Genomic DNA, 144,179 nt, shown 5'->3' on the forward strand with positions numbered 1-144,179 from the left:
TTGAAATCCACAATGGAGAGCTTTTCAAGAAAGGCTATCTCCAACCTTTTTTGAAATGTGTTACCCCAGAGAGGGGACGAGAAGTTTTAGAAGACTTGCATTTGGGCTTCTGCGCCTCCCACATAGGCGGCAGGACCCTAGCAAAGAAAGCCAGGCGACAAGTTACTTCTGGCCTACCCTGGAAGCAGACGCCATGGAAAATGGTGAAAAAATGTGACAAGTGTCAAAGGTTTGACAAGCTCATACACCGTCCGGCCACTGATCTGACGGCCATCTATAGCCCAGTTGCCTTCGCCAAATAGGGCATGGACATTCTGGGTCCGTATACGCCTGCTACAGGCAGACGGAGGTATATTTTGGTTGCTGTTGATTACTTCACCAAATGGGTAGAGGCGGAGGCAATCAAAGGCATTAAACAAAAGATGTTATCTCCTTCATTTGGAGACATGTCATCACTCGGTATAGGGTACCCATGTCTATGGTCTTTGACAATGGACCTCAATTTGAGACGCCTGCTCTCAAGAACTGGTTGGGAGGCCAAGGGATCTCTCACTGTTTTGCATCAGTCGGCCGTCCCCAAGCAAACGGCCAAGTTGAAACCTTCAACAAGTTAATCTCTGATGGCATCAAAAAGAAAATTGAAAGAGCTGGCGGCCTATAGATTAACGAGCTACCGCAAGTTCTTACTGGTGAAACTCCATTTCTCATGGTTTATGGGGCAGAAGCTGTTTTGTCTATTGAGCACTATGAGCCGACTCTTCGAGTTATGTAATATGATGAGGAGGCTAACTGGGAGGCCATCAGCTAGCACTGGACACCCTTCCTGAACGCAGAGGCAATGCTGCCCTGCGCCATGAGATCTACCGTCTGAGAATGACGAGAGCCTATAGTGAAAGAGTGCACAAACGGCCCCTGAAAGAGGGGGACTTTGTGTTGCGAAAAATGGAGGCAACCGGTAGGGTCAATGAGCAGGGAAAGTTGACTCCCAATTGGGAAGGCCCCTACCGGATCTATGAAGAAGTACGAGGCGGCACCTTCCGCCTGGAAACACCAGACGACCGACAGCTAGCCAAAACTTGGAATGTAGACAACTTGAAAAAGTGCTACTTCTGAGATTTGTAAATTTTTTGTAAATAAAGGCACATCAATAAAAAGTTGCTATATGTTTTCATTACTTTGTATTTGTACGCATCCCCCAAAAGGGAGGGACGCCTGCCTAATAAGCAGACAAAGCAAACAACCTTTTTATTATTTTCTTACTACTCAACCATGAGTAGAAATAAGCTAAGTCTAGCAAACTTAGCAGCTATGTGTTGTTCCATTCAGAACAAAATGAGGCCTATGGCCGGATGATCTAAGTCAGGCCCATGGCATGACGATAAAAAATGAGGCCTATGGCCGAATATTCTTAATTTATAAAACAATTCGTCTGTCCCTAACATGAGCAGGCGTCCGACGACATCCATTTGGGTGAATTCGTCACAGAGAGCATCTCCCATTTGGGTGGCACATTGCTATGTGAATTGATCAAATGAGACAAAGATAACAAAGACTACCAACTGCTCTAAAAACATGTGGTAATCTATAATATCTAAGCCAAATGCTGACTGTTGTTGCTCAGGGGCAACACAACCAGTAAAATTTGAGGATAAAAGTTAAGTTCCACACTTAGCAGCTAATTGAGTAAAAAGCTAAGTCTAAAGCTTAGCACTTGTGAGGAAACAACATGTGGCTAAAAGCCGTCTACTTCTTCTATTTACTCAAACCAAGGTGAGAAAGATTGATTAATCCCAAAGGTTAACTCATAGTTGCTCGACCTGAATAACTTAAAATGGAACCTAAACAGTACGAACAAAGCCGCTTGTCCTTTTGATAAACAGACGAAATTCGACCATTTTTCTATTTAGGTTAGCGAAACAATTATAGCTACCGCCTGTAACCCAACAAGCGGTTGCTACTTTGGTTAAACATCCCGTTTGACGCCTGTTTCAGTACAAGTACCAAACAAACGAACAAGTTACAATCAATAAAATAAACTAAGTACAAAACTTAGTAGCTAAGCGTGGTTCGTCTAAAAGAACTATATTGAGGCCGAGAGCCGGATCATACGGAGTGTATGACCGTCTGTCCAATGGCCGTCTGTCCGCCTGGTTTGGGGCAATCATCATAGTGATTGATTGAATTAGAAATTAGCCATACTCTTTAAAGTATAAAAAATTTCCAAGTCAATCCATCAGCCTTTGAAAACTAGGCGCATAGCCTCCCAGGGGCAAAAACAGTCGGTATACCAAAACAATCGGCATATTAAAAAGTATTCAAAGCATTCATACAAAAAGGCAAGCTATACTTAGCAAAATTTATGAAATGCAAAAATTCAAAGCAAAGTGCAAATTGGAAAATCCAACAAAAGTGTCGGATGATTCATATTAACAGTCGGCCAGAAGACCGACAAAAAAGTTAAAATTGTCAATAAACCCCGACCCCTTGGTCGGGTAATGATACAAAGCAAGCGGCACACAGGCCGAAGAAAGTTGATATAAAACAGGGAAAGCTTAAGCAGTAGGAGGGGGTTGTTTAGTATCAGCAGCCGCATCCTTTTGGTCCCAGCCGGCTGCTGTTCTTTTTCATTATCCTCCCCTTCCTTCTGTTCTTCCTGGTTCGACCCCCCGGCTGCAGAATCAGACGACTCGCCCTCCTCCTCTTCACCAGCATTCATGATTTCGTCATTATATTCTTGGGTTCAAGCGGTAAACTGACTCTTCCAAACTTCATAGCTGACCTCCGGGAAAAGAGCCGCCCAGGTCATCTCCATGATGACATTACAGTCGTCCATCATGTCCTTGACCAAGGCCTGCTTCTCCTCGTTGGCCCTAAAAGTGTATTTTTTGGCAAGTTAGGTTTCCTGGTTAGCTAACCGCTGCTTCAGTTTGTCCACCCGAGTTTGGAGGCCGTCTGCTTCCTTCTCCGCCTCTTGAAAAGGCTTGAGCTTGGCCTTGAGGTCCTTGACCTGCTGTTCCAACTCAGAGACCCGCTTCTTTGCAGCTTCCAAGTCAGCCTTGACCTGTAGGTTGGCGGTTGCCTGTGAATATAGTATGGCAGTCGTCAATATTTCATTTTGGGAAATCTGAAACATAGCCTTATCATGAGAAGAGGCGGAGCGAGCATTCGCAGCCTTTACCTCCTTGGTCTTCTCGTTGATGGACCTGCAAAGACCGTGCACTCCCATCATAGACTACACTCAGCTAAAAAACAGACGTCAGTTACAGGCGGCTCACAAGTTATATAAACAAGAAATAGAAATTTTTACAAGTATACCTCAGCCAGAAGAGCAAGGATGGCGTCCGGGTTGAGGGTGCCGACTCCTCTAACCGCCTCCTTATCCTCAAGGGAGACGACTTTCGGCATGGATTTGGCCAGCTGTACAAGATCCGACCTTTGAGAGGCATCTGCACATTCAACATTTTTTAAGCACTTGGTGTACATTCGGCCAATAGACCGACTGCTTTCAAAGGTCCTAGATGTGTGCTGATTGAATTTGACCCTCAAAGGGTAAGGGAAAGGAAACAAGTCTTTGATACCTTAAGCAGCCGACTGCCCTCATGGACGACTTGAGATTTCGGAGTTGGGTTCTTCCCTAGCCTTGAAGCCACATGCTTCCTGGTTCTTCCAGGAGTGCTCACATGACCAGCCGTCTGCTTCCGAATCTTCGGATCCGGTTGTGAGTGAGAGGGTTTGTTTGAGTCGCTCTGCAACAAAAATCACAGAATGAGGAGCAGGCGACAACATATATTTTTTGACTTAAAAAAATGAAATAGAAGTTCACCTTGGGTGCCTGTGAAGCAGGCGACTCTCCAGTAGGCCGCTTGCCCAGGATGGTCGAGCGGTATAGAGCAACAACTTTCTTTGATGCTGAGAGCTTCTCCATATTTTTATCTGCAAAATATGAATCAAAGAGTTAATTTGACACAAAATCAACCAAGTTTTACAAAACACTTGAGCATGTGGTCAACTACCTCTCGGCATCTCTCTATTAAGGCCACAGGCGGCCAGATATGTCCCATCGTATATCCAGTTATACTTGGGAATATAATTTTGAGGAATGAACTACCTCGCCCCAGTCTCGGGGTTTGCTTGGATATCCACTTTGAAGAGGCCTTTGTCAAGGATCTATTCTCTGGCTCTACGAGGAACAGGCGGCAGCTCAGATCCGCCTATTAGGAAAGGTGGGTTCCTGTTCCACCTGTTAAACTTTTTATTCCTGACTTTGTCAAGGCCGGAGACAAATGTATAAAGTGTTCCTCCAATCTTTCCACTTATTCTCCTTCCCCAAAGTCATCATATAGCCCTTGTGGCTAGACAACTGGTACCAGCCGGTCCCACTTGTTTTTGGGGTCCAGCTGAGGTAGTGCATGTGGGAGAATGCTTCAAAGATGGGATCTACTTCGTGCATTTCGCAGCTGGCAACATAGCCTTAGATGTTGAACCAAGAGTTTGGGGCCAGTTGCCAAACACCCGGCTGGTATCCGTCCAGGATTCGCTCCACAACCGGATGTAGAGGAAATCTTAGGCTAGCCTTAATAGCCGCCTCATAGAAGCCGAAACACTCGTCCCCGTAGCTGGACCCCTCTGGCCAGGCTACGGTGTCCTCGGCATCCGACGTACATAAGATAAAACCATGCCCCATGACATGGTCAGCTCTGAAGCTCCCTATTTTATCCGCCATCATTTTCCGCCTGCCTGCGGGAACATGATGATAGTAGGCGGCATATTACTCTCGGCAGGTAGCAGACGGCTCCGTCCAATCTTCCCCTAATTCTACTGAGAGGGATTCTCTCGCCGTCTCTAGCCAAGAGTGCCTCTCTTCATAGTCATCAGAGAATTTGTTGGAAATACTTGGCTCAGAGTCAGTGCCTGAGCTCTCGGACCTAGCGTCCGCCTGATGGGCTAGATCAACAAAGCCCGGCATGTCATTTTGAACCTCCTCCCCTGTTCTTCTAAATGGAATCACTGGGAGTGCTTGGGGCATCGGGCGGCACGTCAGATATCTCACTGACACGCGCATAGAAGGAGGAGTCGTCCGAGTTGGTCACCCTTGTAGTTCTTTTAGTTTTGGCCATGGTGTCCTGCACAGATACATAGACATTCGGACTTGGGGCAGTTCGCAAAGGGTGGTCCAGCAAGGGGCAGTCGACACTCCTAATTCTAGATTCAGCCGTCCTGGTGACCGGCTGATCACTAACCTAGGTCGTGCCGTGTGCTTTTGGGAAAACATTTTCAAAAAAGAAAACAAACAAAGAGAAAGTACAAGAGAATACAAGCGGTTACCTTGGTGGTCCAGCAAGGGGCAGTCGGCACTCCTAGTTCTAGATTCAGCCGCCCCTGGTGACCGGCTGATCACTAACCTAGGCCATGCCGTGTGCTTTTGGGAAACCATTTTCAAAAAAGAAAACAAACAAAGAGAAAGTACAAGAGAATACAGGCGGTTACCTTTGATTTAAAAAGATTGAAGGTGCTTGAAAAAATCTGGCGGATGTAAGAGCAGTCAGCTAGCAAGCGACAGTCGTTCTCCAAAAAGATGTCAACGACAAAAGTCCAAAGTTTGAGAGTTTCAAAATTCTAGAATTTCCAAACAAATGATTTGGCAATCCCTTATTTATAGGCGGGTGAATTTCAAGGGACGGAAAAAAAAAAACAGGTAAAAACCGTTGGCCAATCAGAGTGTGACACCTGTCACAGGCGCCACATGGCAAGCCACGTCACCCCTGTGAGGGGCAAATGATTAGGGTATTTAACCTCGCCACGTGAACCAATAAAATTCTGCCACGTGTCACCCACGTGGACCAACCATAGTCCGCCACGTGTCACCTTGTGAGAGGTCCAAGGTGGACCAATCAAGCCACGACACGTGGTAGACAGATTGCCAGCTAGGAAAGTGGCCTTTAACGGCCCGAATTCCTAGGCAAGCCCAGTCCGTCCTAGGTTTCTGAAACCTAGTACTGGGCACGTATTACGAGACCCTGTAAAAGGGAGATGTTCCCCCTGGGGAACATCATTTAGAAATTATAAACACACGTGTACATTAGTTGTTGAGCATTAACTCCAGCTTTAATTGCACTTCTTGAGAGCTAAGGCTCAGATTTCGAGGCTATCTCAGATAGCCAGATGATCACTCCTATCCTAAGAGGAGCATGATCCCCCTTTACATTCCGCACTTTTTACATCCGAACACGTTCTAACTTGATCGTCAGAGGCGGAACTCCCACCCATAGGAGTCTCCGCAGGACATCCAAAAAACCCCGAAATAGTTCATACTTATTAAAATCTTGCATTCAATCAAGCAAGATAACTAACTTTCTCCTTCCCAACATGCTTGCATTAATCAGATGAGAGTCATGAGACATGCTTAACATTCATTCAAGAAACTCAACACAACCAATCTTATTCATGATACTAACCATGCTTGATTAACATGAACGTTTTTGAGGTTTCAGAGTCCCAAGAGCAAAGTAATATATTAGGGCTTTATTACTACAATTGGTTGTAACATAGTTTTTTAATATAGGAGAAAAAAATGGGTTTTTATAAGCTATGCCCCTAAGGTAGTCAAGTTTCTAAGGTGTACCCATGCTTTTTCAAATTTCTAAGTTATGCCCCTCAACTCACTACCATTAATGAATGGTACCCTCCTTGGGACTTCCACGTCACCTAAAGTTAACTATAAGTTTAATAAAAGGATGATAAAAGGTAAGGAAATGATAGGAGAAAGAAATCTTAGCCACCGCAACCCTAATAACGAAAACTGAAGCCACGAAATCACACTCTCAATTAACTTTTAAACAACTAATAAGGGTACATTTTAGATATTGATAAGTAGTTGAAGGGCACAGCTTAGAAACTTGAAAAAGCATAGGTACACCTTAGAAACTCGACTACCTTAGGGGTATAGCTTAGAAAAACCCAAAAAAAATTTAGGTTATTTTGACTTTTACCACCTCCAAAATACAACTTATTGGCTTTTACCACCAATCACCTCCAACTAACCGATTCCTTCCATAAATCCATTAGTGGGGCCTACCATGTACACGTATCACCATACTATGGGTAAAAATTTTAAAAAAATATTAAAAAAAAAACAAAATAAATTAAATAAAATCAAAACCCAGCCACTTACCGGCTCCCGGCCACCGCCGGACCGACTACTAGCCGCACAGCCGGACCGACTAACAACCCCACCGCCTAACATCTTCACCGTCTAAAGTAACGATGTGGCAGACGATATATGGGTTTGCGGTGCATTGCCCCCCGAAATAAAGACCGGCTACCATCCCCACCACCAACTCGCCACACGGCAGCCACCACACAGCCACAACCACCGCACCACACAACGCACCAGCCAAGGCCAAGGATTCCGACCCCCCCCCCCCACCGAATTCCGACCCCCTTTCCACCAATTTCTGACCTCAAAACCCTAGCCACCGAATTTCGACCACCCGTAAAGCCCCTCCTACCGAATTCTGACCACTTTTAAAGCCCTAGCCCCACACGAAATTCCGACCACCGAGGTGAGTTGATTTCGTTGCCGACTGGTTGACATGGAAGATCGGGGGAGATGAAGAGGAAACGTCAAAAAGGTGGGCCCTACTAATGGATTCATGGACGGAATCCGTTAGTTGGTGGTAAAATCCAATTTTTTGAAATTTTGTCGGTGGTAAAATAAAACTTTTTTTTTTATGTAGGTGGTAAAAACAAATAATTGGTTTTTTGGAGGTGGTAAAAGTCAAAATTTTCTTTTTTTATTACTTTAATTTGAATAATAATCTTATTTTAATCGCTGTTAAAAAAATTCTAATACAAAAATCAAAGCAGATAATACTGTGTACAATGTAAGAATAATATACTTGTATCCTTTAGCAACCCTATGTAGATACAAATTATGTAAAAATATACGTAAAATCACCAACAACACTAAATAGATACAAATGGGTCATCTACCTAAATTGTCATAACAGTATGACCGATTCTCTCCAACAAATAAAACTGATCACTAATTTGTTCATAATCTAATATTCCCTCCGTCTATTCAACAAAAAAAAAAAAAAAAAAAAAAAAAAATCCAAACCAAACCAAACCAAACCTTCTTTCCTCCCTATTTTTGATAGTCTAATACCATAGCAATGGAATCAAAGTGAATTATGTAAATAGTGATACGTATTCAATTATCGGGTCTTATTGAGGAGACGATTTGATATCTACACATTTAAATAGGGTCAATTCGAGTCGGGTGGATGATACTCGTTTGGGTTGATTTTGGATTTAAATTGGTATGACTTGGTCATTTTTGGCTTTATTGCCAATGTGCATATTTTGAGAAAAAAATAATCGTTATTATAAACACTAGTTTTGTGTCCCGTGCGATGCCCGGGTTGTTTATTGAATTTTAAGATAAATTTTTTTTTTATCTATATTATATATGTTATTTGAATTTTCTACTCATGGATTAATAATCACTTGACAATCATTCTTGTAAAATAAAAAAATATAGTAATACCGCTCATAAAGATGTGGGTGGTTGTAAGAAAGAGTTTGGGCTTGTAGTTCTTGAAAGTGATGCAAATAGTATAGTCAGAGCAATTAGAAGAAATCAGTTTAGAGTTGCCCCTATTTTCATATTATTGGATGAAATTTCTAAACTAAGTTGTGATTTAATGTCTTTAATTTTAACTACATGAGAGATCAATATGAATTCAGAATACTTATGTATGTATGTTTTCCTCCAAACTTTTCAAATTTTGGCGGATTTTAATTTAATTTTTCTAATATCTGTAATTTAAAGCTTGAAATATTTGTTAAGTCTCTTATTAAAATATATTATAGAAGTAAATTGATTTATTTTGAAGTAACGAATATTATGATAATAGAATAGTAAAAATATAAGATAATTCTTAAACCGCCCGTCTTGTGTGTGGCTGGCCACTCCATGTGGCCAGCCGTAAAAAAAAAAAAAAACAAAGTAACCTATATAGCACTGATTGAGTAATCTCTATAACACTGACGAAATAACCCCTATAACACTAACCAACAAGTAATTCCTGTAACACTAGCCAAGTAACCCCTGTAACACTGACAATGTAATCCCTATAACTAACCGAGTACACCCCATAACATTGACCAAGTAAACCCTATAACACTAACTAAGTAACGTCTGTAACACTAACGAAGTAATCCTCACTATGGCTAGCCACATATAAGAATGTGTGATTATTGAAAGTTATAATTTAACATTTTTTATTTTTGAATAAAGTTATACGTAGTAATTTAAAGAAAGCAAATATTAAAGTAGAAAGCTAGGTTTGGCAGAAGTGTAATGTAGGGATGTAAAAGTAGTAATACTCCGTATACAACTAAAAAGAACGGTTGTCTAAAGCTGTTATCTCTTTTCATTTTCTCTCAACATCTAGAGAGAGGTTGGTTACATGTTAAGACTTAAGATAACGGTTATATATGATAACATGTCTCTTTGATTTTTTTTTTTTCCCTTTTATTCCTCTTTGGATCCACCATTTGTATAGAAATATTGGGCATTATAGAAATTAAAATAAGATTCTAAACCAAAATTTTTATTGAAAATAAAACTCTAAAATAACTTTTTTATCCTATTAAATATATCCAATTTTTTTTTATCCTATCCTGTAAAAATTTATTCAAATAAACATATGTGTAATAATAATAATTAATTGTCGTCTACGTGGCGCGACACTTGGCGAAAAGTTGGAATGCCAAGTGAAAATATATTCAAATAAATCATACGTGTCATACTAATAATTAATTGTCGTCTATGTGGCGCAACACTTGGCGAAAAGTTGGAATGCTAAGTGTCGCTGTCTCGTGGACTAGTTAAATATTTAGCTTTATATATTTGTTATATGATTGAACATCGAGGTAGTTCAGTTCAAGTTTAGTGATTTCGGATAGAATTTAGCTCCTTAGAGTTGGATCTTTTGTTTTTCAGCTGATATACTTATATTGAATACTCCGTATAATCATTGTTAGATACATTGATTATTATTTGGCCAGTTCAGTTTAAAACGGGTCAATTTAAATAAGGTTAATTGGGAAAATTTGTCAATTGCAGCTTTAAAAAAAAATTGAAAATTGATGCCCAAAAGTACTAATAATTTGTTAATTGCCACCCAATTCAATTTTCCCTCGATTTGCATGTCGAAAAATGTTCGGTTAAGGTTTTAGCCTTTTAGGAGTCATTTTAGTACTTTAGGATCCAAATTGAGCTCGAAATTAGTAAAAAATTAACGTAAGTGTTTCGTTTTGCGGCAAAAATATAGTTGCACACAAATCAATACATTTCTTTATATGCAAAACGAGGTACTTACGTTGACTTTTTGCTCCGTGCTTAATTTGGATTCTTAAGGGGTAAAATGACCCCTAAAACCTTAACGAAATATTTTTTGACATGCAAATCAAGATAGAAATTGGATTGGATGAGAATTAACAAGTTTCTTTACTTTTGGACTGTAATTTTCAATTTTTTAAAATGACTGCAATTTGTAAAATATAAATTTTTAAATGGTTCAAGTGAAACTTAGATTTAAAATCGAGTTATTTCGTATCACGGATTGGGTAACTTATGGGTTTGTTGTGCCAGGTCGAGTCGTGATTCATATGGGCCGACTTTCTAAGCAAAGATGTCCAATCCATTTTTCTGGTAATATTCACTCCATAATTGGCGGGTCGAATAACACAATCCTTTGTCTTTGTCTCACTTTCAATTCTCTGGGTCTTTCTCTCTTTTTCTCAAGAAGTACATACAAACTGGATTTTCCAAATTCTTACCACATTACCAAAATTTCCCCCAATATCATCAAAAGCCTTAACCTTTTTGAGTTCTCGAACAATACCCAGTTCACAAATTTGCCAAATTGTTTCACCTTTCTTCTGAATTATTCGAATCCATTACTTAATATTGGTTAGTTACTATTCCTAATTTGATAAACGTTGGTAATTTCATCCGCATATTTATTCCTTACTTTGCTTTCAATTTTACTTAATTCCCAATAATTTTCTAATTAGGTTTCTAATTTCCTTTCCCCAAAATTTAGTTTTGTATTTCTTCTTTCTAGTAGATTTTGTTTAATTATCTTTCATTTGTATATTTACTGTAAATTTATATTTTGAGAGCGATGAAATTGTGTGTGATTGATGAATAATGTTTATAGAATTTTGGTGAGTTTATTCTGATAATTTAGAAGTGTATTTATTTGTTTGGAGTTGAAAATTATGACGATTGAATAATTTGTATTCCATTTATCAACTTAAGCATTGTAGATTTGTAGGTATCCTTAATATTTTGAAAATTTGATTGTCCAATATTATTAGTAGGCTATGTCAATTTAGCTATATACTCATTCTAGTAAATCAACTCATTGACATTGGATAGAATTTGGAATACAAATCAACAATAGCCTACGAAATCTTAGCAATTTTCGCGCTTTTTAGGTTGCTAGCTAGCTGAGCCAGTGATGAATTTTTGTTCCGTAGCAAAATGCTTTTGATGAATTATCTTGTGTAAACTTGGTGTATTTCCAAAGGCCAGAATAATCTTAAGAATTTAGGTAATTTAATGTTATTTGTTCTCTGTAAATTAGCAGAGATTTTGTTAATTTAGATGAAGTTTTCTTCTTACATATGTTCGTTTTTTGTCCGTGCGTGTGGCAGTTGATGCTGAAGAATATGACATCTCCATCAGAGATGAGGGTTTTATATGACAATCAGGATTGGAGTTCTTGATTTTGGGTACGCTGCTCGCAACAACACATCTCATTATGGATTCTGAATCTGAGGTGTTGTTATCCTATTTTTCATGTTGTGAATTGACTTCTTGAGTGTGCTTGTGGGGAAAGTGAGTGAGAATTTTTTAGCACTGTCGATGGAGGATTCCTTGGGTGCTCCTGATAATAATAGAAAGGGGCTCAAGCGTATTGTGGTTTGTGGAAAAACTGTACCCTTTAAATGTTTGGTTGCGTCCATCCCAAAGAATTCAATGAAAGCTTTGCAACGTATCGTTAATGTGGAAAAAAATATATTGGGCAAGGCCACTTTCACTGAAGCTGGACTTTTCCTCCTGAAAGTTGCAGTTCTGGAGGCAGTGAGGAGGTTTTCTCAGGCTCACTGTCCGTTCTTATGGCGCAGTCTTCAGGCTTTGCAATTTCTTTGTTTACCTCCACTTAAATGGATTCAGAAGTGGGGATTATTTAGGGGTTTGGTTAAGTCCATGCAGGTTGGTCCACTACTCTCAAGGCATATGTGTGTCTTGTTAAATTATGTCTTGTACTAAATGGTGTGTCATTTATTTTATAAAATCATACTTGTATATGATATAATCTTAGGTTTCTATACATTATTTGAAACTCTTGAGAGCTTCAATAAAGAAAAGTGTTTCATGGTTGAAGTTGAAGGAAGCTTTCTGTGTTTGCATCTTTAATTAGTACAATACGATATCAGGTGCGTCTAAAGGATTCATTGTCACATTGGCGGCATTCTTGTGTATTTGCTTGTTTTTATTTTTTGCGATCCTGAAACAACAGTGCTTTTGACGGAGATATCTTTGAATTGTTGGGCTTTTGGCACTAGTCAGTCTTGCAATCAATCTTGCAGTATGAGAAATAGGCTAAAAAGAACTAAAAATCCTCAAGAAAACCAAGGAACTTAAGCACAGAAAAAGGGAGAAACAAGACAGAGGGATGAGTCTGTTTAAAAAGTCTTTTTAGGCTCACAAAGTTTAATTGATGAACTTTGAATGGTAAACTGAATGTTGAAAAAATTCCTTAGTGCTTGTACCAACGCATTTCCAAGCATGAACCCGTATGCTGAAGAGAAATAATTTAATGGTTTTTGTAGGGGAGTAACTCATAGTGAGCAAATTAAACAATGTGTGTTTATCTCTTGTAAGGTGAAAGCTTTTCCCTTGGGATGCTGCTCTTTACTTGTTCTTACAGAAAGTTGCTAATTATTAGTTCTTCTTGCGTATAGGTGTGATTTGATATTCTTTGATTTGATTTATTTTTCTACAATCATGTTGTTTTGTGATAGGCTTTATCGAGACCACTTTTACTTCTCTCAGTTGCGACACCCTTCTCTAATCAATCAGACAATGTTGAAGAAGATCCAGGAAATTCAGAATCTTCAGATGCTTTTCAGCCAAGGACTGATCCACAAGCTGATTCCTTGACCAATGTAGCATCAGATTCAAGGTGATCAATGTTGCAAATTTTCGGATATCATTCTGATGTGTATCTACTTTTGACTTTCATCATACTTGTATTCTATTCAGCTCTCAAAGAGTTACTTCTCCATGATTTTCCATCACTATCTTCTCTCTTTCACTTTTTGGAGTCGTCCCAAAATTATCTTTAAACTTTCCATTTTACACTCATTACCTCTTTGTTTTGTTTATGATACCTGTCAGCGGAGTAATTGAAATTCAAGCCCCGGAGAAATGGATGTTGCAACTTTTTGCTGAGCTAGAAAAGGAGGGAATTGTTCTGCCAGAGAGGTGATTACATTTCATTTATGATACTTTTATGGTTTTGTAGCTGTTCCTACTATCAATTTAGTGCCTAGGCTTTAAAGAGAAATCCTTTATACACCATCTTACTTTCTTTCTTTCTTTCTTGCTTGCTTTCCTGCTCGATTATTTGAGTTTAGTGGTATCAAAACAAGTTGCTCATAGTCATAAAATAAATTGATTCTGTAATTCTAAATATGGCTTTCCTATAACTGATCGTGCACATGTAAAACTTGTTATGCCTGAACCATGGTGCAAGGCTAAAAGATCGCCATGTTATCATGACTACTGTAACCTTCAACCTCCGTTACCCTCAAAACTGAAAGACCATTGATTGCCAGCATTTTCCATTTTGGCTGACGTGCAAATTCAATCCTGTTGCTGCTGTGGCTGTGTTTCTATTTTTTTTTTTTTTTTTGGGTTTTTCTATATAGTAACCTCTAATTTCACTTTTCTACGTTGTGCCCCTTCATTTAGAACTTTCTACACTGTAACCCAAAAATACATGTAGTTTCTATACAGTAACCTTACTGTTAAAAAATTTCGTTAGTGGGGTCCACTCTTCACTTATTAATATTTTTTTTTATCGATTTGCGTGTTGGAAAGTGTTCCGTTAAAGATTTTGGGGCCTATTTTGGATCTTAAGGGTCCAAATTGAGCTCAGATTTGACAAAAAAATAACGTAAATATCTCATTTTGCGTATTAAAAACGTAAACACGTAAATCGAGACATTTCTTAATACGCAAAATGAGATGTTTACATGTTTTTTTTTTTTTTTTCTCTCAAATCTGAGCTCAATTTGAACCCTTAAGGGCCAATGTAGTCCCCAAAACCTTTAATGGAACACTTTACAACACTCAAATCGATAAAAAAATATTAATAAGTGGAGAGTGGACCCCACTAATGGAATTTTTAAACGGCGGGATAATGGCAAGGTTACTGTATAGAAACTAAACGTAATTTGGGGTTACAGTGTGGAAAGTTCTAAATGGAGGGGCACAACATAGAAAAGTGAAAATTAGAGGGTTACTAGGTAGAAAAACCCTTTTTTTTTTAAGGTGGCTTAGAGATGACAAAATATTTTAAGAAAAAGTACATATAGATAAGTTCAGAATATTTAAGTTTTTCAGAAAATTTCATATTAATTCAGATAATATCATACAAATTCAGGTAAAATAAGTTCAGACAAAATAATGTAAGGTTAAATAAGTTCACACAATATAGTATAAGTTTAAACAAAATCAGATGAACCAAAGTACCAAACGGTGCTTTAGTATGTTAACTATGATATGCCATTTTTAGGAAAATGTTGGAGAAAGAATAAGTCATTGGCAAAAGTTTACCTCAAGAGAAGTGTTTATTTATTTTTCTATCTCTTAAAAAATCTGCTTAAACCCAAATTGAGTAGGGAAGGCATAGTCGTAGATTTGTACATAATATAGAAATTGAGATAATATGGTTGACGAGCTTGTGGTTGCAAGACTTGCAACTGTGCTGCATGTTCTGCAGTACAAAGTACTCTCTCCGTCCTCAAATAATCTTCATTTTAGGTTTGGACACACACACACTAAGGAGTTTGGTAGGATGGGCTGAGAGTGTGAAAGAAATAGATTTAGTGGAGGAGTCCTTTTCACATGTTTGAGTGGGAAAATTTTCCATTTTAGGTAACAAGGAAGATTTTAATAAAAATGTTGATGTAACCTTTCTGCAGGATTACTGAGGATGACCTTTGTAGATTATATCATGTTGCGAAAGGTAATTTCTCAAGATTCTTATCTTCGGTCAAAAGAACAATCAACTGGAGGCAAAATTATAGGTTTATGTCGGTGCAAGAGCTTGAAGAATGGTCGGAGATGGTGTTTTGGCATGGATATGATATTAAGAGACACCCTTGCTTAATTGTTCGTGTTCAAGCTGCATGCTCTTTTATGATGTCCGGGGAAAGATATCGCTTGCCTGAAGTACTTGGTATGAATATAAAACATAGTAATGCTTGTTATTGTGTAGCACAATATATTTTTCCTTTCTTGATTGACAACAGGCTCTCAGTTTTTTCAAAGTTGAGAATAGTTGGTTTGAACTTAGAACATATTTTGTACTCAGCATATATTTGTATCACTGACAAATTTGAGCTGCTTTTATTTTTGTCTGATACTTAGATTTTATTCTATTATGTGCTTATTTATACTCCATTAACAAAAACACACATATCAAGGTAGTTCAATATCCCACAAAATGGAGGAAGTTGTTTGTCTAGTCCACCTTGTGTAACAGAACTTCAGTACTTCCATGATCAACCAATTAACGTTATTCATTTCTTAGAAATTAGAACTACATGTAAAATATAACGTTCTAGGAAGTATTACTTCCTATGTTCAACCAAAAGGCTGCTATGAGACATTAAACAGAACAATATTGATATTGACTTATTGACATTTCCTAAATTTAAATTTGGAATATTTCAGTTCTATCAGGATTGGAGTTGCTTGTTTGGAATTAATATCAGCTGCATTAAATTTGTGTGGGAGCTATTTATATATGTTGCTCGACTTCTTGTAATTTTGTCTCTTTTTAGTGATCAGATAGGCAGAACATTTTAGTGTTTTGTCGTTTTATCTTGAATTCAGATACAACTACCCTCAAAGGATTTTGTACTGACTGATTCATTGCCTCAGCATGTTCTGAGCAGAAAAGGGGGTCTTAAGACCATCCCAAAGAACGAACTCTGACCCTTTGAGATGATGCTGGAGGCAGGGGAGAGAGGGATGATGATAGGGTGAAGAACCGGAGGAGAGAAGTGTGAGGAGAGAGGAGGTGGGGGGGGGGGGGGTTGGCTGTAGCCTCTAGTTTTAGGTCAGATTATATGGTTATATTAGAAAGGGGCAACTTTTTTATTAGATGAAGTACGGTTAAGTGGTTAACATTTTCCCTGTTTCCCTTAATTATATAAAAATACCTTGATTGGTCAATTTTTAGTTCCTCCATTTACTTTCTTTTTCCACTTTGATTTCAGCATTGTACTTTTTTACTCTTCTTTTTTAATATGCTTCTTCTATACGGGCTATACCTTTAATGCTGCGATATAAAAAACAAACTGTACTGTCTGTTTTTTTTTTTTTTTTTAGTTTTTTTTTTTATTATAATGACAATGCTCTTCCTGCGTGTCCAACTTTGTGACAGTGCCTTAGCGTCCTTGAGGTATAGAATTAGTGTATAGGATCTTGATAAATAGCTGTATTTAATACCCATGTCTAGCCTAGAAGAAGTGGTTGCAAGACTTGCAACTTAAAACATTCTTTTGACTTTCACATGTTGCTTTTATTTTTCATTAAATATTATTTCTTGTAGCTAGTTGGCCTATAATAACTCAAGCAAAATCCTATGGCAATAACGTGTGATTGGAAATTCATTTTAGTACATCCCAAACTGTTCAAAATTGACATGGGGCAAAGTCAATTTCCTAGGGCAAATTAAGGGATAAACAGTTGGCCGACACCATGCAAATAGCATGGGACATTGGGAATATATACTATCAGCACTGCAAAATTTTTTTTCTTAAGAGCAAACTTTGATTGCTTACTTTTTCTTTTTGATTAGTTTCTCAGATAGAGTATGGGATTCTCCACCTAGTTCATGCAGAAGATCCTGTACTCACAGTACTGATGGACTGTGACGGATTAAGTCCATTTGGTTTCCCTATACACATGATGAGATCCTGTGCTATGCTTTTGCAAGACCATTATCCAAATCGGCTTGCTGCTTTATTTGTTGTACGACTGCCTCCCATCGCTCGTGTGATTGCACAAACACTTTTTCAGGTGAGCTGTTCTGATGTTATTCATGCCGTTATCTCTTCCTACATGCTTTATGTATGGTTTCCAGTGTCATTATTACATTATACACTTGTCAGATTATTATAATCTGAAGTATGGGTATCTGCTATTTGTACTGTAAAGAGACAGTTATTACAATCAGTGGCAAGGAAGGGATATGTCTAAACCTTTTTGCCAACCATCTATTGCATGAATTAACTTTGCATGTATGCACATACTCATACAAAATATTTAGGATTTCCAGGGATTCAGTGTTTGTATGTTCTAGTGTGGGACAACAGGTATGATGATTTTGCTTCTGCTACTTTCTGAATTCCACTGCTCTTACATGAGGATTGGGATGGAGCAGGCCAACAGGGCCTATATCTTAATCAGACCTTATAAGACAGATAAAAGGACTCATCTTGGTTATTGTTATCGGAAAAATAAGCTATGCGTTATGAAGTTTTACTTAAAATCTTTACTTACCAATACATTTGGAAAATACAAAGATTGAGACTTTAATTAGTAACTAGCCCACACAATGTAATTTGAATTTGGAATGGTTAAAAGTGTGATCAGCTGAGAAATGCGGCATACACATCTGGATTCTCCTTTCTGTTTTCAGAAAGTGAGCATTTGCCTATGTACTGTTGTTTATATGCCCCCTAGATGGGGGAGAACTGTAGCATTTGGGTTAAATTATTAACTATGGCCTGTTAACGAAAAAGTAAAAAGTGGATAACTTTTGAGTTTGGTCTCAGTGGATTACCTTTGAGTTGTAATCGAACAATTTTAGCTTCAATCCCTTCTCATTCAGAAGGAAACCAAATTCTATCTGCAGTTGAGTCAATACTGTTTTGTGCTGTTACCAGGTGTTGAGACCAGGAACAAGGCGGAAACTTCGAATTTTGGGGGAGGACTACCAAAAGGTTTTGTCAGAGTATCTTCAGGCGCTTCCTTCATTCCTGGGCGGTGACTGCTCATGCCCAAGATGCTCAGACTCTATTGGTAAAGAGAGTAATGCTGTTGGACCGGTTATAGAATATGAGGCTGAGAATGTTTCATCCCATCCTGCTTACCGTGCTGATGACTTTGAATCTATTAAATGTGATAAGGTATTGAAAAGCATCATTATCGGCCTTCTCCTTCTTCTGCTATACATTGTGTTGACTGTTCGGTTTCATAGCCTGGAAGGCATAAATCTGTACAAAAGAGTTGGTTGGTAGCCGGTAAAACCTTCACCTGTTTTTGACGCCTTCGTGATGAACAGACGTTATAACTTTCGTGTATAGAAATTATATACAGTGGAAGAAGTCAGAAATAAAAATGTTCCAGATTGGATGGTAATGGTTGCTTCCATAATAAAGTCATGCAGGTTTCAGGCCACACTTATGTTTAATTTTTTGGCTTCTTTTGAAATAGTTCACTTGTTTCAGTATTGTTGTGAATATGCGAATTTCAATCTAGTTTCCAAAGGATAGTATATGCCTTCCGCAATGATGAATATTCTCAGCTGCTGCATTATGTATTTATGTGTCTAATAAATTGTAGGTAGATTTAATGGGATTTTTCCCAATTTTGAATTTTTCATAAATAATAGCAAATTAAATTATCCTTTTCCTAAGTTTTTCCAGACACATTTCAGGTAAATTCACTCCAATAATTCACTCGAAATAATGCAAAGAAAAATTCTTAAAAAAGAGGCTAGACTATATGAGTATTTTTGTACTCTCTAATTAGGAAATTTTGAATTTTAAACACCACAAAAAAGCCAAAAAATGGTTTTTAACACTATAAAAAAAAAAAAACTTTTATTTTAACACCACTTAAAAAATTAAAATTTTGAAATTACCACCTAAATCCAAGTTATGTTACCGGAACAGTTAGTAGGGCCCACTCCAACGGATACTTTTTTTTATTTCCCTTTTAAGTAGTCACGATATTCTCCTTCTTCTTCCATTTTACAATTAATCTTATACTTGAAGGTTTTGAACAAAATTGCAAGAATTCGAGGAGGGGATTGCACGATAACCATAAAGAGCAAGAGATTGAAGCTGGTATGAGGTGTGTATGCACATAATTAATTGTGAAAGTTGACAAATTATAGCCCTAATTGAAATCCTTTTGTTTGATAATTAGATGCGTAATTGATGATGTTTAGCATTTAAGCATGAGTTTTCGTTCTTATTTTGTCAAATTGATGGATTAATTAGTGCATATAATACTGAATTTGCCCAATTTCAGAATTAGGGTTCATCAGAATTCAAAATTGGGGGGTTTTTGTATTAGGTAATTATAATCAAAATTAGTGTTGTAGAATGTGAATTAGTTTGTATACACATCATTGAAGGTGGTTTTTTATGTGAAATCAATGCAAGTTATGTCGTTTATTAGCTCGTCTCCTTCAAAGGACCAAAAATGCCAATGTGGTTTGCCAATGTCAAAGCTTACTAGCTGGACTAGGGAGAACCCAGGGAGGAAGTTCAGCAAATTTTTTTTATCCAATTACAGAAACAAGGGGAGCAAGGCGTTTCAATGGGTTGATCAACCTGATGGAATAGAGTGGCAAACACAGGTTATTAACAACATGTTGTTGGACAAGAAGTTGCTGAAGGGTGAAGTTAATGAATTGAAAAGGGAAGTTGATGATATCAGTGAACAAAGGAGGTGCTTGCTAAATGAAATTGACAATCTGAAGATGAGGTGCAAGGCCTTAACTGCTGACAGGAAGAAAATGAACAGAGAAGTCAAGCAAGGAAAGATGTCCTCCCTGGACTGTGTTGTTTATGTTACCATAATCATTGGTGTTGCAATGGCAGTGTGTGGGCTATGTGTAATTTAGGGGTGTTTAGTGTTGAATCTTGTCCTAAGTTGTAATGAATTTAAGGGTTGCTTATGTTTGTACCTTTTTTTAAAAAAAATTTGCTCTGAACAATGCAATGTAAGTTTGAAGGTTTGCCTTCAAATATATTAAGTTATAAACAACTATTTCAAGCAACACTTTCCCTTCAAATATATTAAATTTAGAGGCATTCATAGCCTTACAAAACTAGTGTTGTGAAAATGTTCAGAAACAAGCAATAAAACTACTGTTCATAACAAGTTAAGAGGCATTCATTGCCTTACAAAAACTGATAATATCGTTCTAAGGACTGAATTCACTAAAACATCACTGAGTCAGATTCATCTTGCTGTAAGTTTGAAGCTTTGTCCTAGTAACCACTCCACTTGGTGCTGCACTTGTTGCTGGTTGATTTAAAGGAGTTTTGGTCTGAGCTTTGGCCTTAGGTTGTTTCTTTGATGGCTCTTTAGATGGCTTACTTGACTGAACTTGATCAAAAACTTGCTTGCTTAGAGGAAGACAACTTGGTTGCTCCAATGCTATTTGGTCCTGCCCCAACTGCAGACTGTCAAAACCATAACAGTAGTACTAAGCATAGCTGAGGTTGATAAAAAAAAACAGCTTAATAATGGTAACAACATGTTAGACCAAATACCTTTTTAGTAGCCCTTAGCTGTTTCACCTTTCTCTGCTCTTCCACCCAAGGTGAGTTAATAGGCGGTATCCCTGCTGACTTTGGCATGTCAGAATCTGGTTGAGAAGGGAGTTTGCATGTCTTTGCATAATGCCCAAAGCCACCACAGTTCTTGCATTGGTTTTTCCTTTTAGATGTGCTTGCCTAGCTCCAGCAGAAGACCCCTCTCTATGTTCCAGCTTTCTCTTCTTACTTTTTGGTCTCCTTGGCTGAACTTTGATTACTGGTGGCTGTGGTTCTCTCATTTGAACTCTTTCCCAGTGCTTTGGTCAGGCATAAGCTGAAGTGGGGGTTCATATGCTTCCCTGTACTTGTCCAGAGTGTAGCAGCTATGAACATATGCTTCTATGTCTGCCATACTGTCCAATATGCAAGCATATGCATGCACATAGGGAATTCCAGTTAATTCTCAGTGGTAACAACTACAAGTGCAGTTAGCTAAGTCAACTAACACCTGGTCATCTTTCAGCTGCACCTCATAGATTTCCCCCCTTGATGGTTGCACTACACAAGACCTAGCTACATACTCAATCCTCTCCAACAACTTCCTCACATATGGCACCAAGTTGCCTGTCATGTGCTTTGAATCCTCCCACTTCTCATTGTTCATGTGCATCATGTATCCTCATCCATTCCATCTGGGTGAGGATAGGCTTGTCTCTTGCATCCCTTATCACTGCATTGAAAGTCTCAAACATGTTATTCAACAACGTGTTAGACTTGCAGTTTGGTGTGAAAGCATGTCTAGACCAATGATGAGTGGGGATGTTTTGCAAATACTCATAAGCCTCTTCAGACATGAATTTGATTGACTTCATTTGTATCTCAAACTCAAATTGATAATTTGCATTCAAAACCAACAACAACCACATTCAGACTAACTAAATGACAACATAGGTAAACAAAATAGGAACATGTTGTACAAATAAACAAAGTAGGAACTTACAAAAGTTGTTGCCCTTGCTGCACTCCAGAATAGTTATTTGAACACTGTTCCAGTAATTTTGAGCTTGAAGTTGGCCCATATGTGCCTTACACAAAAACGAACCTCAGCCTTTGGTACAACTTCAGCCATGGCTTCAATCAAACCCTGTCAAAGATAGCTCAACTTTGTTACTAAATGGTTGCATGACATTAAACAAAAAAAAAAAAAAAAAAAAAAAAAAATGAAAGATAAGCAAAGAAAACCATACATTCTGTCTATTAGACATGAAGGTGAAGCCAGCTCCTTGATCCCCACCAAGCATCTCAAGTAGAGACTCAAAGAACCACACCCAAGTTTCTTTATTTTCTATCTCCACTGTAGCCCAAGCTATAAGGAATAGGCTGTTATTTCCATCCTTAGCCACAACAACTAGAATTTGTCCTGGGTAAGCACCTTTAAGGTGGCACCGTGGCAGCCATCCACACCAATGAGTGGCCTGCAACCCCTCAAAAACCCATCTCTTAAAGGCCTCAAACATATGAACATCCTTAGAAATAGAGGTGGCTCAGGTAAAAACCATCAACAACCACATTATATTGCAACCAGATCTAGGGTTATACCTCATAACTGCTTTTCCATAGTCCCAGATCCTAGCATATTGTTCCCTAGCTGATCTAAAGATAAGCAGCTTAGCCCTATACCTTGCTAGCCAGGCCTTGAAATAACTAACTTCTATTCCAAAGTCATTCAGGATCCTATCCTTAATCTATTTGATTCTCTAACTAGGGTTACTTCTAAAATCTTCCAAGTATCTCTCTGCTATGTAATCAGCAGTTATCATCCTATTTTTCTTGATCCTAATGCAAGTGTGTTTCAACTTTAAGATTTTAATTTGCCAGGTTTGTTGCTTAACTAATTTCCTAGCATGGACCTTAAAATAACACTTCACTCCACCCACACAAGTGCATGCAGGCATCCTACAGGTGTAGCTATTAAACCTACAGTCACATTTAGACCTACACTGCACTGTAATCCTAGTGCTATCATTATGCAAATAGAAAACTCATACCTGTTTAATTTGAACAACATGCAACCTCAATGCCTTTCTCAAACCTGAAGCATTACTGAACTTCTGCTTCAACTTCAGATCTATAGGTTTTCTAAAGTCTACAGTTGCATTAAACCATAGAGCATTGTCAATTTCTTCATCAGAACCAGCCACACTTCTGGAGTCATCAGAATCAGCCTCACCCTCTTCCTTTGACTGGATTTGACCTATGTTCAGATCCTCATTCAGTTGTGACCTGGGAGCTTTCCCTATCCCTTGATCTTTTTCACTCCCAAGACCCTTTGTAAGACTCTTATTCACCTTCTTAAGAATCTGCCCTGATATTTGAATAAACCATTCTTCATCACCTTCATCAAATTCTTCTTCTCCAGGTTCCCAATTCAAATCATCTTCACTGTACTCTGAACTTGAGTACTCAGATGCACTCCCATCATCTTCAGGGTCATCCTTGAACGCCAAAGCTTTCCCTTTCCCCTTTGCCTCCCCTCACTACCAGATGCATATATTCCAAACTTAGCTAGTTTTTCCTTCCCTGTTTTTGTGAGATGAATTGTCCTAGGTTGTGGATTGTTTTCCTCTTCAACTACTTCACTATGTGCTTTGTTTAACCTAGGACTCTTCCTAACTGGCATAGCTACACTCTTCTTTCCCTTGTTGTTGGGCTTAACTGGAGTAGATTGGGCCTGGTTAGGGTTGGGCCTAATAGGCTCTCCTGCTGTAACAAACACTTCCACATAACCTTCATTAGGGGTGAACACGGTCTGGTTTGGTGCGGTTTGAGTCCAAACCAAACCAAACCATATTATTATTGAACCCGGACCAAACCAAACCGTAATAATACGGTTTGGTGCGGTTTGGTTATGATGAGACGCCATTTTTCCTAAATATTGCCAAATAATACATCATTAACTTATAATAAAGTTTAAATAATTAGCCCAAACGGATTAAATTGTATTATAAATTTACAATGAAAATAACAATCCAAGTGCTAACACATAATACAATAACAATCAATTTATCATCATAAATTTATAATACATTATAGTCATTATTATAATTTATACATATGTCAAATTGGCAGCAACATGACAAGATTGATAACATCAGGGGCTAACAGCAAGCCAACATTATTACCACGTGTTCAAGCACTCATCCAACACCAACATATTTTTATTTTGATTATAAGTTTATGACCTACTAACTATATAGCCGTATATTCGTTTACCCTGTTGTATTTTGATTTTTCATATTCTTATTTTTTTTTTTTGAGTTTATAATAACTATTTAATTTATTTAAAAATTATATAAATATTAAAATACGGTTTACTGGTTTACAGTTTGGTTTGGTTTATAATTTTTGAAAAACCAAACCAAACTGTAAACCGTATTTTCAAAAAAAATCGAAACCAAACTGTATTTTTACAAACCGTAAACCAAACCAAATCGCTAAAATGCGGTTTGGTCCGGTTTGATTACGATTCTGACCAAACTGTGTACAGCCATAACCTTCATCATTAACTGACTCCAAAAGCCCCCTTATATCCTCACTATTCTCTATTTTCCTCTTTCCTGTGTTAAAAGTTTTACCATTTTGCCTATACCAAATGCTATAAGACATAGGTACAAGCATGTCATATTTGACATAACCATGGATAGCAACTTCCCTTATCAAATGAACATCCAACTTAGACACCTTGACATCCCTCCTCCAATAACACCACCCCCCACACCAAACAAGCAACTGCCTCTTTTTGCTGACTCTTTTGGGGACAAACCCTCCCCCACTCTTAGACAAAGATCAATTGTGTTATCACTGTTGTTGTCCATTGTCTACCAACTAGTAAACCAGTATAAAAAAGAGTACAAGTCAATATCCAATTAACAATTATAATACCATCTTAAACTAATCAATTAAGCTTATTATATCTCCAATTTCATAGCACCAAGCACAAGTTCCAATGTCATTGAATAACAACAAAAAAAACACCCTATTAAGCAACAAATTATAAATTAACATGCAACAAAATCAACATGTACAACACACAATGCACTACCACGTAATCACCCATTATAATTAATCATTAATTTCAGTTAAATAATCTTCAAAACCTAATTCGCACAGTCAATCCTACAATTTCATTTAGGGTTTCTGCCCTGTTTTCGAAATTATCCCAAATTTCAACATCAATTTGCAACTTTGACATCAATTAAACCCCAAAAAGCTACACGAAATGCTATAAAAGGATAAAAAAATACCTAATTTGGAATCTTTCGCCAGTCTTTGTCAGTATCCCAACAACTTTCGACCTTTTTCGTTGAGGAAGATGGGTGACGCTTTTCGCTGAGTTGGTTTTCATACAAAGTTGACTGCTCTCCTCTGAAATTCACTCCTCAACCACACAATTTAGGTTAGAATTGATAATGGTTGAAGAATTTTTTGGGTAGATGTAGATATTCGAATGAATTGAATGCAGAAGGTGGGTGAGTAATCAATGAAGGAAGAAGAATCGTAAATACAAGGTTGAACTTTGGAGGTAAAAAAAAAGGTGGGCCCCACGAACATTTTCTGTTACGGAAGTTGTTAACTGGTGGTAATTTCAAAATTTTAATTTTTTAAGTGGTGTTAAAATAAAAGTTATTTTTTTTGTAGTGTTAAAAACCATTTTCTAGCTTTTTTGTGGAGTTAAAATTCAAAATTTCCCTCTATTTATGCCATATATTTGTATTTAACAAGTTTATACATCGGTGTAAATTTTTCTTTTTTGAGGAATAAACATTTAAATTGTGTTGGAAGGTTTTGGTGGCCAACTATAAATTTACTGTTTTGATTGGAAATTCAGAGAGAAGATCAAAACAATTGAGATCCATATCTATGTACTACCTCCGGTTTTTTTTATGTGCAACTTTGGGGCATATTGCGGTTCACGAAGCAAAAGATTGAAGGGTAAAGTTTATGAAAAGTAAGTGGGTTTAATTAAAGGGGAAGGAGAGAGAAAGTGCAGGCCACCCACTAGTTTCTTTGGTGGGAAATTCTGGCAGAAAGCACAAAGGCCATATTTCCCCCCAAAAAAACCACCGAAAATTCAAAGATGGGTTTTTTGGGGTGAAATTTTTGTTTCCCCCCATTTTTTTAAAAATTTGCTACCAAACTCAATTTTTTTCAAATAATTTAGGAGGCTATATAACCAGCCAAGCCACCATTTGATACTAGCATTCAGCATTTAAGGAGGGAATAAAAGCATCCTCCATTGTCACACATTAATTACAGCCACAATTGTTTGAAGCTGGGTGAAACATTCCAGCAAAAACAGAGTTTCTTCCCAAAAAATTACACCTTCCTACCTTAACCATTACGGTTAGCTTAATTACAAACTACCTAAACTGTTCAAAGCTTTACAAAAAGAGGGCTGCGCTGCTGTCATTCCTGCACAACAGGGTTTAGTCTTCATCTTCAACCCAAAAAATCAGCAGGCCCCTCACTCCATCTCCCTATGCTGGAAAACAGAGACATGGCAGAATATGTGGATTCTAATTTTTTGATATCGAACACATTCTAAATGAAGAACAGATGGCAGAGTTGTGGTTCGATGAAGAAGAAGAGATGCAGGATGCAGGCATTTGGGAGTATGATTCAGAAGATGAAAGCATGGATGGTCACCAAGAAGAACAACAACAGCAACAACACATAGACACTGAGGTTGCTTCCTCACAAATGCAACAACAGGCTCATGAAGGGACTCATAGTGTATGCAGAAAGCAACTAACATTGCAGAAAAGAAGGAAAATTGTAGATGCACTTTTGGTGAAAATGAACAATGGGACATTACCAAGGGGTCACATGAAGCAGTTATCATCTGAATTCAATGTTCACAAATCAACAATAACAAGAATGTTCACAGAAATAAAAAGGCAGCTGGCAATAGGGGACTTGATTGATGTCAGGACTAAAATTGGCAGAACAGGGAGAAAGCCATTGCAAATTTCTGATGAAATTCTCCAGTCAGTCCCATTACATTTAAGGCAGACAGAAAGGAGCTATGCAGGAGCACTGAAGATCAGTCACAGTACAGTTCACAATTTGAAGAAGAGAGGAAGGCTAAGAACACACACAAGCTGCAACAAACCATTACTGTCATCAGACCATAAGGTAGCCAGACTAAGATGGATTTTGTCACACATAAATCCAATTACAGGAAATGAGGACCCCACATTTGTTGACATGAGGAATGTCATACACTGTGATGAGAAGTGGTTCTACTTGAACCCTGATAAAAGGAGGTTTTATCTACTACCAAGTGAAGAGGATCCTTACATGGCAGTTCGGTCAAGAAGATTTAAGCTCAAGGCCATGTTCATGGCAATTATAGGGAAGCCATTATATGGCATAAATGGAGAAATGTTACATGATGGGAAGTATGGCATCTTCCCATTCACTGTGCAGCAAGTAGCATAAAAATCAAGCAAGAAAAGAGCAAGAGGGACTATGGAAACCAAGGCACTCCATAATATAAACAGAGAAGTAATTAGAGAGATGCTGCTAACAAAGGTCATTCCAGCAATCATGTCAAAGTGGCCTGAAGGTCTGCCCAAGGATGTGGTCATCCAATGGGACAATGCAAGGCCTCACCAAGTTCCTACTGATGCAGAGTTTCTGGAAGCAACAACAACTAATGTCTTTAACATTCAATTTGTTTTTAAGCCAACACAGTCACCTGATTTGAATGTCCTTGACTTAGGGCTTTTTAGGTCTATACAATCTTTGCAATATCAGTCTTTTCCTAAGGACTTAGAGGAGCTAGTTGAAAAGGTCAGAAACTCTTATGACACATTCAACCCCCATGTTAACAAGTACATCTGGGTTACTTTGCAAAACTGCATGATTAAGATACTCAAGGCAGAAGGTGGTAACAAGTACAAAATACCACATATGAACAAAAAAAAGCTTGAAAACCTTGGCAATCTCCCAGAAATAGTAGAAGTTTAGTAAGAGGTAGTAATGGGGGTTGTGGAGTACCTAAACACTGTGTTTAGGCCAGCAAATCAAGGCAATGAAGAAGTCACAGAAGATTTGGAGGTGGATGCAGATTAGGGGACTCATTACAAGAACAAAACAACACATGGACTGCCACACATAACCACTTATCTAAGTAAGTTTGTTTATTTGTTTTTTAGTTGAAAAATGTTGAAGAATCTAGTGGTTAGGTGTATTTTGTTCATTACAATTATCCAAACAAGTAAGGCAGTCTGTTGTAATGTCTTTAGATGATGGTATGATCTTTTGTAATGTTTTATGTTCATTAGTCAAAGGTATTGTCTGTTGTACCCACATTTTTAATGGAATATGATTGACAAAGATAAACAATTTATGTGGGCACTCAATCCATCAGAGGGTTATAGTGTCATTGTTGAATACTACTCTAATGCACAAGGGTACCTCAACAACAACAGCATTATGCATGTTGATGGAGCAAATCACTAGTGATTAGTGAAATTCAATGGAGTCCCTTCATCATGTGGATATGGGTAAGGTAAATAGCACATCAAACTATGGGACTCAATACAAACCAGGATACACAAGCTAATCACAGGGGACTCCTTCTAAGGGGCTGACTAGGCAACAATGAACATGCACAAGATACCAGCCTCATCATTCATCAATCAAATCCACACAGCCAATTTAGTCTATCCCAAGGAACAACAAAACAATCAAATCCACACAGCCATCATGGTCCATCCCAGTTAACAACATAACTTTCAAAACAACACACCCAACATAGTCCATTCCTATGAACAACAAAACAGCCAATTCCACACAACCAACATAGTCCATGCCAATCAACAACAACACAACCAACTCCACACAGCCAAGATCAAACATAAGCCAACATATGTTTAGGCCAATCAACAACAACACAATCAACTCCACACACCCAACATCAAACATAAGCCAACATAGTCCATGCCAATCAACAACAACACAATCAACTCCACACACCCAACATCAAACATAAGCCAACATAGTCCATGCCAATCAACTCCATCCCAATCAACAACATAAAAATCATTACCATTAGGATTATTTGAAAGCCAGTATATTCCAACAATACAACAGAACAGACAACAGATACAACATTATTAAAAAAACTCAACAAACCCTAGTATCCAGCATCACAAAAATAACACAAAAACCCAACAACATACCAAAGGCCTAGAAAAATCATAAGCTAACCCAAAATAACACAAAAAACAAGACAAGGCAACATGCATCCAGATCTAGTCATAGATTCCCACAACAACAACCACATAACGAAGCTAAGCGATAGTCAATCGAAAAAATAAAAAAAATTGGGACTCTTTTGTAAAAAAAATTAACTGAGTTAGGGTTAAGAAGAGTTACGCAAGGGTCACTTGGAGGGTTGAACCCTAGGGTTCAGGCGCCTCACACCGTGATTCTTCCCACGACGGCCACCTCCTTCACCCTCCTCCCCCAAGTCAGCCTACCCATCAGAAGACACCACAACGACGTCGTGGTCAGGCAACCCCCGCAAACGCCGCAAAGCCACCACAACCACCTTCCTTTTTGGCCTAATCTTCGCCGGAGGCCTGGACGGCTTAGATCTGGACTTGGGGAGGGGCGCAGCACTACCCTCCATACTTTCGGAGTCCAGATCTACAACAACAACATAAAAATCAAGCGCTTTTTTCCCATGGGACTCGGCTACACCCTCTGTCGGTTTTTTTTCCCCACCCTCATCCATTTTTTTTAAGAACTTCCCCCAAAGCCTTGAAAGTAGTCGGAGAACAGCAGCTTGGCCCATCTTCATGCTCGTACAGTCGACGGGGAAAATCATCACCCCTGTTGATATCATTAATCAGGGACTTGATAAAAGTTGCCTCTCTGTGGTCATCGGTGCCAATATAGGCGTCGATTAGTGGATCTAGGTCACCCATGGTACGGGGGGACTCTGGTTTTCGAAGGAAAGAGGGGGAAATGGAAGATGGCAAGAGGTAAAATGGAGAGAATTAGAGAGGCAAAGGACAGAGGAAGGCGAAGAACAGGGGAAGACGAAGAACCAGAACTAGGGTTCTTAAGAAGACTCTATATCATTTTAATGTTGGTGGTTGGGAAAGTTAGTGATTTGTGTCAGTTGGGAGGAATAAATGGAGGGAGTAATTACATTGGGGTAATTTAGGTGATTTGTGTTAAATGGGGTTTATGGGTAATAAGGGGTAAAATTAAAAACTTTTGAATTTTTAAATAAGGGTAAAATAGTAATTTTAAGGGTTTTTTTTACCCAAAATGGAAAGAAAAAAGAAAGTTACACATAATAGTGAGCGGATTAAAATTGCAAAAGTTGCACATAAAAAAAAGGGAGGTAGTATTTGAATTTGTAATAAATTGTTGTTAAGTGTTCAACAACACATTCGTTCCACATTAAAAGGCATAATAGATCAGGAAGGAGTTGTCATCTTTTTGTCTATCAAAACTGTCTTCATCCAAAGGTTACATGACAGTAATTATGCATTATATGAACCCAAACTGTGTTAATGTCATCTACAACCTATCAAATATAAGTTTTGTTAAGCGCCTCCATAAACCTTGTATTTCTTCAATTGCCTTCATATCTGGGGTCGGCCATTACATAATAGTAAGCGATGACAAGCATGAACAAGCTGATTCCAAGTGAATTGGCCAAAAACCCAAGCATCTGATCGTCAAACATCTGCAATAAGACCAAAGAAGGAATTCAGTCGTGACTATGTCTAACCAAAATTTGGCAGTAGTAGCTGCAACGAATAATATCTGTGTATCAATACTAAGGATGCACTTGAAAAATGTAATTCCATATGATAAAAACAAGGCATGCTAATATGCATACTTGTTTCTCAACAAACAAAGTATGCACATAGTTCTCACATTCTCCCTCTGGTCTAATAGGAAAGTAGGCATCAATTATGGAATTACCAGATGAAAGCAAAACAATGAAGGTGATCCTTCATTACTACACATCTTTTTGATCCATTTGCTAATTTAAACAGAAATACTCGAACCACACTGCAGTGCCAAAGAAAGAGCTAAGTAGGCCAGCTTTTTAACATATTGCAGAATATATTAAATTGTTATTTCTTAAACAGTGACAATGATCCTTTGGTAAGCTTACTGCCTGCTGACTGATCATTTCATAAAATCTTTCGCCAAGAGTTCATATAAGTCAAAACATGCAAATGGGTTTGACACCAGAATTCTCATATACAATGGAATAAGCCTAGAATTTTCAGTCTACATAAAACGAGTTAGCACCTTGTAGTAAAAATTTTGGAGCTTCTAACCTCAATTGTGAAATACAAAACCTTATGTTGGCCTCAATGAAAAGTCACTGATTCCAGGAGTCATTTTTTACTAATTCAAGTTATCTATTTAAGACTCCAAAATAGTCCTGTATCAGTGTGAACCAACTCAAACAGCTACTCCTGTTACCGTGCCATATAAATGAAAAGTTGAACAGCCCAGGTGGCTTAATGTCATCCCCCCCCCCCCCCAACCCCCCTGCTCAGCCAAAAACAGGAGACACAGAAAAATCTAATATATCATCACAATAACAGGACCAGCAGCATCCTATACTCTGGTTCATCATAACATAATTTAATGGACTGATTTTTTATAATTCTGATTTAATAATGCAAGTAAATAAAGAAGAAAGCTTTAAGATTAATTGATGATGGTGAAAGGGTTACAAAAGATAAGTTAATAACTTAAGGCTATTACCCTCAAATAGTGAGTTTAGCTCACAAATCTCCAAAATGGCTTTAGGCCATGACTCTAAGGTTACCCTCAATACAAATTTCTGCCTGCCTTCTTCTTTCTCCCCTCTCTCTATTTATACTAAGGTTACAAACTACTAACCTAATAATGCTAAAGGAGGTACTTCAAGAGTCCTCCAACGTCTATAAGCTTTCTCCCTTTGAGGAGAAGCCCAGGATGCTCAACAAATGAGGGTATCATGTCAATAGGTCAAGTGACCTTCATGGAGAGAATGAGTTTGGGTTCCCAATCTAACTTGGCTTTAGGCCATTGGGACTACTCATTGAGTTGCGAGATTCAGGTCTCGCCTATACATGGTTTGCAATCCTCTACCGGTAGCAGTTCCTTATTTCCACTACTTCCATCAAACTTAAGACTCCATTCAATTCCTCCTCAATGGCGATGTCATAGTTTCAGTTTTACTTCTCCTAGTTGTCCTACAGCCTCGACAGGCACATGCAAATCGTGTTTTTGCAGGTTATTGGAGGTTCAAAGTCATCTACAACATCCTTCCGTTTCACGAAGGCCCCAAGCATGTTGTCTACCACAAGTCTCTCTTGTTTTATGTTTAGTAACTTTGTTGGTTTGGTTTGTTGTAGTTTGTTTCCTTTGGACTTTGTAATTGCCTTTTATTTATAAAGTTCTCTGTGTCAAAAAAAAAAAAAAAAAAAAAAAAAAAAAAAAAAAAAAAAAAAAAACCCTAATAATACTAGATTTCCGAAATTGCCCATACTACATTTGATAACTACTAGCATACTAAACTACCCATAATACCCTCCCCTAAGTCAGTTCATTACACATAGCACCAAAAAAATAAATAGATTTTCGATCCTGGGCCTCCAGCCTAGATTTTCAAACCATAGATCAAACAAGAATTCCCATGATTTATAGCCTCTTTGTGAGCATCGACTTCAGAAATATGACAGAAAGATGTGACATAGGTCTATATCTCCGGTTCAAAGCTATGTAATACTTGACCAAGTGCCAAACACATGAATGATATCCAATAATAGCCCACTTGATACATTACCAATAAAACCCAATGTTAAACCCCACTTAGAAACTCAACTTCAGACCACCCTGAAACACTTAACATAAGCCAGCCAATTAGCTACATCATGTATACACTCAGCATAAAACTAGTTTACATACCTATTCTAGTTACAAATTAAGCATGTGGAGTAGCCTCAACGCAACCAATTCACTCATGTTACCAAACAACAATCTCAATACCTATATTTGAGAACAAAATCTAGCACGCACACTCCAAACTCAACCGAACAAATTCAAATCTTTCACACTAGACAGCCGATTTAACAGTCGAAACAACACCCATACTCAATCTTTCAAAATGCACAAGCAGCATAGCTCCATATAAAATGGACAATACCTTCAACTACATCACATCTTATACTGCTTATTAAACTAAACACCCTATTGAGTAAATATCTACTATTGCCCTCCATCCTACACAAAACCCACAAAAAACCTCAAACAATTAACTTTCAATTGTATCATATCAAAATAATGAAAAAAGAAAGGCGATCGCAGTGGGATTCGAACCCACGACCTTTAGATTCGGAGTCTAATGCGATATCCACTCCGCTATGCGATCCCTGCAATTTATTGATATCTTACTATATTTCAATTCTTTTATATCTTATTTCCCCTAATTCACATCATCAGTTTCTGCACAACCAGACAAACCCAGAAAAAATTGAAAAACTGCAATTAAAAGCGACAATCTTTCTTAACCTAACATCAAAATCAATAAAAACCCATCTTCAATAATTCCAAAACTCAACTAATAAACATTCAAAAATGACAAACAAATCTGAATTCATACTTTGAAATAATACAGATCGAAAAAACTTCATAAAGAAATGAAATAATATATATACAAAATGTAAAAAGAAGGGATTGATCTATCAGGATGTCCATTATACATTTGAATACAACCCTTTATTTTTTCACTAGTAACTCTTTTAAAAAAAGTAGTTGTAGTAGTAAGGTACATTCGAATGTATAATAGAAATCGGCTTAAAGATGATTGATCAATTAGCGTCATACCTAAGATTGCTGAATGGAATGAAGGTGAATCTACCAACCCAGAATAAATTTTAAGGAGGAGGATGAGAGAGAAAGAGAAAGTGAAAAATAATTTCTGGGATATTTGTAGTTGACAAAGTGTCAACGATGGAATTTTTTTTTTTTTAAAAAAAATAAATAAATAAATAAATAAATAGGGATTCAGATTCGTGATTTGATTTTTGTTTTGTTTTTGAGAATCAGCAAATATTGTGCTGGGATTCGAGCCCAGGTCTCCACGGCCACAACGTGGAATTCTAACCACTAAACTACAGCCACTACTGCTGTTGTAATTTGTGAGCTAAATACTAAAATATGATTGCTTTCCTTCTAATATTTTTAAACACATTTCACGAATGTTCAAACTTATCCACTTAGTATATTTTTGAGATCTTACATTCACTATATGTTTAGGGTAAAAATACCCTGTCCACGTGGCCCAATCACGTGCTGACATGTGTCAGCATTAGAGGGGTTCTGAGAGAACCAATCCTCTGGCGATATGTGGCACTCTAGCATATGAAAGGGGAACTGGTCTCCTCTCACTATAAATTGAGGAAAATCCTCATTTATTACACTTTCATAAATATACACACAAAACCCGAGCAATATTCAGAACGAGACGCACCCGTTCCAGTGAAACAAGGGAACGGGGCAAAGACAAAGCTAGTCCTAGCAGCCCAACCGTTAAGCCGGCTGGGCGACCCCAGGCGACGGAGGGTGCTGCAGTAACTAGAGATGAACTCATGAAATTCATGATGAGTTTCAAAGGGGAGATCAAGGACCTAATAAACAAGTCAATTGGCACCAACAAGGGTCAGTCGGCCAAGAACCCTTCTCCCTCCGAGAAGAAGCATGTGAAAGATCGTGTGCCTACTCCTCACCCTAAACCAAAAGGGGCGGACGTGCCCATGATCAACCTGTCCAAACTTCGTTTCCCTTAATCAGGGCAAAGTAAGGCCATCCGGCAAGTTCAGCCGGATGGGTCAAAAAGGACTTACTCAGATGCCTGGATGTTAATCCAGCAGAAGGCAAGTCAGCAATTGTCTGAGTCGGCCTTAACATCGACTTACCCAGACAGTTTGCAGAATACTTCAATGAAGTATTCGGAAACAAACCAAGAGAGTCAGTTACGCGGCATGTCCGCACGAACTGGCCCTCAGATTATCCAACCGGCTCCGTATGTGCCCCAATAGCCATACATGCCGTATGGATCACCATACATGCAGCAGGCCCTCTTTGGGGGTCAGGCGGCACAAAATGTCCAGCCCATGGACTGGCAGCTTTGGCTGCTAAACCTTGGGGAATTGCCGTCGGCGTTCTCCAGGGAGATAACCGAGGCGACTCAGCCGGCCAAGGTTAAGAACGTGTTGGTTGGTACCTATGACGGTACCACCAACCCGGAAGACCACCTAATGACTTACACCAACCTCATGTACTTACAGGGGTTGGATGATGCCTCCTGGTGCCGATGCTTCCCGACAACATTGAAGGGCATAGCCCAACGATGGTTTGGCAATCTGCCAGCCGGGTGCATCAACAACTTCAAGACGCTTGCATACCTGTTCGTGTCCAACTTCTGTATGAACATCCCAGCCAAAAAGACAAGCCTTGACTTGGGGGCTATTCAGTAGGGAGATAGGGAAGGACTAAGGTCCTATGTCAGGCGGTTCAATCTGATGAGAATTCAGATTCAAGGGTTGTCTGACGAAGTTTCCTACACAAACTTCTTCAAGGGTCTGAAGGACAGGTCGACCTTTAAGTTCAACCTGGTCAGAAAGAGGGTTGCTACCCTCCAAGAAGCATTGATGGAAGCCGAAGCCTACATACAGGCGACGGAGCTCTGTAACATCAAGCAGCCGTCGGACCCTAAAATGTCCGACAAAAAGGAGAGGCGGTCTGCTCAGCCGGCTAAAAAAGAAGAGAGTAAGAAAAGAAAAGAGGTCAGGGTGGCGGACCATTCTGGTCAGCCGTCCCAGAAGAAAAAGAGAGAGTTGAAGTCGTACGTCCCCAAGTATGAGTTCAATAAGGACTGCTCCTCCATCCTCATGGAGATCAAAGACCGGTTGACCGTACCATTGAAAAACCGGCTGCAATGAAAAGTCCTATCAAAAGCCGGGACAAGAGTAAGTACTGTCATTTGCATGAGGATATAGGCCATGACACCAATGGCTACTATAGCCTCAGGCGGTTACTGGACCGTCTGGCTGATGAGGGGGGTTTGAAGTCCTATATGCTGAAGTCCAAGGGTAACCCCAAAGCAAACAATGGACAGCCGTCCAAGAAGCCTGACAACCTTACTATAAGCTCTGACACTGATGAAGAGCAGATCTTTACTATAGCAGGAGGCTTCGCGGGAGGGGATCCTACCATCCGGGGCACCAAGGACAATATTAGAAAGCTGGAGGTCAACTCAATGGATGAGGGTCAGGCGTCGAAAGACACCTTTCCTGAGGTCGTCATCTCTGAGAAAGACCGGGGCAAGGTCAGGCTACTTCATGATGACCCCATAGTCATCGAGTGCAAGGTTGCCAATCAACGAATGGGCCAGATCCTCATTGATACCAGGAGCTCGTCTGACCTCATAAGCTATCGGTGCTTGGCGAAGCTCAAGTAAAATCTTAGCTGCATGCACAAAGTCTCTCACCCCTTATTTGGCTTTGGGGGAGGGGTAGTGCATCCGGTAGGGAGGATTGACCTACCCATCCGGCTAGGAGAAAAGGGTGAGGGACGACACATGGTCATTAAATTCTTGGTGGTCGAGGAATTGACCGCTTATAATATGATTTTGGGTCGTCCAACCCTCAACGAGTCCAAGACAGTAATCATCCAATCCCTCATGCTGATCAAATTTGAGAGGGATGATGGGTCAGTGGGTTCCCTGAATGGGGATCAGAAGACGGCAAGGGAGTGTTATCTCTTAGACGTCAAGCTTACTATGGCCGCAGCCAGCCAAGGCAAGGAGCCTATTGACCTTGATGACTTCAAGGAAGCCGCGCCTGCTCACAAAGCAGCCGGCAAAAAGAGAAAGGCGGACCACCTGGTGGCCGTAAAAAAAGAGAAGCAATAGCAATCACTAATCAGGGAACGATTAGATGATCTTCGTCCCTAGCCGGGTGGCGAAAATATTGACATTGTTCTAGATGACAGCCGTCTGGAACGAACTGTTAAAGTGGGGACGGTTGCTTTTGCCAAGTTGGGCGCAGATTTGCACCAACAACTGAAAGAATTCAAAGACATTTTTGCCTTTGAAGTGGAAGCGATGCCAGGCGTCAGCCCGGATCTTGCTGTCCACAAACTCGCCGTGGATCCAAAAAAGAAGCCATTTAGGCAAAAGAAGAGGAATCACGGCGAGGAAAGATCTCAGGCGGCAGCCGCCGAGGTAAAGAAGCTGCTTGATGCTAGGTTCATTCGACAATGCTACTACCCGGATTGGGTAGCAAACATTGTCCTTGTTAAAAAGCCGAATGGTACCTGGCGGATGTGTGTTGATTACACAGATCTGAACAAGGCATGTCCGAAGGATAGCTATCCACTTCCAAAGATCGACAGTCTGGTTGACTCTAAAGCCGGTCATGCCTTGATGAGCTTCATGGACGCCTATTCAGGCTTTCATCAGATACCCTTGTGGAAAAAAGATCAAGAGAAGACGACATTCGTCACTGATCAAGGGTTATTCTGTTATACGGTGATGCCGTTTGGGCTAAAAAAAGCGCCTGCTACCTTCTAGAAAATGATTAATACAGTCTTCATTAATCAAATTGGGAGGAATGTGGAGGCGTACATTGATGAAATGATAGTCAAATGTAAGCTACAGACGGATCACCTTGCTGACCTCTGAGAAACCTTCACCACCCTCAGGCGGCATAAGGTCATGCTTAATCCCAAAAAGTGTGTCTTTGGTGTTGAGTCTGGGAAGTTTCTCGGATTTTTGATTGATCAAAGGGGGATAGAGGCCAACCCGGAAAAGGTACAGGCGGTAATTGACATGAAGTCACCCCGCACAGTCAAGGAAGTCCAAAAACTTACCGGTTGTCTGGCGGCATTGGGGAGATTCCTCAGCCGGTTAGGCGACAAGTGCTTCTACTTCTTCCAGGCAATAAAAAAGAAGACTAGATTCGAATGGGGGGAAAATGCTGAGGCGACATTCTAGAAATTGAAAGAGCACCTCCACTCATTGACACGGCTGGTCAGCCCTCTAGAAGGAGAGGTTCTCTATATGTACTTAGTCGTCTCAGATCATGCCCTCAGTGCCATTCTCCTAGCTGAGAGAGACGACATTCAACTCCCAGTCTATTTCATTAGCCATGTTCTTCGAAATGCTGAGCTGCGGTACCCCTTGGTTGAAAAATTTGGCCTTGCCCTGTTCATGGCAATCAAGAAGTTGAAACCATACTTCTTAGCACATACTTCTTAGCACTACTTCTAAATACTTGTAAATCTTTGTAAATAGAGTATATTAATGAAAGAATGCTTTATTTTCTTTGTCTTTTGTACAAAGACCCATTTGTGCAATGCACAACCGGGCAACCGTATGCTCTAAACTGAGTAGACGTAGGCTAAATATCAAACTTAGCTATTTATAAGGCCAATGGCCGGATATATTTTAAACCGCCTGCTCCCACATGAGCAGGCAACCGGCGACGCCCATTTGGGTGAATTCATCAAAGAGAGCATCTCCCATTTGGGTGGTACATTGTTCTATAAATCATAACTCAAGCGGCTTTAACCGACTGTCCAGGTTAAAGATAACTCAGGGCCGTTTGAATGAACAATTGAAACCTAGATACAACCGGTCGTTGCTTCAAAGCAACACAAACGGTAACTAAAATCTTGGTCAAATGTAATCGGTCTTTGCCTAAAAGCACTACAGCCGGTTACAAACCCAAATTAAGCAAGGTCAAAACCTTAGCAATTAATTCATAACTTGGTTATGATGCATACGCCCGGCCATTGGCCGCCTGCATCCCAACAAATGGCAATGACGAATACCCAAAGGGTAACCCGCAGCCGGCTAAAAGAATAATCTAGGTTTGCCCTAGCCGGCACCGTCTACTAATCCAACTTAGAATAATTCTACTTCTTTAAATACTCTATCTTTCCGTCCGGATGCTTGTTTGGACGGCTGCCTGCTTAGAGTTGGGTAATATTTAGCAAACAATCGTTCAGGGGCAGACAGAGCCAATGCATCCGGCATACCGCATGTACCGAATCAAATTGTAAAAAGAAAAAAGATTTGTGCGAGCATACTAGAAAAAATTGCAAAAATTGAAGCAAATTATATCAAAGGCAAAACCGACTCAGTCGGCAAAATATATTAATAGAAATGATTACCAGTCGGACCTATGTCCGGGGAAAGTGGATACATCAAAAGTACACGGCTCCCAGGCCGGAGGTAGAAAAAAAGAAACAAATTAAGTTACTGCTGCTGACGCTGAGACGTCTGGCCCTAGCCGGAAGGAGGAGCGTCTTGAGTTTGCTGGGCTTGAGCTTCGTTAGCCTCACCCGGCGCTTGTTCTTCCGCCTGCTCCTCCTCTTCTTCCTCGGCAATGCCAGCCTATTCCTCAAAGGGAGCGGGCTTCTCTGTTCTGAGAACCTGGGCATCGAACACCTCAGTGGCGTACTTGTACCGTAGGTCAAAGAAAACCCAGTCGATGTCTGGGTGGATCATAGACCAGGCCATCTTCATGCGCTCTTCACAGTCGCGCTCATTCTCGGAGATTAGAAGGTCTTGCTCAGCCGCCAGCTTTTCCTTATGGTCCGCCTGGGTGTGGGCCAGCTCATTCTTTAGATGGTTGACCTCTGACCGCAGCTCAACGTTCTCCTTATCAGCTTCCCCAATGCTTTGACATCAGCTTGGAGATTTTTAACTTGAAGTTCAAAGTCGGCCGCCTTCTTGTTGGTCGTGTCAGCAGCAGCCGTGAGCTCCTTGATTAGCTCCTGCTGTTTCATCTCCCGGCTTTTAGTTTTAATCTCATACATTAAAGTGTTGTATTGAGTAACGTCTATGAGATCAGCTGCCCTTCTATTGGCATCCCTTACCTCCTCCTTCTTCTTCCACAAGGGGACCTTCATGCCGTCTGTTTAGGGTGAAAATACCCTAAGACACGTGGCCCAATAAAGGCTTGACACGTGTCAATCTTTCAACGGTCTGCAAAGGCCCAATCCCTTTGCGACACATGTCCCTTATACCCTACTTGAGGTACAGTTCTCCCTTACTATAAATAGTAAGGGTAGACCTCATTTATGAAAAACACACATTAATTGCAACCACACAAAAAACAAACAAAGCCCAAACCTACTGAAACGCTCTCGAACCGAGAAGCTTTTATTGTTCTTATTCCACTTCGAAAAGATACTAACTTAATCTTCGGAGGCGGAACTCCCACCCCCATCCGGAGTCTCCGTTACTTGTGCAGGTACAGGCGTAAGAAGGAAGTCTGCTAGGAAATTGTAACTCTCCCGAAGGACATAAAATACCCCCAAACATCTGGCGCCGTCTATGGGGAGAGTACTTTCTAGATGACATCTGAGCCTATACTACCTGGTAAAGGCAATCTGCCTACTGGGGAGGTTGAGGTCCATTCGGACCAAGATACAGCCGATAACTATGACTTGGAAGCCTACACTGCTGCGGATGGCTCTTTAAGGACCAAGAACACCCGTTCCAAAGATAAGAGAGAACGGGAAGGGAACCAGGCGGCTCCTAGCAAGCCAACTAGGGGGCCGCTTGGGTTAACCTCTACCGCTGGAGACTCCCCAGTCTCCAGAGATGAGCTCATGAATATGATGATGAGCTTCAAAGGAGAGATCAAAGGCCTTCTGGACTATACAGCCGGCCCCCGTAAGGGTCAGGCGGAAGAAAGGCGTCACGGTAAAAAGACAGCCAAAACAGTAAAGGGTAGAGCATCTACCCCGCATCCGAAGTCAAACATGCCGGCTAGGCTCTTTGATTTCTCAAAGATGCACACTCCTATAGATGGAGTCAGAAAGCCCGTCCGGCACATTCAGCCGGATGGAACCAAGAAAGTCTATTCTGACGCCCGGACGCTCATCCAAGATAAAAAGACTCAGCGATCCGAGTCGGCATCAACATCGACCTTTCGAGACAGCTTCAATGCCACCTCAGGAAGGCACTCGAGAACAAACAATGACAGCCGGACGAGCGAGGTTTCCGCTCGATCCGGCCCCCATATGATCCAACCGGCAGTGCATGGAACACCGTATACGCCCTTTGGATCCCCCTATGCACAGGCAGGTATTTTCGGGGGGCAGCATCAGCCGCCCGTCCAGCCTATGGACTGGCAGCTCCGGCTGCTCAACCTTGGGGAACAGCCAACGGCGTTCTCCAGAGAAATCACCGAGATGACCCAGCCGTCTAAAATCAAAAACGTGTTGGTAGGCGCCTACGACGGTACCACCAACCCGGAAGATCACCTTATGGCATACACCAACCTGATGTATTTGCAGGGTTTGGATGACGCCGCATGGTGCCGGTGCTTCCCGGCTACGTTGAAAGGGATTGCTCAACGTTGGTTTGGTAACCTCCCAGCCGGATGCATCAATAATTTCAGGACCTTGGCCTACTGGTTTACGTCCAACTTTTCTATGAACATCCCTGCCAAGAAAACAAGCCTTGATCTAGGAGCAATACAACAGGGAGACAAAGAGGGGCTCCGGTCATATGTCAGGCGGTTTAACCTGATGAGGATCCAAATCCATGGATTGTCTGATGACGTTGCCTATACTGATTTCTTCAAAGGCTTAAAAGATGGATCAACTTTTAAGTTTGACTTGGTTAGGAAGAGGGTCTCCACTCTTCACGAGGCGCTCATGAAGGCGGAGGCCTACATTCAGGCAGTGGAATTGTGTGCTGTTAAACTTCCAACGGATTACAAAAGATCCGATAAAAAAGAGAGTCGGCCTACCCAGTCGGCCAAAAAGGAAGACAAGAGAAAGGGGGTATGGGCGGCAGACTCATCCGGACAAACTTTCCAGAAAAGGAAGAGGTCGGATCCGTATGTGCCAAAGTACGAGTTCAACAAGGACTGTGCCTCCATTCTCAACGAAGTAAAGGATCGGTTGAATCTTGAAAAACCGTCTCCTATGAAGAGTCCTCTAAGCGCCCGGGATAAGAGCAAATATTGTCTTTTTCACGAGGAAATTGGCCACGACACTGAGGGTTGCTTTAGCCTCAGGCGGCTCTTCGACCGGCTCGCTGATGAGGGGGCTCTCAAATCTTATCTTTCCAAGTCAAGGGGTACTCCTAAACAAGCAAGAGGACCACCCCCAAAGAAGACGACTACTCAATCGGATACGGATGAGGAAACCATCCTGACCATAGCCGGTGGATTTGCGGGAGGTGGGCCTACCATCCGGGGCACAAAAGACAACATTCGGAAACTGGTCAACTCAGTGGATGAGGGCCAGTCGTCTGAATATTCATTTCCGGAAGTTAACATCTCCGAGAGAGATAGGGGCGAGGTCAGGCGGCCTCATGATGACCCCATAGTCATCGAGTGCAAAATCGCCAATCAAAGAGTTGGCCGGATCTTGATTGATACCGGGAGCTCATCCGACCTCATCAGCTACCGGTGCTTGGAGAAACTCAAGTATAAGCCCAGTAGCATGCTTCCGGCCTCATACCCTCTTGTAGGTTTTGGGGGAGGAGTAGTACATCCGGTGGGCATGATTGATCTACCCATCCGGTTCGGAGAGAAGGGTAAGGGCCGGCATATGGTTGTCAAGTTTCTTGTTGTAGAAGAGCTGACTGCCTACAATCTGATTATTGGCCGTCCAACCCTTAACCTCTCAAAGGCAGTCATCATCCCATCTCTAATGTTGATAAAGTTTGAAAGGGATGATGGCACAGTCGGTTCCTTGAGTGGGGACCAAAAGATGGCGAGAGAGTGTTACCTCTCGGACATCAAACCAACGCTTGACACAGGCGGTCAAGAGAAAGAAATTGTTGAACTTGACGACTGTGATCAAAGCTTACCGGCTACAAAGCCAGCCGGTAAAAAGAGGAAGGCGGACCAACTGGCGCCTGTGAAGGAGAAACAATAGCAATCACTGTCCGGGGAGAGGACAAACGTCCTTCGCCCTCAGCCGGCTGGAGAAATAATTGATGTTGTCCTTGAAGACAGCCGGCCAGACAGAACCGTCAAGGTTGGAACGGCTGCGTTTGAAAGTTTGGGATCAGATTTGCTCCTTTTGCTGAAGGAGTTCAAAGATGTGTTTGCCTTTGAAGTAGAAGAGATGCCGGGTGTAAGTTCGGATCTTGCTGTACATAGACTCGCTGTGGATCCTAAGAAGAAGCCGGTCAGGCAAAAGAAACGGAACCATGGCGAGGAAAGGTCCCAGGCGGCAGCAACCGAGGTCAAGAAACTCTTGGATGCTGGATTCATCCGGCAATGTTACTACCCGGATTGGGTAGCCAATCTCGTCCTTGTGAAAAAGCCGAATGGAACCTGGCGGATGTGTGTAGATTACACGGACCTCAACAGGTCTTGTCCAAAAGATAGCTACCCGCTTCCAAAGATAGATCATTTGGTAGACTCTACAGCCGGCCATGCCCTGATGAGTTTCATGGACGCCTATTCCGGCTTCCATCAGATACCCTTGTGGAAGAAAGACCAAGAGAAGACGGCTTTCGTCACAGATCAAGGGCTATATTGCTACACGGTGATGCCGTTTGGGTTGAAGAATGCGCCTGCTACTTTCCAGCGAATGATGAACTCGGTCTTTTATGATCAGATTGGAAGGAACGTGGAGGCGTACATTGATGATATGATTGTCAAATCAAAGCTGCAGGCGAATCATTTAGCCGACCTCCGAGAAACTCTCACCACCCTCAGACGGCATAAAGTCATGTTAAATCCAAAAAAATGCGTCTTTGGAGTTGAGTCCGGGAAGTTTCTTGGATTTTTGATTGATCAGAGGGGCATAGAGGCCAATCCGGACAAAGTACAGGCGGTGATTGACATGTAGTCGCCACGTACCGTCAGGGAGGCTCAAAAGCTTACCGGTTGCCTGGCGGCATTGGGGAGATTCCTCAGCCGGTCAGGTGACAAGTGCCTGTATTTCTTTCAAGCAATCAAAAAGAGGTCAAGGTTTGAATGGGGTGAAGAGGCTGAGGCGGCATTTCAACGGCTGAAGCAACACCTGCATTCTTTGCCAAGATTGGTGAGTCCCCTACCCCAGGAGGCTCTCTACATGTACTTGGCCGTCTCGGATCACTCCTTGAGCGCCGTCCTCCTTGCTGAGAGAGACGGTAATCAGCTCCCGGTATACTTTATAAGCCATGTCCTCCGGAATGCTGAACTTCGTTATCCCATGATCGAAAAATTCGGTCTGGCTTTGTTCAAAGCAGTCAAGCGGCTGAAACCGTATTTTTTAGCACATCCGGTGACCGTTTACACTGATCAGCCGCTCAAAAGGCCTATGACCACTTTAGAGTCATCCGGAAGAATGATTAAATGGGCTTTGGAAATCCAAAGCTTAGAAATCACTTTCGAACCCAGGCGAGCAGTGAAGGGTCAGGCGTTTGCCGACTTCATCGTTGAAATGACAAGGCCAATACAGCCGGATAAAACTGATCAAGTTTGGAGGGTTTATGTAGACGGGAGCTCTACGCTGAATGGTTGCGGAGCGGGTGTAATTATTCACTCTCCGGAGGGGGACAAATACGAGTATGCTCTACGATTCAAGTTTCAAGCTTCGAATAATGAAGCTGAATACGAAGCCCTGCTAGCCGGTATACGCATGTGTAAGGCAGTCGGGGCAAGGAAAGTTGATGCCTGCTCAGATTCCCAACTCATCGTTAGCCAGTACAACGGTGACTACGAGGCCACCCATCCGGTGATGATTATGTATCTACAGGCGGTCAAAGAGGAGGCTGGGGCATTTGATGAATTCAACCTAAGTCAAGTAGCCAGATCCGAGAATAATCAGGCGGATGCACTATCCAAACTTGCATCCTCCGCCACATGTGATACGCCTAGATCAGTCTTCTGGGAAGTCATGGAAAAGAAAAGCATTGAACATGACCCCATTGGAGTTCTAGATCGAAGCTCCACTTGGATGGACCCCATCCGGAATTACTTGGTAGACGGCACTCTACCGGAAACCTCATCCGAAGCAGCTGCTCTTAAAAGACGAGCATTAAGCTTCGCAATGCACAAAGGTGAACTGTTCCGGAAGGGTTACTTGCAGCCGCTATTCAAGTGTGTTACCCCAGAACGGGGCAAGGAAATACTGGAATATCTCCACGTCAGCTTCTGTGGATCTCACATTGGCGGGAGGACCCTCGCCAAAAGAACCCGGCGGCAAGGATACTTTTGGCCTACACTAGAGGCGGATGCATTAGATCTGGTGAAAAGATGCGACAAGTGCCAGAGGTTCGGCCGGCTGATAAGGCAGCCGGCAACAGATTTGACAGCTATTCACAGCCCAATTCCCTTTGCAAAATGGGGCATGGATATTTTGGGGCCATACACTCCTGCCCCAGGCGGCAGAAGATACATTTTAGTGGCTGTTGATTACTTCACCAAGTGGGTTGAGGCCGAGGCGGTAAAGGGCATCAAAACTAAGGATGTCATCTCCTTCATTTGGAGAAATGTCATCACCCGGTTCGGTGTACCAATGTCAATGGTCTTTGACAATGGCCCCCAGTTGGAAACGCCTGTCCTAAAGACTTGGTTGCAAGATCAAGGGATTTCCCACTACTTTGCATCCGTTGGCCGTCCGCAAGCAAACGGTCAAGTTGAAGCTTTCAACAAGCTCATCTCAGGCGGCATAAAGAAAAAGATCGAGAAGGCAGGCGGGCTTTGGGCAGAAGAGTTAACTCACGTTCTTTGGTCCATCAGAACTACTGAGAAGGGGTCAACCGGTGAAACTCCATTCCTTATGGCATATGGCACAGAGGCGGTGCTTCCCATTGAATTATATGAGCCAACACTTCGAATCATGTTGTATGATGAAGAGGCAAATTGGGAAGCCATGCGCCTGTCTCTGGATACTCTTCCAGAAAGAAGGGGCAACGCCGCCTTGCGTCATGAAATCTACCGCCTTCGAATGACGAGGGCCTACAACAAAAGGGTGCTTAAACGCCCCCTCAAAGTTGGAGATTTTGTATTACGGAAGCTTGAAGCAACCGGTAGGGCATACGAACAAGGGAAACTAACCCCAAACTGGGAGGGACCTTACCGGATTTTTGAAGAAGTTAGAAACGGCACATACCGCCTGGAAACCCCAGACGGAATGCGGCTGCCTCGTACCTGGAATGTAGATAACTTGAAAAAGTACTACTTCTAAGGATTGAAATGTGAAAGCACATAATTTCCAGTCATACAATTGTATTTGCACCTGTCTAGTGCAAGAACACAGATGGAAGAACACTTGTTAAAACCACTGCTCCAAAAAGAGCAGTCATCCGGTGACACCCATCCGGGTGAATCACTGAAGAGAACAGCTCCCTTCTGGGTGGAACATTGTTCTAGCGATCCAATAACTCAAACGGCGTTTGTCTAAAACGATTTGCAGCCGTTAGAAATGATCCTTTGCATCTAGGATTCATCCGGCAAGGACCCAAAAGAGGTCCATCCGGGTGAATCACTGGAGAGAACAGCTCCCTTCTGGGTGGAACATTGTTCTAGCGATCCAATAACTCAAACGGCGTTTGTCAAACGATTTGCAGCCGTTAGAAATGATCCTTTGCATCTAGGATTCATCCGGCAAGGACCCAAAAGAGGTCCATCCGGGTGAATCACTGGAGAGAACAGCTCCCTTCTGGGTGGAACATTGTTCTAGCGATCCAATAACTCAACGGCATTTGTCTAAAACAATTTTGCAGCCGTTAGGAATGATCCTTTGCATCTAGCATTCATCCGGCAAGGACCCAAAAGAGGTCCATCCGGAAAAATGAAATTCCTAATGGGCCACCGTAACCACCTAAACGGTTTTACATCCCATCCTATATATAATTGTACCAGACGGGGCAAGGTTAGGTCAGTCACTGTCCCCCCATCCGGCTTCCATGAAACGACTGCCAGTCTACTGTTGGGGTAAACAGGTAGCCATTTCAGGGGCATATTGTGGTATCTCTTCTTCATCCGGCATATATAGAACGGCTGAAATACTTGTAAAAATGCATAAATAAAAAAATGCTAATAATAGAGATAGCAAAACCGACTGTCGGTTAATAGATTAATATTAATCTAATTGAAATGTTAGCCGGACCCCTGTCCGGGAAAGATACATCGAAAATACACGGCACGCAGGCCGAAAAAAAAAAAGAAAATATCAATCTTGCTGTTGCTCTTGTTGCTGAGGCTGCTCCAACCCTTGAGCTTGCCCAACCTGAGTCTCAGCCGTCTGCTCTTGCAGCTGCTTCGGCTGGTTTCCCATTGGCACCCCATCCGGCTCTGACCCTAACCCCTTCTCAGCCCACTCGTCGAAAGGAGGAGGGGCAGGAGTGCCGAGTACTCGAGCTTCATAAACTTCAGAAGCATACAAGTAACGGAGGTTGAAATAGTCAAAGTCAGAGTCCGGATGGATGAGGCCCCAAGCCAGCTTCATGCGCTCCTCGCAGTCGGCTTCATTCTCTGTAATCAGGCGGCTGAGTTCCTCGTTCAGCTCCTTTTTGTGGGCCGCCTGAATATTAGTGAGTTGGACAGTCAGCTCGCTGTTCTTCTGGCGGAGGTTGGCATTTTCCTTGTCAGCTCCTTCCAGAGCTCTGAGATCAGCCTGGAGGTCCTTGACCTTAAGCTCAAGTTCATCAACTTTCTTCTTGGCCTCATCCCCAGCCAGCACAGCCTCTTTCAGTAATTCCTCCTGTTGCAACTCTCTCTCTTTAGTTGCCAAATCATATTTAATAGTGTGAAATTGACTAACGTCAATTAGGTCAAGGGCACGCTTCTGAGCGTCTCTTACCTCCTCTTGCTTTTTACGCAAGGGGACTCGGAGCCCGTCCACTCTCAGCATCACCTATGGTACCAACCGGAAAAGGAGTTGGAACTAATGATGATAATTACTACTCATCCGGCAAAAGCAGAGCTTGAGACAAGCATAGGGCATTCGGGTTATTTACCTCAGCAAGAAGAGAGTTGATGCGATCCAGGTTAACCTGGTGTACAGCCGGCACTGCCTCCTTTTCAGAACGGGTCAAAGTCTTGACCATTCTCTTGGCGTATTGGTTGTAGTCGGGCCGGCTGGTAGAGTCGTCTGCAAAGGAAGGGTTATCTGTCAGATACTGGGCATAGGCGCCGCCTATATTCATGCGGCTGCCAGAGGAGCCCCCAGACTGGCTTGCTTGAGTTTTGACTCTCATATGCCCAAGCGGCCAGGGGGGGTCAAAGGCAGAGGTTTTACCTTGTTCAGGCTGTGGGGTGCCATCCCCCCCCAGACGCATCTGAGCCAGATCCCATCCGGGTCTGGCCCGCCGAAGCACTCGGCGTTAGCTGCAGGCTCTTCCCTGCAGTGGTTGGCCTGGCAGGGTCAGACGTCCTCTTTGCAGGACTAGCTGCCAAAGGTGGACCCGGCAGCCTTGGAGCTTTTGAAGCCGGCTGGGGTATCACACCAGCCGGTCTTTTGTGCATGCTTGCTAGTGATTTTGGCATGCCTTGGGTTCCACCCTGAAAATAGTCAAAACAAAGCAATCAGTTAGAAACAAAGGCAGTTCATCATATGTCATCCGGTAAGAAATGGAAGAGGTTTTACTCCAGCATTCTTGGCGGCCAGTGCCGCCTTCTTCTCTTCGATTTGCTTCTTTCTCAGCTCAATAGCTGAGAAGGCAGGTGTCTTTTCAGGAGGCACCATTCTTTTAGCTTTACCTGCAAAAAAGGGAAATTCGAGTTAGAGCGTGTACGCATAATCAGACGTCAGAATACCGGATGGGTTAATGAACCTACTCTTTTTAAACATTGAACTTAGATTGCAAAGGGACAAGAAGGACTCGTCCCTGAACCATTCCGGGAGGGGTACCCAGAACTTTGGGACGATGATTTCACTACCGTCCTCCATCAGATGGGTCGTTTTGAGGAAGAGACCCGTCTCCATTATTTGGTCCCAGGCCTCAGACGGCACTTTCGGGAGCGCGCATTTTTTGCCCAGCAATGCCGGGTGCTTATTATACCGCCGCAGCCGGTGATTTAGGGAAGTGGAAGGAGAAGAGACGACATAAAATTTGCTCTTCCAGTTGGTCCACTTTGATGGCTTCTCCAAAGTCATCATGTATTCTTGGTTGGTGGTAAGGGTGTACCAGGCATTCCACCCACCCGGAGCCCGGCTGAGGTAATGCATGTGTGCAAAAGCCTCCCAACTGGGGTTCACCTCCTGCAGCTCACATGCGGCAATGTACCCCAAAATATTGACCCAAGAGTTAGGAGTCAATTGCCATACGCCCAAGTCATACCCCAGCAATATGTCCTTGATGCAGGGGTGAAGGGGGAACCGGAGGCCTGCTTTGAATGCCGCCTCATAACAGCCGAAAAATTCATCGGCATGGTCCAAGTCGTCCGTCCATACGACGGCTGCATTAACAGGCGGGACTCTTATTTCCCAGTCCTTCCCAACTGGTTTCCTTTTAAAAAGAAAGGCAGGAAGGGTTGCAGTAAGGGTGACCACGTCTCTTGCAGACAATAGGCTCAGCCTTCTGTGCAGGGGCTTCAGATTCGGACCCAGACCCTTCTCCAGCAGATTCATCGCCGGATCCTTCGGCATTAGAATCAGAGTCTTCTAATATGCTGTCACCCGGTGTGCTCGGACCACTCGGGGAATCTTGACGAGTCCCCAGGGTTTCTTCCAAAGGAATTTCACCAGACGGTCCTGCCGTCTGGTCCTCGTTTCTGGGATCAGCCGGATCTTCGGCTGCGTCGTCGGACTTGTAATCCGGGTCAACTGCCGTCCATCTTATCCGAGCCATTCTGTCCTGCACATGAACAGAGACGGTCGGATTCGAGGTAGGTGAAGGTTCGCCCAAATACCCCCAGACGGCAGTCCCAGTCCTAGACTCAGCCGTGCCTGGTGACCGCCTGACAGCAGTCGTAGGCTGTGCCGAGTGTATAATTGAAGGGTCCATATCCTATCTATGCAACCGGAAAATTAACAAAAAGAATTGAAAAAGGGTGCAGACGGTACCTTTGGAGGTTGGAATTTGCTGAGATGGTGGCTTGAAACCTACACAGGCGGAAATCTCCGAATGTGTTTGAAGCTGAAATAAAGAAAAATAGATCAGACATGTTTAATTGGAAGCTCATTTAAAAGCCCCCCAAGCAGTGGAGTCCCGGATGAGGGTTAGCAGAGATGGGCTGGAAATTGCTCAAGCGACCCCCATACGGTTGAAAGCCGGATGGGGGCAATTTGAAACAATGTTTGAGCCAAGGCTGCTCAAATGACCCCCATACGGTTAAATGCCGGATGGGGGCAATTTGAAACAGTTTTGAGCCAAGGCTGCTCAAACGACCCCCACACGGTTAGACGCCGGATGGGGGCAATTTAAACAACGTTTGAGAAAAAGCCAAGGCTGCTCAAACGACCCCCATACGGTTAAAAGCCGGATGGGGGCAATTTGAAACAAAGTTTGAGCCAAGGAATCTCCAACGACCCCCATACGGGTAAAAGCCGGATGGGGGCTATTTGTATGTTTGAGAAAAAGCTAAAGGCTGCTCAAACAACCCCCATACGGTTAGACGCCGGATGGGGGCAATTTAAACAACGTTTGAGAAAAAGCCAAGGCTGCTCAAACGACCCCCATACGGTTAAACGCCGGATGGGGGCAATTTGAAACAAAGTTTGAGCCAAGGAAGCTCAAACGACCCCCATACGGGTAAAAGCCGGATGGGGGCTATTTGTATGTTTGAGAAAAAGCTAAAGGCTGCTCAAACAACCCCCATACGGTTAGACGCCGGATGGGGGCAATTTAAACAACGTTTGAGAAAAAGCCAAGGCTGCTCAAACGACCCCCATACGGTTAAACGCCGGATGGGGGCAATTCGAAACAAAGTTTGAGCCAAGGAAGCTCAAACGACCCCCATACGGGTAAAAGCCGGATGTGGGCTATTTGTATGTTTGAGAAAAAGCCAGGGCTGCTCAAACGACCCCCATACGGTTAAATGCCGGATGGGGGCAATTTGAATGATGTTTGAGAAAAAGCCAAGGCTGCTCAAACTACCCCCATACGGTTAAATGCCGGATGGGGGCAATTTGAAAGATGTTTGAAAGCAAAGGTTGATCAAACCACCCCCATACGGCTAAAGGCCGGATGGGGTTACTTATGACTAGTCTGAATAAAAACAAAGTTGGCTCAAAGGGGTCCCATGCGGCACAATGCCGGATGGGAGTATATTAAACATCCCAGACGGCAAAACGCCGGATGAGGGGGATTTTTGGACTTGTACCAAGCCAGCCCCATGCGGCAAAATGACGGATGAGGGCATTTTACAACTAGGGAAATATTTCAAAAACCTCACACGGGAAATCCCGGATGAGGTAGGGGTAATTCAGAAATTTTGGACAAAATATACCGAGGCGGAAAAATGCCGAGTGAGGTCCTTAATCTAGGGGCAAAGAGGGAGAAAGCAGACGATACCTTACTAAATCCGCACTCAACCGGAAGGCAGATGTCAAGTTCTTGCGAAAACCGGATGCTCGAAAGTCTTGAAAGAAGCAGCCGGTATCAGAGCTTCTTCTCAGGAAATTTTTGAAAATTTTTGAAAATAAAAAGTGCGGAGGAAAGAGGTAGCCACCCTACTTATAGAAAGAGGCAGAAGGCAAACAGTCACCTTCTGCACGAAAATTTGAAATTCAAAAAAAAAAAAAAAAAAAAAAAAAAAAAAAAAAAAAAAAGAGGGGGGAAGCAGACGAACCGTCACTTACCCCATGCACCCTACGTCTGTCACCGATGACACGTGAGTTTGCCACATCTCACCTGTGAGGGGAAGATGTTTAGGGTGAAAATACCCTAAGACACGTGGCCCAATAAAGGCTTAACACGTGTCAATCTTTCAACGGTCTGCAAAGGCGCAATCCCTTTGCGACACGTGTCCCTTATACCCTACTTGAGGTACAGTTCTCCCTTACTATAAATAGTAAGGGTAGACCTCATTTATGAAAAACACACATTAATTGCAACCACACAAAAAACAAACAAAGCCCAAACCTACTGAAACGCTCTCGAACCGAGAAGCTTTTATTGTTCTTATTCCACTTCGAAAAGATACTAACTTAATCTTCGGAGGCGGAACTCCCACCCCCATCCGGAGTCTCCGTTACTTGTGCAGGTACAGGCGTAAGAAGGAAGTCTGCTAGGAAATTGTAACTCTCCCGAAGGACATAAAATACCCCCAAACACCGTCCACCCTTAGCATCACCTGCAAAGTCAGCCGGAAAGGGGTTAGTCTTTCAATTACGCTACAACCGGCAAAAGAACAAAGTGACACAAAAGCACCCCAACCGGTCAATTACCTCAGCGAGCAGTGAGTTAATGCGGTCTATGTTGACCTGGTGTACACCTGGCACCGCCTCCTTCTCGGACCAGGTGAGGGTCCTTAGCATACTCTTGGCATAATTTTGGAGGTCAGGCCAATGAGAAAAGGCATCTGCATCAATAGATTTATTGGTTAAGTATTGAGCATAGGCGGCACCTACATTCTGCCGGTTGCTTGAAGAATCCCCTGATTGGGTAGCTTGGTACTTGACTCGCATAGGCCCAAGCGGCCAGGGGGATCAAAGGTGAGAGTCGTACCTTGATTTTCAAGCCGAGGGGTCATCCCACCCCCAGCCGCATTGGAGCCGGACGCTACAGCAAGCACCCGGCTTGTGGGAATTTCGGGCTCCCTCGTTTCAACCTCAGCCGGCCCTGTGCTTAGGCCAAGGTCTTTTAGGCTTTATCCTGCAGAGGTGGGCCTCTCGGGACTAGGCGCCCTTCCAGTAGAGGCAGAGGCAGCCGGCCGTAACCCTTCTGGATTTAGAAGCAGGCTGGGAGGGCTCCTCTCCCGGTCTCTTCAACATCTTTGTTAAAGAACAAGGAACATTCTTGCTCCCCGTCAGAAAAAGAAAACAAAACAGCCGGTTAATATCATAATTAACTTCAAACCATACAAACGGTAAAAGAGCTCAGCCGGCGCTTACCCCATCATCTTTGGCCGCCAGTTGGGCCCTCTTCTTCTCTAACTGATCCTTCCGGATCTGTGCAACAGATTTAGCAGGCGTCTTTTCAGGAGGCACCATCTCTAATCCTTTCTCTACAAAGAAAATCAAAAAATGAAATGCCATTCAAGAATGATACAAACGGCATAAAGTGCCAGTTGACAATCAACATACGTCTGCTAAACATTGTGCTAAGGCCACAGGCGGAAAGGAACGCCTCGTCATTTAGCCAGTCCGGATGAGGGACCCAGTTCTTGGGGACAATGACTTAAGTCCCGTCATCCAAAGGCAGGGAAGTCTTCTTGAAGATCCCCGTCTCCATTATTTGAGTCCAAGCCTCTTCCGATACTCTAGGACTGGCGCATTTCTTTCCAAGGAGAGCCGAGTGTGTATTGTAGCAACGCAGTCGGTGGTTTTGACGCAGCGATGGGGAAGAAACCATGTAAAACTTGCTCTTCCAGCTGCTCCATTTTGACGGCTTGTCAAGCGTCATCATGTATTTCGGATGCGTGGTCAATGTATACCATGCATTCCAGCCACCTGAGGCACGGCTGAGGTAGTGCATATGTGCTAACGCCTCCCAGCTAGGCGTTATGTCCAGCATCTCGCAGGCGGCTATATATCCTAGTATATTCACCCAAGAGTTGGGTGTTAACTGCCAAACGCCAAGGTCGTAACCCCTTAGAATGGCTTTGAACGCCACCTCATAGCAGCCGAAATAATCATCGGCATCCCAAACGACGGTTACCTCTACAGGCGGTACAACAATCACCCATCCTACCCCAACCGGGCGCTTTTGTAAAAATCCGGGTAAGGTGGCATTTAGAGTGACCACATCCCTGGCGGTCATGTGCGCCTCTGTTGGATTGTTAATAGAGGGCCATTTATATGCATCCTCATCCTCTTGGGGGGCATCCGGTTCCATAGTAGACTCTGTAGAGTTTGATTGCTGGACAGTCTCTTCGTCGCCTGTATCCTCAGAATCGTCCAAGATATCATCTCCAGGCGTGCTAGGTACGCCCGGCTAGTCATAAAGTACAAAGTCAGCCGGAGCTTCGGCTGAGCCGTCTGACTAGTATTCGGGGTCTACAGCCGTCCGTCTCGTCCAAGCCATTCTGTCCTGCACATGAACAGAGACGGTCGGATTCGCAGAAGAGTAAGGGTGGTCCAAACACCCCCAGACGACATCCTCAGTCCTAGACTCAGCCGTATCCGGTGACTGGCTGACAACTGTCCTAGGTCGTGCCGTGTGTGTGTTGGGTGAATCCATTAATCTTTACAAGCTATACAACCGGAAAAACTCAAAAAAGTTGCAAGGGGTAGAGACGGTACCTTGAAGATGCTTTGAGTGAGGAGAAAGTAGGCTATCCAGATCAGCAGCCGGAAATCTTTTTGTTGCTTGCTAGATACCCAGACGGTAGCTCGGATGTACCCTCTTCAAGAGCAGCTGAAAATTGTTGAGCAACCCAACCGTTTCTTCGAAATCTTGCTTGATGATACCCCAGACGGTAGACCGGTTATGGGTGTATTGAAAGCAAATAGAACCAGTCCAAAGACCCTCAGACGGTTGGCCGGCTGTGGGTGGATTGAAGGATAGGGGTGACAAAAGACCCTCAGGCGGTTTTAGCAAGTTCTAAACAAAGAGCACTCAGACGGTGACCAGATGAGTGAGGAAAAGGAAGACGGTTGTGTAAGAAATAGCAGCCGGTATTAGAGCTTTCTTTCTTTCTCTTAGGGAAATTTCTCAAAAATTTGCAAAGTGTGAAAATGAGAGGAGGGGGGTCTCTACTTATAGGGAACCCCAGAAGGCGAACCGTCACCTTCCCAATTTGAATTCAAAATTCAAATTCAAAAAAAAGGGGTGGGGGAGACGAAACGTCACCTTCTCAGAGCATGACACCTGTCACAGGTGCCACGTGGCAAGCCACGTCACACCTGTGAGGGGCAAATGTTTAGGGTAAAAATACCACGTCCACGTGGCCTAATCACGTGCTGACACGTGTCAGCATCAGAGGGGTTATGAGAGAACCAATCCTCTGGCGACACGTGGCACTCTAGCATATGAAAGGGGGGGTTGATCCCCTCTCACTATAAATAGAGAAAAATCCTCATTTATTACAGATTCATAAATATACACACAAAACCCGAGCAATATTAATTGCAAAATTCTCTCGGAATCCGAGAGAAAAACCTTTACATTCCGCACTTTAATACATCCGAAAACGTTCTAACTTGATCGTCGGAGGCGGAACTCCACCCAACTAGATTTTCCGTGGTTTTGCAGGTACAGACGGTCGACGCGCATTCTTGGAATTGTAACTCTCCCGAGGGACTCCAAAAACCCCTAAACACTATATATATGCACAAATCTTTTGAAGAGATGTGGTTAAATGACTGATGATTTTTTTAGAGATGTGGTTAAATTACTATGATGATTTTTTGATATCCTTCTGATTTGGGTAAAAATACCTATGTTACGTGGCCCAATCAGAATGGGACACGTGTCACCTCATGACAGGTCCAATAAGGGCCATTCACCAGTTGACACGTGGCACTCGAAGTCAACAAGGGAAAACGACGGCCTTCAAGACCTAATACCCGAGACAGCTCATCATTCCTAGGTTTCCGTAACCTAGGATAGGGACACGAATCTCAAGACCCTATAAAAGGGAGATGTTCCCACCTAGGGAACACAAATTCACAGATTCGGATATTCATTAAACACGGAAAAAACCAGAGCAGTCAGTGATTGCAGATAATTAATTCTCACCTCAGAGAATAATATTTCCAATCTCGGAATCTGAGAAAGGTACTACTTTACCTTCCGCACTTTTTACATCTTCCGAACACGTTCTAACTTGATCGTCAAAGGCGGAACTCCACCCAACCAGAGTCTCCGTTGTTTTGCAGGTATAGGCGCCCGGAATCCAGTCTTGGTGTTGTAACTCTCCCAAGGGATGCAGAAAACCCCAAAACATCCACTAGCCACTACCCACCAAAATAATATCCATACCCTCTTCGACTTGGGTGAGTACGATGTGAATTACGTAATAATGTACCTACGTGCTATCTACCCATCGTTTTGGATCTAGACTTATCTTACTCTAATAGCTTTATTTTAGGCTTTTGTTATTCTAGAGATTTTCAAAACTCTATTACATTCATCCGCTTCCTAGTTTCTAGCAAATAAGCCATTTATTTGTACTATTGTTCACTCCATAATGCATTTGATAATGTTGTAGGATTGCAATGGAGAAGTTCTTGAGTGCATGTAACGTCTATCATGGCCTTAAGGTTTTCACAACCAATAAAAAAAATACAATATTCAAATGGTGGGAAACGAACAAAGGGAAAGAAAAGAAAAGAAAAGAAAAAGATAAAGGAAAAAAGATCATTTAATTAATATACAAATTATTTAATTATATACTACACACATTCATAAATAGGGAGGAATAATTATATTAAGGGATATTTGATTAGTAAATGGATGGAATATACAAATTTAATGGAAGGATTTTTGATGTAACAATAGTTACTTGTTATTGTAGATTACTCATCCTTTGCTTAAACCAAGAGGATTGGCATGCAAGTCATACAAAAACTAACTTTCTATTCTTCTTCACCATTTTATTCCTTTCACATGACCTATAAATAGCCAATTCTGCCTTAACACCAAACTCAAATTTCTTCTTCCATTAATTTCACCCATTTCATCACAAACCAGGCCTAATAATCAACCATGCCTTTGATGAACAGGCCTCGGGTTGTGATCGATGGAGTTAGAAGAACACGAACCTATCGTTTCTTCTGGTGTAGTCACTGTGATCGAACAGTTAGGATTGCATCAGCTTCTCCCAACCCTCTACACAATTTCTTATGCCCCCTTTGCTACAACCTTGTATGCCAAGAAATTGACATTTCAAGGACTTCTAATCTATCATCATATAGAACAGGTTCCTCTGCCACTTCTGCATCAGCTGCTCAGTTATTAGACACAATGGCTCAAATCATTAATCTATCTTCTCCACGTCGCCTGACTCTGAGGCCGCAATTTACCACCCATATGTCCTCTTCGCAGCCATTACCAAGGCCTGTATCACCACAAGAGAATGCACTATCATGGGTAGCGGAACAAGAGCCGCCTGGTCAGACACCCCAAAATCAAACTACAGAGAACAATAATAGTTCATGTATTACAGAAGTCAGAGCAACAGCTGATGCATTGTGCAGTGACTCAGCATGTCCAATTTGCAAGGAAGACTTTATTATGAACCAAGAAATAAGAAAGTTGGCCTGTAATCATTTCTACCATTCCGATTGTATTATGTCTTGGCTTCAAATTAACAATACTTGCCCTGTATGTCGTTACCAGCTCCCATTACAGCGAGGCTCGACTAATAATAACAGCGTCAGAAATAATTTTCGAGCTGCAGATTATGGCCATAATGTTGATGATAGTGATGATGATTATGATCTTCATTTAGAGGATGTTGTGAGCTTGAGCTGGCCTAGTTGGGCTGAGTTGATCTCCTTGTTACGACCCTTTTGCTTAAGTTCGTTGCTCGATTGGTCCTAGCCAGTCTAGTTCTGATTACTACTCCCTGAAGAACACTGCTCCCTGATAATTAGGCCTGGTAAATTAGCTCTGTAAGTTTTACTGTAATTCTAATCTGATTGTTATTCAGTATATACTATGTAACCTTTAGTCTCATGTCTACTTACCTGATGAATTTTCAGAACATCAACTTTAAAGGTAAGTTTTTGACATAATGTAAATTTGTTATTAGAAACCTATCATTTTATATGTACTTTTGTAAGTATCATAAAGTATTCTTCATCATAGAAATACTAATATAGTTTATAGCATTGCATCATGTATCATAACATTGCATTCGAGTATATGTTGATCACTCGGAAGCTATCTTTGGACATGTTTTTATGACAGGAAGGGGAGAAGTCGAAAGGGAACCATCTGCTGCGCAATTTGGTTGGCAATCCAGTGATTTGCAGCTACAACAAAATGTATGCTATCCAGCAAACTTATCTTCCAGGATTACCGTATGTCTTTACCAGAGCATCCTAGAGGAGCTGTAAACAAAATTACCCTTTAAGAGATGTGAACTAAACAAATAAAAAGGTTGTGCAAATGTATATATACTTGTTCAGAAAATGATTCTTCTGGCTCTAAAAATCACCTTTGACTTGGGTTTATCCTCACTTGTAAACAAAAAATAAAGCCACATTTCATACTTCTAACTAATGTTGGACATGATTGCGTACTACAAATTTGAAAAATCACACAAATTGGCAATAAAAGTGCTATTAATAGAAAGAAACCAAAACCTACAGTTATCTAAGTAGCCTCTTTTTGCATCCCATTCATTTTTTTAAGGTGAATTAAACAATAGTCATGCGAGAATCAAGTTACGGCCATCACCAAGGTGTCAAAAAACTTTCCAATTTGATTATGTTCCTACAATTAGCAAAGAATGCGTGTACAAGTTTTTTTGAAATAATTGTGTACAACAGCACAAGTTTCGGTGATATTGTTATTAAATGGTAAGGGGGATCATTATGCGTAAGCATCGATTGTTTATCAAGCCATTGTGAAATCCCGGGGCTTTGGTAGATTCACTTCTCCCACCAGTTTTTGACATATGAACTCTTTGTTTTGAATTTTTGATTTTTATGTCTTCGTATCCAACCAGTTGCTACTCCTGAACCCAAGATATGCATCCATATATGGAAAATCAGATTTCTAAGCTGCACCTCTAGTTAGAATAAATCAGCATATCCCATTAATTTGGAGAATTATACTAATATTCAAGGAGCATATATCTAAATGATATTTTGTTGCATATTGTTTTTGCAATTAAAAAGCTTTTAAAGAAATTTAATTACTTGTCACCGAAAAATTATAAATAAACAAACAAAAGCTGATAAAATTTCCATGAGATTGAAGTAAATCTATTCTCCTTGCAAGTTGAAAGTCGCACAATACATGTTACTTGACCTGACAGCATCAGGCTCATGAGTCCCAGAGCTAATAGCCGGCTAAACATGTACCCTTTTAAGTATGCAGAACAGCTATATCACTAAGAGAGCAAAGAAGGATCAAAAGCATTACAAAGAAATGGCTATTTCTTCACAATCCTAGTGATTAAACCTGGAATGAACATACACGGTCATTCTCTCATTCAAGCTTTAAGAGCAGCTTTGTGAACCATCGTCTCCTTGTGTATTTGATGGCAACTCTTCTCAACAAGGTCAAGCAGCTTCTCCAAGTTCATTGACCATGAATTGAGAATATCATTGCTGTCCTTAACTACCTGAAAACATACGACCCCCATTGGCCTGTCTACCTTTGCCACCAAAGCCTTAGAAACAACCATATCAGATAGATGCTTTTCTGTTTCCTGAGACATGTACAAGTCAGATCAGAGTAAGAAAAGATGACATATACAAAATCAAGTCCAAGTTATCTTGTTCAATTAACCTAAGTGAGTCCACATCAAGCACAATGAAATTACCAACAGCCAAATTTAAAATTCAACATAAGCCTAGAGCACATATATATTCCCTGTTTCATTTAAAGAATACATGCAACATGCATACCCAACATAATTGCCATCAGAATTACTCCCTCCGTCCCTTTATTAGAAGCCTATTTCTAATATTTATTACTCACATAATAAAGAGAAATAGGCTTCTAATCTAAGGACGGAGGGAGTATTGAGAATTGCTGATTCAAACATCAATTTTAACAAGGATTTTTAGAAGAAACACCCATAAAGTTGTCTAATGTGTCTACATAGAGTTCAAGACAGAAACTATAGAGGATGTGCAAGTGTTCAAGCTCATAATGGTAGCAAACCTTGATACTAAGGCATAATAAGTCTGCCAGTCTCTTCAAGGTGATCCTCGAGTAGTACTTTGAAATAACAAGTATGTTCTGCAAGGAGAGCAAAGAATCAAAATATGATTATCAACCTTATTTTCTGAGGATTGTAGATAATATAGATCGATAGTAGAAAAGCTTACATGTTCAATGACCCTTTGTTTAAGATCTTCAGCAGCTTTGTCGCCTAAAGAGCCTCCAAGCAAATTCTTCTCATTCTCAAATTCGCCCTCAAATTCATTCCAAAGACTGGTCCAAAGGACAACCTCCATTGTCACGAGCTGTTTCAATAGTGACCTGCAGCAGCACATCAAAAGAACCCAAACCACAACGTGACATACATATTCAGAAGTATAACTGATATAGAATGAAAACTATTTGAGCAGTAAATGACATACTTGAACTTGGGGATTTCAAATAGGTTCTTATCCTCCAGAGTAGAGTTTAGAAGGCTTGACTGCATTGGATCATGTGGGGCAAGAGCCAGGTACCAGCAAATTTTCCTCAAAATCTGCACAAAATACCATATTAATAAACTTTGAGATGCACAAGAAAGTGCAGCATGATAATAGTGAAGCATTGTTTACCGGAGTCCACTGCTCAGGGTCTTCCTTAACAGATGGGATGTCATAGATAGCCTTGTAGCATCGACATATTTCAAGGTAGTCATTGTGGTGCTTGTAGTACCTGAACAAAAGAAACTCAATGAGGCCCCAGAATATCAAATTCCGATTAAAAAATGTCAAAACAACAATAAGAATAACAAAATCATTTTAATAGCATTGATGGATTTTCTATGGTGACCAAACAAAAAGCAACCATGTCCAGAGTAGTCTAGACGAGAGAGATTTCAAAATCCTTAAAAGCAACACCAGGAAAGTTTTGAGATTCAACCAAAAAAAAACGGGTTACTAGTAGAGTATGGCAACCTTAAATTTAACATAACAATAGCCAATCTATTTTAAGGGTATTTCGGTACAAACCATTACAGTATAGGATATTCATCTAAGCTATATTTGAATAATTAAGGTTCTCTTCCTATGACAAGAGGGTGATAGTTGAGTAATGATGGATTGATAAGATTCATCAATTGTCCTCCCTGGTCAGCTTTCCTTAAAAGGACAGGGGGTTATATGCCAAGGGCTAGTAATTTTAGATATTTCAGATGTATGAACTCAGAAATATAATTACGGGTTGTTATCAATTTCACTTGTATTGAAGGAAAACTCTTCCTTACCTCCCACCTAGAAATTAATTGTTCTTTCCACCATTCCCCCTCCATCCTCCCAACACACCAATTTCCACCCTTCCCGACATCAATGCTTCTTCTCAATCCAGCATCTCACTTTTCCCCAAGTAGCATTCCCCCAAAGCAATTTCAATAATTTTCAAAACTGTTGACACCAAAAGTGCTGTCACCAGCAACAAGATTCTAGGGAGGTTCTAGTCACCACGGAACCTTACCTCCAAAGGATGTAACAACTTCTCTAATCGCTCTATTTTGCAATCTGAGCTTTTAATTCCTTAAGAAGTCTTGGGGCGTTAGAAAGTTGGAGATGGTGCATGTGATTCTAGATTGCAGAAAGGATGACGGTTGAGGAGATGTAGAGGAAAACTGACAGTAGAGAGACAAAAAGAGGCAACTGGATGTGGAATTGGGTGGTAAAGTTACAACACTAATGTGATGGAGTGATGAGAAAATGAGAGCTGGGGCTAAAAGGAATAAAAAAGGAATCTATGGCTGTCCACTAAGCTTACGGAAAAATAGAATTTTCCCTGAATAATTAGCCTAGAAAGTCACCCCATAAAAATTTTACTCCTTAAGTTATACTATGGCTCCAATTATGCCATTAGTATATTCTCTCTACCACCTTAATCTCTCTAAGAGTGTAAAAGAATTCCCAAATATCGACGAAAGAAATAACAGAACGCACAGAAATTTTCCAAGCACAAGATTTCAAGAAGAAAGTACATTGATTTGACTATTTGCAACCAAAAAAAAATAGTCATGGTGCCAGGCAAAATCTAGTAATTGAGAATGAAACTATTTTTTTACATTCAATCCCCAGGAAAAAAAAAAAAACAAAGAAAATTCAAAACCCACATATATCCTAGGAAGAACAGAGCTAAAGAAGTACTCCATAAAAGAGAATCTTGAACTCACCGAATCATCAATTCGTAATAAATACGCTTCAATTCTGGCAACGTTGGAATATTAGCAGGGGCTTCTTCTACAATGGCATCACCTTCCTTAGGTTTCTTCTTTTCTTTTGAAGGATCAATATCAAAAACCCTAGGACTGATTTTCCTGGATAGGATTTGAGCCCGAACATAGTCTTTACGGTCTAAACAAAGGCGAACCTGAAAAACAGAATAATTTTCCAAATTTTAACTCATCATCAACATTTAAACCTTAACTTTAAATGGCGCAAGGCGCACCAAAGCACAAAAATTCCTAGGAGCCTAGGCGCAAGGCGAAGGCGCGCGCCTTTTGTAGGTGAGGCACACTTATTCATATAGTTAAGAAATAATAATTTCTATTAAATAAGTGTAAAAATGAAATTATGAGAAAAGGTAAAAGGGCCATATGATCAATAACAAGGGTTCTTCAAATCAAATTATAGGATATGGGATTTCTCTCTCCACAAGAATTGAAGAAAACCTGCCCATAACAAAGTCTCATGGTATACTTTAGGAAAAACAAACTTACACAATAGCTATTGATGCTTTAAAACATAAAGCGCAAAATAAGGAGCAAAGGCGCAAGAAGCAGCCTAGAAAAAAGCACAAAGGCGCGCGCCTTTTGTAGGTCTTTGAGCCTCAAAGAGCTAAGGCGCCAAATCTTGAGCCTCACTGTGCCTTGTGCCTAGGCGCGCTTTTTAAAACTAGATTTAAACACAACTAAAATAATAAATTTGAAACATTTATCCCCAATTACTGCCAGGAGAAGAGATAATGGAACCAACAAAACTCGAAAAATGGAACTTACTTGCTCAAGAATAAAAGCAATCTTTTCAGTTTTTGCCATTGCACCAAAGGTTTCAACCTGCAGTATCGCAAATATGTGTAATGATGATCAATTACACAGCTTCTACCAAAAAAAATACAGTAGTCCTGAAACAATTTTATGAAATACACAAGGAATCATACACGTAAGAAACTACACTTACTGCTATCTCTTGCATCAATTCAGCAGCTTCATCAATAAGCCCTTGTTCTTCCTTAATCTTAGCAAGGGTCTTGATCAAACGTGCCCTTTCTATTTCAACATATATCTGTAACAAACAGAAGACGACATGAAACATATGAAAGAGAAATATTTAACAAAAGACAAGCTCAACACGGTAATATCTGGTTACCTTCCCAGCAGATACACTATTCAGTGTTTTAATGAGCTCTATACGAGTATCAAGATCAGGTGTTTGATCAATGTAACCCATGGCTTGCTGCACCATTGCTGTCACAGCCTGTAAATAAAGGAACCTCCTGGTTAAATGCTTCATGAAGGAATAATGACTCCAAAATTAAAAGTGGGTAATTAAGAAAAGAAAATTGCAATAAACAATTATGTAGTTTGACTTCTGTCTGGTGAACCATAAAAAAATTATGGATCATTTATCCAAATGAATTACACAATTTTAGTAAAAATTCCAAGAATATCAACTTAATACAATAGTAAGAAGTCATTTGCTGCAAAGGAAGCTAGGCCTACAGTGGAGATGAACTAATCCAGGACCCCGAAGGCAAGATAATTTATCCATAAAATAGTTAGCTACTGTCAGAAGTTTATAAGAGGTAAAATAGTGTAGTAAGGCAGTAGCGCAGCTGATGTTATAAATAGAGGAAAATGCTCATGTGAGGCTCATGCTGATTGTAGCGAGAGAAAATCTACTGGAGGTAATACAACCCTACTGGTAAGATTAATCTTCAAGTAATACAAATTCTATCGAAGGCCTTATTCTATTCGCCTTAATTTGCAGAAATTTTACTTCGTATTTACTAAAATAGAATTCACTGATTTAATATGTTGTTTGTTCTTTATAATTACTGATTAAAACTGATATTTAATAAACTAAATTAATTTTTACCGATTAAATCTGATACACACTTTTGCAGTTTTGCTATATAATTTTTTTTTTTCTCTTATAAGGTGAAGAGAGTAGAGCCTAAGCATCCTCTAATTTCTTATGCATATATTCAATTTCACACTTAACAAGCTTCCTATTCCTGATAAATCTGGGAAGTCTCACCAGATTCTCCACATCGTTTTGCAAACAAAAGTGCATATCTAGGCAATCTAGCGGAGTAGGAAGTAAGGTTCAATATGCAAACATAGTGTGGTCCAGAAAATGTGATAAGGGATATGCTACAACTGAATGTCAAATAAAAAAAATCTCAGCTGCAACTCAAGGCATATACTAAATGAGCAACAAAAACAGAAGAAGAATGAAACATTCTAGGATTCCATTCACAGCATCAGTGGGGTAAGGAAAATGTCATCCTTATAGAAGAATGTATGGTATTAGCTATACTTGATCACTTAAAATATGATATCAGTTAACCCGAAAATATTCAGATTAAGGAATAATCCGTCTGACTCACTGAATTGTACATTTAAAGCACAGATATTATCAAAGATTACATAATTATAGCCATGATCATGATAAAATTCACCAAAGTCCAATATACACTAAGCTAACAACTAGAAAAATGTCATTACATTAAAATTAACAATGTGTACCTGTTTGAGTTGACCTCGGCGCTTTGACAAAACAACAATCTGATCATTCAAGGTTTTCCAGGCTTTAGCTTCAAAGCATAACTGGAGAATGTCACACGCAGCTTTCCTAGTTCCAGCAACATCTCCAGCAAGCCTCATTTGCTTTTCGGCATTCAATAATGCATCTATCTGTGCTTCCAGATTGCCTTGATTGCCCTGCAAATAAAGTCCACGAAAGAGAACGGGTCAAAAGGTTAACAAGGGGATGAAACCAAAAAAAGCAGCATGATAAATTTCATTTTCCTGAAATGAGGGGAAGCAAAATCCAATAAACAAAACTTCAATTTTGGGAGAAAACAATGTCATTAAGTGCATTAAATCTCATTTTTAGCACCAGATATTCATTGTTGAAGTTTGGGATAAGCTATGTTTTGTAACTTCCATGTCCATATGCAAGCCAAAACCAATAGGTAAGCGCTACTTGGAAAAAATTGCAAAGATGAGATGATTATAGGGATCCAAAACTATTTCCCCAGACCACCAAGAACCATTGTCAAATGTTCTAAAGCTCCGTGTAACTGTGTCCAATGTATAAGAAAGTTCAAGGTGCACTAATGAGAAGGATATAGGGGGCTTGGTGCACAGAGGCAATTATAAAAATAAAAAAATAAAAAGTTGAAAGATGTGTGCCTCCATTACACCTCTATATTAAAGTACTGTACCCCCATTTGCCTAGCACCTAGGTGCACTTTTTATACCCTGCTAGCGATATAGCACAAACACTAACAAATCATCAGCCTAATCCTATTACAGGATGAGGTAGCTTTCCTAGTCGATATATTTGGAATGAAGCAAATCCCAACCCCGACTGAATCCACAGACATGAAAAGGGAGTGATACATCAGTATAATTCAACTAACCGTAAAATACAAACAAGAGAAACAAAAAATATTTATCAACAGATAATGACGAAGGCGAATTGCTAAAGACATGTGAAGTGAACACGGCCTCTAATTTTATCCTCCCACTCCCACCCAAACATAAGAACAACACTCAAAGAAAAAACCTTAAGTGCACAAACATCCGGGGTAGAAATAAACAAGTCAGCAGACAATCTAGCAAAATACTTGAATCGGAAGAGACCATCACTCATCAAAGTGGTGAACTGTGTAACTTGGCTAGAGAAAATCAAACACGGCTATCCTATGAAACTTTTGCATGTTTTAGGTCCAATACGAAGTGGAAGTATCATACCCCATATCCAAGTATTGAGTATCCAACATAAACACTTGAAGTGAAATGAAGAGTTGGAGTAACATAGGAGGGGAAGGTGAATTGCGAGAGAGACGTGCAAAGTTATTAAGTTAACCCTTCTACTTCAATCAACCAACTCCTCCCACTCCTCACCCAATTACTGAGTCTTATAATTTATAACTACCAAGAGCAAATTAAGCTCCAAAATTGCAGATACAAGTCATGCAACTACATGATTACCATCCCCTCTCCCCTCCCAACAAATACGAGATTATTCTCTGATAAGCTACATTGCAACCTCCTTTATTCCGACCTTTTCATTTCACCCCCACAAACCCATGACAGATCCATTCAACACTTCGACATGGGTATAGACACTTTAACAATTCATTCCGAGTTATAGCTATTAAAATTTATTATAAACCAACAGAATCGGATGGTAGAACATATACCCATTTCGAATTTAGTGATATACTGCCTAAAATTAGGAAAATTGGAAAAAGCAAAAAGGGTTTTAGAATCTGCTGTTTAAGTTTTCTAAATCTAGATCCAAACAAAAATGGTAATTCATGCTATTGTTGCAACGAACAAAATTGAAGTTAATGAAATGAAATTAGAGATCTAGAAACTCACCGCCATCGCAAATGGTCGTCGGAAATTTAGGGTTTGCTTGAAAACCTGAAGCAGCAAAAAAGTTGGCTCAATTATCAAATTAAACTCTTCTCACTAACGAAAATGAACATCAAAATTCTAGCATTTCAGTGATTAAATTATAATTCAATAATCAATCCACTTTAGAAGAACCCTAAATTGAATAAAATTGACTAAGAGTAGAATGTAAAATTAAATTTCGATGATTCTGAGAGAAATCTAACCTAAGAAGCAGCTTCTTCGAGGACAGAAAGCTGAGAAGCCCCTTAGACGGAGAATTTTAGAGAGAAAAGATTGAAAAACACAGTGGAGGAAACGTGTGTTTATTGCCTAATGACTGCTCAATATATATTTCCAACACTAAAGTAAAAAAAATAATATTATAGAGTTATAAAATTAGTCTTGACCAACAAGAAACCAGTCAAAAGTTTTACAAAACATCTTATTTAGACTTTGTAAAACTTTAGGCGAGTTGAATAGAGTAAAATATTGCCCATCGGAGTTTGATGGGAATTAAAAGACACGAGTATAGAGTATTAAAATAGAGTTAATGTTATAATACATTATTACTATGCAAAAAAAAAAAATAAAGGATGTAATAGAAAAGAAATAATCCCTTGGTCACAAAACTAATTACCTCCATCTCTGTCTTCTTGTTGAACAATGAAGTGATGTCTTTTTTTAATCAATGCCTTGGAAGAGGTTGTGATTAATGGCGGAAGATTTCAGATCTTTGTGCTTGTTAATTAACCAAGGGAACATTTGCACCACACATGCAGGCTTGCAGTCACAATAATAGGTAGGTGCATGCGTGTTGTAGAGCTTGCTAGATCATCCTCATCTGTCATTTATCCTTTTACTACAATTTAAGAAACATATAATATTTTTTAACATCAAGTAATATAATTAGTTTGATTCCATGGAAAATTTGATGGTAATTCTTCGGTCTCAATTTAATTCCCCATTCTTCTATTTAGAATGTCCCGTTATGATTATCCATTTCCTTCTTAAGAAGAAATTTCATTTGAATTAGATCTCACACTTACCATTTTACTAATCAATGTTTCATTTGCATTACCTTTTGTGCATATGAGTATGAGGAAAAAAAAAAGGGAGGCGGGAATAATAATGATCTTTAAATATGATCATAGTATAGAGGGACATATTATGGACTCATATATGGTATTTAAGCTAAGTTGGTTTATTAGAATTACTTGAAAGTTAAGTTGTCAACTTTATTAAGGAGTGTAGGTTGACTTGCCCATTAGTCCATGAGAAAAACTGTTACGAGTCTAGCCCAATAGGTAGTATAATGTGTTTCTTTTTGCTCCACTTATTTGTCCATTATGACATTTAACTAGTTTTGTAAGTCCTCCTTGGAGGGGTTTTTTTTTTTTTTTTTTTTTTTTTTTTGCCTTGTTTTGAAAGCTTTTGGAGTAATATCTTGTGGCTTCTTGAGTGAGCTATTTCTAGTAAACCTTGAGTTAATAAGGATAGTAAGAGTGAGTGAAGGCAGTAGCAAACACACGCACAAGATAGAGAGATAAGTGACAAAATGAGGGTTTTTAGAGGGTATCTGTTTCGGGGTTTTCTGATGTCCTGCGGGAGAGTTACAATTCCGAGACTGGAACCGGACGCCTGTACCTGCAAAATAACGGAGACTCCTGAGAGCTCCGCCTCCAACGGTCAAGTTAGTACCTGATTAAGGAGTAATTAATACGGAAATTAAAGTAATAAGATCTCTCTAGGTGAGAGTGCTTAGTGTTGGTAATCTGCGCCGTTAGCGAGATTAGCCGGTTGTTGGTGTTCCGTAATATTTCTGTTCTTCTCTGCTTGATTTCTTGATTTTTTAACTAATGAGGATTAATTAAGTATTTATAGCCTTGAGAAGCGTGCCACTCTCTAGGTTTAAGGTAAACCTAGGGCTGATCGGGCCTCTAGACTGGATTGGGCCTTGATGGCCGGTTTTCCCATTCGGCATGGGTGGACACGTGGCGTGCCTTGATTGGTCCGTAGAGGACGTATCTGTGATTGACACGTGGCAGGCTCCTATTGGCCTTCGTGAAGGACCCGTGGCGGAACCTGGTTGGTCCACTTGTCAGACGGTGATTGGTGGATAAAAATCCCCTAATCATTTGACCCTCACAGGTGGCACGTGACTGGTCACGTGTCGCCTGTGACAGGTGTCGCACGGTGACAGACGACGGCCTGCTACAGGTGTCACCTTGCAAACGGCCGAGAGATTTTCCCGCCCAAATTTTGAATTTGGAAGCGACCTTTCGCCTTCTCACTTTGCCTATAAAAGGACGTGCTGACTTCGGTCATTTTCACATTTGAGAACTTTGCGAGAACATTCGGACCCCTGAACTTGCTCTGACATTTCGGACCTTTTCTGCCTACCGCCTGTTCTGACAAGCCGACTGCACCGGATTTCCAGAACTTCTTCAACCGTCACTCGTTCAGGTAACTCAGTTCTCTTACTCTTAATTTTCTTTTTATTTTTTGAAATGGCACCACGGAAGCACACGACACGACCTAAGTTAGTGATCAGCCGGTCACCGGGGACGGCTGAATCTAGGACTAGGAGTGCCGCCTGCCCTTTTCTGGACCCATCTTTGCCCTTTATACAAAGTCCGACTGTATCTGTGTCTATGCAGAACGTGATGGCCAGAACGAAACAGACTGCTATGATATCAAACTCAGACGGCTCCTCCCAAAGGGTGCTCCTTAGTGAAACATCTGACCAGGCGCCAGATGTAGAATTGAAACGAGGCGACTGCCAAGCCGACAGTTCTGAGAGAGGGGCCAAGGTGGTCCCTTCCCATCTTACCGTTGACATGTCTAATTTTCCTCCTGCCCCTTCTAAGGGAGAGGAGGCGGGCCCCTCTGGGAGAGGGGAGGAGTCGTCCTCTTCGGACTCATCAGAGGACGAGTCCGAGTCCAGCTCTTCTGGCCACAGTTCTCCAGGCTCAGAAGAAAAACATAGCCGCCTACAAGAGGCGAGACTTTCTCACGCAGTTGAGAAGGGGGACAATTGGGCGGAGCCGTCCGCCTCTTACAGAGAGGAAAACGCCCCCTACTACTGCATGGTACCCCGGGGCCGGATCGCAACCATGCAAGACAACGTGGCGAGCTTTATTGCTAACCACAGAATGGGCCCGGAATTTTTACTGTTCGTGCCAGATCCAGAAGACACTGTCGTCTGGCCGGCTGGTACCAGCTATGGTGACGGCTGCTTTGGCTGCTATGTGGCGGCCATCAAAGCTGGACTGCGCTTCCCATTACATCCGGCTGTTCAGCGGATTTTAGATGGGTATGATCTGGGGTTATGGCAGTTAGCCCCCAACTCTTGGGTAAACGTACTCGGCTATGTGGCCGGGTGCGAAATGTACGGGGTGGAGCCAAGCTTTGAGGCTTTCGCCCACATGAACTATCTCAGCCGGACCCCTAAGTCGGGAGGTACCGACTGGTACCAATTAACAAGCCATAGGGGTTACCTCATGACGAGAGGTAAGGCGAACAAATGGAAGGATTGGCGGAACACCTTCCTTATCATTGAGGGTTCAGACACGGAGCTGAACCAACGTTTTAACAAGTGGAATAGGGATCCGCCTCTTCTCGCAGGCGGCCGAAGCATGCCGCCTGTTCCCCCAAAGGCTAAAAGAGAGATCCTAGACAAAGGACTCTTCAAAGTAGAGACTAGGGTGAACCCTACGTCAGGGGTACGAGAGCAAGTACCCCTAAACTGCGTCCCGAGCTTCAAGTGGCTCTATGACGAGTACTTTTTGGCCGCCTGTGGCCTCAGCAGTCGGTGCTCTAGAGGTAGCCGGCCTGACAAATACTCTGTTTTTTCACGCCTTGTTTACTTAGGATTTTTACTAACTTTGCTGTTTATTTCTTGCAGCTGACGCCATGAGTAAAATAACAGCATCCAAGACTGCGGCGGCCATGTTGCGGGCCTCGCTCATGCAACAGTCTTATGCCGACACCCCCAACAAGGGGGCACCCTTGGTAAGCTTCGAAAACTCTTCCTCTGTTAGTTGTCTTATGCATATACTAACTCTTTTTGTTTTCAGTCTGGCACTCCAAGGGCTTCTTCCTCGCAACAGCCGGACCCCAAGGCCCGGAGGACGACTGTTGCAAGCTCTCCTGGGTCTTCCAGGAAAACAGTGGCGGTTGAGAAGCAGCCGGCCACTTCTTCTAAAACCCCGGCGGGGCCGCCTAGAAGTATGGATAATCACTTGTAAAAACTTTCACACTTGCTTCCTTCTTGACTAGGTCTAACTTGTTTTTTCCTTTCGCTTAATGCAGCCGGCCCTCAGGGGCTTGACTTGGTTGAGGTAGCCAAGTCCATGGTTAAAGTAGTTCCTCCATCTGAAAGGGAGGCGGTCAGGGGTGCCGGCACCCTTGACCTTGATGGGATTTCAGGGGTCCTTGCTGAGGTATACTTAGCATATTTTTGAGTTTTTGAGTTCCAGGACGCCTGTTATCTTTTTTGTTTGGAAGCTGACGCCTGTTTTTCTTTGTACTTAGGCCCTGCTCCGAGTCAACAGCCTTCGCAAGCCGATTGATCGGAAAAAACAAAGAGGTAAAGGCCGCAAAAGCTATGGCCGCCTCCAGCTGTGATAAGGCAATGTTTCAAATTGCCCAAAATGAAGTACTGACCATTGATCTTCTTTATTATCAGGCGCAGGCTACCGCCGCTGTTCGGGCTCAGTTAGAGGCGGCCCAAAAGAAGGTTGACGAGCTGGAGGCGACCGTCACAAACCTTAAGGCCGAGCTGAAACCTCTTCGCCAAAAAATGCACTCTTACGAAGCCATGGAGAAGTCTTTGGCCAACGTAAAAGAACGCCTGGTAAGCCAAGAGAAGAGTCTTACCCAAGAGCTCTCGGAAAAGGCCGAGCAAGAGAAGAAAGAGCTCGTTCGGGAGATGGTGGAAGACTCCGCTCAAATCCAGCGCATGACCTGGGAACGACTGTTCCCCAGTGCCGACTTTGCCTCATGGGAAAGAACGTACCGCCAGTGTTCGGAAACATATAATCAACAGATCCTGGCGGCTGCTGAAGAAGAGGCGTTGGAAGGTGCGTTGGAGGAGGAAGAGCCGGTTGTGGCGCTTGTGCCACTTGGGGGTAAGGCATCAAAAGAGGGTGCAGCTAAAGCCGAGTCCAGCAAGAAGAGTGCTGACCAGGCGGCAGCTGCTGATACTGAACTGCCCCCTTCTTAAGCTTTAAGTATTTTTTCCACGGCCTGCGTGCCGTTTGCTTTGTAATTACCCGGCCAGGGGGCCGGGGTTTTGAATATTCTGCTGGTCTTTAATGACCGGCTTATCTTTAATCAAATTTTTGTTTTGGTTCAAATTTGTCTAAGTATTCCATATCTAATATCCCTTTGTTCACTAGACCGACTGTTGTGTATGGCCGAACGTTAAGACAGGTACAAATAGTAAGTATGCCGCCTATGCCCCTGGACGACTGGTGGTCTGTTTCCAGGGTAGATGATCAGTCGGCCATTTATTCAATCGGTATTCGAACTATTTATTCAATTGGTCTGACCAAGTAAATAGTATTACCTAGTTGCCAAGGAATTAAGTAGGATAACAAGCGGTGGGTGCCGGTTGTTTCCCTTTATTGCCAATGTTGGCTTTTAACTCGTAATTTGTTAACCTAGCAAGAGTATTGGTTGAGAGCCCTTGTTTATTAAAAACAGGTGGACGACTCATACCTTTTAGGCTCCATACTAAGTTTGAGTGACTATTAACCTAGGAGTTACTTAGTCTTCGTCACAATCTAGATTGAGTAGTAGAGGTACCAGGCGGCGTAGGCCGGCTAGACCCCTTGATTCGCCAATGTTTGTTGGCTATTAACTCAATAGGTTACCTAGTAGGAATAGGGGTTTGAGTGCCCTTGTTTGTTTGAAACAGGCGGACGACTCAAACTTTTTAGGTTTTATACCAAATTTGAAGGAGTGACTATGAGTTAACGTTGGAGTTACTCAGTCGCCGTCACTTTTGTTTGAGAAGTAGAGGTGCCAGGCGGCGTAGGCCGGCTAGACCCCTTGATTCGCCAATGTTTGTTGGCTATTAACTCAATAGGTACCCCCTGCATTTATCCCAAGTAATACAGGCGGTCATCTGACTCAGATGTCAACTGCTACCACTGGTTTGGTTAGTGATAGAGTTATCCTTGTCTCAAAAACGGCTACGTGGTTGCCCTTGGGGACAGTCGTATAGGTGCCGTGTAATTAGTTTATAGAACAATGTTCCACCCAAAAGGGAGCTGCTCTCTGCGACGAATTTCATCCGGAGGGATGCCGTCGGACGCCTGCTATGATGTTGGGACAGGTCGTATTAGTTTTGTAGATTTGATCAGTTGGCTTGGCGCCTGGTCTGATTATTCGGCCGGTGGCCTTGGTAAGTTCTTGGTGAACGTAGGTGCTAAGTAAAAGAAGGGTAGCCGCCTGTTAGGCACAGGGTCGGCCAGGCCCTAATCTTTTTAGCTAAGTATTTTGAGTAAAATACTCAATGGAGAGTAGCCGCCTGTAAAGGAACAGACGGCATGCCCCTCTGAAGATAGAGTGAAAAACTCAATGGAGAGTAGCCAACTGTAAAGGTACAGACGGCATGCCCCTCGTAATACAAAATTAAATAGTAAGTGCAAACTTTATTAAGTAGCTCTTTACTTTACATCTCTCAGAAGAAATATTTTTTAAGGTTATCTACATTCCAAGTTCGAGGCAACGGTTGTCCGTCTGGTGTTTCCAGACGGTAGGTACCGTCCCTGACTTCCTCATAGATTCGGTAGGGTCCTTCCCAGTTGGGAGTTAGTTTGCCAGACTCATTAGCCCTACCAACTGCTTCCATTTTTCTAAGTACAAAGTCCCCTACTTTGAGTGGACGCCTGTGTACTTTTTTGTTGTATGATCTAGTCATTCTCAGGCGATAGATCTCATGGCGCAAAACAGCATTGCCCCTCTTTTCAGGAAGTGAGTCTAATGCCAGGCGCATGGCTTCCCAGTTTGCCTCTTCGTTATACAGCATTACTCGAAGAGTCGGCTCGTAGTGTTCTATTGGAAGAACAGCTTCTGCACCATAAGTTAGGAGGAATGGAGTTTCTCCAGTCGCCCCTTTTTCAGTCGTCCTAATGGCCCAGAGAACATGTGGTAGTTCATCCGCCCATAGGCCGCCTGCTCGTTCAATCTTTTTCTTGACACCGTCTGAGATGATTTTATTAAAGGCTTCTACCTGGCCGTTTGCTTGTGGACGACCGACAGATGCAAAGTAATGTGCAATTCCTTGGTCTCCCAACCAGCTTTTGAGAACCGGCGTCTCAAATTGGGGACCATTATCAAAAACCATAGACATGGGAACCCCGAACCGAGTGATGACGTTTTTCCAAATGAATGAAATTACATCTTTCGTCTTGATTCCCTTTACAGCCTCCGCCTCTACCCATTTAGTGAAGTAGTCAACGGCAACAAGTATATACCTTCTGCCGCCTGTAGCAGGCGTATATGGACCCAGAATGTCCATGCCCCACTTAGCAAACACTAGTGGGCTGTGAATGGTAGTGAGGTCAGTAGCCGGACGGTGAATTAATTTGCCAAACCTTTGGCACTTGTCATATTTTTTCACCATCTCCATTGCATCTGCTTCCAAAGTAGGCCAAAAGTAGCCCTGCCGCCTTGCCCTTTGAGCAAGCATCCTACCACCTATATGAGAAGCACAGTAACCAGAGTGAAGATCATCTAGTATCTCTCGTCCCTTTTCAGGAGTAACACACTTTAAGAAGGGTTGAAGGTACCCCCTCTTGTGAAGTTCTCCTTGTATCATTTCAAAACAGGAGGATCGTTTTTTCAGTGTTGCCGCTTGTTGAGGATCATCCGGCAGTGTACCGTTTGTCAGATATGCCCTGATTGAATCCATCCAGGTTGAGCTTCTGTCTAGGATTCCAATAGGGTTTTCCTCGATGCTTCTCTTCTCCATTACTTCCCAAAAAACAGTTCGAGGAGTATCTGAGGAGGCGGATGATGCTAATTTTGACAGTGCATCTGCCTGGTTGTTTTCTGATCTCGGCACTTGGATCAGATGGAAATCCTCAAGGGAGCCGACTGCTTGTCGAACCGCCTGTAAATACTTGATCATGGCCGGATGGGTTGCTTCGTATTCGCCATTGTACTGACTCACTATCAATTGTGAATCAGAACAGGCGTCTATTTTTCTTGCCCCTGCCGCCTTGCACATGCGGATCCCGGCTAGTAAAGCTTCATATTCTGCCTCATTGTTTGAAGCCTGAAAACTGAAGCGTAGAGCATACTCGAACCTGTCGCCCTCTGGAGATTGACATACGACGCCTGCTCCACAACCATTTGAAGTAGAGCTTCCGTCCACATATACCTTCCAGACTTGGTCTGGAACTTGAGAGTCAGGAGGACGAGTCATCTCTACAATAAAGTCAGCAAAGGCTTGCCCCTTCACTGCTTTTCTAGGCTCGAAAGTAACTTCGAGGCTCTGTATTTCTATGGCCCATTTGATCATTCGTCCTGACGACTCCATGATGGTAAGGGGCCGCTTGATTGGTTGGTCGGTATACACGACGACTGCATGTGCCAAAAAGTAGGGCTTCAATTTTTTAACAGCCATGAAGAGTGCAAGACCAAATTTCTCCACTAGGGGATACCTCAACTCGGAATTTTTCAGTACGTGACTGACAAAGTAGACCGGGAGCTGACAGCCGTCCCTTTCAGCAAGGAGCACAGCGCTTAACGCATGATCAGAAACAGCCAGGTACATGTAGAGATCTTGTTTGGGCAAAGGGCTGACCAGCCTCGGCAAGGAATGCAAGTGAACCTTTAATTTCTGGAAGGCGGCCTTAGCATCCGGCCCCCATTCGAACCTTGCCTTTTTCTTAATTGCCTGGAAAAAGTATAGGCATTTGTCGCCTGATCGGCTTAGGAATCTCCCCAAGGCCGCCAGACAACCTGTTAACTTCTGAACCTCTCGGACGGTACGAGGCGACTGCATGTCAATGACCGCCTGTACCTTCTCAGGGTTCGCCTCTATTCCTCTCTGATTGATAAGGAATCCGAGAAATTTCCCAGACTCAACTCCAAATACACATTTCTTGGGATTGAGCATGACATGGTGCCGCCTGAGTGTGGCGAAAGTTTCTCGGAGGTCCGCCAGATGATCTTTCTAAAGTTTAGTCTTGACAATCATATCATCAATATATGCCTCGACGTTTCTCCCAATCTGATCAAAGAACACTGTGTTTATCATTCGTTGGAAGGTAGCCGGGGCATTCTTAAGACCAAACGGCATGACCGTGTAACAGTATAATCCCTGATCAGTGACGAAGGCCGTCTTCTCCTGATCTTTCTTCCATAAAGGAATTTGATGGAAACCAGAATAGGCGTCCATAAAACTCATCAAGGCATGGCCGGCTGTTGAGTCGACCAGGTTATCAATTTTAGGCAGAGGGTAACTGTCTTTGGGGCACGCCTTGTTCAAGTCTGTGTAGTCTACACACATTCGCCAGGTGCCATTCGGCTTTTTAACAAGCACCACATTTGCAACCCAATCTGGGAAGTAACATTGTCGAATGAACCCTGCATCAAGTAATTTTTTGACTTCGGCGGCTGCCGCCTGACCTCTTTCTTCACCATGGTTCCGCTTCTTTTGCCGTACCGGCTTCTTTTTCGGATCCACAACGAGTTTATGTACTGCCAGATCAGGACTAATGCCTGGCATTTCATGGACTTCAAATGCAAAGATGTCCTTGTATTCTTTCAACAGGTTGTGAAAGTCGTCACCAAGGTTTCTCAGAGCAGTCGTCCCAACTTTGACTGTTCGGTCAGGACGTGAGTCGTCTAATATTAGGTCCGCATGCTCACCAGCCGGCTGAGGGCGGAACTCATCCGGCCGCTCCTCTGCCAATGATTGCTATTTTCTTGCTTTTCTTGCGGACTCTGTCTGGGACGCCTTTCTCTTTTTGTCGCCTGTTTCTTGAACAGGCGCACTCTCCTTGACATTGTCAAGGTCTGTTTTTTCTCCACTTGACCCAGTGGCCATAACAGTGGGCTTGACATCCGAGAGATAGCACTCTCGGGCCATCCTCTGATCTCCCCTTAGGGAGCCGACTGTTCCATTATCCCTCTCAAACTTAAGCAGCATAAGAGACGGGATTATAACAGCCTTGGAATTATTCAGGGTTGGTCGACCCAGAATCATGTTGTAGGCCGAGAGTTCCTCTACTACTAGGAACCGGACTACCATGTGTCGTCCTTCCCCTTTTTCGCCCAGGCGAATGGGTAAATCTACTCGTCCCAGTGGGTGGACGACTCCTCCTCCAAACCCTATTAAAGGGTGGGAGGCCGGATGTATGCAGTCCGTCTGATATTTCAGTTTTGACAGACATTTGCTGCTGATGAGATCTGAGGAGCTCCCGGTATCTATGAGAATTCGGCCAACTCTCTGGTTGGCCACTTTACATTCAATAACGAGAGGGTCGTCATGCGGCCCCCTTACCCCTCCTAGATCCTCTTCAGTGATGACAATCTCAGGAAATGTATATTTGGACGGCCGTTCTTGGTGAACGGAATTTACATCTAACCGCCTTATATTATCTTTGTTGCCCCTAATAGTGGGGCCGCCTCCTGAGAAGCCGCCTGCAATGGTGTAGACGACTGCATCATCTGTATCAGAACTGTCAGCCTGTTGATTCTTTTTGGACGACTGCTTTTTTGAGGAAGTGTTCCCCGTAGGTTTCTTGACATAAGTGTCAAGATCACCTTGCTCAGCCAAGCGGTCTAGGTACCGCATGAGACTGATGCAGTCATTGGTGTGATGACCAACGTCATCATGATAAGCACAGATTTTATCTTGGTTCCGGTTGTTTGCAGAACCCTTCATGGGGAGCGGCTTCTCAATTGAGAACCGTCCCTTTATTTCTTTTAGGATAAACTGGTTATCCTTGTTAAACACATACTTTGGGGAGTATGGTTTGAATTCTTTTTTCTTTTTCTGGGCCGGCTGTTTAGAGGAATCAGCCGCCCAGACCTCTTTTCTTTTCTCATCTTTGTTGGACGACTGTTTCTGTCGTCCCTCTCTTTTGTCGAACCTTTTCCCGTCCGACTGTTTTATTGTACACAGATCAGTCGCCTGTATATAGGCTTCTGCTTCAATCAAGGCCTCTTGAAGAGTCGCCACCCTTTTTCGAACTAAATCAAATTTGAAGGTAGACCCGTCTTTGAGACCTCTAAAAAAGTCAGTATAAGCTACCTCATCCGGTAACCCTTGAATCTGTATTCTCATTAGATTGAACCGCCTGATGTAAGAACGAAGCCCCTCCTTCTCGCCCTGCTGAATTGTTCCCAAATCAAGGGTCGTTTTCTTCGCAGGGATGTTCATAGCGAAGTTGGAGGCAAATAAGTAAGCAAGCGTCCTGAAGCTGTTTACACAACCAGTCGGCAGGTTGCCGAACCATTGCTGTGCAATTCCCTTGAGAGTCGCTGGGAAACACTTGCACCAAGTGGGATCATCCAACCCTTGAAGGTACATCAGGTTGGTGAATGCCATCAGGTGGTCTTCTGGGTTAGTAGTGCCGTCATAGGCGCCTACTAGAACATTTTTTACTTTGGCCGGCTGAGCGGCTTCAGTAATTTCCTTGGAGAAAGCCGATGGCTGTTCACCAAGTCTAAGCAGCCGTAGCTGCCAGTCCATAGGTTGGACGTTTTTTGCTGCAGGTCCACCAAATGGAGGTGGCTGCATAAAATACTGTTGTTGCGGCACAAATGGTAAGTTTGGTACCGCCTGGGCACTATGAAAGCCGGACTGACGGGAGGTGCCGCCTGACTGACTCTCATGGTACGACTGAGTATGCCTCATCGAGGCATTTCGCAAACTGTCTTGAAAATTTGAAGTAGAAGCCGACTCTGATAATCGGTCACTCTTCTTCTGCTCTAGCAGGAGCCGAGCATCTGTGAACGTTTGCTTTGACCCATCCGCCTGAATATGACGAACCGGTTTCCTATTTCCCGTAGGATAACGGAGTTTTGTGAAATCAAGAGCTGGTGGCTCTCGCTTCTTAGATTTAGGATGAGGAGTCGCCTCTCGCCCTTGAACTGGCTTCCTCTTCAGTGAAGTGGAAGGTTTCTTGGCCGACTGCTCTTTGACTGAAGCAGGCGGTTTTTTGTTGATCAACTCTTGAATCTCTCCCTTGAAGTCCCTCATGAAGGTCATGAGTTCGTTCCTTGTGATGGGAGCAGACCCATCAGTCGGCTGTTGCCGAGCAGGCGGTGCGCCTGCTGGCTCGCTTCCTGTTTGAAGATGCTCCCGTTCCCTCCTTTCGGTATGACGGGTACGTCGGGCCCTTAGGGTCCCGTCTGGAGCTGTATGAGTTTCAACTTCAAATTCACTTTCGGTATCATGGTCCGACTGAACTTGAGGATCGTCTAGGGGACGCCTCTCTTCAGGAGTCGGTACAGACTTGGATGCCATCTCTGAAGTACTCTCCCCACAGACGGCGCCAAATGTTTTGGGGTTTTCTGATGTCCTGCGGGAGAGTTACAATTCCGAGACTGGAACCGGACGCCTGTACCTGCAAAATAACGGAGACTCCTGAGAGCTCCGCCTCCAACGGTCAAGTTAGTACCTGATTAAGGAGTAATTAATACGGAAATTAAAGTAATAAGATCTCTCTAGGTGAGAGTGCTTAGTGTTGGTAATCTGCGCCGTTAGCGAGATTAGCCGGTTGTTGGTGTTCCGTAATATTTCTGTTCTTCTCTGCTTGATTTCTTGATTTTTTAACTAATGAGGATTAATTAAGTATTTATAGCCTTGAGAAGCGTGCCACTCTCTAGGTTTAAGGTAAACCTAGGGCTGATCGGGCCTCTAGACTGGATTGGGCCTTGATGGCCGGTTTTCCCATTCGGCATGGGTGGACACGTGGCGTGCCTTGATTGGTCCGTAGAGGACGTATCTGTGATTGACACGTGGCAGGCTCCTATTGGTCTTCGTGAAGGACCCGTGGCGGAACCTGGTTGGTCCACTTGTCAGACGGTGATTGGTGGATAAAAATCCCCTAATCAGTATCCATTTTTGAATTTTTCAGCACAACTTTCACAAACTTAGTTGTTGCTAGAAAATTCACCGTTAAATCATGCTCAAATTTTGAAAGCTTAATTTTGACATCAAGGGCTACATTTTGAACGGTTGGATCGTTGTTTTGAGCTCTGGTTTCGTCAGAATCGTCTTTGGACAGAATTGTTGTGTTTGGGGTGAATTTTACACCTTTTGCTCTCTAATTTTGGTCTCTTATTGTTGGTGGGTTGTGAATAATTTTGTAAACTGATTTGAGGTTTTTTTCCCTCAATTTATCAATAAGAGAAGTTAGGGTGGACTCCTTAAATGGTCCCGTGGTTTTTATCTTTCACACCGAAGGGGTTTTCCACGTATAATTTGTGTGTGTTGTTTGTTAACATTTCTTCCTGTTTTGTTGATTTTTGCTACTGCAATATTGTTGATTTGATTGTGGCTTGTGCGATTTGATTGTGTGAGAAATTGGGTTGATTGGAGTGAATTGTTAGTTGATTGTCTTGTGCGTGACATTACGGGTGTCGTAGTGACCCCCTTCAAATCTCTACAACTTGGTATCAAGTCGGAGTTTAATTTGTTACATTATTGAGTTGAGTAGTAATAATTTGTTGGTTTTGTTGCAATGTAATGCAAAACTTATTATTTTGTTGTTGGAATGGGAAAATTAACAACTATTTGTTGCAAAAGCTAGCTAATTCATATTGCATTCACTAATTTTAACTGTCAAGAGCACAAAATATACATGCCCTTTTCATCTTTGATTCTGCAAAAAAAAAAAAAAAAGAATTGACGTAAGTACACTTAAACCATACTAATTGTTTTTAGATATTGCAAAAAAATAAGCACCCCTATAAATATACATATACTTTGCTTCAAAAAAAAAAATACATATACTCACAAGATAGACTAGGTTTTTTTTTTCTAACAGCTTGCAGCTTGGCCCTTGGTGCAGATGTGCTTGGTGATGTTGTTGTCACTATTAGTGCAGATGTGGTGGCAAATGTTAGTTGTTGTTGATGCTTGGCTTTGTGGTGGATGTTGGGACTGCTCCATTTGTTGTCCCTGTTAGATCTTTCTATTGGCACATGCAAATCTAACTTCACAAACCCCCAAATACAGGCTTCTCTAAGAAAGTGCATGGATTGGAAAGTCACTAACCATGCAATTATACCTGCAATATTCCCATTCAACCTTATACACCCAAACGTTTCTACCCCTTTCTTTATTTTATCACAAACCCATAACCTAACATAACCTTAATATCTACATATTCATTGATTTGTAATAGCAATTTGTTTACTAAAACTAGATAAAAGAATTTGCAATCAACACAATCCCTAATTAACTATTACCCTAATTACACATAATTTAGTAATATCAAAATGTGTTCCATTTAATAATTAAACAATTCCCTCAATTAAGTATTCAAATAGTAAACTGACATAGTCACTTAAACAATAAGTCACTTTAATTGAGTTTTAATAAAGTAATTATATATTAATCATGTTGAACATTTTATGATTAAATGCAACTCAACAATGAACCCTAACATTTTACAAAATTGCAATAATACCATCAACCAACTAAAAGATAAAAAAGAATCAATAATACCAAAATTGCGTACCTCTGTCAACTTTGATGTTCACCGTAATGTCAGCAAATATACCAACCTTTTGGTCCCCTCCCAACAACCAAAGATGGCAACTTGTCCTTCCAGTTTCCCCTTTTTTAGAAATTACAAGTACTCTAGACAGCAGTGTAGTTATGAAGTTGATGTGGAAAAAAAAATTAGGGTTTGGTTTCATTAATGGTGGGGAGGTTGAAGGATTGACAATGATTTAATGTTTGAAGATGAAAAATGAAAGTAGAGTAGAATAGAGTAGAGATAGAATAGTAAAAGGGAAATCGTGAGAAAGAAGAAAATAAAGGAGGGAAATTAAAAAAAATGGACCCCTTAGTCGGAAAAAACGATCGAAACGAGATAAAAGGTGGTGATTTAAATTTTTATTTAATTTATGGGGTGGTATTTTAATTTTTTTTTTTTTTTTTGGTGGTAATATCAAAATGTGTGTTATTTATGGGTGGTAAAATACAAAGGAAAATTTGCCAATTGTAGCCATTTAAATTTTGTATTTTGTAAATTGCAGCCATTTAAAAAAAAATTGCAAATTGCAGCCCAAAAGTTCTTATAAATTGTAAATAGAAACTCCATTCAAATTTTTCATCGATTTGCGTGTCGAAAAATATTTGACTAAGGTTTTAGGGGCCATTTTAGTCCTTAAGGTTCCGAATTGAGCTCGGAATTAGCAAAAAAATAACGTAAGTGCCTCGTTTTGCGTAACAAAAATGTATCGTTTTGTGGGCAACTATTTTTTTGCTGTAAAAACAAGGTACTTACGTTAATTTTTTTTCCAATTCCGAGCTCAATTTGGATCGGCCGCTAAAACCTTAATCGAACATTTTTCGACACGCAAACCGATGAAAAAATTGAATTAGGTTGCATTACAATTTATAATAACCTTTGGACTGCAATTTGCAATTTTTTTTAAAATGGCTGCAATTTGCAAAATACTAATTTTGAATGGCTGCAATTTGTAAATTTTCCAAATACAAAACTTCCTTTATTTTACTACTCAATACTCGTATTATTTTTATCAACTCGTCATTAACTCATTGCCCTAGGCAACATGTTGAGATCAAATTCCTACTAAGCTGTCTTAGGCAAATCTAATTCTTTATTTTCCCTTTCTATTGAGATGACCCATAACCATTTAATCATTGGCAGTTTGGCACCCCCTATAAGACAGATCGAACATCCTATAAGCAAAATTGTCCAAAACAAATGTGCCAGCTTGCCAGGCATAAACTGTTCATAAGAACCACAAACGCTGGCCCTATACAAAAGAATATGTTACCACTGCAAAAATGAGTACATGAAACGAGTAGCAACTAGCAAGGACACCAACACCCTAAAATATAATCCACCAAGAATAAATTACATCAATTACATACGATCAGTTCAGTGCTTTGGAACACACACACCTACACACACACATACACACACCTACACACACACACACACCTACACACACACACACATACACAAAATTTTAGCCACCTAGATATTCTATATACAAGCTGCAGCTAGACAGAACAACTTTTAGCCCGTATCCTCACCAGCTTGCCTGCTTTAGCTAGTATGATAAGGGTATCTGCATCAACAACTAAATTTCAGGCAATCCTGGAACATTAAAACTTGTGGAGGGGAAGTTGGCATGTCGCGCAACTTCTACCTTTGATTGGCATTACACAGAACGATTCTGTCGTTCTGATACAAATGGGAAATAAAAAAACAAACGTGGGGAATCCAATCACCCAGGTCTGCTTGTCTTTCCCGACTTCACTGATTCAGATCCAGGGGCTGTCATCATGTTTCCATTATCAGACATGTAGTAGTAGTTGTAATTTATTCTAGTCACCAAATCTGCCAAATGTGGAAAGTGTCCAACATTGATCTTGAAGGACAATACCTGTAAAGCCACATATTGAGAAAAATAACACTATCATTACATCCTTCTACCTACAAGAAAGAAAATGCTATATGCAGCTAAAAAGAAAACCAAGCAGTAATTACACTGATCTATGCGTACGTTTGTCATAATTTCCTAAATTTATACCATTTTAGGAAATGTAATTAAATATATTAATGCAACCCTTAGGGCTGCTCATACCCTATCATTATTTACGACATTTTACTTTACCCTCATTAATTAATATCTTTTTAATACTTCCCCTCCCCCCCAAAAAAAAAAAAAAAATTAATGTTTACCTAGCATTGTATGGTAGCCAAATGTGGTGATAAGCACATTAATCTGCCCAAAACCACCATTGCTTACTTCCAACATTTTATTTCATTTATCTTAGTTTCTTTTCACTATGTACCCTCCTAGTTCCCCACTAATACTTTCTCACTCCGGGGAGTGCTTAGAGGATGTATGGTGGAAGAATAGGGTAGGCTAGTGTTTTGACTAAAGCATAAGAGAGAGAGAATGATTTGGTGTCTCGAAACTGAGGAACCAGCCTCGTATTTATAGATAAAATATGAGGGGTGAGGTACGGAACCCTAGAATTGAAGGCGCCGCGAAACAAAACTCTAAAAATTTGTCATTTCACAGAAGAATTGCCATGACGCGGCAAATATTGCCGTGTCGCGGCAGTTTTTGCCTTGTCGCGGCAGATTTAGCCGTGTCGTGGTATTTGTGTTTTCCGGAATTTCGTCTAGGTTCATTTTTTATCTTTTATTTTGCAATTAGTACGGGATAATCTATGCGCCGTTTCAGTGTTCTGGACTTATTTTAGGTTTACGGTTTTAATATTTATTAATCGGGCTTAATTAATATATAAAATGAAATGAATTAAAATGGATTAAAATGGTTTGGGTTGAAATGCGGGTTGGACTGTGTTTGACTACATGTTTGGATTGATTTGTGGACTGAATATGTTTGACTGAATATGGGTTTTGAGCACTCCCAAGATTAAATACTAGACCTGGCCAATGATGGCGATGAAAGGTTGTTCATCATCGGGTTTGGTTTTGGGGAGACATTTTAAGGTGTCTGCAGAAGCCCCCACTTTGACTGAGTTTGTAGAAACGTAAGTTTCGAAAACGATAGTCAAAGTAGTCGATTGGGACGGAGAATGATTTAAGACGTTCGACGATCCTAAATCACTCTGTATATGCGAATACCTGCAGAAAAGCGTTAGTTCCACAGATAAAAGAGTGAAGAGATAGTATGCGTACTTGAGACCAGTGTAGCGGTAGCAAATACATTTGGTAGTTTTCTACTCCTCGAGAAATCCACCGGATGATAATTTTCCACGCCTCGGGAATTCTATTAGATGATATTTTTCCACGCCTCGGGAATTCTGTTAGATGATATTTTTCCACACCTCGGGAATTCTGTTAGATGATATTTTTCCATGCCTCGGGAATTCTATTAGATGATATTTTTCCACGCCTCGGAAGACTGATATGAGATAGTTTCCACGCCTCGGGAAATCTATCGTGAGCTCTTACACCTTGAGAAACTCACAAGTGAAAGGTGACAAGTTTCCATGCCTCGGGCAACATGTCGTAGACTCCTACGCCTCGAGCAGCCTACTGAATGATGATCTTCCACGCCTCGGGAAGACTGATAATATGAGATGATTTCCATGCCTCGGGAACTCTATCATGAGCTCCTACGCCTCGAGTAGCTCACAAGTGAAATTCCATACTCCGGGAATAACACTAAGTGTCCACGCCTTGGGACGCAATCGCCGAGTTTTACGCCTCGAGAAGTGTGCAACGACCGACAACTTTCCACGCCTCGGGAAAAGCTTGTATGATAATGAAAATTACAAGTCTCAACGCCTCGAGAAACTTGCAACGTGAATCGTCCACGCCTTGGGACACAATCGTCGACTTTTACGCCTCGAGAAGTGTGCTACGATCGACAATTTTCCACGCCTTGGGAAAAGTTTGCCCGGTAATGAGAAATTACAATCTCTGCGCCTCGAGAAACTTGCAACGACCGACAACTTTCCATGCCTCGGGAAAAGCTTGTTTGAATGAGAAATTACAAGTCTTTACGCCTCGAGAAACTTGCAACGTGAGTCGTCCTCGCCTCGGGAGATGATCACTTGGTGTTTGATCAATGATAATGGTTCGGTTTTCCCCGAACGTGGGTTGTAGATGATGATAATTTGTTTGATTGTACTTAAGACTTGCAAATTAGAATTTGCTAAAGGACTCGTATGGACTGTGATTGACTTGACCAACTGACTTGACCAAGCTTGACTTGACACGACATGACATGTGTATGACTTGTGACTGTGTGTGTATATGTATAGTTTGAGTGTGTGAGTAGACACAAACAACTGAAAATGCAAAAAATGCAAAAAAATTCCGTCATTTTTTGTCATGAGTGGAGGGTACCGACTTTCTCCCAAAAAAGAAAGACGTGAAAATGAAGTAAGAGTTTTCAAACTTCCCTCGATAAAAAATTTGAATTTTTTATTGAACTACCGCAAAAGAAAATAGAAGAAGTTTGGTACTTTCACGCCGAGAAAAATTTGAATAAGTTTTTGAATTTCCTCAAAAGAATAGACACGAAAAAGGAAAAATATTTGAGCTTCCTCGTTGAGCAAAGCGAGACGAATCACATTAATTTTCTTCTTGGCAAATTGAATTGCTCGTCTTGAAAATATTGTATGCATGACGAATGTTCGTAGGCCAGGAGGCTAAGGGCAATTACATCATGTGACACGATCAATGAATGCACTTAGGTCATGAGCCTAAGCACGGTAGTTTGTTGACAATGTATGTTGCTTAGATCAGGAAGCTAAGCATCAAATATAGTGTATGAAAAACAATCTTGATGGACGATGCTTGGGTATGGAAGCTAAACACGTATACAATGGTGACTGCTGAGTAATGCATGAAATAATGAAAGTTGCTTAGGTCAGGGAGCTAAGCATGATACATAATGTATGCAATAATGAATGTTGCTTAGGTCAAGGAGCTAAGCACATCTAACATGAATCTTGATAAATGTACCTAGGTCAGGAAGCTAAGTACATTTGTGATAATGCTATCGAATGATGATGACTTTGCTGGATGCTGTGCTGAAGCATGCGTGGTGTGGGAACAAGATTTCATGATAAGGGGTTCCTAAGGGAAGGGGGATATGGATATGTATGTGTGAATGAAGTGTGTGAAAGTGATACTAAGGTTGGCTACAAAGGCTGTGGTGAGGAGAATAGATGATATAAGAGTCAAAGATGATGACTCTTTAGGCTAGGTAAGTTAAGTGATGTGGATTTCAAGCCCCTAAGTCTAGCTCTATATGGGTAGGGTTAAGCATTGGAAATATTTTGACTCGATCATACATGAATATGAATGTGAATATGGCCGCACCTCAATGTGAGGTTGTCTACGTATTCGTTAGGAATCAGGCCGAACGTAGCTTTAGCCGAACTTTGCACAAATGTATGTATACCTCAAAGAGGTCTTTCGAGGGCTGTAATGTGATTAAGCTAGTGGTTTGAAGAAGAAAGGGTGAAAGGCTCAAGACCCGAGAGAAGCTCCCCAAGATGTGTAATTGTGTATTTGAAAAAATTTGAATTTTACAAGTTTATTTTTCACATTTTGTTTTTTGCTTTGAATTTTGTTTTCTTTTTTCTTTTTTCATTCTTTTGAATCAATGTGGGCAATCTCGGATCATGCGGTCCATCAATCACTTAGTATTCATGTTTCTCAGGCACGGTACCAAGCACTCGATGAGAGACGCTATTGGATACGTGTTAATATCAAAGACATTGGAACACTTGCCCTTAGACATTGTTTTATTCTTTTTTCTATTTTGAACTTGCTTTTGAAAGTTACACAAATCACACACCTTCCCATCCCAAGGTTAAATGTGGGTTGAATAAATGAGGTCAAACGTTAGACGAGGCTCAAAGTGGTTAATGAAAGAATGGAATATGTGTTTGAATTTTTTAAGGGGAATGAAGGGGTTGCAATGGTGCCTCAAGTCATTGGTGTGCCTTGTGTTTGGTTCATCAATTGATTCTCTCTTTTTTTTTTACTAAAGTGTGGCATGATCGAGATGTTAAAGGAAAAAGAATGCTCATTTTATTAATGGAAAGGTGAATGAAACAACATAATAGAGTCTGGGAATGATAAACCTATGCTAGACATTAAGAGGGGAAAAAGAAAATAAAAAAAAACAGAAAAAATCATGAATTCTTGCACAAAGTGCTCATCTTGGCCTTATCTTCATCGCTGTTTATCACTTCTTGTCGCTTAGAGGAACATGAAGTTTGTTTGCATCTACTAGATTTGAATAACGACCTTCAAATACCAACATTCTTCAATAGTGTGGCCTCTTCCTTAATGAAACTTGCAGTGAGCCTTGGGATTCCATTTGGGGCTCCTTTGTTCAGGTTTTGGCTTTGGAAATGGTCCAATGGGTGTAATCAGACCTTGGCTGTAAAGGCATTCAAAGGAATCATCATATGTCACTCCCAAAGGAGTGTAAATTCTCTTTTTTCTTGAGAGAGAAGTGTTTAGAGCTGGTACTTCATTGAGATCGCACTGGCCTATACTGTTGGTGGTGTTGTTAGGCTTGGAAGACGAAGAAGAAGGAATGATGTTCTTCTTCTTTTTCCAAGTGTTGTTATTGCGACGCTTGTTCTTCCCAACAAAAGCAGTGGAAGGTTGTGCCATGCAGGTGAAACCTTCAGAGATTTTGCTTACTCCTTCTTTCAGCTTGTCAATTGTAACAAAAGTGGCATTGTTTTGTTCTAAGGTAGTGACCTTAGTGTCAAGGCCTTGTATCATGGTTATGAGTGTCTCGATTGACTTGTTGAGTTGCTCGATATCTTTCTTACTGGCCATTGGAGTCAAGTGAAAGTGGACTAGATGTGACGGTGATGGACCTTGTAAAGAGGATGGAGGTTTCCTTGGATGTCTCGAGCCGTACCAATCCACCCCTACTTTTTAACCAAGTGCTGTGAAATAAAATAAATTCACTTAATGGTTTGACTCAACATTCCAAAGAGGAAAGAAAAAGAGAGAGGAGATTTTTTTTTAAAAAGTAGATAAGAAAACTCCACTCATTCTTTATTGTGACAAAAAAAGGAGACACATGCATGAACCTAATGTACGATCATAAACGACATGGTGCACGACTCGAGTCGAAAATAAAAAAGCGTGTGGACTATACTTGAATCATGAGTGATTAAGTGATGGTATAAGACTCAAGGTATGATCGCATGGCTAGACATGCAAACAATATCAAAACGGCTGACGCGAGGAGCAAAAATAGCACGAAAGACCAAAATATGAGCTGACTGGACTATTCCCTGGGTACCGCGGCACAGTACAGACTGCCTTGACACGGCGCTGATTGCCGTGGCGCGGCAATTCTGCCGTGGCACGGTAATCAGTTCCAGGTTCTTTGTGCGGTTTTTTTTCCTAGTATTTTTTTGTCAATTTAGAGTTTATGCTAATTACTAAGTGAGTACGGTCCGTTGGCATTCGTTAGTCATGAAATAAACCAACACCATAGACAAAGAATGGTCATTAAGTTTAGGATCAAAACGATCAAATATACACACATAAGGCACGTAGTCACAATGATGTAATGAAATTCACGACCTATGGTCAAGTTCTACGTTCCACTATGGTCAGGTTTATTTGGTGTCAAAAGGGTACCTGGTTAAGAGTTTGGACGCGTTAGCAAGGCAGCCTCCTTTGAGGGTGTATGCCAACGAGCGGCTCCGCAAGTTCGTGATTAAACCGAACTCGACTCCATGGTTTGGGGGGATTTAATAACTCGGATGAACCCTTATTGTCATGAACGTTTTCGGGTTGATAGAGCTTAAATCCCCCAGGGCTAAAACGTATGTAAAACACACACGGTTTTCAGAAAAAAAAACGAAGGAAGCTAATTGTGAGAAAAAAGCAGATACACTTGAGGAATTTTAGGAGTGTTGTGCCACGACAGGTCTTGCCGTGTCACGGTATAGAACGCCGTGTCACGGTGTTCTGTGCTATGCCACGACAATTCTGCTGTTGCGATACTCTGAAAATTTCAGCAATGCCTCTGAATTTTCGATCACAATCAACTTGTTCGATTTTTCCAACAAGACGAACCTAAAAATGACGTTAAAACGTTAATGCATATGCAAAAATGCTAAATTAATCACAGGAATACGATTCAAGAATCTTTCAAGTCTCATCCACTCATCTTAATTAAAAAACCGACCACTCGGATCGATAAGTAACCAAAAATCCTCCCCAGTGGAGTCGCCAAATTGTAAGCGTCATTCGAAGCGCGCCTACTTAAGCATGTGTAAATATGCTTGGCACTCATAGGAAGTGGGAATTGACATACGATTAGGGACACGATTAGGGACAAAGCAAAGTAGGGAGCCGCCAACATGTTTGTAAGGAATTTGAAAACCGTTCATGGATCATTATAAGGCAACCACGAAAAGGGACAACGATATGCAACAACGATTGACCCGTGAAGGTTATACCCCATTTGTAATCCATGAGATTACTATCCATATGGTTCAGAACCACGAACGGAGGATCGGGGATGATGGTAGGAAGTGAGTCATGGAGTCACATTCGCCCGTATCGGCCTCTATTCGATTTTTATTGTGAAAAGTGATTTCTGCGATCTCAAAGGCATGCAAACAAAGATTCAATTTGCTCCAAACTATTATCAAGCTAAATTGGTTGAATATTAATGCAAAATATAATTTTTAATATTGTGGTCACTTCAATTAAACAATAAGATTAAAAATGAACTTAAATCGGTCGTCCAAATTATCTTATTAGTCGTGATTCAATTACATATTCCCTTAAACATGCAATACGGTGATCAATAATAATAATAATAATAGAATAAACGTCAACATTAGAAGCAATTTAACCATAATAATAACGATTAGTATATGAAAAACATAATAAAAATCGTTAGAAAAATAATAGGAACAAGATCCCTTACTTTGATTGCGTTTGCTTGCAACTATAAAACAATAAATGCGTTAGTAACTCAAAGGAAAATAAATAATAAAATAAAAAATCAATTCAAATGAAAGTAAAGTTGATTTGGGGCTAAACCCTCAAACAGCTCTACCTTTCATGCCTTGGTTTAAGTGTAGAGCTACGGGTAAAGTACGGACTCGAGGAAGTGCTTAGAGGATGTATGGTGGAAGAATCGGATAGGCTAGTGTTTTGACTAAAGCATAAGAGAGAGAGAATGATTTGGTGCCCCGAAACTGAGAAATCAGCCTCGTATTTATAGAGAAAATATGAGGGGTGAGGTACAGAACCATAAAATTGAAGGCGCCGCGAAACAAAACCCTAGAAATTTGTCGTGTCACGACAGAATTGCCTAAGGTTTTCAATCAAATTCCATCAATATACATTAATTTAAAAACCTAGGGTATTCAATTTGGGGCTTTTTAATTCAAACCAAATCTGAAAATGTATATACATCATACTTAAAATCAAACATCATTAAATCATCACAAAACCCAAAAACAATAATAATTAGATTAAGGGCATATTTAATTAAAAATAAAAAAAGTAATTTTTTTTGTTCGAAGGGTGCACACGACCACCAAGGCCGGGCTGTTGCCGCGCGCCCGCCTGGTGGCCACCGCTGCTGGCGTGAGCTGGTCATGGTAGCAGCCGGCCGACGGCCAGCCGTGGTGGTGGCCGGCTGTGGTGGTGTGTATGTGGGTGGTGATTGAAACAATTAAAATTAAAATAAAAGGGAAGGGAAGGGGAAAAATTAAGAGAAAAAGAGAGAAAATAAGAGGAGAGAGAAAGAGAGTTACCTTTGGGTATTCTCCACCTTGGGCAAAGTTTAATTTGCCCATGTGATGGGTATTTATACTCTCTTTCCTAAAACCCTCCTAAACTTAAATTCCCTTTTTACCCTTAATGATCCCTTTCCTATTCAAACTAATATTTTGACTTTCTTTAAAATCTCATTGACTTTAAAATGTCCTTTTATACAATAATATGCCCCAATATTTCCAAATATTGAAATAAAATATTTTCAAGATTATTAAAAAACTCTTTTAATTAAAATAATCCTTTTTAAATTAATGAAAAACCATAAATAATTCATTTCGAATTACTTAAATACTTTAAGAAATACTTGTTTAAATTAAAAGACGTGTAAAAATACGGGGTATTACAGTCTACCCCCCTTAAAAGAAGTTTCGTCCCGAAACTTGGGTAACAAAATTCAAACTTTTTCCTCACTTAGTATAATATTGTTGTACTATTTTGTCATCCTTTTGCCTTTAATGTCTCTTTGAAATCAAAATTACTCAAAATAACCGGTAAAAATGTGCAAAAAGCACAAAAATAACTGAAAACATAGGGAAAAAGCGCGAAATTCTACCGCATTCTACCCCCTTAAAGAAAACGAGTTACGTCCCTATAACTCACCATACCTTAAACAATTCAGGATATTTCTTTTTCATCACATTCTCAGCTTCCCAAGTTGCTTCTTCATACTCTTGGTTAGACCATAGCACTTTAACAATCTTAACTTCCTTATTGCGTGTACTATGCACTTTACTGTTAAGTATCTTGACAGGTCTTTCCTCATAAGTTAAGCTTTGATCTAACTCAATGGTCTTGGGTTGTAGCACATGCGAATTATCAGGGATATACCTTCTTAACTGAGATACATGAAATACATCATGCACTTTACTTAGCTCCATAGGTAAGGCTAACCTATAAGCCACTTTGTCTATCCTTTATAACACTTCATATGGACCAATATACTTTGGGCTAAGCTTTCCTTTCTTTCCAAATCTCATTACACCTTTCATTGGTGACACCTTTAACAATCAAATTCCTCCCTACGCTTCAAGTTCGCGTAGCTCTTTTGGCGATCTTGCGCCGCTTGAATCTTAGCTTGAATCTCCCTTACCTTGTTAACTGTATCCTCGATCATTTGAGGCCCTAAATTCATTGTTTCATTTATGTCGTTCCAACAGATCGGACTGCGACACTTCCTTCATATAATGCCTCAAATGGAGCCATGCCAATACTTGCATGGTAGCTATTATTATAGGAAAATTCAATTAAGTCCAAGCTATCTTCCCATCCCCCTTGGAAATCTATAACATAAGCCCTCAACATGTCTTCCAAGGTTTGAATAGTTCTCTCAGTTTGCCCATCTGTGGCAGGGTGAAATGTTGTACTCATCTTAAGTGTTGTACCAAAGTTTTCCTGCACACTCTTCCAGAACCTTGAAAGAAACCTAGAACCTCTGTCAGACATAATATCTTTTGGAACTCCATGTAATCTCACCACATTTTTGATGTAAGCTTTTGCAAGTTGCTTCATCTTCCAGGTCTCCTTTATAGGTATAAACACTGCATATTTTGTAAGTTTATCCACCACTACCCAAATGGTGTCATTTCCACTCCTTGACTTTGGGAGGCAAGTGACAAAGTCCATTGAAATACAATCCCATTTCCATCCAGAAATTTCCAATGATTGCATAGTTCCTTGCGGTCTTTTGTGTTCTATCTTCACTTTCTGACAAATTAGACACTTTGACACAAATTCCGCAACCTCATTCTTCATTCTGGGCCACCTGTTTGGGGGTAAAAGATACCCCAGCCACGTGGTCCTATGGCTAAGCGACACGTGGCACCCAGCCATTGGTCAGCAAGGCTCCAATCCCCTGCTGACACGTGTCCATTGAACCCTAAATGGGGGACCAAGGCTCCCCACTATAAATAGTGGAAGGATCCTCATTAATGGGCATTAAAAAAAATGATATTCAATACACTCATAAATACATATACCAAACCCGAGCAATATGAATTACGGAATTCTCCCATTACATGAGAAGTAATTTCACTATTTTACGCACTCTTTTCCTCCTGTACGTAACTGAATTGATCGTCGGAGGCGGAGCTCCAACCCATCGGAGTCTTCGTGGTTTTGCAGGTACAGGCGGTGAAGGGCATTCTCAGAATTGTAACTCTCCCGCAGGACACATAAAAAAACCCCAAAACATTTGGCGCCGTCTGTGGGGAGAGTACTTCTGAGATGACTTCTAACCCTATACCACCAGTTCAGGACAAGCGGCCGTCGGCCGAGCCTGAGGTCCAGACGGACCATGAAAGTGGTGATGACTATGAAGTCAACACCTATGTGGCCCCAGACGGGTCCTTCAGAACAAAGCACACCCGTTCCAGGGATAAGAAGGAACGGGATAACAACCAAGCTGCTCCAGGCAACCCAGCCGGTAACCCGGTTGGAGCTGCTCAGGCGGCAGAAGGCTCTGCTCCTGTCACCAGGAACGAACTCATGACCTTCATGAATAGTTTTAAGGGCGAGATCCAGAACCTTATTCGGTCAGCTACTCCCAAAAAGAGTCAGCCGGCCAAGAACCCTTCCTCCGGGAAGAAGACGATCAAAGACCGGGTCCTTACCCCTCACCCAAAGCCGAAGGAGGGGGAGGGCCTTAGGTTCGATCAAAACAGGCTCCGCTTCCCTCAGGTGGAACTCAGAAAATCCATCCGGCACCTACAGCCGGATGGTACAAAGAAGACTTTCTCTGATGCCCGGACGTTCCTCCAGGAAAAGAGAAGTCAAGCGTCTGCGTCGGCTTCGACGTCGACCTTCCCAGACAGTTTCCGTGACACCTCTAACAGGCGTACGGGAACAAGCCTAGGGAGTCAGACGGGCTCACCCTTCGCCCGGTCTGGACCCCAAGTGATCCAGCCTAGTCTATTTGGCTCGCCAAATGGGCTGGTTGGATCCCCTTTTACCCAGCCAGGTCTCTTTGGCGGCCATGTGCAGCAGCCATTCCAGCCCATGGACTGGCAGCTGCGCCTGCTAAACTTGGGAGAACTACCCACAACATTCTCCCCCGAGATAACCCTGGCGGCACAGTCGGCTAAGGTTAAAATCGTGTTGGTAGGGGCCTACGATGGTACCTCCAACCCTGAAGACCACATAATGGCCTACTCTAACCTCATGTACCTACAGGGGTTGGATGATGCCGTCCGGTGCCGATGCTTCCCGGCTACCCTGAAGGGCATTGCCCAATGGTGGTTTGGTAACCTACCAGCTGGTTGCATCAACAGCTTCAAAACTTTGGCGTACTTATTTACGTTAAATTTTTCAATGAATATCCCTGCCAAAAAGACTAGCCTTGATCTAGGGGCAATACAACAGGGTGATAGAGAAGGGCTCCGATCCTACGTTAGACGGTTCAATCTGATAAGAATTCAGATTCAAGGACTTTCTGATAAAGTTGCTTACACAGACTTCTTTAAGGGTCTGAAGGATGGGTCAACCTTTAAGTTCGACCTCGTCCAAAAAAGGGTAGCCGCCCTTCAAGAGGCATTAATGGAAGCTGAAGCTTATATACAGGCGACAGAGCTTTGCATTGTAAAGGAGCCGTCGGATTCCAAAAAATCCGATAGAAGAGACAGCCGGCAACAGCAGCAGTCGGCTAAAAAGGAAGAAAAGAAGAGAAAAGAGGTTTGGGCGGCAGACCGACCTGGTCAGCCGGCTCAGAAGCTCAGACGGAAATCAGAACTGTACGTTCCCAAGTACGAGTTCACAAAGGACTGCTCCTCCATCCTCATGGAGATCAAGGACCGGATGTCTCTCGACAAACCGGCTGTGATGAAAAGTCCCGTAAGCAACCGGGACAAAAGCAAATACTGCCAGTATCATGAGGACGTTGGCCACGACACTAATGGTTGCTATAGCCTCAGGCAGCTATTAGACCGTCTGGCTGATGAGGGGGCTCTGAAGTCCTATCTGCCCAAAGCTAAGAGTAACACCCTGGCCAAGAAGGGGCAGACGACAAAAACTGTGCTCGCCAACTCTGAGACGGATGAAGAGACAATCTTCACCATAGCAGGTGGCTTTGCCGGAGGGGGTCCCACCATTAGGGGCACCAAAGATAACATCAGGAAGCTGGTCAACTCAGTTGATGAGAGCCAGGGGTCGAAAGACACCTTTCCCGAGGTCCTTATTTCTGAAAAGGACCGAGGCAAGGTCAGGCGGCCTCATGACGATCCCATAGTTATCGAGTGTAAGGTTGCCAATCAGAGAGTTGGCCGGATCCTAATAGATACCGGGTGTTTGTGGGTTTTTTATGTGTCCTACGGGAGAGTTACAATTTCCTAGTATGCTCCTTCCTTTGCCTGTACCTGCACAAATAACGGAATACTCCGGCTGGGGTTGGGGTGTTCCGCCTCCGAAGATTAAGTTAGTCTCTTTCTAAATGAGGAAATAAGACAATAAATGCTTCTCGATTTGAGAGCGTTTGCAAGGGGATTTGTGTTTTGTTGGTTGGTGGAAAAATGATTCGATCCCCATTAATGAGGTATGCCCTTACTATTTATAGTAGGGGAGAGCTGTACCTCAATTAGGGTACAATGACACGTGTCGCAAAGGGATTGGGCCTTTGCTGACCGTTGCAAGCTTGACACGTGGCAAGCCTTTATAGGGCCACGTGTCTTAGGGTATTTTTACCCTAAACATCTGCCCCTCACAGGTGTGACGTGGCATGTCCACGTGTCACCTGTGACAAGTGTCAGACACATGGGAGGAGATGGTTTGTCTTCTTCCCTCCTTTTTTTCAAATTTCAAGTTTTTAGGGCAGAAGGCATTGTTTCGCCTTATGCTCCTTCTCTATAAATGAGAGACACTCTCTCTCTCCTCCACACTTTGCATAATTTTTCAAAAATTTTCTGAGAGAGAGCTCTGATACCGACTGCATAATTTCCTAAGTTTATTTGCATCCGACATTTTCAAATTAAGCACATCCGACGACCGGTTGGGTGTTCTTTCTCTAATCTCTAAGGTACCGGCTTTTCTTTCCTTTCTACTTTTTAACTTTCGTTTTTGAGGACTTTGAACGTTTCACCCCATCCGGGTTGCCTGCCGCTTGGGGGGCCTTTAACCCATATCCCAGTTGAATCTTCTCCCTCAGCCGGCATAGCCCTGTCTGAGGGGTTATCAACTTTTAAGAATTATGCATTCTAAACACCCCCATTCGGTTTAACACCGTCTGGGGGGTCTTTGATCCTTTCCCAAATAAACTTATCCTTTAACACCGCCTGGGGTATTTATGAGCTTTTATCAAGAAATGATTTCAAAAACCCCAACCGATTTTAAAGCCGATTGGGTCATCATCCTTGCCTCTTTTAGGACTTTTCAAATTTTAAGATGCGTTCAATGCGTCCCCATTCGGTGACTCACCGTTTGGGTATTTGCTCTGCCAAGTGATGATTTCAAAAACCCCAACCAGTTGCAAAGCCGGCTGGGTCATCATCCTTGTCTTTTCGAGACCTTTTCAATTTTAAAGATGCGTTCAATGCACTCCCATCCGGTGACTCACCGTCTGGGTATTGTTTCCTGATGCCGTCTGGGGTATCATGGAGTGAGCCTCACAATTCTTTTTACTACTTTGCCAATTCCTATCACAACCCCCCCATCCGGTGTTATACCGTTTGGGGGTACTTCTAACCTAGCTCACTGAATACCGTCTGGGGTATTATTCAGTGAACTGTACAATTAATCTAGCTAAGTTTTACAATAATGCAAGTCATAACCCCCCATCCGGTCTTAAACCGTCTGGGGTACTTTTGATCTAGCTCGCTGAACACCGTCTGGGGTATCCTATAGAGCTTCACAATAATCTAGCTAGCCTTTTTCGAAAATGCAAGTCATAACCCCCCATCCGGTCTTTATACCGTCTGGGGTACTTCTGACCCAGCTCATTGAATATTGTCTGGGGTATCATAGAGAGCTTTACAATATTCTAGCTAGTCATTACAAATGTTTGTAAAGAACCCCCATCCGGCCTTATGCCGTCTGGGATACTTCTGACCCACCTCATTGAACACCGTCTGGGGGGTTTTTGGGCGAGTTAATGAATAACTGGCTAAGTATTTACTTTGTCTTTTTCAGCTTTAAACATTTTCGCGGAGTTCCCCGCCTGAGGTGACTTCAAGCCAACTCACTTTCTCATTTCAAAGGTACCGCCTGCATCCCATACTTGTCACTTTCTTTTATTTCCGGTTGCATAGTATTAGGATATGGACTCCACCAATGCACACACTGCACAGCCTACGACTGTGGTCAGCCGGTCACCAGGAACGGCTGAGTCTAGGACTGGGATTGCCGTCTGGGGGTGCTTGGAACAACCTTCACCTACATCGAATCCGACCGTCTCTGTTCATGTGCAGGATAGAATGGCTCGGATCAGAGTGACGACAATTGACCCTGACTACCAGTCCGACGATCCAGCCGTTGATCCGGCTGACCCTATAAATCAAGAGCAAGCCGAGGAACCGGCTGAGATGGATCCTAATGAAGAGGTTCCGCAAAATTCCCCGAATACACCTAGCACACCGGGTGACAGTATCTTGGATAGCTCTGGTTCCAACGCTGAGGAATCCGTAGAGGGATCCGGTGAAAAATCTGGAGAGGGGTCAGCTGATAATGAGGAGTCCGGCCCTGGCCCTGATGAAGAGTCTTCTGAAGAGGCGGCTCCTATTGATGAAGAGGCCTACAAATGGCCGGCTAAGGGCGACCCAACTGATATGACCATGTCCGCCAGGGATGTGGTTACTTTGAACGCCACACTCCCTGCTTTTTTACAGAAGAAGCCGGTTGGAGAGGGATGGGAAGTGGTTGTCCCGCCTGTAGAGGCAAGCGTTGTTTGGACCGACGTGGACAATGCCGACAACTACTTCGGTTGCTACGAGGCGGCATTTACAACCGGCCTCCGGTTCCCCCTCCATCACTGCATAAAAGCCATACTAAAGGGGTATGACTTAGGTGTATGGCAGTTGACCCCTAATTCATGGGTCAACATTCTTGGATATATAGCCGCCTGCGAGCTGCAGGGTGTCAAGCCAAGCTGGCAAGCGTTTGCGCATATGCATTATTTAAGTAGAGCGCCGGGTGGGTGGAATGCGTGGTACACTCTCACCACGCTTTCGGAGTATATGATGACTTTGGACAAGCCGTCCAAATGGAGTAATTGGAGGAGTAAATTTTATGTCGTCTCTTCCCCCTCCCCCCAACTTAACCGCCGGCTGCGTAGATACAATAAGCACCCGACCTTGTTGGGAAGAAAATGCGCTCTCCCTAGAGTACCGGGAGAGGTGTGGGACAAAATAATCGGATGGGTATGCTTTGTATGAGCTCTAACCATATTTTCTTTTCTTGTTTTGCAGAAGAAGTAAAAAGAATGGTGCCACCAGAGAAGACACCGGCTACTTCTGCCATTCGCTTGAGGAAGAAGTAGCTGGAAGAGAAGAAGGCGGCGATGGCAGCCAAAAATGCCGGGGTAGTCTTTCCTTAACCATCTTGTTTACAGTTTTTTTCTTTTTTTGCCGGATGTACCTTTTACCTTGTTACAAAGGTTTTTACCGGATGCATCCTATTGTGACTGTTTTCAGGCCGGGAGCCAAGTCATACCTCGCTCGGTAGCGAGTATGCAAAAACGACCGACTAGGAATATTCCCAAGCCCGCCGCCAAAGTGCCTAGGGTGGCGGCTCCTGCCCCGGCTGCTGGTCAAAAACAGAAGACGCCTGACAAGGACAGGCCAACAACTGCAGGGAAGAGCCTGCAATTCACTCCCCACTTTGAAATGGTGGCGGAGTCTGCAAGACCGGATGCTCGTACTCAGACGGGCTCCGGTTCTTTAGCGGCTAGGGGGGGCTTTGACCCCACAGTCCGAGAAAGGTAAAACTTCTGCCTTTGATCCCCCCTGGCCGCTTGGGCATATGAGAGTAAAAACCCAAGCAAGCCAATCCGGGGATTCTTCTGGACACCGCCTGGATATTGGCGAGGCATATGCCCAATACCTTACAGATGATTCTATGCTTGCAGATACAACCTCCAGCTGTCCAAACTACCAGCAATATGCTAAGAGGATGGTCAAGACCATCACTTGGTCTGAGAGAGAAGTTGTGCCGGCTGTGCACACGGTCAATCTTGACCGGATCACTTCTCTCCTTGCTGAGGTACGTAAATCGGATGGCCTATGTTTAAGCAATAATATTTTTTATCGGATGCAAGTACTTTGTTTTTAATCTTTCCTAACACTTTTCCCGGCTGATATTGCAGACGCTGCCGAGAGTTAATGGGCTTAGCATCCCTCTTCGCAAGAAGCAGGGGGAGGTAAGAGATGCTCAGAAGTGCGCATCTGAGCTTATTGACGTTTGCCAATTCAATGCCATTTCATATGACTTGGAAACTGAACAAAGGAAGTTGCAACAGGAGGAACTGCTGAAGAAGGCGGCTGAGGCTGGGGAGGCGGCCTTGAAGAGAGTTGTTGAGCTTGAGCTCCAGATCAAAAATCTTCAAACTGACCTTAAAGCCCTGGAGAATGCTGACAAGGAAAATGTCAATCTCCGGAAGGACAACAGCCGGCTGGTAGCTGAACTTGCAAACAATCAGGCGGCTCATAAGAAAGAGCTGGAACAGGAACAACTCCGCCTGATTGCAGAAAATGAGGCCAACTGCGAAGAACGTATGAAGCTCACTTGGAGCCTGATCCATCCGGATTTCGAGTACGAATACTGGAATCTTCGATACCAGTATGCCTCTAAGGTTTATGAGGCTAAGGTACTTGGGACTGACCCTCCTCCCGCTTTTGACGAGTGGGTTGAGCGCAACAATGCGATTACGCCGGATGGGGCTAATCAAGAAGCGCAAGTGGAGGATCAGCAAGTGGTGGAGCAGTCGGCCAAAGTTCTAGTCGATGCAACTCAGCAGCCGGAGCCTCAGCAGCAGCAAGCTCAACAACAACAACAACCTCAACGGGAACAACCATAAAAATTTTCTATCTTCTTTTCCGGCCTGCGAGCCGAGTATCTTTGAATGTAACTTTCCCGGACGGGGGTCCGGTTAACATTTTTATATATAAATTTTTAATCTACTAACCGACGCAGTCGGTTTTGCTATTTTACTATTTGCATTTTGTTTTTATTCATGCATTTTTACAAGTTTTACAAAGTTTTCGCCGGATGCTATTCTCATCCGGTTCAAATGATCAGCCGTTCTATTTTCGCCGGATGAAGCGATGATACCATGATATGCCCCTGAAATGGCCAACTGTTTACTCCAACAGTAAACAGGCAGCCGTTTCATTGGCAACCAGATGGGTGATCAATGGTTGATCTACTCCTAATCCGGTTGGTACAATAAAATGCCCCTGAAATGGCCAACCGTTTACTCCAACGGTAAACAGGCAGCCGTTTCATTGTCGACCGGATGGGTGATCAATGGTTTATCTACTCCTAATCCGGCTGGTACAATAAAATGCCCCTAAAATGGCCAACTGTTTACTCCAACGGTAAACAGGCAGTCGTTTCATTGTAAACCGGATGGGTGATCAATGGTTGATCTACTCCTAATCCGGCTGGTACAATAAAATGCCAATGAAATAGCCAACTGTTTACTCCAACGGTAAACAGAGCCTTTTCATTGGCAGTCGGATGGGTTGTAAAACCGTTTGGGTGGCTTTTATATAATACCCGGTTGTAGTAACCCACTAGGATTTTCATTTTGCCGGATGGACCACTATTGGGTCCTCGCCGGATGAATCCTAGTTGCAAAGGATCATTTCTAACGGCTGCAAGTTTCTTTTAAGAAAACGCCGTTTGAGTTATTGGATCGCTAGAACAATGTACCACACGGAAGGGAGTTATTCTCTTCAACGATTTTACCCGGATGGGTGTCGCCGGATGACTGCTCTTTTTGGAGCAGTGGTTTTTTAAAGTGTTCTTCCGTCTGTGATTTTGCACTAGACAGGTGCTAATACAGTTGTATGAATGGAAATTATATGCTTTCACATTTCAATACTATTTACAAAAAATTACAAATTCCTTAGAACTAGTACTTTTTCAAGTTATCTACATTCCAGGTACGAGGCAGCTGCATTCTGTTTGGGGTTTCCAGGTGGTATGTGCCGTTTCTAACTTCTTCAAAGATCTGGTAGGGTCCTTCCCAGTTTGGGGTCAGTTTCCCTTGTTCGTTCGCCCTACCGATTGCCTCAAGCTTTCGCAAAACAAAATCTCCAACTTTGAGGGGGCGTTTACACACCCTTTTGTTGTAGGCCCTCGTCATTCGCAGACGGTAGATTTCATGACGCAAGGCGGCGTTGCCCCTCCTTTCAGGAAGAGTATCCAAAGCCAGGTGCATGGCTTCCCAATTTGCCTCTTCATCATATAACATGATTCGAAGTGTTGGCTCATATAATTCAATAGGAAGCACCGCCCCTGTGCCATATGCCATAAGAAATGGAGTTTCACCGGTTGACCCCTTCTCAATAGTTCTGATGGACCTAAGAACATGAGTGAATTCCTCTGCCCAAAGACCGCCTGCTTTTTCAATCTTTTTCTTTATGCCGCCTGAGATAAGCTTGTTAAAAGCTTCAACTTTACCGTTTGCTTGAGGACGACCAACGGATGCAAAGTAATGAGAAATCCCTTGATCTTGCAACCAAGTCTTTAGACAGGCGTTTCGAACTGGGGGCCATTGTCAAAGACCATTGACATAGGTACACCGAACCGGGTGATAACATTTCTCCAGATAAAGGAGATGACATCCTTAGTTTTGATGCCCTTTACCGCCTCGGCCTCAACCCACTTAGTGAAGTAATCAACAACCACTAAAATGTATCTTTTGCCGCCTAGGGCAGGAGTGTATGGCCCCAAAATATCCATGCCCCATTTAGTAAAGGGAATAGGGCTGTGAATAGCTGTCAAATCAGTGGCCGGCTGTCTAATAAGCCGGCCAAACTTCTGGCACTTGTCGCATCTTTTTACCAGATCTAATGCATCTGCCTCGAGAGTGGGCCAAAAGTATCCTTGCCGCCTGGCTCTTTTAGCAAGGGTCTTCCCGCCAATGTGCGATCCACAGAAGCCGGCATGCAGATCTTCCAGTATTTCCTTTCCCCTTTCTGGGGTTACACATTTGAATAGGGGCTGCAGGTAACCCTTCCGGAAGAGTTTCCCTTTGTGCATTACAAAGCTTAATGCTCGTCTTTTAAGAGCAGCCGCCTCTGATGAGACACCTGGTAGAGTGCCGTCTATCAGGTAATCCCGGATGGGGTCCATCCAAGTGGATCTTCGATCTAGAACTCCAATGGGATCATGTTCAATGCTTTTCTTTTCCATGACTTCCCAGAAGACTGACCTAGGCGTATCACATGTGGCGGATGATGCCAGTTTTGATAGTGCATCCGCCTGATTATTTTCGGACCTAGGTACTTGACTTAGATTAAATTCATCAAATACCCCAGCCTCCTTTTTGACCGCCTGAAGATACTTAATCATCACCGGATGGGTGGCCTCATAGTCACCGTTGTATTGGCTAACGATGAGTTGAGAATCAGAACAAGCGTCAACTTTCCTTGCCCCGGCTGCCTTACACATGCGGATACCGGCTAGCAGGGTCTCGTATTCAGCTTCATTATTTGAAGCTTGAAATTTGAATTGTAGAGCATATTCGTATTTTTTCCCCCTCTGGAGAATGACAAATTACGCCTGCCCCACAACCATTCACAGTAGAGCTCCCGTCTACATAAACTTTCCAAACTTGATCAGTTTTATCCGGCTGTATCGGCCTTGTCATTTCAACAATGAAGTCGGCAAACGCCTGACCCTTAACTGCCCGCCTAGGTTCAAAAGTGATTTCTAGACTTTGAATTTCCACAACCCATTTAATTATTCTTCCGGATGACTCTAAAGTGGTCATAGGCCTTTTAAGCTGCTGGTCAGTGTAAACGGTAACCGGATGAGCCAGGAAATAAGGTTTCAACCGCTTGACTGCCTTGAACAACGCCAGACCGAATTTTTCAATCATGGGATAGCAAAGTTCAGCATTCTGGAGGACGTGGCTTATAAAGTAGACCGGGAGCTGGTTGTCGTCTCTCTCAGCAAGGAGAACGGCACTTAAGGAATGATCTGAGACAACCAAGTACATGTAGAGAGCCTCCTAGGGTAGGGGACTCACTAATCTTGGCAAAGAATGCAAGTGTTGCTTCAACCTTTGAAATGCCGCCTCAGCCTCTTCCCCCCATTCAAACCTTAACCTCTTTTTGATTGCTTGAAAGAAATACAGGCACTTGTCACCTGACCGGCTGAGGAATCTCCCCAATGCCGCCAGGCAACCGGTAAGCTTTTGAGCCTCCCTGACGGTACGAGGCGATTGCATGTCAATCACCGCTTGTACTTTGTCCGGATTGGCCTCTATGCCTCTCTAATCAATCAAAAATCCGAGAAACTTCCCAGACTCAACTCCAAAGACGCATTTTTTCGGATTTAACATGACTTTATGCCGCCTGAGGGTGGTGAAGGTTTCTCGGAGGTCGGCTAGATGATCCGCCTGTAGCTTTGACTTGACTATCATGTCATCGATGTACGCCTCCACATTCCTTCCAATCTGATCATAAAAGACCAAGTTCATCATTCGTTGGAAAGTGGCAGGCGCATTCTTCAACCCAAACGACATCACCGTGTAGCAGTATAGCCCTTGATCTATGACGAAAGTCGTCTTCTCTTGGTCTTTCTTCCACAAGGGTTTCTGATGGAAGCCGGAGTAGGCATCCATAAATTTCATCAGGGCATGGCCAGCTGTAGAGTCCACCAAATGATCTATCTTTGGAAGCGGGTAACTATCTTTTGGACAAGCTCTGTTTAAGTCCGTGTAATCTACGCACATCCGCTAGGTTCCATTCGGCTTTTTCACAAGGACAACATTGGCTACCCAATCCGGGTAGTAGCATTGCCGGATGAACCCAACATCTAAGAGCTTCTTGACCTCGATTGCTGCCGCCTGGGACCTTTCCTTGCCATGGTTCCTTTTCTTTTGCCTGACCGGCTTCTTCTTAGGATCCACTGCGAGTTTATGAACAGCGAGATCCGGGCTTACACCCGGCATCTATTCTACTTCAAAGGCAAACACATCTTTGAACTCCTTCAGCAAAAGGAGCAAGTCGGGTCCCAAGCTTTCAAAAGCAACCGTTCCAATCTTGACGGTTCTGTCTGGCCGGCTGTCTTCAAGGACAATGACAATTATTTCTCCAGCCGGCTAGGGGCGAAGGTCGTCTGGCCTCTCCCCTGACAGTGATTGCTATTGTTTCTCCTTTACAGGCGCCAGTTGGTCCGCCTTCCTCTTTTTACCGGCTGGCTTAGTAGCCGGTGAGCTTTGATCACAGTCGTCAAGTTCAACTATTTCTTTCTCTTGACCGTCTATGTCAAGCGTTGGTTTGATGTCCGAGAGGTAACACTCTCTCGCCATCTTTTGGTCCCCACTCAAGGAACTGACTATGCCATCATCCCTTTCAAACTTGATCAACATTAGGGATGGGATGATGACTGCTTTTGAGATGTTAAGGGTTGGGTGGCCAATAATCAAGTTGTAGGCAGTCAACTCTCCTACAACAAGAAACTTGACAACCATGTGCCGGCCCTTTCCCTTTTCTCCGAACCGAATGGGTAGATCAATCATGCCCACCGGATGTACTACTCCTCCCCCAAAACCAACAAGAGGGTATGAGGCCGGATGCATGCTACTGGGCTTGTACTTGAGTTTTTCCAAGCACCGGTAGCTTATGAGGTCAGATGAGCTCTAGGTATCAATCAAGATCCAACCAACTCTTTGATTGGCGATTTTGCACTCGATGACTATGGGGTCATCATGAGGCCACCTAACCTCTCCTTTATCTTTCTCGGAGATGTTAACTTCCGAAAATGAATATTCAGACGGCTGGCCCTCATCCACTGAGTTGACCAGTTTCCGAATGTTATCCTTTGTGCCCCGGATGGTAGGCCCACCTCCCACAAATCCACCGGCTATGGTCAGGATGGTATCCTCATCTGTATCCGATTGAGTAGCCGGCGTCTTTAGGTGTGGTCCTTTTACTTGTTTGGGAGCACCCTTTGACTTGGATAGATAGGACTTGAGAGCCCCCTCGTCAGCAAGCCGGTTAAAGAGCCGCCTGAGGCTAAAGCAACCCTCAGTGTCATGGCCAATTTCTTCATGAAAAAGGCAATATTTGCTCTTATCCCGGGCGCTTACAGGACTCTTCATGGGAGCCGGTTTTTCAAGATTCAACCGGTCCTTTACTTCTTTGAGAATGGAGGCACAATCCTTATTGAATTCGTACTTGGGCACATACGGATCCGACCTCTTTCTTTTCTGGAAAGGTTGTCCGGATGAGTCTACTGCCCATACCCCCTTCTCTTATCTTCCTTTTTGGCCGACTAGGTAGGCCGATTCTCTTTTTTGTCGGATATTTTGTAATCTGTTGGAAGTTTCACAGCACATAATTCCATTGCCTGAATGTAAGCCTCCGCCTTCATAAGCGCCTCGTGAAGAGTAGAGACCCTCTTCCTAACCAAGTCAAACTTAAAAATTGATCCGTCTTTTAAGCCTTTAAAGAAATCAGTGTAGGCAACGTCATTAGAAAATCCATGGATTTAGATCCTCATCAGGTTAAACCGCCTGACATATGACCGGAGCCCTTCTTTATCTCCCTGTTGGATTTCCCCTAGATCAAGGCTTGTTTTCTTGGCAGGGATGTTCGTAGAAAAGTTGGACGTAAACCAGTAGGCCTACGTCCTAAAATTATTGATGCATCCGGCCGGGAGGTTACCAAACCAACGTTAAGCAATCCCTTTCAACGTTGCTAGGAAGCACCTACACCATGAGGCGTCATCCAAACCCTGCAAATACATCAGGTTTGTGTATGCCATGAGGTGATCTTCCAGGTTGGTGGTACCGTCATAGGCACCTACCAACACGTTTTTAATTTTTGCCGGCTGGGTCATCTCGGTGATTTCCCTAGAAAACGCTGTTGGCTGTTCCCCAAGGTTGAGCAGCCGGAGCTGCCAGTCCATAGGCTGGACAGGCGGCTGCTGCTGCCCCCCGAAAAGACCTGGCTGTGCATAAGGAGATCCAAAAGGCGTGTATGGTGTCCCATGCAATGCCGGTTGGATGATATGAGGGCCGGATCGAGCGGAAACCTCGCTCGTCCGGTTGTCATCGTTTGTTCTCGAGTGCCTCACTGATGTGGCATTGAAGCTGTCTCGAAAGGTTGACGTTGATGCCGACTTGGAGCGCTGCTGAGTCTTTTTATCCTGAATGAGCGTCCGAGCATCAGAGTAGACTTTCTTTGTTCCATCCGGCTGTATGTGCCGAACGGGTTTTCTGACTCCATCCATGGGAGTGTGTATCTTTGAGAAATCAAAGGGCCTAACCGGCACATTTGACTTCGGATGCGGGGTAGATGCTCTACCCTTTACTGTTCTGGCCGTCTTTTTTCCAAGACGCCTTTCTTTCGCCTGACCCTTACGGGGGCCGACTGTGTTATCCAGAAGGCCTTTGATCTCTCCTTTGAAACTCATCATCATGTTCATGAGTTCATCCCTGGAGACTGGGGTGGCCCCTTCCGAAGCAGGAGTTAACCCAAGCGGTCCCCTAGTGGGATGGTTTGGGCCTGCCTGCTGCTTTGCCCGTTCCCTTTTGTCTTTGGAACGAGTATGCTTGGTTCTAAAAGAACCATCGGCAGCTGTGTAAGTCTCAATCTCATGATTATCGGCTGTATCTTGGTCCGAGTGGACCTCAGCCTCACTAGCAGGTTGACTACCTTTACCCGGCAGTACCAGTTCTGAAGTCATCTAGAAAGTACTCTCTCCACAGACGGCGCCAGATGTTTGGGGGTTTTTTATGTGTCCTACGGGAGAGTTACAATTTCCTAGTATGCTCCTTCCTTTGCTTGTACCTGCACAAATAACGGAATACTCCGGCTAGGGCTGGGGTGTTCCGCCTCCGAAGATTAAGTTAGTCTCTTTCTAAATGAGGAAATAAGACAATAAATGCTTCTCGATTTGAGAGCGTTTGCAAGGGGATTTGTGTTTTGTTGGTTGGTGGAAAAATGATTCAATCCCCATTAATGAGGTCTGCCCTTACTGTTTATAGTAGGGGAGAGCTGTACCTCAATTAGGGTACAACGACACGTGTCGCAAAGGGATTGGGCCTTTGCTGACCGTTGTAAGCTTGACACGTGGCAAGCCTTTATAGGGCCACGTGTCTTAGGGTATTTTTACCCTAAACACCGGGAGCTCGTCTGACCTGATCAGCTATCAGTGCTTGACCAAGCTCAAGTACAAGCCCAGTAACATGCACCAGGCGCCTCACCCACTAGTTGGTTTTGGGGGAGGGGTAGTGCATCCTGTAGGGAGCATAGATCTCCCCATTCGGCTGGGTGAGAAGGGGGAAGGACGTCATATGGTTGTAAAATTTCTAGTTGTAGAAGAACTTGCCGCCTACAACATGATCTTTGGCCGTCCGACCCTCAACGAATCCAAGGCTATCATCGTCCCCTCACTCATGCTCGTTAAGTTTGAAAAGGATGACAGTGCAGTCGGTTCCCTGAAAGGGGACTAGAGGATGGCTAGGGAGTGCTATCTCTCTGACGTCAAACCAACTACGGGGGCAGCCGATGACGGCAAGCCCATAGACATTGATAACTGCGATACAGCAGTCCCGGCTCCAAGGGCAGTCGGTAAGAAAAGAAAGGCGGACCAAACGGAACCCGTCAAACAAGAAAAATAGCAATCACTAGCCGGGGAAAGGTCAGATGACCAACGACCTCAGTCGGCTGGTGACTGCCTTGATGTCGTCCTGGACGACAACCGCCCTGACAGAACCGTCAAGATTGGGACGGTTGCTTTTGAACGGTTGGGAGCACACCTGCTCCAACTTCTTAGGGAATTCAAAGACATCTTTGCTTTTGAAGTGGAAGAGATGCCAGGCGTTAGCCCGGATCTAGCCGTCCACAAGCTCGCCGTGGATCTTAAAAAGAAGCCGGTCAGGCAGAAAAAGAGGGATCACGGTGAAGAAAGATATCAGGCGGCAGCGGCTGAGGTCAGAAAACTGTTAGATGTTGGGTTCATCCGGCAATGCTAGTACCCGGATTGGGTAGCGAACGTTGTCCTTGTGAAAAAGACGAATGGTACCTGGAGGATGTGTGTAGACTACACAGATCTGAACAGAGCATGTCCTAAGGACAGTTACCCGCTTCCAAAGATCGACAGTCTGGTCGACTCCACAGCCGGTCATGCTCTGATGAGTTTCATGGATGCTTATTCAAGTTTCCATCAAATACCCCTATGGAAAACATATCAAGAAAAGACGGCCTTCGTCACTGATCAGGGTTTATTTTGTTACAAGGTGACGCCGTTTGGGTTAAAGAATGCACCGGCTACATTCTAGCGCATGATAAACACAGTTTTCATCAACCAAATTGGCAGGAATATAGAGGCGTACATTGATGACATGATGGTCAAATCCAAGCTACAGACGGATCACCTACTGAACCTCCGAGATACATTCACCACACTCAGGCGGCACCGGGTCATGCTTAACCCAAAGAAGTGTGTATTTGGTGTTGAGTCTGGGAAGTTCCTCGGATTTTTGATCGACCAAGGGCCATAGAGGCTAACCCGGAAAAAGTACAGGCGGTCATTGACATGCGGTCTCCCCGCACTGTAAAAGAAGTCCAGAAATTGACCGGTTGCCTGGCGGCGTTGGGGAGATTCCTCAGCCGGTCAGGCGACAAGTGCCTCTATTTCTTCCAGGCCATCCGAAAGAGGTCTAGATTTGAGTGGGGTGAAGAGGCGGAAATGGCATTCCAGAAGCTAAAGCAACACTTGCACTCTTTGCCAAGGCTAGTGAGCCCCCTACCCCGGGAGGTTCTCTACATGTATCTAGCCATCTCTGATCATGCCCTCAGTGCCGTTCTCCTTGATGAGAGGGACGGTAACCAGCTCCCGGTGTACTTCATCAGCCACGTTCTTAAAAATGCTGAGCTCCGGTACCCTATGATCGAAAAATTTGGGTTGGCCCTGTTCGTAGCAGTCAAGCGGTTGAAGCCCTACTTTTTGGCTCACCCGGTGATTGTATATACAGACCACCATCGAGTCATTCGGCAAAATGATCAAGTGGGCTATTGAAATACAAAGCCTTGAGATAACTTTTGAACCCAGGCGGGCAGTGAAAGGTCAGGCGTTTGCCGACTTCATTGTCGAGATGACTAGACTGGTGCAACCGGAAAATCCTGATCAGGTTTGGAAGTTATTCGTAGACGGTAGTTCTACAGCGAACGGCTGTGGTGCAGGAGTTATATGCCATTCTCCGGAAGGGGATAAGTTCGAATATGCACTACGGTTCCAGTTCCAAGCCTCAAATAATGAGGCAGATTATGAAGCCCTGCTAGCCGGTATACGCATGTGTAAGGCAGCAGGGGCAAGAAAAGTTAGCGCCTGCTCAGACTCTCAGTTGATCGTTAGCCAGTACCATGGTGACTACGAGGCCACCCATCTGGTTATGATCAAATATTTGCAGGTTGTCAGAGAAGAGGCCGTGTCACTTGATGAGTTTCATCTAAGTCAAGTGCCCCTGTCCGAGAATAATCAGGCGGATGCCCTCTCCAAGCTGGCATTATCCGCCTCCTATGGTGCACCTAGGACAGTATTTTGGGAAGTCATTGAGAAAAGAAGCATTGACCATGACCCCATTGGAATCCTAGACCGAAGTGCCACCTGGATGGATCCCATCCGGGCTTACTTGACGGACGGTACTAGTGTGGATGTCCCTTCTGAAGCAGTAGCACTCAAGAAGCGTGCTCTGAGTTTTGTTATGCACCATGGGGAGCTCCTCCGCAAGGGGTACCTACAGCCGTTTCTGAAGTGTGTAACCCCTAAAAGGGGAAGAGAAGTCCTAGAGGATCTGCACGCGGGGTTTTGTGCCTCACACATAGGCGGCAGGTCCCTAGCTAGAAGAACCAGACGGCAGGGGTACTTTTGGCTCACTCTTGAGGCAGATGCCAGGATTTGGTGAAACGGTGTGACAAATGCCAAAAGTTTGCCCGGTTGATACATCGACCGGCAACTGACTTGACAACTATCCATAGTCCGTTTCCGTTCGCAAAGTGGGGCATGGACATTCTGGGTCCTTATATGCCTGCATCAGGCAATCGCCGCTATAGTTTGGTGGCAGTGGACTACTTCACCAAATGGGTTGAAGCAGAGGCGGTCAAATGCATAAATACAAAGGACGTGATCTCCTTCATCTGGAGAAACGTCATCACCCGATTTGGGGTCCCAGGGTCCATGGTTTTTGACAATGGACCACAATTTGAAACGCCTGTCCTTAAGAGCTGGTTGGGGGGCCAAGGAATCTCCCATTGTTTTGCATCCGTTGGCCGCCCACAGGCAAACGGGCAAGTTGAGGCTTTCAACAAGCTAATCTCAGACGGTATAAAGAAGAAGGTGGAAAGATCCGGTGGACTATGGGCAGAGGAATTACCTCACGTCCTTTGGGCCATCAGGACAACTGAAAAAGGGGCAACCGGTGAAACCCCATTTCTTATGACATACGACACTTAGGCGGTACTCCCCATTGAGCATTTTGAGCCAACTCTCCGCATCATGCTGTTTGATGAGGAGGCCAACTGGGAAGCCATGCGGCTTGCACTGGATGCTCTCCCAGAGCGAAGGGGAAACGGAGCCTTGCGTCATGAGATTTACCGTCTGAGAATGACAAGATCCTACAACAAGCGGGTTCACAAGCGGCCCTTGAAAGTAGGATATTTTGTGCTTCGCAAAATGGAAGCAACCGGTAGGGCCAATGAACAAGGCAAATTAACCCCAAATTGGAAGGGACCCTACCGGATCTTTGAAGAAGTACGAGACGGCACATACCGCCTGGAAACCCCAGACGGTAGAAAGCTGCCTAGAACCTGGAATGTAGACAATCTCAAAAAGTACTACTTCTAGAAATTGTATAGCTTTTGTAAACTTCTGCATAATTAATGAGAAAAATTTACTACATATTATGCTTACATGCGCCATGTCTTGTGCTTACCACAAGCGGGGCTCTTCTTACAAAATTTCCATGCGCCATGTTTTGTGCTCAACACAAGCGGCCCTGAGAACTAACGAATCATCCGGTGACACCCATACGGGTGAATTCATCGAAGAGAACATCTCCCATTTGGGTGGAAAGTTGTTCTAGTGATCAAACATCAGGCGGCCCTACCCGCCTGAATGATCCATTGCACCAAAGAAACGCGGGCTAGCATTCCCAAACATGCAGTCGGCTCACTCTTTGGGTTAAGTACCACCAAGGGCTGGTCTCAAAACAGACAGCCGATACCCAATGTCACCGCCTGATCCACTAAGAGAAGGCAGGCCTCAAACATTTGGTTTAGGACATAACCCATGCAACGGTGTCCTTGCAAAAGCCCAACCGGCAAATGGACACCCTAAACCAGCTGGCCTTAATTTTAACGATTAGCGCTTAGCTAACTTATTAACATTTGTACTATGGCATATGGATAGCCGCCTGGCACCATTTCACTTCTGCCAGCCTCTTATCCAGGGGCAATTACCCTAACCCATGCCGAAACATACTTGCAAAAAGTAAGCAGCAAAATTTTTTAATCTTTTGCAAAAAAGTGCAGAAGAAATTGCAAAGGAAATTCATTCAAAGCCAGCTCAGCCGGTGGAAATGTTAAACAGAATAAACCGGCACATCCGGTGAAAATATGAAATGTTTACAGAATAAACCGGCACAGCTGGTGAAAATGTATATCAATACTCAATAAAAAATAACAGCTGAATAAGCTGACCCTTCCGGCGCTATTACAAAATAATGCACGGCACGCAGGCCAGGAGGTCGTTGCTATTCTAGCTGCACTGTCACCCGGTCAGCCTAAGCCTGGTTCCCTTCCGGATGAGCTGGGTCGGTGGTGGGAACAGAGCCGGGAACAACCTCATCCTCGACCTCCTCTTCGTTGCCAGCCGCCTCCACCTGCATCCGCTGGAACTCAGTCTCAACCCATTGCTCATAGGGTTCAGGCCTCGGCTTGCCCTCCTCCTGAGCCAGAATGGCAAGATCTGCGTATTTGTAGGCGAGCTCCCAGACGTTGTAGTCTGTACCCGGATGGATAATGGAGAACGCCCTCTTCATCCGGTTCTCGCAGTCCTGCTCATTCTCCTCAATGAGCCGAATCTGTTCAGCTTGGAGGGTGACCTGGAAGTTGCCCTGTGCAGTAGCCGCCTCCCTGACCAGGCGGTCATTCTCTATTTGCAGCCGTTTGCTGCTCTTCTCCGCCTGGTCAAGCTGCTTGAGGGGCTCTTCATGCTTCTTGAGCTCATCCTCAGCATTGTCCAAGGCCGCTTGAAGATTGTCCACTTTGAGCTTGGACTCTTTGAGGGCCTGTTGGAGGGTCTTGACCTGATCCGCCTGTCGCATGATTATAGATTTAGTTTCTAAGTCGTGCACAATCATTGAATAGTGGGCAACGCTATGTGCGTCATCCGCAAAATGTTTGGCTCTTCTTACCTCCTCTTGCTTGCGGATGTAGGCCTTCTTGAGCCCCTCCACGCGGAGTAGTGCCTGCAATAACACAGCCGGTATTAGTAGAAAAACCGGATGTGCATATTACAAATAAAATGCCGGATGGGTCCTCATCAACTTACATCGGCCAGGTCGACCATTACACGGTCGTCATTGAAGGTATTGATTCCAGGAATCGCCTCCTTCTCGTCCCAGGGGACGGCTTTCAGCATGGCCCGGGCATACTGAGCAGCTTCGGCCAGCGTGGAGAATTATCTGCACCAAAAACAGACGGTGAGAAAGCTGCATATGCTCCGCCTACGGACAGCCGGCTGATCGGAGAATCTCCTGGCTGAGACTGAGAATATGACTTAACCCGCATGGGTAGGTCAAGCAGCGTGAGGTTGAAGGGGTTTGTACCTTGTTGGGAAGCTCTCTAGCCCCCGACAGAAGATGAACCGGTTGTGGTCCTTATTGGGGTGACCTCTTTCGAGGCCGTTTCAGCATTAGACCCGCCTGAGGTCTTTATTGTTTTATCGCCGGTAGTAGTCCGGGCGGTTGAAGCAGTCTTCTGCACCTTATGTGCAGGTTCCTCAACAGTCAGCCGTGGCCAGATCTGTTTTTGCAAGGAGCGGGGGGTTTTGCTCCCATCCTGAAAAAAACTCACAAACGGTCAGGTGAAGAAATAGCTAAAATAGCACCATGACAAACAAATAAAAAAAAAAGGTCAGGCGGTCTAACCTTTTTAGCCGCCTGAGCGGCAAGCTTCTTCTCTAGATTCTCCTTCCGGATATCTGAAGATTTCTTAGCGGGTGTCTTGGCGGTGAGCAACATGTTCTTTGCTTCTTCTGCAAAACACAAATACATCCGGTCATGATCATAATAATATCGCACATTGCAATCAAAAGAAAATTGTTAGCCGGCATAAAATTAACCGGCTGAGACTGGTAACCTACGTCTTTTGAACATGCTGCTAAGCCCGCAGGTGGACAAGAAGCACTCGTCCCTAAAAAATTCGTGTTTGGGCACCCAGTTCTTGGGTACCCTTATTATCTCTCGGGTTGAGAGAGTGGAAGAGGTTAGCTCAAAAAATCCGGAGTCCAATATGGCCTCCCTATCATTATCTGGCACTGAGGGCAGCCGGCACTTCTTCCCCAAAAGCTCTAGCTTCCGGTTGTAGGTCCGGAACTCCCTGTTCTCCTCTTCAGTCGGAGCTTTGACCAGGTAAAACCGGTTCTTCCAGTCCGACCATTTAGACGGCTTATCCAGCATCATCATGTATTGAGGATAAGTCGTCAAAGTGTACCAGGCTCTCCAACCGCCTGGGCTTCTACTTAAATAATGCATATGGGCAAATGCCTCCCAGCCGGGGTTGAGATCTTGCATCTCGCAGGTGGCGATATACCCGAGAATGTTCACCCAAGAATTAGGGGTGAGTTGCCAAACGCCTAGGCCATATCCCCTAAGTATGGCCTTTATCGTGTTGTGAAGAGGGAAGCGGACCCCGGCCAAGAAAGCCGCTTCATAGCACCCAAACCAGCTATCCGCGTTGGGTTGGTCGTCCTCCCATACAACCATTCCATACTCCCCCGGTACGGACAGCTTGTAGCCTTCTCCAAGCGGCCGCTTGGTGATGAAGTCTGTTAGGGAAGACCGCATGAGGGCCCTATCTTTGAGAGAGACGGCAATCATGAGAGGGTCGTTTCTACTTTGCCAAGAAGGCCTCTTCGCCTCCTCGCTATCTTCAGACTCGGTCAGGTAGCTAGAGCTACTGCTTTCGATGCGACCGGCATCAGAGCCGGATGGGGAGTTTGGATCCTCGTTGACGAATCCTGGCAGCTCAGCCTCCTGAGCAGGGGAAGACTCCTCGTTGTAGGAGCCTAGGATGCTATCGCTTGGGGTGGCGGGAATGCCACCGAATGGTTCTCTAGCCACCACGTTCGGGGCTTGTCTCTCAGGCGACAACTCGTTTGAGTTCCCGCCTCTGTAATTGGGGTCCATAGCTGTTCCCCTAATTCTGGCCATCGTGTCCTGCACAGACACGGAGTTGGTCAATATAGGCGTTGAAAAGGGGAAATTCTAAAGATCGGAGGCGACAGATCCAGTTCTAGACTTAACCGTACTAATTGATCGGCTGAGTTCATAACTATGTTCCGGGTATGGGTATAAAGGGTCCATCTACCTATGGGACTAATAAATAAAAACACAAGCAAAAGACGCAAACGGAAATACATGGAAAATTGAGAAGGAATAGAGACGGTACCTAGAGGAACGGAGAATTTGCTGAAACCTCAAGAAATTTCTTAGGGATGCTTGAAAAGACACAGACGGTCTGAAAACCGGCTGAGTTCTCTTGGGTACCCTCACGAAAAACCTTTGCTTGCTCGCTACCTCACAGGCGGTCTGAAAACCGGCTGCTTTCAACTATCAAATTTCCGTCTGCTCTCAACTCTCAAGTACCGGATGCTCTCAAAATTCGAGAAATTTTACGAAGTTTGTAAATGAGCTCTCGAGGGTGCCTCTCTCTCTATTTATAGGGTTTGTCCCAGAAGGCAAAGAGTCATGACCCTTCCCCTTCTGCTTTTCCCTCCCTTTCCTTCAGTTAGAATCTGAAGAGGTACCAAAAAAAAAAAATAATAATTAAATTATTATTCTTCTCAGGCGCCACATGGCGCCTTACCACGTCAACACTTGAGAGGGGCAAATGTTTGGGGGTAAAAGATACCCAAGCCACGTGGCCCTATGGCTAAGCGACACGTGGCACCCAGCCATTTGTCTGCAAGGCTCCAATCCCCTACTGACACGTGTCCATTGAACCCTAAATGGGGGACCAAGGCTCCCCACTATAAATAGTGGAAGGATCCTCATTAATGGGCATTAAAAAAAAAGGATATTCAATACACTCATAAATACATATACCAAACCCGAGCAATATGAATTGCGGAATTCTCCCATTACGTGAGAAGTAATTTTACTATTTTACGCACTCTTTTCCTCCTGTACGTAACTGACTTGATCGTCGGAGGCGGAGCTCCAACCCACCGGAGACTTCGTGGTTTTGCAGGTACAGGCGGTGAAGAGCATTCTCGGAATTGTAACTCTCCCGCAGGACACATCAAAAAACCCTGAAACACCACCAATATATCTTTTTCAGGTCTTTATATAGCTTGTGCCCTCCTTGGTGTACTGAATACGGTGTATTGTGGCCTTCTTCCATCAACTTTCTCTTTACCTCCTCACATTTTTGTGGTACACACAAACGACCCTTGTACCTTAAACTCCCATCTTTATGAATTTTGAAATCCGTAGCTTTCCTTGCTTTATTTTCTCACGAATCCTATCCAACTTTACATCTCCTGCTTGATTTCCCCTTATTTCATCAAATATTGTTGGTTGAATACTTAGGTTTGCAAGTATTCCTGCAGGCACTCCCCATTCTACCACTTCTAGATTCATTTTCCTCATTTCTCTACATAACTCATCAACCACTATCAAAGTATTTAGTCCATGACTGATTTTACGACTTAGAGCATCTGCGACTACATTTGCTTTCCCCTCGTGATATTGTATGTCTAAGTCATAATCCGTCGTATATTCTAATCATCTCCTTTGACGTGAGTTTAAATCCCTTTGAGTGAAAATGTAATTCAAACTCTTATGGTCTGTGTAAAACCTACATTTCACTCCATACAAGTAGTGCCTCCAAATCTTTAGCGCAAAAATGATTGCTGCTAGTTCTAAGTCATGAGTAGGGTAATTCACTTCATGAGTCGGACGTCCTGCGCATTAAATAAATAAAAAGGAAAATACAGCGTCATGTACTCCCACTAGAAGTCATGGTTAAATATAAAACCCCATAACTCCCCCCCATATGTCCATATTCAAGGTATATACGTACCAAGAATTTTGGTGCGTAATCTCTTTCACTTCACGTTGTTTACATATTATTATACTTGGTGACGACTCTCAAACCAGAACATAATCAAACATTATACTTCATTCAAGCAATCAAACATACCAATTTAATTCTTGAATAATTAGTGACCACATAAATTTAATTGTTGAACCCTTTTTAATCTACCTTGGTGTCAAAGACACCTTAAATGCATAATGTGCCGCAAACCTATCCCTCGTTGTTAGAAACACCTTAAGTGCACATAGGCACCGCAATATAATTTATTCATGTGTACTAAGACACGTAAATAGCTCCTTCCTTATGCTTATAGCATCAATAAAAATTATATGAACCATAATAAAATTTCCTTTTTATATTCCAAACCAAATTAAACACTTAGTTTAATTAAACATGCTCTCTATTATGCCAATAATAAAAGTGTGGTTCATAATCAACATGCCAACATAATTAATTCCAATCACCTATTCATCACTAATAATTCATAAAAAAAATCATTTACCAACATCAATCCAATCAACAAATTCCCACCAACACCTTTCATGATACTACTTGGAATTAATTTATCAAAGCCTAGCATGCTTCTACATATTCAAATAATTACCAAGTACGCGAACGTACCTTGAATACGATCTCAAAATTGCCACAACTAAATAAAATCACTCACTTGGAACTCTCCTACCAACCAAAATTATAAAGAGGCATTAATACCTATTTCACACAAATTTCCAGCAATATATACACTCTTTAAATCACTCATAAACCCTCTAAAACAAGTTGAAATTTAATTTAAAACCATTACTTTTATTCCCAATTAATGGGTAATTAAAAATCCTTTCAAGAAACTTAATTATAGCTTATATATAAAAATTCCAGCTTTATTAAATCATTTAAAATTGATGTAATTGTGTTTTCCTTATATATAAAAACTTCTATTGCGAGTATAGAATGGCCATGCATTTTCACAGTCTCACTCTTGGAGAGGTCTTGTAAATAACAAAGACATGTTCCCTACTGTTAATAGGGGGACATTACCAGTCTTGTATTGTTAGCTTCCCTTACTAAGAGGACCTAGCCGCTTGAGTATTGCCGTTATAATCCCCATTTACGGCGGACGTTTGACAACATCAAAACGGACTAGTACTCAAACAAGATAACTTATAATACTCATGGTCGAGGAAAAAAGGTTCTGATAGCTATAATGAGAAATATACTTATGACGATTTTAAATCTCTTAAAGTATTCTCATAGGTCGATCCGGTACAGTTCCAAACAAATACCTGTGCAAATGATTTATGACAATTTAAATGACCTTGATTAGGGATAATTTTCGATTAAAATATTCAATGTTCACTTAACAGGTGTTTCTTTATCCAAGACATTGTCTTGATAACAGGTGTAAAATCGAATGGACTCATTATTTAATTCTAAACTGCAATTAAATAGAAATTGAGTGATAATAATTTTTCAGAAAATTAAATTACTCCAAAAACGAATATTTCAATATAGTGTTTTACATTAAAATCCTCAAATTTAATTAAAACACATGAACAGGGAAATCAAAGCCAATCTCCAACGTGCCTGATTCCCATTGCCTCAACGTGCTTGTTGTGTTTCACTTGAGGCAAAGTTTTAGTGAGTGGATCGGCTACATTGTCATCCGTTCCAATCTTACAAATTCTGATTTCACCCTCGGACTTCCATTCCCTTATCATGTGAAATCGCCTCTTGACATGTTTGACCTTTTGATGTTCCCCTGGCTCCCTGGCCTGAGCAATAGCTCATTGTTATCACAATAGAGGTGTATCGGACCCTTGATTGAGGGCACAACATCAAGTTCACCAATGAACTTACGAATCCAAACTGTCTCCTTAGCTGCTTTTGAAGCTGCCAAGTATTCGGATTCAGTTATAGAATCTGCAGTAGTGCTTTTCGTAGCACTCTTCCAACTAAACACTCCTCCATTTAGGCAGAATATGTACCCTGGCTGCAACTTGGAGTCGTCTCTGTCAGTCTGGAAGCTTGCGTCGGTATAACCTTCAACAACCAAATCATTACTTCCACCATAGACCAGAAATTTTTCCTTGTTCCTTTTCAGGTACTTTAGGATATTCTTGGCTGCAGTCCAATGTGCCTCTCTTGGGTCTGATTAGTATTGGCTCGTAACATTCAAGGCATACGATACATCCGGCCTAATAGATATCATGGCATATATGATCGATCCAATAAGCGAAGCATATGGAATCTGATTCATCCTCTCTCACTCATCAGGTGTCTGTGGACACTGCTTCTTGCTGAGAGTTATACCATGTGACATGGGTAGGTGCCCTCTCTTGGCCCCCTCCATGTTGAATCATGCCTGTACCCTATCAATATAAGTACTTTGGCTCAATCCAATCATCCTTTTAGATCTATCCCGATAGATCTTGATGCCTAATATGTACTGTGTCTCTCCAAAGTCCTTCATTGAAAAACACTTTCCAATCCAGGCCTTTACGGACTCTAACATTGGAATGCTGTTTCCAATGAGCAATATGTCATCGACATATAAGACGAGGAATTCGATGTCACTTCCACTAACCTTCTTGTAAACACAAGACTAATCTGGATTCTTGATAAAACCAAACTTACTAATGGCTTCATCGAATCGCAGATTCCAACTTCTGCTTGCCTTCTTTAATCCATAAATGGACTTCTTAAGCTTGCATACCTTCCCAGCATTGCTTGGATCAAAAAAACCTTCCGGCTGTGTCATGTACACAGTTTCTTCCAAAATCCCATTAAGGAAGGCGGTTTTGACATCCATTTGCCATATTTCATAATCATAATATGCGGCAATTGCTAGGATAATCTAGACAGACTTAAGCATGGCGACTGGCGAAAAGGTTTCATCATAATGAACGCCGTGAATTTTCCTGTAACCTTTTGCCACCAATCTAGCTTTGTATACAGATACATTTCCATCTTCGTCGGTTTTCAACTTGAAAATCCATTTACAACCGATAGGTGTGTAACCTTTGGGTAAATCAACTAAGTCCCAGACTTGATTTTCAAACATGGAGTCCATCTCGGATTTCATGGCTTCTTGCCATTTTGCAGAGCCGGGGCTCGTCATAGCTTGTTTGTATGTCGCTGGCTCATCTCCATCCATAATTAGGGCGTCTTGATCTTTGGTTAACACAACACCGAGGTATCTGTCTGGTTGAGATCTTGGCCGTTGCGACCTACGCAGGGTAATAGGTTGAGCATTTGCATTGTCGGTTTGACTTTGCACATTGTAGGTTTGAGTCTGACCAATGTCAACAGCTGCTTCTAAAGCACTTTGATTGTCAGTTTTGTCAGGTTGACTTTGTTGCTCGTCCTCTCGAACTTCATCGAGTTTGATTTTCCTCCCACTTGTCATTTTGAAAAGGTGCTCCTTCTCCAAAAAGACACCATCACGAGCAATAAACACTTTGTTCTCGGATTTGTTGTAGAAGTAATACCCCTTAGTTTCTTTTGGGTATCCCACAAAGAAACACTTGTTTGATTTTGGGTGAAGTTTGTCAGAAATTAATCTCTTGACATATGCTTCACAACCCCAAATCTTAAGAAAAGACAACCGTGGAGGTTTCTTCGTCCATAATTCATATGGAGTCTTTTCGACAGCTTTTGACATAGCTCGGTTCAGGGTTAGTGTCGCGGATAGAAGTGCGTGTCCCCAGAAAGAGATAGGAAGATCGCTAAGACCCAACAATTATCGGACCATGTCTAACAAGGTTCGACTCCTCCTCTAGGACACTCCGTTCCATTGTGGAGTTCCGGGAGGTGTCAACTCTGAGAGAATATCGTGTTCTTTCGAATGATCGTCGAATTCATGGCTCAAATACTCGCCACCTCGATCCGATCAAAGTGCTTTGATTTTCTTGCCAAGCTGATTTTCCACTTCACTCTGAAACTCTTTGAATTTCTTAAAAGATTCAGATTTGTGCGACATAAGGTAGACATATCCATATCTACTATAGTCGTCCGTGAAAGTGATGAAATAGCGATGACCATTCCTTGCGGGTGTACTCATTGGTCCACATACATCCGTGTGTATAAGACCCAATAAGTCACTAGCCCTTTCTCCCAACTTGGAGAATGGTTGCTTTATCATCTTGCCTAATAAACATCCTTCGCAATTTTCAAACAACTCTAAGTCGAATGAGTCAAGAATACCTTCATGAAGAAGTTCCTTGATGCGTTTGATGTTAATGTGGCCAAGACGACAATGCCACAAGTAGGTTTGATTTGACTCAATGGTCTTAGCTCTTTTGGTGGTATCATTAACATTATAAACTTGTTTGTCTAGAGAAAGCACAAATAGACCATTTTCTAAATGTTCTTTACCATATAATACATTATCAAAATAAAATGAACAACTATTGTCTTTTATTCGAAATTCAAATCCCTTGGCGTCCAACGCCGAAATTGAAATAATGTTTTTGGTAACTCTTGGAACATGATAACAATTTTCAAGTTTCAGAACAAGCCTAGAGGGCAAAGACAAACTGAGAGTTCCAACGGATACGATTGACATCTTGGCTCCATTGCCGACATGAAGTTCGACCTCTCCCTTCTCTAGCCTCCTATTTATCCTTAGTCTCTGAGCATTGGAACAAAGGTGTGAGCCACATCCGGTATCTAATACCCATGATGTTTTGCTTGAGAAGTTTAAGTCTAAAACAAAAATACCTGATACAGAAGCAACGGTGTCGTTCTTCTTATCTTCCTTGAATTTGAGGCAATCTCGCTTCCAATGTCCTTTCTTCTTGCAATAGAAACATTCGGAATTGAATTTAGAAGAGGCTACCTTCTTGACCTTGTTGTCCTTGGTAGCGTTTGACTTAGGCGGAAAAGTCTTCTAACTCTTCCCTTTAAAGACTCTCTTCTTGCCCGAGTGCTTGAATGGCTTGTCCTTTTTTATCATAAGCATGTCATGCTTCCCCCCATCCTTGAGTGTTTGCTCGGCTTGCTTCAACATCCCATGAAGCTCGGTGAGGGTTTTCTCCATGCTGTGCATATTATAGTTCATCTTGAACTGATTATAGCCTTTGTGCAGCGAATGAAGAATAATGTCAATTGCCATCTTGGTCGAATACCCAGCGTCAAGCCTTTCCATGTTCTCAAATAATCCGATCATTTTAAGTACATGTGGGCTGACTGGGTCTCTTTTCTTGAGCTTGCTCTCAAGGATCTGCTTGTGGGTTTCGAACCTCTTAGTTCGGGCCTGCTCTTGGATCACGTTTTGAAGTTCAGAAATGATCTCAAAAGCCGTCTCCCTTTCAAAGAAAGTCTTTTGGAGGTCCGGAGACATCATGGCCAACATGATGCACTTGACATCTCGGTTGGCAGTTTGCCATCGGTTTAGGGCAGCCTGAGTGACCTCCTCATTGGGAGCGTCGGACATTTCCTCATCAAGGACGTATTCCTTTTGCTTTTGCATGAGAACTACACACAAGTTCCTTAATTTGCCAATCAAGAAAATTTGGCCCACTCAACTTCTCCTTGTCGAGAATTGAGCGTAACTTAAATTGATCGTTTGAGTTATTTGCAGACATGATTCTACAACTGAAAGATTTTGCAATGAAAAACCATTCATAAAACAATAAGTTTGAAATTTAAAGCATACATGTAAAAATTTTCAATCTTATTGAGCGTTTTATCCACGCATTAAAATTTGTCCCTTTTAGGCGAGAATAAAACGAATTCAAGATCCCAAAAATTAAAAAGTGATTAAGCATGCTTTGGCTTGTCTTAACACTTAATATTTTAAGGTAAGCAATCCAATTGCTAATAGTTCTAAGCTACTCTTGGTTCGATAAAACGTCGCATCTAATGCTTTCTTGATGTTTTATCTCCATTGCCACGACATCTAAGGACTCCTTACTGATATCGTTGAGCTTAAACAAAATCAACTTGTATACCTACTATACCTTACGTTCCTAGGGAGATAGTGATGCCTTGCTTTGGCATAGCCCATCACTATGCACATTAGTTCGGTAAGTGTTATCTTGGAATGACAAATTTGGCTCAATTTTATAGGGACCTAGGGTTTCTATGTTGGTTGATTTAAGTGAACTTAATTTATCATCGCAACATTTGAAATCCTAAACATGCATCTAACATATCATTCATATATATAAGCATAATTATATGTAGAAAACATAAATAAAAGATGCATTTGGCAACTAGCATGACCCCTAAAGTCTTCAAGTTTTCAAGGGTCTTCGTTGCATCCTCTTGGCTTGTCTTCTTAGAAACGCCGTCTTCGAGACATCTCCACCAATTATGCAACTACTAGTAATTATGACTAGGACTAATCTAAATATTAAGGTACAGAAATACGCAACGGTACGCAGACCGTATTTAGATTTACAAAAATACATAACGGATCGCAGTTTGTATTTACTATCCTAATCGGGCCCCACTAGTTGCCATTTTCACAAAACTTGTGATAGAATATACATTCCATTCATCCATTCACTATATGTGAATGGCCCATGCATTTTACAATGTAAAACAAGTAACAATGCATAACACGCTCAAACTAGTAACTGACTTAGGTGGTTAATCCAATTAACGCGCCTAATTAAAACTAGTCAAAGTTTTTAACCGATTATGTGATTAAATGCAATAAAATTAGCTCAAGTAATTAATGAAGCTCCCACTAAATTCCGCATCCAACTTAATTAATCCAATTAATTAAGCCGGTTAACCCAAATTTTGCCAAATTAATTTGCAAGTGCCGGAGAGGCTTAGCCTCGTTAAATAATTAAATAAAATAATTAAAACGCCAAAAATCGCAAAACACATAGCCCAACAATGCCCAAGTGCCTAGCATCAAGCCCCGAGGCTCGGTGTGCTAGGCACCAAGGCGCGGCTGCCATGTGCGGCTGCTGCCCTCGCACACCCCTTGCTACGCCAAGCATGTGGGAGTGGCTGACAGCATCGCTCGCGCATTATGCTGGCCACATCACGTGCTTGCGTGCAAGCAAGTCTTGGCCTCAAAGGCCCTAGGTTGTGCGGGGTTGTGCTGGCCACTACTGCACACTGCAGCACTCCACGCAGCACACCGAGCTTGCACCAAGCGTGCGCGAAGCTCGCACACACCGCATCAAGTGCACCAAGGTCCGCATACACACGCACCACGAAACACGCATCGAAGCACCAACAACCCCGCATACCTCAGCAGCCACATGTGGGCTGCGTAAGCAGCCTGGTTGGCCAAGGGAGTGCTCGGGGTTTGTGTGCCTCGATTTGCGTGCTCGTGCCCTCGGGATTTTATCCCGATTTTTGTGTGATATTAAAATTTATTCTAAATTAATTTTAGAATTAATATTGAGCAAAAATTAAAATAAATCAAGTCCAACTCAATTAAATTCAATTTTAGTGCACAAACCAAAATTAATTCAAGAACCATTCTTTAAATTATTTTTGGTTCTTGATGCTACAAAATTGAAGGGCTATTTTCACAATAAATTTAACCAAACATAAATTAATTAATAATGAGATTTGACAAAATTAAAGGAGTTGGAAAAACAAACACAATCATCCAATGAAAAATTTCCAACACTAACTTGTGTATACTTGAAAAATTATATCTTCCAATATGAAGATTAATTAAATTTCAATCACAAGCTTTGAGTTTTTAAGACTTTAATCAACTCAAAAATGATTAAATCCAAAATTAGTTCAACATGGAGTTTAGAAAGTGAAGTTCCAACAAATAAACAATTAAAGATTGGACCTTTAACATTTTTAGGGACTTCAAAATTATAAATTCACTATAAACATTCACACTTGAAGCAATTAATTTGCAAAAATGTGAAATTGCAAGTTTATGTGAAAAATGAACTCACCAAATTAAGCACCAAATATGACTTCTTAAACATGCTTAATAAGGGTTATTATTGCAGTAGATTAATGATGTAACCATACACATAATCTAACATTAACATGCCATAATTAATCAAGGTTTAAAGATTAAAACTTTTCGTTAAAAATGAAAAACCCCTGGAAAAACATGTTTTCGGGTGGATTTTTGGCTTCTGGACAGCCTTGAAAAAGGTCAAAACTGATTTAGAACATCGAATCCACCCAAAATTCACTACTTTTGGGTCGAAATCTGGGTTCTTGAGCCAAAATTAGTATAAATACGAGATTATAACTAGTTAAAACGAGCTTCTAATATAATTAGAAAGCAAAACCAGAAATTTAAATTCAGTTAAATCACCTTAATTAATTATTAGTTACAATAATTAAATGAGCGCGGCTCCGATACCGTTGTTGGGTTTCGTAGTGTCCGACACTACGCGTAATGAAACCCTCCCAAAATCCGCACACAAATTAAAGTAACTAAAATGCATATTAATTAATTAACAAGCACATAATTAATTAACAAGGAGAGAGAAAGAAGAAAAAGACGATCTTACCCTTGATGCGTGCTTCGCTCTTTCTAAGAGCTCGTACTTGAAAGCGTAAAGCTCCGCAAATGCGCAAGCCTCCGACGGCTCTCACCCTCGAGACCTGAACCAAATGGCCCCTGCCCCGAAGCTTAGTCGGGGCTAGACCAAGAGAAATTAGAGTATTAAAATTAAGGTATTCTCTTCTTGGAGATCCCTTAAAATTCACAACTCAAGTGTCCCTTCCCAATGCCAAATGATTGGTATTTATAGGGGGGGGGAGCCCTTGAATTTCAATCTCCCATCAATGTGGGAGAGTTGGTAAAATGCACTTTATTCAATTATTTTTTAATTCAAAAATCAAATTAAAATGCAAGTGAATCAACAAACGACAAGTGTCAAGTGGTGAGCAAGAGGTTAGGTGAGGACCACAAGGGGGGGGGACCATCCTCCCCTTGCTCCCTAAGCAACTCAGCTAAACCGGCCTCCCCACACGCATGAGCTCGCACACGCACATGTGGGCTGACAGCCTGGCTTGGCTACCAAGGCAGCCACGCTGGCGCCTAGCACCATGGCTAGGCCTGCCAGCCAGCCTGCATATACCTACGCACAGCCAGCAGGCCACACACGTTATGCGGGCTGCTGCTGCTGCGTTGCTTATGCTAGGCAGCGCCTAGCTGCTGCTATGCTTGCTGCTTTGTGCGTGGCTCGGCACGCTAGCACGTATGGCGCGCCAACTGCTAGCTTGCGTGCGACCAGGTGCACCAGCCTCGCACATGCATGCTTGGCTTGCGGCATAGCCATGCGATGCGGTTGGTGCCCTATGCTAGCCTAGCCTTCACATGGCTAGGCCAGTGCAAAGCTAAGGCTTAGCTTAAACTTGTCGTTTGCTTGATTTCTCGTCTCGTCGAATTCTAAATTCGACTTGACTTACGACGCTCTGAGCTCGATATCCGACGTCTTTGTTCATAATACACTAATGACTCATTTAATCCTTTGGATTAATTCGTCGTTTCGATTCGGTTACTCGATTGGGTGTAACCCGAAGGGTTTAGTAAGGATTAAGCTGTAATATTGATTAAAAATTAATATTACTGATTGGAAGCGGCCTCCAGCTAGGCATTCCGATCACTTGACCTCACTGAATAATTAGATTTTTAATAATTCCGAACCCTCTATCGGAATAATACACTTGTTCGAAGGACACCATTTCTTTCAGTTCGACTTCAAGGGAACCGATTGACCCGTCTCCACAACTAGCTCAGTGGCCAACATTCTAGATCGCAACTCTGAAACAATGAGAGCGACTCATAAACCTCTACGAACGGGAGGTACATCCTTCTCAGTGGTTAGATCGAGACACCCTACAAACTTTAGGTTTATATGAGCATGTTAGACGTTTTATGAATGATATCGGTATGCGGAAGTTTGTTGATTTACACTACCCTACATATAGAGAATTAACATGTGAATTTTTATCCTCTCTAAATGTAGTTCAATCTAATAATGGCCCTAATTTGCATTTTCGCTTGAATAATAGAATGTTAATTTAACGTATGTCGAATTTGCAAATTTGTTTGAGCTTGATCCCCATCCCACCACCCAATGGCATGAGAATTATAAGGCCGTTGATATATATTTTGCTTTGACGGGCAAACCTTGTCCCAATTCACAACATGCTAGTGCACTCCCTTTCCACCACCCTGTCCCATAAATCTTTAAATCACTCATAAACCCTCTAAAACAAGTTGAAATTTAATTTAAAACCATTACTTTTATTCCCAATTAATGGGTAATTAAAAATCCTTTCAAGAAACTTAATTATAGCTTATATATGATGAATTAAGGTATCTTATTTCTTCTTTCTCTTTTTGTTTTTGGTGTGTTTAGTATAGTTTTATTTCTTTCTAGTATAGATTTTATTGCTTTGAAAAAATGAAAATAATACAAAAAAATTGAAAAAAATAAAAAAATAAAAAAATACGATCCAATGAATGATAAATCATGCATCCCTGTGCCCCATACATGAAAATTGTTTCGATTCTTGGTATATGATGATGAGTATTGTGGATAGGTTAGCCATGATTTGATATTTGATTGCTTTGATGCCCTAATATGAGTCAACTTTGTCCAACTGTTTGCAGATTTGGTGCTTAACTAGTTGATTTGGTTAGGAATTGTGTGTTAGTTCCTAAGTATGTCAATGAAGTTGAGTATTGATTTTCAACTTTGATTAATTTTTGTATGGCTCATATTATGCACATTGAGGAGGACGAAGGCATTCGTTCTCTTAGGTAGCCTTCAGATGATTTAGATACATTTGTTCCCTTCTTGCTACCTATGTTGTTGCCTTGACTTTTCATTGTTGTTTAGCCACATTACAAGCCGATTTTTCCCCATTGGTTACTAGTCCGAAGCTTGGCTTGGGGGAGCTATTAGTGAGTGAGGTGAGGGAGTTTGTAGTGTGCTTGTTTATTGCACAATTTGGGTGATTTTGAGAAGTTGTTGTGTTCTTGATTGTGGTTTATTTTTGATGAGTTGAAAGTTGAGTTTTCTTGAAAAAAATAAAGCATGATGAAAAAAAAGAGAAGTTTAGGAAAAGAAAAGAAAAAAAAAGTGAACTTAAAAAAAAAAGAGCAAAAAGAAAAAAATTGTCTAATGTTCAAATGTTCTAAGTGAAGGTTGTTCAAAAGAGAAAAAAAAAGAGTTTCAATGAGAAATATCAAGTTGAAAAAGTTTCAAAGTTTGTTTCGTTCGCTCAAGTTCTTTATTATTCTATTTATATGAGCGAGATTGTAAGTGTTGGGAAATTTTGATATGATTGGATTGGTTGTTTGGTGAACTTTTGTGGAGTTGGTGTTTTGGAGATGATTGGTCATTATTCATTTTTTACCTTGGTTTTATTAGGATTTGGCTCCCTTAAGCATAGCTTTACTCTCACATTTTCCCAAATATTTTCCTACCTTTTTAACCCTAGCCTTACATTACAAGCTTTAAAGACCTTCCGACCTTTGTGCATAGAGTTGTATGGATGTGAAATTAGTTGTTTATTAATGCAAAGAATGATTTGACATATTTCGAGTAGACTATTAGGTTGAGTGCTTGTTTTCTTAAATACACGAGTGTTGTGAGTTTGGGAGGGCATTGTTCACAATAAAAGGGTTGGATGGAGAGCGATCGGGTACAATTTATATCCGCCACATAAAAGAGTGAAGAGTGTGTGAGCACTAGTTATGAATTCCATATACACTTGTGGTTCTCTTTGTTTGACGATTGTTAGGGAGGATGAGTAGTTGGATGGATTTGATTAGTTGACTTTGATGCATATTTGTTGGATTTGCCTTGAATTGATTATGCTTGGTTTTAGTTGATTTTGGGGTGAAGTATGTTATCTTTGTTCATTGATGAGCTATTTGGTTTGGGACAAGCAAAGGTTTGGCTTGGGGGAGTTTGATATGTCTATTTTATATAGTGTTTTACCCCTGTCCCTTGGGCATATTTAGGAGTATTTTTGGCTCTATGGAGCCACTTTAATTACTAATATGCATTTTCTAGTTTTTTCGTAGTCTTGGTATTATTTTATAGGACATTGCGGATTTGGAGCATTTTCCTGAACTTATTTGAGCCACTACGAGCATTGGAGTAGGATCGCATTCATATGACCATATTCCGTAACCGAAGACCGTGTTGGAGCAATCAAACCGGTGATTAAGGGCTCGGTGAAGAAGAAGAGACCGAGGCAATGGACCGAGTGTTAAGGACCCAAAGAGGAAATCCAGATTGGGCAGAGAAAATAGCCTAATCGAAGAAGTCTAAGTTGCACGGATGCTCGCCTAACCAGGGAAGCCCTCGCCCTGAGGCGCACCCGGCCGGGCGAGGAAGATAGAAAGGAGACACTCCTCGCCCTGAGGCGCGCGAGAGAGAGTTCACCAGCCGAAGGCGAGCCCGGCAGGCGAGATTGCGCTCGACCGGGCGCGTGTTTCTGAGGAGCTTAATGACGATTTTTACTTCATTTAAGTTTAGGATTTCTAGCTTAAGTATAAATACGCTTTGCTAAGCGAGATTGATTACGTCTTTTTATTAGTTGATTTCCAAATTTTAGTTTTAAGCTTTTTGATTAATACTCTTGTTCTCTTAAGACTTTTGGTTTTCCCATTGATTGATTTAATGCTATGCAATTAGATTTGGCCAGGTTTAATTATATGAGTTATGCAATATTAATTTGATATTCGAGAGATGAGAAATTGATGTTAAGGCTTAGTTTCTGATTTGGGTAAAAATTACCCCTGCCACGTGGCCCAATGAGGACCTAACACGTGTCACCCTCATACAGGCCCCGTGGGATCCAATGAGGGATGCCACACGGCATTGAACCCCCAATGGGGGAGCAGATTCTCATCTACTATAAATAGAGGAATCATCCTCATTTATTGGCATTCATAAATACATACACAAATCCCGAGCAATATTAATTGCGTAATCTCCCTGAATCAGAGAGAAGCAACCATTTACTTTCCGCACGCTTACTCATCCGGAATCACACTAACTTGATCTTCGGAGGCGGAACTCCACCCAACCGGAGTTTCATGGTTTTGCAGGTACAGAAGTCAGGCGCTCATACCCAGTATTGTAACTCTCCCGAGGGACCAAAAACACCCGAAACATTTGGCGCCGTCTGTGGGGAGAGTACTACTGAGATGGCATCTGATGTTGTACCGAATATAGAGGGCAGTCGCCCTACAGCTGACCCTGAGGTCCATACGGACCATGAAAGTGGCCGTGGTGACGACTATGATGTCGACACATATATGGCCCCAGACTGGTCATTCCGTTCAAGACGCACCCGTTCCAAAGAAAAGAAGGAATGGGGCCAAGACAAAGCTTGTCCCAACAACCCAGGCGACAAGCACCCTGGACAACCCCAGGCGGCGGAGGGTGCTGCCCCCATCACCTGAGACGAGCTCATGAAGTTCATGACAAGTTTCAAAGGGGAAATAACGGACATTATCAAGCACTAGTAGAAAAATTGAAAAAGGCACCCCCCCCCCTTTTGCCACCGGTTCTTGAAAATCGGTGGAAAAAGTTTTGTTTTATAAAAAAAATCGGTGGAAAAAGTTTTTTTCTATAAAAAAAATCGGTGGAAAAAGTTTTGTTTTATAAAAAAAAAAGGGAAAATGGATTTGCCACCGGTTCTAACCAAACCGGTGGGAAAAGTATGTTTTTCACACCGGTTCTAACAAAACCGGTGGGAAAAGTGTTGAAATAAAAAAAACCGCTTATATTCTTCTTTCTTTCTCCTTCAATTCCTCGATCTTTCCTCCTCTCTCCTGCGCTACCTCTCTCTCCTCTCCCTCTCCTCCATTAAAACGAACCTCTCTGTACTCCTTCCTCTCTCTGTACTCCTTCATATCTTTCTCGCCGTACTCCTTGTTCTCTCCCTCGTCCATTTAAGCGTTTCTCGCTGTACTCTTTCCTCTCTCTCTCCTCCATTTAAGCGTACTCAAAATTCTCTATTGAAGGGGCTTCTGAGCTTTCTCTCCTCCATTGAAGCAGTCTCTAAGGTTAGATGCTCTTTTTCTTTAATCATCTAATATTAATTTTGACAATCTAGTGTTAATCGTGTATTTAATTGTTAGTATATACTCAATTTAGGGTTATTCGAAGTTGGAAAATTGAACTATTGGTTATACAAAGTCGAAGAATTTAACTTAATTTTTGGAGTCTAGTTTGATAATTGAGTCAATTTTGGTTGCTAATTTGTGAATTGTAGTTTATTTATTTTATTTTATAGGAAAAACACAAATTCACAAATTTTGGGGGTGGGGGGATGGTTTCAGGGGTAGAGTTTCGAGTCTACGGCGGTTTCGGGTCAGGGAAAGGGGTGGGGGTTTCTGGTGGGGAAAGGGATGGGAGTTAGGGTGGTTTCGGGTTAAGGAATTCAAGTTTTGGGCGGTTTCGTTGGTGGGGCTGGGGCGGGGGGTCTATTGCGCTTATGTGGCTCTAGAAGGAGGGTGGTTTCGGTGGTGGTGCAGGGGGAGGGGGTGGCTGTCGTGGCTGGGTTGGGGAGTGGTTGTTGGGCTGAAACGCAGTCAAGAGATAGAGTGCAGTGTGTGCTTAGAACGTGTGCTCGCTAAGACAGCAACCTTTGAACGAAGCTTGGTTTGCTATCAGAATATGATCACCCATTTTGTATAACTTGCATCAGATTTTCTCTAGAGTTGGAGCTAGTAGAGGTGAGTTTCTCTGGTTTGGCCTTTGCATCCAAACAAGATATACTTCATGCTGTGTCTTGGGGGGTTCTTGTCTTGGTCCAATTTTTTTAAAGGTCGGGGAGATTATTTATATATTCATGGTTTAACTAATTTTTCAGTTTTTTATTAATGTATTTATGCAGAGTAAGCCTATTGTATTTTTAATATGTCTACCGGATGCTTTTATGCTTTAGACTACGTTTCAGTACACTTATGCCATGTGGTAGTCTATAACTAATAAGATTTAAGTAATGAGCTTGGTGGTCCTAAATAGTATATGTTGAATCCAGTATATGTGAGGAAGTGGCTTATCAAGAAGTTTTTATTTCAGTACACTGCTTGATGATTCTAAGAGTATAATTGTGTTAATGCACTAATCAGTAGTATATTGACAAAATTAGATTAGCTTTTTGGAAATTAATATGATATGTTAATGATCTGAGTTTATTGTGAATTTTGCTTGTTCATGGATTTTGCAAGCTATAATCCTATTTACCTCAGGTGTTTTTCCCTTAATTTTTTTATTGCTTTCAGTTTTGTTATTTTGTTTTGTTTTTCATTTGTTTTTTTCTGAAAAAATAAATAAATAAGTTCAAAGATTACTATTGGTTTGTTTCAGTTAAAAATAAAATTATATAGATATAGTGTATAATTAATCTGATAAATTTGCTACAAAATGTTGTTATTATTGCTTATAATTATGATGTTTTCTTATTTTATACAATTATTTATGATTTAGGTTGATTGATATAATATGGCGAAGATACTATTACATGGTGTTCTTCATGTTACCATTTACGAGGCGACTCGATTGTTTGGTGGTGGTGGTGGCAGATTTCTCCACAAGGTATGTGCATGCCTTGAATAGTTGAATCTGCATATATTTCATAATTTGACTTAGTAGAGCTAATCACGTTTAATTAAGCTATGAAATGTTTAATTATAGTAGTAGTTTTGGAAGTTGGAATGGAATTTTATCAGATTAAACTCAGCTGATTTTTAGCAGTTCTGTTATTATTTTGTGGCTCATATTTGGACTGTTGCTGTCTTTTCTTTGCTTGATCTAAAAGATTTTTCGGTAACATACAATAAAATTCATATTATTAATGCATATTTTGATGATGTAAACATATACGGTTAAAGTTATGTACAGTATATATGTTATTTTCTGAGGATCATTTGTTTGAATATGCTTGATAATCTGTTAAGTGTATGAAATCCGAATCGGGTTCATCTGATCTGAATTGTGGAAGAAATAATTAAAAGAGTTCATTTGTTACAGAAATGTAGATTCTTAAAAATGAAGAGGGATATATATGATCAGATTAATAATTTCTTAACTTAATTTGTGAATTCTGGATCATTTGATTGATCATAGCTTGTTGCATATGTATAATAATGAAGCATTTGAACTTTAAATTTCTCTGAACTATGAAGCAGAAACTGATTTTTACTGTTGGGATATTGTAGTTTGCATCATTCATGTGAGGTGATCAAACAAATTTCTAGCAATAGGCAGAGGCATTTCGCCGCTAGAATTATAGTTGTATGATGAGATCGGTCTCACAACTTATTTTTGCTGCAATCAGCTGATCTTGAGACGACTTATTCAAACGAGTTGAGGTCTAAGGCTTCTAAGCATAAACATGCAATAAGTTGACTCAGTGTATGCCTTACTAACTAGCCAACAAATTTTGTCAAACGAATTCCTTGCCGACTCATAAAATATCATGTTAGCATTTTTATTTTAGGAGGGATTGTATTTGGTGTTTTTGATGATGAAGCAGTTTTTTCTTCTATTACTCGTATATGGATATCTTCCTTTGTCTTATTAGGATTGCATGTGGTGTTTTTGATGATGAAGCCAGTCTATTTTATTATTATATGGATGTTTTCTTTTGTCTTATTTTACAAACATTTAATTTTCTATTGCTATCATGATACAAAGTGCCATTTTATTATTAACTACTACCTTCGTTCCATGAATTGCTATCTACTTTCTGTTTTGGTCCATTTCATGAATTTCGTACTCACATGGTATCTTTCCTTTCTCGGTAAATCTTATATAATTTAGATTTTTTGGACCACACATTCTCTCTTATCCAAGTATTTCTTTTCCTTTCAAATTTATTTAACCCTCACTTTGACCTTATCTGTTTCTATCTTGGATTTTCGTACCGCTGTTAGGTGTTACTTGTAGCGTATGGGCTCTGACCTTATTTAGCTTTGTCCACACCTTTAGATTTATGAACTGGCAGTCCTAATACACTGTCACTAAGAAGGAGAGAGGGAAAACAGATGGATGATACGAAGCTATGTTACTCAGAATTGGCTATTTGTATTAAATAGGAGATCTTGTCTAAGTGTCAGACTTAGCTGCTTTATGAAAGATTTTGGATGATTTTGGTCCGAAATGTGATAATAAATTGTCTACACACTTATTTTAGTGTCAAGTACCTAGCAGTCAACACGATATAAAATGAGGTGTCTGAATAGTACGGGTTGTTGGCCATGTGGTCCAAGTGATTGAAGTTCTTTTACTTTCTTCCAGAAAAGAATGCTGCATCTAGTTTAGACTATGGGTCTGATGTTTCTCTTTAAGGATCATGCAACTCTATGGTTCCTTATTAGGTTATTTTGTTGCATATAGTTTCCAGTATCCATGCTATGCTCTTAGAAAAATCACCTTGCTGAATGGATTTGTTTCTTCTAATTTATTAACACAAATTCCAACAAATACATTTTTTTAAGCAGTAGCAGAATAGCAATAGCAGAACAGCAACGCAATGCAAGCAGTAGCAGAATAGCAATAGCAGAACAGCAAGCAGAACACAAAGTAGTAGAAGCAGAACAATAGTAGCAGAAGTAGTAGCAGAACAGCAGAAGCAGAACAACAGTAGTTATGATATCCTGGCTGTGATAGTTCTTGGAGTTATCGGAGGTGTTCTGGGCAGCTTTTATAATTATCTTGTTGACATGCACTATCGTTCACCACGTTGTAGCACCAGGCCCAGCAAAACAGCTATATGTTTTTTTTTCAGTTTTTAAAGTGTAATATTACAAGTTATTGAGGCAAATATATGTGTTTTATGTATATTATGGTTATATATAAGTATTTGGTACAATTTAAGTGAAAAAAATGCAAAAAAAAAAAATAAAAATAAAAAAAATTTTGGGGCACTTTTGCCACCGGGTCAGTGTGAAAACCGGTGGGAAATGTTATAGTTTTGCCACCGGTTCACCCCAAAACCGGTGGGAAAAGTGCTCAACTATAACATAAATCAAAAGCTTTTGCCACCGGTTCACACCAAAACCGGTGGGAAAAATGGTTTTTGCCACCGGTTTTGAAACGGTGGGAAATCTTTTGGGATTTCGCAACCCCCAAATCAAAACCGGTTCAAAACCGGTGGGGAATGTATGGTTTGAACCGGTGGGGATTGGGGTTTTTCGCCTAGTGAAGAGTCAACTGGCTCAAGCAAGGGTCAGTCGGCGAAGAAGCCTTCTCCCTTCGGGAAGAAGCAAATCAAAGACCGGGTGCCTACTCCTCACCCCAAGCCCAAGGGGACTGATGGGCCCCTGATCGACCTCTCCAAACTTCGTTTCCCTGAATCAGGGAAAAGGAAGGCCATCCGGCATACACAGCCGGATGGGTAAAAAAAGACCTTCTCTGACGCCCGGATGTTCATCAAGGAGAAGAGAAGTCAAAGCATGTCTTAGTCAGCCTCTACGTCGACCTACTTAGACAGTTTCCAGAATGCTTCTATGAAGCATTCGGAGACGCAGCAAGGGAGTCAGTCATGCGGTGTGTCCGCACGTACTGGCCCTCACGTGATCCAACATGCTCCGTATGTGCCCCAACAGCAATACGCACCTTATGGATCTCCATTCATGTAGTCGGCTCCCTTCGGGGGTTAGGCGGCATACTAGGTCCAGCCTATGGACTGGCAACTGCGGCTGCTTAACCTTGGGGAACAGCCTTCGGCTTTCTCCCAGGAAATAACCGAGGGGCTGCAGCCGGCCAAGGTTAAAAACGTGTTGGTCGGTACCTACGACGGTACCACTAACCCGGAAGACCACCTTATGGCATACACCAACTTCATGTACCTACAGGGGTTGGATGACGCCACCTGGTGCAGATGCTTCCCAGCTACATTGAAGGGCATAGCCCAGCGATGGTTTGGAAACTTGCCGACTGGGTGCATCAATAACTTTAAGACGCTTGCACACCTATTCGCGTCCAACTTCTCCATGAACATCCCTTCCAAAAAGACAAGCCTCGACTTAGGGCTATCCAGCAGGGTGACAAGGAGGGACTTCAGTCCTATGTCATGCGGTTCAATATGATGAGAATTCAGATTCAGGGGCTGTCTGACGAAGTTGCATATACAGACTTCTTCAAGGGTCTGAAGGATGGGTCAGCTTTCAAATTTGACCTTGTCCGAAAGAGGGTAGCTACCCTCTAGAAGGCGTTGATGGAGGTTGAAGCCTATATACAGGCGACGGAACTCTGCGCCATCAAGCACCCATCGGAACCCAAGCGGTCCGACAAGAGAGACAGCCGGCCAACCCAGCTGGTCAAAAAAGAAGAAAAGAAAAGAAAAGAAGTCTGGGCAGCAGACCGCCCAGGTCAGCCGTCCCAGAAGAAGCAAAGGAACTTGGAACCGTACGTCCCCAAGTACGAGTTCAACAAAGACTGCTCCTCCATCCTCATGGAGATAAAGGACCGGTTGACAATTGAAAAACCGGCTGCAATGAAAAGCTTTGTCAAGAATAGAGACAAAAGCAAGTACTGCCAGTTCCACGAGGATGTTGGCCATGACACCAATGATTACTATAGCCTCAGGCGGCTATTGGACCGTTTGGCTGATGAGGGGGCTCTGAAGTCCTATCTAGTAAAATCCATCGGCAACCCTAAATCAAGTGGTGGACAACCGTCAAAGAAGCCGACTGCTAGCTCTGAAACTGATGAAGAGCATATTTTCACCATAGCAGGCGGCTTTGCAAGCGGAGGTCCCACCATCCGGGGCACCAAGGATAACATCAGAAAATTATCCAGCCCAGAGGATGAGGGCCAGGCGTCGAAAGACACCTTCCCTGAGGTCTTCATCTCTAAGAAGGATAGGGGCATGGTCAGGCGGCCCCATGATGACCCCATCGTCATCGAATGCAAAGTTGCCAATCAACGAGTTGGCCGGATCTTAATCGATACCGAGAGCTCATCTGACCTGATCAGCTATCAATGATTGACAAAGCTCAAGTACAAGCCTAGCAGCATGCACAAGGCTCCCCACCCCCTAGTCGGCTTTGGGGGAGGAGTAGTGCATCCGGTGGGGAGGATTGACCTACCCATTCGGCCAGGAGACAAGTGGGAAGGTCGGCACATGGTTGTCAGGTTTTTGGTGGTCAAGGAATTGACTGCCTACAACCTTATTCTGGGCCGCCCCACCCTCAATGAGTCTAGGGCGGTCATCATCCCCTCTCTTATGATGATCAAGTTTCAGAGGGATGACGGATCAGTGGGTGCCCTAAGCGGGGATCAAAAGACGGCAAGAGAGTGCTATCTCTCAGACGTCAGGCCGACTGTTACAGCAGTCGGTCGTAATGAGGAACCTGCTGACCTCGAGGACAAGGAAGTCGCGCCTGCCTTCAAGGCAACCGGTAAAAAGAGAAAGGCGGACCAGATGGCCCCGCCAGAAAAACAAAATAGCAATCACTAGTCGGGGAAAGGCCGGATGACTCTCGGCCCCAACCGGCTGGTGAGAGTGTGGATGTCGTCCTAGACGACAGCCGTCTTGACAGAACAGTCAAGGTTGGGACGGTAGATTTTGAAAATTTGGGGGCAAACCTGCTCCAACTTTTGAGAGGATTCAAAGACATTTTTGCCTTTGAAGTGGAGGAGATTCCGGGCGTTAGCCCGGATCTAGCTGTCCACAAGTTAGCCGTTGATCCCAAAATAAAGCCAGTTAGACAAAAGAAGAGGGATCAAGGCGAGGAGAGGTCTCAGGCGACAGCCGCCGAGGTCAATAAGGTCCTGGATGCTGGGTTCATTCAGCAATGTTATTACCCAGATTGGGTAGGAAATGTTGTTCTTGTCAAGAAGCCGAATGGTACCTGGCGGATGTGTGTAGATTACGCAGATCTGAACAAGGCATGTCCGAAGGATAGCTACCCACTTCCTAAGATTGACAGCCTGGTCGACTCCACAGTCGGTCATGCCTTGATGAGTTTTATCGATGCCTACTCAGGCTTCCACCAGATTCCCCTATGGAAGAAGGATCAGGAAAAGACGGCATTTGTCACTGATCAGGGGTTGTACTGCTACACGGTGATGCCGTTTGGGTTGAAGAATGCACCTGCTACCTTCTAGCGAATTATCAACACGGTTTTCTCCAATCAAATCAGAAGGAATGTAGAGGCATATATTGATGATATGATAGCCAAATCTAAGCTTCAGGCGGATCATCTAGCTGACCTCCGAGAAACCTTCACCACCCTCAGGCGGCATAAGGTCATGCTTAATCCCAAGAAGTGTGTCTTTGGCGTTGAGTCTGGGAAGTTTCTCGTATTTCTGATTGATCAAAGAGGCATAGAGGCCAATCCGGAAAAGGTCCAGGCGGTGATTGACATGAAATCACCGCGAACCGTCAAGGAGGCCCAGAAATTAACCGGTTGCCTGGCGGCCTTAGGAAGATTCCTCAGCCGGTTAGGTGACAAGTGCCTTTACTTCTTCCAAGCAATCAGGAAGAGGTCTAGATTTGAATGGGGAGAAGAGGCCGAGGCGGCATTTCAGAGGTTAAAGCAACACTTGCATTCTTTGCCAAGGCTAGTGAGCCCCCTGCCTAAGGAGGTTCTCTACATGTACTTAGCCATCTCAGATCACTCCCTTAGTGCTGTTCTCCTTGCTTAGAGAGACGACAAACAGCTCCCGGTGTATTTCATCAGCCATATACTCAGAAATGCTGAACTCCGGTACCCAATGATTGAGAAATTTGGGCTGGCTCTTTACAAAGCAGTCAAGCGGTTGAAGCCCTACTTCTTGGCTCATCCGGTGATTGTCTATACTGACCAGCCACTCAAGCGTCCAATGACTACTATAGAATCATTCGGCAGAATGATCAAGTAGGCTGTTGAAATGCAAAGCCTGGAGATAACTTTCGAACCTAGGCGGGCAGTGAAAGGTCAGGCGTTTGCCGACTTCATTGTTGAAATGACTAAGCCGAAACAGCCGGAAAATCTCTATCAGGTTTGGAAATTATTTGTAGACGGAAGCTCTACCTTGAACGGCTGTGGTGCAGGCGTAATTTCCAAATCTCCGAAACGGGATACGTATGAATATGCTCTACGATTCAAGTTTCATGCTTCAAACAATGAAGCTGAATATGAAGCCTTGTTAGCCGGTATACGCATGTGTAAGGCGGCAGGGGTAAGAAAAGTTAACGCCTGTTCTGATTCTCAATAAATTGTTAGCCAATTCAATGGTAACTATGAGGCCACCCATCCGGCAATGATCAAATACCTTCAGGCGGTCAAAAATGAGGCGGGGCACTTGACGAATTTCATCTAAGTTAGGTGCCCCGGTCAGAGAATAATCAGGCGGACGCTTTGTCCAATTTGGCCTCATCCGCCACTTGTGATACGCCTAGGTTAGTCTTCTGGGAGGTCATGGAAAAAGAAGTATTGAACATGACCCCATTGGAATTCTTGACCGAAGCTCTACCTAGATGGACCCCATCCGGGATTATTTAGTAGACGACACTTTGTCGGATGCCTCTTCAGAAGCGGCTGCACTTAAAAAACGAGCTTTGAGCTTTGAAATGTACAAAGGGGAACTCTTCATAAAGGGTTACCTCAAGCCATTGCTGAAGTGTGTTACCCTAGAAAGGGGAAAATAGGTGCTAGAGGACCTGCATGCGGGCTTCTGTGCGTCACATATAGGCAGCAGAACTCTAGCAAAGAGGGCCAGGCGGCAAGGTTACTTTTGGCCCACCCTTGAGGCAGACGCTATGGAATTGGTGAAGAAATGTGACAAGTGCCAAAGGTTTGGCCGGCTCATACGTCGTCCGGTAACAGACCTGACGACCATCTATAGCCCGGTTCCATTTGCAAAATGGGGCATGGACATTCTAGGTCCTTATACGCCTGCCACAGGCGGCAGAAGATATATTTTGGTGGCTGTAGACTACTTCACCAAATGGGTCGAGGCAGAGGCGGTCAAAGGCATTAAGACAAAGGATGTCATCTCCTTCATTTGGAGGAACATCATCACCCGGTTTTGGGTTCCTATGTCTATGGTGTTTGACAACGGTCCTCAGTTTGAAACGCCTACCCTCAAGGATTGGTTGGGAGATCAGGGGATCTCACATTGTTTTGCATTTGTTGGCCGGCCCCAAGCAAATGGCCAAGTTGAAGCCTTCAACAGGCTCATCTCAAACGACATAAAAAAGAAGATCGAGAGAGCCGGTGGTCTTTGGGCGGATGAGTTACCTCACGTCCTTTGGGCCATCTGAACAACTAAAAGGGTGCAACCGGTGAAACCCCGTTTCTCATGACATATGGAACTGAAGCCGTCTTGCCTATTGAACTTTATGAGCCAACACTCCGAGTCATGCTCTATGATGAAGAGGCTAATTGGGAGGCCATGTGTCTAGCATTGGATTCACTCCCGGAGCGTAGGGGCAACGCCGCCTTGCGTCATGAGATATACCGTCTAAGAATGATGAGGGCTTACAACAAAAGAGTACACAAGCGGCCCCTCAAAGTGGGGGACTTTGTGTTACGAAAAATGGAGGCAACCGGTAGGGAAATGAACAAGGAAAGCTAACCCCCAATTGGGAAGGCCCCTATCGGATTTTCGAAGAAGTAAGAGGCGGCACCTATCGCTTGGAAACACCAGACGACAAGAAGTTGGCCAGAACCTGGAATGTAGATAACTTGAAAAAGTACTACTTCTAAGGAGATGTGATTATTTTTTGTAAATAGAGTAATACTTTATTTCAATTTTTTGTGTTAAGTCCCAATGTGAAATGCACATCCGGGCATCTTTTAAAGTCCTATGTGCAATTCACGGCCAGGCACCTATTAAGACCTAATGGTGCAATGCACAACCGGGCACCCATTTTCTCAACCAAATAAAATGCTAAGTACCCAACTTAGCCATTTAAAATACTAAGCACCTAACTTAGACGTTAAAAGGCACAAAGCCAACATATTTTAAACCGACTACTTTAACCATAAGCAATTATCCGGCGACGCCCATCCGGGTGAATTCGTCGAAGAGAACATCTCCCTTGCGGGTGCTACATTATTCTATGCGTCATAAACTCAAACGGTTTTAACCAGTTAGGTTAAAAACCCATGGCCGTTCGAATGACCTATCGCAAACGAGATACACCCAGTTATTACCCCAAGCCAATACAGACGGTGATTTAAATCTTGTTGGGCAGTCAGCTTTGCCCAAAAGCACCCCACCCGGCTACCGCCCCTATAATAAAGATTCAAAACTGATTTTACTTCCAAGATCGCTATTACCCCAAGGTAACCCAGCCGGGAAATTATATTTCAAATCACCAGTTATTGCTCCAATGCAGTACAGACGGTAATATCGACTTCGATGGCCAGCTGGCTTTTGCCCAAAGGCACCCCAGCCGGCCCAATCCCCCATGGGAAAGGTCAAGTCACGTTGACCCCCGTATTCGTCTGACTTTTACCCCATAGCAATCCAGGCGGAAACCGATGCTTTAGTATGTAGCTGGCTAACAAGCCAGAACCTTGTCCCACACCTAACAGGCTCGAATGACACGCGTCCTGTCCTAAGCCGCCTGAGCTCAGCCGACAATTCTGTTGTAAAACATGCGGATGATTATGGACGGCTGCCTGCGTAGAGTTGGAACTAAGCAATCAACCGCCCATGTGCAGGAATATAACCAAAGCAAAATCGCATAAATTCAAAATTGCAGAAAATGAAAAAAAAAATCGAACTAGGATTACGAAGAAAACCGACTCAGCCGGCATAGGTATATATTAAAATAAAATGTGAAAATATTAGCCGGACCCTTTTCCGGTGAAAAAAGATACATCGGATACATGGCACGCAGGCCGAAAAAAGTTGAAGACATAAAACTTTAAGACTGAGGCTTAGTCGGGTCCTTAGGGACGGCTTCTGAAGCTAGAGGGACGATCTCTTGATTTTCATCCTGATTCTCTCCTCCGTCTGACTCGATCTCCGCCTGCATGGCTTCAATCTGCTTCTTGGCCCACTCCTCATAAGGCTCCGGAGCCGGCTGGTTTGATTCCTGCGCCTCAATGGCAAGATCAGCGTACTCATAGGCAAGTTCCCAGACGGTATACTCCGTGTCCGGATGAACCAAGGACCAAGCCATTTGCATTCTGTTAACGCATTCTTGCTCATTCTCTTCAATGAGCCGGCTCTGTTCAGCTTCCAGCGTGGTTTTGAAGTTCTGATTGGCAGCGACCGCCTCCTTCTTCAAGCGGACGTTGTCAGCCAGGAGCGTCGAATTCTCCTTCTTGGCCAGTTCTAGAAGCTTGGTGGAATCTGACGCCTTCTTCAATTCCGCTTCAGCATTCTCCTTCGCCGCCTGGAGGTTGAAAATCTTGGTATGGGCCTCATTGAGAGACTTCTGAAGAGTTTTGATGGAGTCCGCATGTTGCATGATTATGCCTTTAGTTTTTAATTCATGCATAATCATGGAATATTGGGCAACGTTATGTGCCTCAGACGCATCCCGTTTAGCCCGTCTTACCTCCTCACACTTGCGGGCATAGGCTTTCTTGAGCCCCTCCATGCGCAGCATTGACTGCAAAAGCCCAAGCGGTGTTAGAAGGGGTCAGACAGCATAATAACTTAAAACAGTTGGAAGAGCATATACCTCAGCCAGGCCGGCCATAACCTGGTCGGCATTGAAGGTGTTGATCCCTAGGATCGCCTCCTTCTCCTCTCTAGGGATGGCCTTCAGCATGGCCCGGGCGTACTGTTGTACATCCGGCCAGCGAGGGGAGTGATCTGCACCAGAAAAAGATGGTGAGAAGGCAGCATACTTCCCTCCTATTGACTGCCGGCTGCCAGAAGAGTCTTCTGGCTGGAGCTGGGAATGCGACTTGACCCGCATAGGCTTGCCAAGCAAAGAAGGGTTGAAAGGATCATTAGTACCTTGGGATATTGGATGAGGACCATGACTGCCCTCAGCCGGCACAGAGGCGCCGGATGCCCTAGGCGGCGCTGTCTCCTTGGATGCCTCTGGGACATCCGGCTACCTGGAAGTAAGATCGAACCCCAGGCCTGTGTTTTTGATAGTTTTACCCCCAACCGTCAGCCGGCTGGAAACTGTCTTGGAGGAAGTCTTCCTCGCCTTATTTTGAGTGGTCGGCTCCTCCCCCGGTCTGGGCCTTATTAGCTTTGTAAGGGAGCGGGGCACCTTGCTCCCATCCTAGAATAAACGCGCAAAAGGTCAGCCGGCAAGAAGTCAAACGGAAGTTGAAGTAGAAAGAAAGGAAACCCAGTACACCTTATTTTTTGCCGCCTGGGCAGCAAGTTTCTTCTCCGCATTTTCTTTGCAGATTTCTTTGGCAGATTTAGCCGGTGTTTTCTCGGCTGACAACACGACTAAGGCTCGCACTGTAAAAAAACAACCCATCCAGTTAGAAGAAAAGGGAGAAAGCATATCATGTACAAACGACAAAACAGGATCAAGCACTAGAGCAACCTACGTTTGTCAAACTAAGTACTAAGCTTACAGGCGGACAAGAACGCCTCATTGGAAAGGGTGGTGGTGGTCTGTTCAAAAAATTTTGACTCTATTATTCTCTCGTAGTCCCCATCCGGGATTCGAGGCTTTTTTGCATTTGTGCCCCAGAAGGTCTGGCTTCCGGTTGTATATCCTATACTCCCGGTTCTCTTCCTTGGTGGGAGCAAAAACTAAACAAAACCTATTCTTCCAGTCCGACCACTTGGACGGTTTGTCTAGGGTCATCAGGTATTGAGGGTAGGTGGTCAATATATACCAGGCTCTTCACCCGCCTGGGCTTCTACTCAGATAGTGCATGTGGGAAAAGGCCTCCCAACCGGGGTTGATGTTCTGCATCTCGCAGGCGGAGATATAACCTAAGATGTTAACCCATGAATTAGGGGTTAACTGCCAAATACCCAGACCATATCCTCGAAGAATGGCCTTTATGGTGTTGTGCAAAGGGAAGCGGAGACCGGCTAGAAACGCCGCCTCGTAACAGCCGAAATACCCGTTCGAATTTGGCTGATCATCTTCCCAGACTATAGTGCCCATCTCAGGCGACACGATTATTCTCCAATCTTCTCCAAGAGGACGTATTTTGATGAAGTCCTCTAAATTTCTAGCCATACAAGCCCTATCTCTTGCAGAGACGGCAATAAGGAAAGGGTCGCCCTTATTGTTCCATGTGGGCCTCTCCTCCTCCTTGCTATCCGCATCCAATGTAAGAAGGCTGCTGCTACTGCCGCTTTGCTCTGAACTAGATGAGGAGGCGGTCTCTTCACCTCTCGCGTTCTCTGAAGGGTTTTCCTGTTCAACCCTGGAGGGAGAGGCGCATCTTCACCGCCTTCCTGACTCAGCCCCAGTATTCCATCACTGGGGGTGCTTGGGGTGCCATGCGGAGATCCCCTTGTCATCTCAGCCTAATTAGAGTCAGGTGGCAATTCTTCAGAGGTTTCCCCCTCTGTACTCTGGATCAACGGTTGTTTTCCTAGTCCGAGCCATTGCGTCCTGCACAGAGACAGAGACGGTCGGTTTTGGAGATGAACAAGGAGAGTCCCAGTACCCAAAGGCGGCACTCCCAGTCCTAGACTCAGCCGTACCGGGAGACCGGCTAACCTCTAAATCGTGGTGTGCCGTGTGTGAATGGGGTGAGCCCATTATTCTAACAATATATATACAGCCGGTAAAATTAAAAACCTCAAAAAGCAAGGAACAAAGGTGTTACCTTGTAGTTGAAAGGAGATGATGAAAGAAGTTGAGATTGTTGACCAAACCCAGAC

At 42.6% G+C, this 144,179-nt stretch overlaps 5 protein-coding genes and 1 non-coding gene across 9 annotated transcripts; 3 read left to right on the plus strand and 3 right to left on the minus strand.

Moving 5' to 3' along the window:
- Positions 1-10,752: 10,752 nt before the first annotated feature.
- On the plus strand, positions 10,753-18,983 carry LOC110735200. 3 transcript variants are annotated; one of them, XM_021915393.1, is made up of 7 exons: positions 10,753-10,981; positions 11,731-12,292; positions 13,105-13,265; positions 13,484-13,567; positions 15,292-15,548; positions 17,178-17,398; positions 18,268-18,983. In XM_021915393.1, exons 2-7 carry the CDS (start codon positions 11,942-11,944, stop codon positions 18,619-18,621), a joined length of 1,428 nt encoding a protein of 475 aa, XP_021771085.1. In that variant the 5' UTR covers positions 10,753-10,981; positions 11,731-11,941; the 3' UTR covers positions 18,622-18,983. The 3 variants fall into 3 exon arrangements, with proteins under 3 accessions (XP_021771085.1, XP_021771076.1, XP_021771070.1); XM_021915384.1 differs by having other exon boundaries at positions 10,755-11,013; positions 13,481-13,567; XM_021915378.1 differs by having other exon boundaries at positions 10,755-10,981; positions 13,481-13,567.
- Positions 18,984-26,493: 7,510 nt separating this feature from the next.
- Positions 26,494-27,378, plus strand: LOC110735725. Its single transcript, XM_021915912.1, has one exon. It carries the CDS (start codon positions 26,494-26,496, stop codon positions 27,376-27,378), a length of 885 nt encoding a protein of 294 aa, XP_021771604.1.
- A 2,909-nt stretch (positions 27,379-30,287) lies between these two features.
- LOC110735219 (dolichyl-diphosphooligosaccharide--protein glycosyltransferase subunit 4A-like) lies at positions 30,288-30,649 on the minus strand. The gene has a single exon (XM_021915404.1). The coding sequence runs from the start codon at positions 30,647-30,649 to the stop codon at positions 30,536-30,538; it is 114 nt and encodes a 37-aa protein (XP_021771096.1). The 3' UTR covers positions 30,288-30,535.
- A 2,621-nt stretch (positions 30,650-33,270) lies between these two features.
- Positions 33,271-33,343, minus strand: TRNAR-CCG. The gene has a single exon. It is a non-coding gene; the product is annotated as a tRNA-Arg (tRNA).
- A 22,876-nt stretch (positions 33,344-56,219) lies between these two features.
- Positions 56,220-58,062, plus strand: LOC110735237 (E3 ubiquitin-protein ligase RING1-like). 2 transcript variants are annotated; one of them, XM_021915427.1, is made up of 2 exons: positions 56,220-57,609; positions 57,908-58,062. In XM_021915427.1, exon 1 carries the CDS (start codon positions 56,702-56,704, stop codon positions 57,536-57,538), a length of 837 nt encoding a protein of 278 aa, XP_021771119.1. In that variant the 5' UTR covers positions 56,220-56,701; the 3' UTR covers positions 57,539-57,609; positions 57,908-58,062. The 2 variants fall into 2 exon arrangements, with proteins under 2 accessions (XP_021771119.1, XP_021771126.1); XM_021915434.1 differs by having other exon boundaries at positions 56,220-57,596.
- An 822-nt stretch (positions 58,063-58,884) lies between these two features.
- LOC110735229 (26S proteasome non-ATPase regulatory subunit 12 homolog A-like) lies at positions 58,885-66,861 on the minus strand. Its single transcript, XM_021915416.1, has 12 exons — positions 66,710-66,861; positions 66,468-66,512; positions 64,602-64,796; positions 63,220-63,327; positions 63,031-63,135; positions 62,850-62,906; positions 62,025-62,221; positions 60,448-60,547; positions 60,259-60,371; positions 60,004-60,157; positions 59,837-59,914; positions 58,885-59,378 (listed from the first exon to the last, which is right to left on the minus strand). The coding sequence occupies exons 2-12, from the start codon at positions 66,471-66,473 to the stop codon at positions 59,160-59,162; spliced, it is 1,332 nt and encodes a 443-aa protein (XP_021771108.1). The 5' UTR covers positions 66,474-66,512; positions 66,710-66,861; the 3' UTR covers positions 58,885-59,159.
- Between the last annotated feature and the right edge of the window lie 77,318 nt (positions 66,862-144,179).

This window comes from Chenopodium quinoa, unplaced genomic scaffold (genome assembly GCF_001683475.1).
Source record: "Chenopodium quinoa cultivar QQ74 unplaced genomic scaffold, ASM168347v1, whole genome shotgun sequence".
NCBI classification, from domain to species: domain Eukaryota; kingdom Viridiplantae; phylum Streptophyta; class Magnoliopsida; order Caryophyllales; family Amaranthaceae; genus Chenopodium; species Chenopodium quinoa.

Bases quoted from the DNA above. Each gene is read 5' to 3' on its own strand.
- LOC110735200 (XM_021915384.1), top strand. From the start codon at position 11,942: ATGGAGGATTCCTTGGGTGCTCCTGATAATAATAGAAAGGGGCTCAAG. The intron at 13,266-13,480 runs GTGATCAATGTT...GATACCTGTCAG, and splicing joins AATGTAGCATCAGATTCAAG to CGGAGTAATTGAAATTCAAG. The intron at 15,549-17,177 runs GTATGAATATAA...CTTTTTGATTAG, and splicing joins TCGCTTGCCTGAAGTACTTG to TTTCTCAGATAGAGTATGGG.
- LOC110735229 (XM_021915416.1), bottom strand. The intron at 62,907-63,030 runs GTAAGTGTAGTT...GCGATACTGCAG, and splicing joins AATTGATGCAAGAGATAGCA to GTTGAAACCTTTGGTGCAAT. The intron at 60,548-62,024 runs GTGAGTTCAAGA...TCTTTTGTTCAG, and splicing joins TATTACGAATTGATGATTCG to GTACTACAAGCACCACAATG.
- LOC110735237 (XM_021915427.1), top strand. From the start codon at position 56,702: ATGCCTTTGATGAACAGGCCTCGGGTTGTGATCGATGGAGTTAGAAGA.
- LOC110735725 (XM_021915912.1), top strand. From the start codon at position 26,494: ATGGCAGAGTTGTGGTTCGATGAAGAAGAAGAGATGCAGGATGCAGGC.
- LOC110735219 (XM_021915404.1), bottom strand. From the start codon at position 30,649: ATGTTTGACGATCAGATGCTTGGGTTTTTGGCCAATTCACTTGGAATC.